Source organism: Lithobates pipiens, unplaced genomic scaffold (assembly GCF_037356315.1).
Source record: "Lithobates pipiens isolate NorthernLeopardFrog02 unplaced genomic scaffold, aLitPip1_a1.2 Scaffold_27, whole genome shotgun sequence".
NCBI lineage: Eukaryota > Metazoa > Chordata > Amphibia > Anura > Ranidae > Lithobates > Lithobates pipiens.
The window spans coordinates 15470562-15592457 of NW_027507788.1; the positions used below are offsets into that span (position 1 = coordinate 15470562).

The 121896-nt window shown below is 44.1% G+C and overlaps 3 protein-coding genes and 1 pseudogene across 3 annotated transcripts; 1 reads left to right on the forward strand and 3 right to left on the reverse strand.

The window, feature by feature from the left end:
• Positions 1-3744: 3744 nt before the first annotated feature.
• Positions 3745-8507, forward strand: LOC143933572 (E3 ubiquitin/ISG15 ligase TRIM25-like). The gene has a single exon (XM_077456519.1). The coding sequence runs from the start codon at positions 3864-3866 to the stop codon at positions 5418-5420; it is 1557 nt and encodes a 518-aa protein (XP_077312645.1). The 5' UTR covers positions 3745-3863; the 3' UTR covers positions 5421-8507.
• Positions 8508-17438: 8931 nt separating this feature from the next.
• Positions 17439-37226, reverse strand: LOC143933573 (phospholipase A2 inhibitor NAI-like). Its single transcript, XM_077456520.1, has 5 exons — positions 37084-37226; positions 30984-31100; positions 26683-26829; positions 22360-22500; positions 17439-19217 (listed from the first exon to the last, which is right to left on the reverse strand). Exons 1-5 carry the CDS (start codon positions 37133-37135, stop codon positions 18973-18975), a joined length of 702 nt encoding a protein of 233 aa, XP_077312646.1. The 5' UTR covers positions 37136-37226; the 3' UTR covers positions 17439-18972.
• An 8544-nt stretch (positions 37227-45770) lies between these two features.
• LOC143933363 (uncharacterized) lies at positions 45771-113454 on the reverse strand. Its single transcript, XM_077456231.1, has 10 exons — positions 113346-113454; positions 99742-99858; positions 96462-96611; positions 83728-83868; positions 81314-81516; positions 72820-72964; positions 58381-58497; positions 56325-56474; positions 52549-52689; positions 45771-46061 (listed from the first exon to the last, which is right to left on the reverse strand). The coding sequence occupies exons 1-10, from the start codon at positions 113398-113400 to the stop codon at positions 45859-45861; spliced, it is 1422 nt and encodes a 473-aa protein (XP_077312357.1). The 5' UTR covers positions 113401-113454; the 3' UTR covers positions 45771-45858.
• LOC143934671 (U2 spliceosomal RNA) lies at positions 106463-106624 on the reverse strand (annotated as a pseudogene).
• Positions 113455-121896: the final 8442 nt, after the last annotated feature.

Here is a 121896-nt window from a genome sequence, read left to right on the forward strand (position 1 = left end):
CAGTTAGAATCACTCCCTAGGACACACTTAAGCCCTTCATCGCCCCCTAGTGGTTAACCCCTTCACTGCCAGTGATCGCTGTCATGTGTGTTGAAGCCCATCCCCCCCACAGTTAGAATCACTCCCTAGGACACACTTAACCCCTTCATCGCCCCCTAGTGGTTAACCCCTTCACTGCCAGTGATCGCTGTCATGTGTGTTGAAGCCCATCCCCCCACAGTTAGAATCACTCCCTAGGACACACTTAACCCCTTCATCGCCCCCTAGTGGTTAACCCCTATACTGCCAGTGATCGCTGTCATGTGTGTTGAAGCCCATCCCCCCCAAGTTAGAATCACTCCCTAGGACACACTTAACCCCTTCATAGCCCCCCTAGTGGTTAACCCCTTCCCTGCCAGTGATCGCTGTCATGTGTGTTGAAGCCCACCCCCCCCACGGTTAGAAACACTCCCTAGGACACACTTAACCCCTTCATCGCCCCCCTACTGGTTAACCCCTTCCCTGCCAGTGATCGCTGTCATGTGTATTGAAGCCCATCCCCCCCACAGTTAGAATCACTCCCTAGGACACACTTAAGCCCTTCATCGCCCCCTAGTGGTTAACCCCTTCACTGCCAGTGATCGCTGTCATGTGTGTTGAAGCCCATCCCCCCACAGTTAGAATCACTCCCTAGGACACACTTAACCCCTTCATCGCCCCCTAGTGGTTAACCCCTTCACTGCCAGTGATCGCTGTCATGTGTGTTGAAGCCCACCCCCCCCCCACAGTTAGAATCACTCCATAGGACACACTTAACCCCTTCATCGCCCCCTAGTGGTTAATCCCCTTCCCTGCCAGTGTAATTTACACAGTAATCAATGCATTTTTATAGCACTAATCACTGTATAAATGACAATGGTCCCAAAATAGTGTCAAAATTGTCTGCGATAATGTCGCAGTCACAATAAAAATCGCAGATCGCCGCCATTACTAATAAAAAAATTAATAATAAAAATGCCATAAATCTATCCCCTATTTTGTAAACGCTATAACTTTGCACCAACCAATCAATATACGCTTATTGCGATTTTTTTTTTCACCAAAAATATGGAGAAGAATACATATCGGCCTAAACTGAGGAAAAAAATTGTTTTTTAAATATTTTTGGGGGATATTTATTATAGCAAAATGTAAAAAATAATGAGTTTATTTCAAAATTGTCGCTCTTTTTTTGTTTCTAGCGCAAAAAATAAAAAGCGCAGAGGTGATCAAATACCACCAAAAGAAAGCTCTATTTGTGGGGAAAAAAGGACGTCAATTTTGTTTGGGTGCAGTGTCGCACGACCGCGCAATTGTCAATTAAAGCGACGCAGTGCCGAATCGCAAAAAGTGCTCTGGTGAGGAAGAGGGTAAAATCTTCCGGGGCTGAAGCGGTTAAATAATGCAAAACGCATCAAAAACGTGTCAAAAATACGATAAACATGCACTACATTTTTTTTATAGCGTCTCCATTGAAGTCTACTGAACCAAAAAAGCCAAAAAAAAAAAAAAAAGAGCAGCGTTTTGCTTTAAAAAAAAGTCCCTGACCCTTTCCAAAAACGCAGAGGCAGGAAAATGCATTGATGTGAATGTGTCCAATAGGAACCAATGTTACAAAAAACATGTCCTGCATTTCTGCAAGAGACATGAAGAAACGTATTGGTGTGAACCAAGCCTAATACAGAGCAAAAGTACATGCAGTTTGGCCAAATACTGTAGCTCTGCAAATATTTTATAAATACATCCCTATGTAACTAACTATTAGACATGTGCGCCGTCAATACATTTGTTTCGTTCCGTTTCGTATTAGAATTAATTCATACTCATAATTGGTGTCCGAAATTCAATTTGGATTCATACAAAATACGAATTTTCAGTAGATTCGTAAACTTTTTGTTAAGATATCGAAAGTTCATTATGATGAATTTATCATTATGAGGGGCTCCCCCCATCCCTGTGCTGTGCTCATTATGAGGGGCTCCTACCATCCCTGTGCTGTGCTCATTATGAGGGGCTCCCACCATCCATGTGCTGTGCTCATTAAGAGGGTCTCCCACCATCCCTGTGCTGTGCTCATTATCAGGGGCTCCCACCATCCCTGTGCTGTGCTCATTATGAGGGGCTCCCACCATCCCTGTGCTGTACTCATTATGAGGGGCTCCCACCATCCCTGTGCTGTGCTCATTATGAGGGGCTTCCACCATCCCTGTGCTATGCTCATTGTGAGGGGCTCCTACCATCCATGTGCTATGCTCATTGTGAGGGGCTCCCACCATCCCTGTGCTGTGCTCATTATGAGGGGCTCCCACCATCCCTCTGCTGTTCTCATTATGAGGGGCTCCCACCATCCCTGTGCTGTGCTCATTATGAGGGGCTCCCACCATCCCTGTGCTGTGCTCATTATGAGGGGCTCCCACCATCCCTATGCTGTGCTCATTATGAGGGGCTCCCACCATCCCTGTGCTGTGCTCATTATGAGGGGCTCCCACCATCCCTGTGCAGTGCTCATTATGAGGGGCTCCCACCATCCCTATGCTGTGCTCATTATGAGGGGCTCCCCCCATCCCTGTGCTGTGCTCATTATGAGGGGCTCCCACCATCCCTGTGCTGTGCTCATTATGAGGGGCTCCCACCATCCCTGTGCTGTGCTCATTATGAGGGGCTCCCACCATCCCTGTGCTGTGCTCATTATGAGGGGCTCCCACCATCCCTGTGCTGTGCTGACTTCCTGGGTTTTTAACTTTTAGGTTCGTTAACTTTTCGTAACAATTACGAATGTTCGTTAGGAATTTGGATCCGAAATTCTTAAACTAAAATTTTCGTATTTTGTAAAAAAATTCGGAAGCATAGCAATTCGTATTTCGGATCCTCCCGAATGTACGAATTTTACGGAAATTCGTACGAATTTTCGTTTCGTTCGAAACTAATCACACACGTCTAGTAACTATCAAATCTGTAAGCCCTTGTACACGCGGTCGGACATTCCAACGGAAAATGTCCGATCGGACCGTGTTGTCGGATAATCCGACCGTGTGTGGGCTCCATCTGACTTTTTCCGTCGGAATGTCCAACCAACAAAGTTTGAGAGCTGGATATAAAAATTTTCCGACAACGTGATCAGATCGGACTTTGTCCGATCATTTGTAGAGAATTCCGATCGGACAAAGGGCCACGCATGATCGGATAAAATTACGAGACCAAAGCTATTGGCTACTAGCCTCAACGTAGTCCCAGCGGAATGAACGAACGTCGTCACGTTCCGAACGATCGGATTTTTTTCCGACAACTTTGTCCGACCGTGTGTATGCGACACCAGTTTCGGACAAAATCCGACGGATTTCGTTTTCGGAATGTCCAACCACGTGTACAAGGGCTTAGACCAGGGGTCTCAAACTGGCGGCCCTCCAGCTGTTGCAAAACTACAATTCCCATCATGCTTCTGCCTATGGGAGTCATGCTTGTAACTGCCAGCCTTGCAATGCCTCATGGGACTTGTAGTTTAGCAACAGCTGGAGGGCTGCCTGTTTGAGACCCCTGGCTTAGACTGTCCTAAACCTTCTATTCAACCTCTACATTGATACATATTGTTATTATGGGAAACTATATGTACGTAACGTTTAACCAATTCTTTTTTTGTGTATTCGGTCTCTATGTCTCCGGGGGATGGCAGTGGGTGTGTCACCTGTCTATATATTGTGTGCTAAAGGTGTCACACGTCATCATCTCAGGAGGTCGGGAGGTGGAGTTCAGCCAGGAATCGAAACTTCTCATTCTGTGTATACTCTACTCAGCTCAAAGGTTGAGTACAGCTTTGGATTACTTTCATTTCCTCCTTCCCTTCAACAATGGCGGCTGCTGAACTGAGGAACGAGCTGAACTGCTCCATCTGCCTGAATGTCTATGAAGACCCTGTAATGCTGAGATGTGGACACAACTTCTGTTCCACCTGCATAGGGAAGGTATTGACCTCACAAGAAGGATCTGGAGGTTATTCCTGTCCGGAATGCAGGATGCAGTTTGAGGAGCAACCTGAACTACAGAGAAATATCGCTTTAAGGAACGTCGCAGAGCGTTTCCAGTCTACTCATCCCGAGGAGGAACCTGGGCCAATCTTGTGTACTTACTGCATTAACTCTTCAACACCCGCTTTCAAGACCTGCATCCATTGCGAGGCTTCTTTGTGCGAGGGTCATGTCAAAGTGCACATTAAATCACCAGAACATGTGTTGATTGAGCCCACCACTTACTTGGAGAACAGAAAATGCTCCCAACACAAGAAGATCTTGGAGTACTATTGCTGTAAGGACTCGGTCTGTATCTGTGTCTCCTGTAGGTTGGATGGACCACATAAGGGGCACCAGGTTGAGTTGATTGAAGATGCCTTTGAGAAGAAGAGAGAAAAGTTGAGGAATGTTCTTGGAGATTTGTCTTCACAAAAAGTGGAGGCCAGAAGTAGGATCCAGACTCTTCTGGGTCACAAGGACAAAGTGAAGAGGAAAGCAGCTACTTTTAACAAGACCGTCACAAGCTTGTTCAGAGACGTCCATAAAAAGTTGGAGGCTCTTGAGGTCCGGATCCTCAACGAGGGTCGAAGGCAAGAAGACGAAGCTACGAACTCTGTAACTGACCTCATCCGGCATCTGGAAGCTGAAATAGACGAATTCTCCGAGAAGATAACAATGGCTGAGAAGCTGTACAACATAAAGGACCCGCTAAATGTTTTAGAAGACGATGGGACAAATAAAGAGGGTCAAAAAGACTTGAAGGCAACAATAAGAGAGGGAAACGGTGTAAAAGATCTCCATGAAGGACCAACTTTCAAAACATTGCTGAAGGGTCTGTTTGATATTGTAAATCAAGCGAGGTTGGATACATTGCAGGTTATTTCAGACATTGTACTTGATGTAAATACAGCTGGAAATGGTGTGAATGTTTCTAAAGACTTAAAAATTGCGTCTTACACAGAAAGTTGTATTTACGAAACATCTCCAAGGAGATTTATTATTAATCAGATTTTGAGTAAAACTAGATTTTCATCAGGACAGCATTACTGGGAGGTGCAGACAGGTAAAACAGGTAACTGGAGGATAGGGGTGGCCTATGCAAGTATAGATCCCAAAGATCGGTGTTACTTTGGAAATAATAAGAAGTCCTGGATTTTGCAAAGGAAAGATAACAAGTATTCTATTGTGCATGATAACAAAGAAATGGATGTAATGCAAACATTTTCTAGCCTCAGGTTTGGGGTATATCTGGATTATGAGGGTGGTCGGCTCTCCATTTATGAACGGAGTGATCTGGTGAGACACGTACACACCTTTCACACCACTTTCACAGAACCCCTTCATGCTGCATTTTCAGTACATAACAATTCTGTGACGATTCTGAACGTGGCATACTGAAAACTATCTAAGGGATCATTTCCGAAATACTATTACAGGCCTACTGCTATTTCAAGAGGGCAAATGTAGGTAGTTGCAGTTAGGCCCCTTTCATACTGGGGCGGTGTGGGAGTCGGCGGTAAAGCGCCGCTATTTTTACCGTTGTTTTAGCGGTTTTAACCCCCGCTAGCGTCCAAATAAGGGTTAAAACCGCCCGCAATGCGCCCGGCATAGCGCCGCTGCGGCGGTGCATTGCGGGCGGTTTTAACCCTTTTTTTGGCTGCTAGCGGGGGTTAAAACCGCTAAAACAACGGTAAAAATAGCGGTATAGCCACGCTGCCCCATTGATTTCAATGGGTAGGATCGGTTTAGGAGCGGTGAATACACCGCTCCTTCACCGCTTCAAAGATGCGGCTAGCAGGACTTTTTTCAGCGTCCTGCCAGCGCACCGCTCCAGTGTGAAAGCCCTCCGTCTTTCACACTGGAGTGAAAGGGACCAGATTTTTTCAGGCGCTATTTTTAGTGCTGTAGCGCCTGAAAAACGCCCCAGTGTGAAAGGGGCCTTAGACCCCTTTCACACCAAGGGAGTTTTGCAGGCGCTACAGCATTATAAATAGCGCCTGCAATCCGCACCTAAAACTGCTGCACCATTGTCTGTAGTGTGAAAGCCCCGAGGCCTTTCACACTGGAGCGGTGCGCTGGCAGGACATCAGGAAAAGTCCTGCCAGCAGCTTCTTTGAAACGGTGAAGGAGCGGCGTGTTTACCGCTCCTCTTCCGCTGCTCCCCATTGAAATTAATGGGGCAGCGCTGTAATACCGCGTATTGGCAGCAGTTTTAACCCTTTCTCGGCCGCTAGCGCGGGTAAAAGCGCTCCACTAGTGGCCGAAATGCGCCGCAAATCTAAAAATAGTGGCGGTGTGGTGTGAAAGGGATCTTAGGGATGAGCTTGGGTTCGGTACAAACTTTGAAGTAAACCGTCAGTGCTGACCCAATCACCTGTGGCTGGAATATTCCCAACCCTGCAGTGGCACATACACAAAGATGATTGGATGCGCATGACATAATTGACCTAATATAACCATATTGGGCCGGTGTTATGTCAAAAAATGTCTGCCTATCGAATAGTTTCCACTGTGCACTGCGCAGGCGCAGCGCTTGCGCAGTACGGAGCACAAGGAGATTCGGAAAATCTCCGAAGATGAACCACGCCTGCGCCGTGAGTCGAGGTGCAAGCCCCACCATCCAAGTGGCCGCACATACTTAGAGGGCCCCTCGCAGGCTCGCTTCGCTCGCCACGCTTCGGGCTCGGCCTTGCTTCGCTCGGCTCTTTCGTATTGTAACTCTATGTCCACTTGGATGGTGGGGCTTAAACTTAGACTCACAGCGCAGGCGCCGTTCACCTTTGGCTATTTTTTCGGAATCTGCTTGTCATGGGTACTGCGCATGCCCTCAGGCAGAGACATGATGGGACTTGTAGTTTCACAACAGCTGGAGGGCCTCCAGTTTGATATCCCCTGCCTTAATGTGTGTGTATAGTATATATATTTTTTTTTTTTTAAGGTTAGTGTAGGAAAGGATTAGAACCCCCGTTCTAGTTTTCGGAAATGTCTTCTCTTTTTCCATTGAGTTTCCAGGACAGTGAAAATAATCTCCCCAATAGAATATATACTCGATCTAAAACAAAAAAAAGAAATGTTTTGTCTGCACAAAAACCTTAACTGCTTCATCCGGCTACTTATATTACCCTTCTGTGCCTTCCAACATAGCTCCATCAACCATACAAAGGAGACAGAGATGATCTAAGATGGGATTGGGTTTAGATCGGCTTTAAAGCCCAATTCTGAGAAATTTGAAAATGATCTCTTTCGGTGGGGCTGTTCTTGCACTTTAGGTAAAGGGAGGGTTTGAACCCCTGTAGGTTTATTTTGTTTGCTGTGTCCCACGAGGGGGGGGGGGGGGGGGGAGATTTCCCTTCCTTCAGATGCAACAGGAAGTTAGAGGAGATCTCTGCAAAGTGAAAAGAAATTCCATCTTATCATCAGAATTGATGCCCCCATTTTAAAACGTTGCCTCTTGTTCTGGTGACAACTCTTTTAAAAATCCCATCACTTTCTGTTTCAGTGACGATTGTCACTGAGCTGGAAGAGGACAGGGCACTCCTGCAGTAAAGTCCAGCAGCAGGAAGAGGACAGGGCACACCTACAGTAAAGTCCAGCAGCAGGAAGAGGACAGGGCATTCCTGCAGTAAAGTCCAGCAGCAGGAAGAGGACAGGGCATTCCTGCAGTAAAGTCCAGCAGCAGGAAGAGGACAGGGCATTGCAGCAGTGAAGATCCAGCAGATACAGAATCCAGCATCCTGCACATTGGAGGACATACTTCTTTACAGGAAACCAATGTAACTAAAGCTGTACAGATTTTTTTTTTTTTTACCTAAACTTCAGTTTTACCCAGCTCAGTTCTTCGCTTCTCATCTCTGTACATCCCTGAAAAGGACCAGAGAAAGTTTTATATTTCTGCTATTGACCTGTTTTTTTTTGTTGGCAATACTTTGTTATTACTTAAAGCCAAACCAAAAATTTGATATATATCAGCTTACCAATCATTTGATGTGGTGGCTGCTTTAGTTTTTATTTTTTAGGATTTTTTCCTCTGTTTTCCTCCGGTGATATGGCCAATAACACATCTCCTGTATTAGAGTGCCTCCCACTCTGAATGAAGGGGCACAGCAGACAGCAGTACTGTCAGTCTGGTGGGGGGGAGGGAGTGCTAGATATACTAGCAGATTTAAATACACAAGCAACTTGAAGCCAAACTTCAGCTAACACTTTATAATCAGTTACAGCAAACAGTCCTTTTCCTTTTAGGATAAAGCTTTTCTATAAATAAAAGTTGATCATTGTAAGCACTCCTCTCAGAAAACAAATGTTTGATTTTGGTGTCTATTGTCTTGCACATTTATTCAAAATTTTTTTTTTTCAAAATCATAGACAAGATTGTAACAAAACGATACATTTATTTTTATTCTACTTTGATTATAGTTAGTTAAAAAAAAAATATATTATTTTTTTATTATAGATACAAAATATGCATGTTATTATATAGTTTACCTTTTGTAAAACCACACTGAAATTCTGGAACAAATCAGTTCAAAGTTTTTCTCAAGTGAAATAAAAGCTTTATTGTCAATGTTGTGCTTTCTTTGATGTTACAAAAAAAAAAAAAAAAAATTAATAATAATAATAATATATATATATATATATATATATATATATATATATATATATATATATATATATACCCTGTTTCCCCGATAGTAAGACACCCCCGATTGTAAGACATATCGGGAGTTTCAGAGGGGTCGGCTAATATAAGCCGTACCCCGAAAGTAAGACATATGTCTTACTTTCGGGGAAACACGGGGGTATTGCCGCCTCCCTCTCATCTAGCTGCGCGCCGCCTCCTGCCCACGTCCGCACCGTCCCCCTCTCCATACGTCGCTGCGTCTGCCATTTCCCTCTGATCTTAATGAGCGCCACCTCCTGCCCACGCCTGAGCCGTCCCCCTCTCCATACGTCACCGCGCCGTCCCCTGCACTTGTCACTGCCGCCTCCTGCTTAAAATACGGTAATGCACACAGTATTAATCATACATCAGTAAAACATACACACTGGCATACTGGGGTATCATCTGCTGTATGTAACCCAGTGGGTATCAGCAGGTGTCACACTGGATTAAATACAGCAGGTGGTACTGTATCACACATAAATCTGTTTTATCCTCCAGTTTTCCACTGTTCGTTCTTACCATTTTTCATTGTTTTACATGTTATGCAATGTTGTAACAAGATATTCTTGGCACTTCCTTTTATAAAACTGTTTTGTGGTGAATACAATACTGTTCAGGTTGTTAATAAATGTTAATTTTATGGTTAAAACAAAAAATTCGACAATTTTTTTCCAATATAAGACATACCCCGAAAGTAAGACATAGTGGGGCTTTTGGGGATAAAAAGAAAGTAAGACACGGTCTTACTTTCGGGGAAACACGGTATATATATATATATATATATATATATATATATATATATATATATATGTATGTGTGATTAGAACAAAAAAAAAAACTAGAACATTACGGGAAAAAAACAAAACAAAAAAAAATCATTAATGGTTAGAGAATAGAAAAAAAAATAAAAAATCAGGGAAACAATATCTTAGGGTAGAATGGCAAGGCATAGTTAACCACGTGCTTACTGGGCACCTAAATCCCCTTTCTGCCCATACCAATTTTCAGCTTTCAGCGCTGTCACTCTTTGAACGACAATTGAGCGGTCATGCTGCACTGTACACAAATGAACATTTTTATATATTTTTTCCCCACAAATAGAGCTTTCTTTTGGTGCTATTTGATCACCTCTGGGTTTTTTTTTTTTTTGTTAAAAAAAATAAAAAAAATACAGAATAATAAAAAAAAATACAAAACCGTTTTATATTTTGCTAATAAATTTTGCAAACAGGTAATTTTCTCCTTCATTGATGTATGCTGATGAGGCTGCACTGATGAGGCTGCACTGATGAGGCTGCACTGATGAGGCGGCACTGATGAGGCTGCACTGATGGGCACCAATAGGCTGCATTGATGGGCACTGATGAGGCTGCACTGATGAGGCAGCACTGATGGGCACCGATAGGCTGCATTAATGGGCACTGATGAGGTGGCACTGGTGGGCACTGATAGGTGGCATTGGTGGCACTGATGGGTGGCACTAATAGGCATTGATAGATGGCAATGATGGGCATTGATAGATGGCACTGATAGCTGGCAGTGATGGGCAGTGATAGGTGGCAGTGATCAGCACTGGTAGGTGACACTGATAGGCAGCACTGCTAGGTGGCACTGATTGGCACCACTGGTGGGCATTGATAGGTGGCACTCATGGGCATTGATAGGTGGCATTGATTGCTGGCACTGTTATGCACTGGTGGGCATTGATTCATGGCACTTTGGGCACTGACAGGTGGTACTGGTTGGCACAGATGAGGCGCAGATCAGCTGAGACGGCTTCGCCTCTTCCTCTTCGGGACCGATGTCTCTTGCACAGAAGCTGGTGATCGGCTTTCAGCATGACGAGAAAAACAAACCAATTATCGATCTTCTGTTTACATCACGTGATCAGCTGTCATTGGCTGATAGCGGATCACGTGGTAAGGGGCTGGGGTCGACCCCTTACTCCGATCTGTTATCACCTGAGTCTCATTGACTCGTTGATCACAGCGCGCACCGCGCCCGCCCTGTGTGGGGAGCATGTAAAGGGGAGGACATCTATTGGCGGCCTCCCGGCAAAGTAGATCCGCTCTGTAGCCATCATTCGGCTATAGCGTGGATCTTGACGAGTTAATTAGGGCTGATTAATGTCAATTACGGGTTAATATGGGACACAATGTAATTAAAGGGTATGTAAACTCAACATTTCATATCGCTACTATGTGCATGGTGTATACAATGTACTTGTATGAAATCCCTGGTGTTCTTTTCAGTTCCCTCTGCTTTTCCATGAAAAGCTGACCACACCAGGCTTGAGAACATAGCATGGTCAGTTGTTTAGCTGTGCTGGGAACTCTCATCCAATGATTATACTTCTGCTGACCCCCCCCCCCCCCCCCATGCACAGCCAGTGTACTGTTGTTTCTCCTCCCTCCAGCTCTTATGCAGCTGAGAACAGAGGGAATGTGATCATTAATAAAAAAAAAAAGGAAAAAAAGGTGTTTATACTAGGGGGGATATACACTGGGGGGATTACACTGTGGGGGTTTATACTAGGGGGGATATACACTGGGGGGGGATTACACTGTGGGGGTTTATACTAGGGGGGATATACACTGGGGGGGATTACACTGGGGGGGATTACACTAGGAGGATATACACTGTGGAGGATTACACTAGGAAGATATACACTGTGATTTGTGCCTCACACTGGTAGGATTACACATGGAGGGAATGCATTGGGGGGCATTACACAGGGGTAAGTACATTGAGGGAATTACACTGTGAGGGACTACACTTGGGGGGGGGGGATTAAACTGGGGGGGGGAATTACAAGGGGAGTGGGGGGATAAACTCAGGGGCATTACACTGGGGGGGATTACACTGGGGGGATTACACGGGGGGATTTACTTAGGGAGGATTACTGGCACTTCTACTGCTAATTTAAGAGAGATAGGTCCACGAGGACCTGTCTTTTTGACAGTTGAAACTTGCTGGCAAATCACATACCCAGGGGCGGACTGACCATTGGGCCACTCGGGCACTGCCCGAGGGCCCCTAGCCACTAGGGGGCCCCATCAGGGTTGCCAGCCTCAATAAAACCAGGGACAGTATGTAAAAAATCTGTGTTTTTTTTTACATCTGTCTCTGAAATGTCCCTTACCGACATCCTTTTGGTCTAAAAATCCCGAGATTATAGCTGCCCCACCTCTCCAGTACCTTCTCAGCCAATAGAAACATGTCTGTGTATACTGTGTGTACTGTGTGATTGTATACTGTGTGTGTGTATACCGTGTGGCCCCATAATCTCGGATTGCCTGGGGGCCCCATAATCTCCTAATGCCCGGGGGCCCCATGAGTTGTCAGTCCACCCCTGCACATACCCTTTTTGTACTTTGTTTATGTTTTTTTTTTTTTTTTTTTTGCTGTCTATCGCACACTCAAAGACAACAACCAATTGCAACTGTTGCCTTTCTCTGCACAGGCACAGCACAGGTTCCCTTTTAGGTAAAACAATGGTCAAAAGTTAAATGATTGAGCCACTCTGAACTCCGCCCACATCCTATTAGATTGACAGCTCATTGCTCTATCTACAAAAACTTCGTAGAATTATATAAAACTTCTGATCCGTCCCCCTCCCACCCCCTCCAGTGCTACCCAGCAGGGTGCATGTAGGTGGGGTGCAGCGTGGTGCAGAAACAATAATTCGCACAGGCAGGTGCAATAGAACTTGTATTGAAGGAATGCAACAACAGTTCACAACAAGCCCGGCAGGACAGTCACCCAGCCCGGCACACTCCCAGTTCAGTAAAGTGACAGAGAAGATTCCAGCCGGAATGACGCGTCTGTTGAGAGAGGACCGAATGCGTCCTGATCGTCAGGTCCCAATTGGGAGTGCGTTAGAAGAGATGAGGCCCTACGCTTACCCTCCTTATTAGGAACCTTTCTCTAGCGCTGCTACTGTCCCTCACCGACGGGGTACCTGTCCCTAGACATGTGCAATTCGTTTTGTTCCAAATTCACTTTTCGACGAAATGCGACAAATTCGTAATTCGAACATATTCTAATTAATGAAAACCCGTTTAACACATTTTTCCGAAATTCGAAACTCAGAAATTTGTAAATTCGGAAATTAGAAAATCCGAAAATAAGAATGAAAATTCAAAAGAACGAAAATCCGAAAGTTAGAAAACCCGAAAATTTGAAAATCTGAACTAATAACTAATAATAACTATTACTAACTATTAAATTAGATTGTAAGCTCCTTGAGGGTAGGGACCGATGTGAATGTACAATGTATATGTAAAGCGATGTGTAAATTGACGGCGCTATACAGTATAAGTACCTTAAATAATAATAATACATATTAAATTATAGGTATTAGAATTTCCTTTCAGATTTGGCTGTTAGTGAACTGAATGAATGCGAATTTATCCAAAATAACAAATGTCGCATCTAAACGAATGAAACGCAACAAATTAATAATAATAAATAATAATATAAACACTTTTTATTCTTATTATTTATCATTATTAATTTGTTACATTCCATTCAATTAGATGCGACATTTGTTATTTCAGATAATGCGTAACTTCCGATAAATTCGTATTCATCATATTTCCTAACAGCCAAATTTGAAAGGAAATTCCAATACCTATAATTTAATAGTTAGTTATTATTAGTTAGTTTGTTATTATTTTTGGATTTTCGTTCTTATATTCGGATTTTTGTTCTTTTTTCGAATTTTCACATTTTCTTTCTTATTTTCGGATTTTTGAATGTTCGGATTTCCAAATTTTCGAATTTCCGAAATTTAACATTTTCGGATTTTACATTTCGGAATTTTTTCATTTTCGAATTTCCCGATTTTTGAATTTCCGAATTTTTTCATTTCCAAATTTTTTAATATCCGAATTTATTCAAAATAATGAATTACAATCATAACAAATGACTCCAAAAAAATAAATAAAATAAAAACGAATTCAAAGAAAACGAACATATTTTTTGGCAGTGCACACGTCTACCTGTCCCTACTCTGTCCAGTTGGCAAAGTGTGCTAAAACCCTGGAGCCAGGGCCTTAAATAGGTTTTGCTTGAGCCAAGATGGCTGTTTTCATCACATGGGGTGGCAGCATCCAATTGGATAGCTTCTCCAGTGACTCAGGAAACCATAGAGGAACCTTATGCCTCCTGACTAGGGATGGGCTCAGGCGTGTTCAGATCCTAGTCCCAATCCATCGGAGCAATCCCGCCAGGAAGCCATCACTGCACACCGCCAATCATAGGCAGTGGGGCATTTCCCAGGATACAGCTGCACATACACACGCCCTGACTAGGCAGCTTGTGATTGGTGGCGGCGTGCAGTGACGGCTTCCTGGCGCGATCCCTCAGGTGGGTTGGGAATAGTATTCAAAAGCGCCATCCCTGACCTCCTCCCTAGCAAAGGTGCAACTACAGCCCTAGCGCCACCTGCTGTGGAGAAAACAGACTGCAGCTTCCTAAATGCAGGAGAAATTTGGCTTGCCAACGGTATTTACTAATAAAAAGAGGTAAGTTAAATCTGTTTTAGTACATTTAATCTGCTAACTTGCTTTGAAAATGTCTCTTTATCATTTTGAAAGGAAAATACTAGAGAGCTTTCATGGGTTTTTGGGGCAAGTATTAAAATGTAAATCAATGTTTATTTATTTTACATTATATTTTATTATGAGAGGCAACAGCAACAGCAAAATGTTCTGCAACGCATTCCGGGCCCTTCCCTGATCTTTATTTAGAAGCCGGAGAAATGTAAGGGATATCAGTATCACATGGCTCACATTTTCACTCCCACATTCCGGACCCTCCAACATCACAGTTTCAGACTGAATGTCTCCTGTGACAGAGGAATAGCTGGAAAGATTTTGCACTCCATGGAGGGCTAGAAACACTGCAAACTGATTCCCCCCCCCACAAATAGAGCTTTCTTTTAGTGGTATTTGATCACCACTGCGGTTTTTATTTTTTTGCGCTATAAACAAAAAAAGTGCGACAACTTTGAGAAAAAAAGAAAAATCTGTATTTTTTACTTTCTGCTATAAAACATATCCAATAAAAAAATAAAAAATAAAATAAAAAAAAGGTAAAAAAAATCGAATTTCTTCATTATTTTAGGTCAATATGTATTCCGCTACATATTTTTGGTAAAAAAATTATTGCGCAAAAAAAATGATAGTGTCTCACAAAATATGGGATATTTTAATTTTTTTTTTTTTACATTTTCAATTTTTTTTTAATTTCTTTTTTTACTAGTATTGGTGGCGATCGGCGACTTATAGCGGGACTGCAATATTGCACTGGACAAAACTGACACTTTGTGGGAACCAGTGACACCAATACAGTGATCAGTGCTAAAAATATTCACTGTCACTGTACTAATGACACTGGCTGTTAAGGGGTTAACATCAGGGGTGAGCAAAGGGTTAAAAAAAAAAAATCACAAAAAGCGTTTATTGCCCAAAAAAAATTATAGCATCTCACAATTTATGGGATATTAACTTTTTTTTTTTTTTTTATTTTCATTTTTTTTTACTAGTATTGGCGGCGATCGGCGACTTATAGCGGGACTGCAAAATTGCAATACAGTGTCCAGTGCTAAAAATATTCACTGTCACTGTACTAATGACACTAGCTGGGAAGGGGTTAACATCAGGGGTGATCAAAGGGTTAACTATGTGCCTAGGTTGTGCTTACTCACTCTGGGGCAGGTGCTTTGACTAGAGGAAGGCTTGGATCCGTGTTCCTGCTTTTCAGAAACACAGGATCCATGCCTTCCCTTCTGACAGAACGACATTCTGCCTTGTTTACATAGGCAAATTGTTTTTCTGCCTGTGTCCTGCGTAATCGGTGGGTGCCGGCAGACATTAGGTGCCCTTTAACACTGACAGCACGGGGGTGTCGGCGGTAAAGCGACGCTTGTTTTAAAAATTCTTTACCATCGTTTTTGGGGTGCCTCTCGACCGCTAGCGCTTTTAACCCCCCAGCTAGCGGCTGAATAAAGGTTAAAACCGCAGGGGCGCTTTAGGAGCTTTTACACCGCTGCTAAAGCACCTCAAAGAAGCTGCTTGCAGGACTTTTTTTTTTTTTAATGTCCTGCCAGCGCAGCGCCTTAATGCTTTCACACTGGGATTGCAGATGAGGCTTTTTTTTTACAGGGGCTATTTTTAGCGCCGAAGCGCCTGAAAAACGGGTTGCCGGTGGTGAATGCGCTTTGCTTCCTCATGTCAAAGCCTCCAACAAGGAGAACAATGAGAAGCACAAATTACCTAAAGAATAGCAGTCAGAGGCAGCAGTGCCATAGACCCCATACACACGATTTTCTGCAGAATTTTGTCTTCAGATTTGCCAAAACCAGATAATATGAGGTCATAATATGATAATATGAGATAATATGAGGTCAAATCTGAAGAGTTTCAGTGTGTATGCAATCAGGCCGGCCCTTGCATTATATGGTTTTTGGTAAATCTGAAGACAAAAATCTGCAGAAAATCTGATAGTGTGTATGGGGCCCTAGCTCTCGCACTGAGATGTAAAAAAAGAATAAAAAAGGGGACATAAAACACAAGCATTTTATTTTTTTAATTTACAACTTTTGACGCAAAGCACACAGAGCAAAACGTAATGCCATTTATTTTTATTTGGGGTTTACATCTATGTTAAATTCCACATGTCTACACAAGATTTATTTTCCATTTTTTTATAGAGATCTTGTCTTTAAAACATTTATTAAACATTTATAAAAAATACTTTACATAGTTACACACAAATACAAACACATAATATTCCTTATAGATTGCTTAGGGCTAATGCTGTACATAATGTAGAGCCCGGTGTTTTCTTTCTTTTTTTTTTAAAGTTGCATGCCAGATTTTTGCTTTTAAAATCCTTCAAGACACTGAACTGCTTAAAGTGTCGTTTTCCTGTTTATTTTTGCTTGTGGTCTTGGGTGCTGTAATATATATAATATAGAAGAGGAGGTCAAGTGCCTGGAATCTGTTGTGACAACAGTCAGTGAACGATGGGGAACAAGGGAATCTCTCTCTGTACTACTGTATTTTCAACTGTCATATATTAAAAAGTAAGTAATATATAAAAAAATTTTTTTTTTCATATATCTATAGAGATATATATATATATATATATATATATATATATATATATAGAATTCTAATATCATTTTCATATTTGAATATATAATATATATAAAAATGAAAATTATATATATATATATATATATATATTATAATTTTAATACATTTTCATTTTTGTTATATATATATATATATATATATATATATATATATATATATATAATTCAATATAATATAATATATATAATAATATAATCATTTTCATATTTGAATATATAATATATATAAAAATGAAAATTATATATATATATATATATATATATATATATATATATATATTATAATTTTCATAAATTTTCATTTTTGTTTTATATATATATATATATATATATATATATATATATAAATAAAACAAAAATGAAAATTAATGAAAATTATATTTTATTTAAAGTTTATTTAGAAAAAATGTAAATAGAAAAAATATATATTTATAAATTTTTTATTTTTGTTATATAAATTATATACATATATATATATATATATATATATATATATATATATATATATATACATATACATATATATATATATATATATATATATATATTTTTTTTTTTTTTAATTTTTTTCATATATATATATATATATATATATATATATATATATATATATATATATAAAACAAAAATTTAAATTTTATAATTATATATTTTTCAATTTCAATTATTTTTTCCAAATAAACTTTTAAAGAGTTTTGCATCCTTAATCCTTGTTAAAAGAGCCTAGGTGTGCATGGACACCTAGACTTTTTATTGAGTTGAGTTTAGGGGCTTTGTGCAAGAAAAGCACCAAAAGCTCCTAAACTCAGGTGTACACGAGGCCTAAGGCTGGTTTCACACCTATGCATTGTTAGTGCTTTTTGCATTCAACATGGTTTCCTATGGAACACCTTCTGTAGTGCATATCTGCAAAATGCAAAAAGCACTAACAATGCATAGGTGTGAAACCAGCCTTAGGCCTCGTGTACACCTGAGTTTAGGAGCTTTTGGTGCTTTTCTTGCACAAAGCCCCTAAACTCAACTCAATAAAAAGTCTAGGTGTCCATGCACACCTAGGCTTTTATCAGAGATTAGGAGCAGCAGAGTTTAGGGGCAGTTAAACTTCCCTCTCCTGAATGCAGAAGAATTGCTTTTAGGAGAGGAACTTTTTTGGGGGGAAAAAAAACGGCAAACATGGCAAAAACGCACCTTTTCGACAACAAAAGCGTGGAATTTTGTTCGAAGGTCGTTGGCTCCAATTTGTCTTGCCTACACACGGTCACAGAAATGTTGGCCAATTCCGAATGTGGGAACGCAGTGACGTACAAGACGTACGACGAGCCGAGAAAAAGGAAGTTCAAGAGCCAGTGCGGCTCCTTTTGCTTGATTCCGAGCATGCGTGAACTTTTGCGCGTCGGACTTGCATACACACGGTCGGAAAACAAAACCTTGTTGGCGGAAAATTTGAGAACCTGCTAGCCTACATTTGTTGTCGGAAAGTCTGCCAACAAATGTTTGATGGAGCATACACACGGGCGGGCTTTCCACCAACAAGCTCACATCCAACATTTGTTGTCGGAAAATCCAATCATGTGTACGGGGCATTACTTATTGGGCGTTTATCCATTTCAATAACAAGTACTCTGGCCAATGAAATGTATAAATGTCCAAACGTTAAATGAGGCTAAACACAGCACCGCATTTACATGCATTTTTGGCGTTTTTTAGCATTTTTCTGCTGCTACATCCAGGGGAGTTCCAGTGTACACGTAGCCTTCGGAAATGGAAATCAGTTATGGTTGGAGTTGACTTGCTCACTTGTCACACAACTCCTGGGTGGGACGGCCGGGACCCCGGCATCTGACACAACCAAAAAAGGCTTATGGAGGCTACAATACTGGAAATAAGGTAAGGTAGAAAAGCCTACCAGAGACATGAGGGCAATACCTCTCCGGTTGCAGGGACCTAATAGTTTTAAATCTTTAGAGACTCAAAACCGTTTATTTAAACAAAGAAGATCTGAAGTCTCCTCCACCCATCAATGTTGTCTTTCCTACTGAGAACAAAATATGTAATTATTTTTCCAAGCAATTCCTTTTAACGCTCAAAAAAAAATCCACCCAGACCACACACACATGGACGTCCTACCATTTACCGCAAAGAAGAAACAACAACAGTATACTGATAAGAGTTGCTGAAGGAGAATGAGCGATGTGGGAGTTGCCGGCATTGTCTTGGTCAGTTGGGGTAATGGTTGTATGGTTTCCCCCCGGAGTACAACTATAGGTCAGTTCAACATTCATTTGGTCAGATTTCACAGACTGCTTAGCAAGATTGCAATAGGATTTGGTGGAGCACCCTCGAAGAGCCTCCTTGGTGTTGAGTAATCCTGTAATGAGGAGGGATAATCTCGGGTTATTTTGTACAGCAGAGACATATTGATCATAGCCATATCACTGCCCTCCCTATTGTAGATTTTGGTTGCTAAGTTGGCTCTAGAAACAAGTGAAAGGTGCATCACTGACAATCCTGTGCACAACGTAATTTCCAGTAAATCTTTAATTGTATTTATTTATTTTTTATATAACAGAAAATGTACCAACCAGGGGCGGAACTGACCATTGGGCCACTGCCCGAGGGCCCCCATGCCACTAGGGGGCCCCATCAGGGTTGCCAGCCTCAGTAAAACCAGGGAAAGTATGTAAAAATCTGTGTTTTTTTTTTTTTTTTTTTACATCTGTCTCTGAAATGTCCCTTACCAGTGGCAGTGCGTCTATAAAGGGCAGCAGGAGCGCCGCCCCCCCCCCCCCCCCCCCCTCCTGTCACTCTCTAATTACCATAGATAGATAGATTCATGCAATGCATGAATCTTGGTTGCTGCTGACACCCCCTATTCAGGTGCCCAGCCCCTTTTCTTTCACCGGGCACCTGAATTACAGCAGTGGGGGTGTTTTTTTGGAATCACCTGATTAGAGCTGTAAGCTCTAATAGGCACCCAAAAAGTGAGAAGCGGGTGCAACGCTGTGCGTTCCTTGTCACTCAGCTCAATGTTACACAGTGGCAGCATTGGATGGCACAGTGGGAGCATTTGATGGCACAGTGGCAGCATTGGGAGCATTTGATGGCACAGTGGCAGGATTGGATGGGACAGTGGCAGCATTGGATGGCACAGTGGGAACGTTTGATGGCACAGTGGCATTATTGGGAGCATTTGATGGCACAGTGACAGCACTGGATGGCACAGTGGGAGCATTTTATGGCACAGTGGCAGCATTGGGTGCATTTGATGGCACAGTGGCAACATTGGATGGCACAGTGGCAGCGTTTGATGTGCACAGTGGCTGTGTTTGATGGCACAGTGGCACCGTTTGATGGTTACAGTGGCTGCAACTGAGTGGCACAGTGGCTGCGTTTGATGGCACAGTGGCGGTATTTGATGGCCACGGTGGCTGCGTTTGATGGCACAGTGGCTGCATTTGATGGCACAGTGGCACTGTTTGATGGGCACAGTTACAGTGGCTGCGTTTGATGGCACAGTGGCAGTATTTGATGGCACAGTGAGGCTGCCCCACCTCTCCAGTACCTTCTCAGCCAATAGAAACATGTCTGTGTATACTGTGTGATTGTATACTGTGTGTGTGTGTTTGTGTATACTGTGTGGCCCCATAATGTCTGATTGCCTGGGGGCCCCATAATCTCCTATTGCCCGGGGGCCCCATAATCTCCTATTGCCCGGGGGCCCCATGAGTTGTCAGTCCGCCCCTGGTACCAACATTCCTACAACAGTCCTACAATAGACATTTGGAAACCTTTTAGAAAACGGGACTGTGAAATGGTTTCCAAAGTGTATTTGATAACAAATCGTTAAAGTATTTTTTCAATTATAACTGTGATTATACACTAAAAGACTTAGTTGCTTGCACCATAAAATAATCCAGGAGTGTTGTGGAAATTCTACGTTGAGTGAAGGAACCATTAAGTAAAGCCTGAGTTGCCTGCTCCATACAATATGTATTATACTCTGACCATGTGCACTCACCATGACCTTAACTGGTCATTAACCATCACTTGCAATAGCATAGCAAAGAGGAGTCTGAATAATAATGGCGAAGGTTAATTTCCCAACATGTTTCTCAGAAAGCTTTGCTTCTTCAGGAGGTACAGTACATGGATGGAATGAGATCATAAGTATACTGAATGGGTGATCACCAATGCATGCTAAAACTCCTAGGCCTAAAATGTCTTGTAGGAACCATAACGGAAAACAAAATCAAAAACTCCAGGAGTGGTGTGGAAATTTTAGGTTGACTGAAGGAATCATTAAATAAAGACTGAGTTGCCCACTCCATACAATATGTATTATACTCCAACCACGTGGATTCACCATGACCTTGATTGGTTATAAACCATCACTTGCAATAGCATAGCAAAAAGGTGTCTGAATAATAATGGTGAAAGTTAATTTCCCAACATGTTTCTCAGAAAGCTTTGCTTCTTCAGGCAATGCAGGCAAATGGAGCAAGATCATAAATACACTGAATGGGTGACCATCAGTGCTTACTAAATTTCCTTTGCTCAAACATCTTGAGGACCATGAGGAAAAAAAAAAAAAACTACAGGCATGATGGACTGAAGGAACCATTACATTGGGTATATATCTAGGCATGGTGCCTTACATATAGGCCAGTTTCTTTATCTTTACATCTATTTTATTTGCCTCTTGTCACAATGATTTTACCTGTTCCTAGAAATGTGATAGCTTCCAAAATATTTTTATGGGTGACAAGATACTGTGAATGAGCTCGTAGGTAAGTGCAATCTGCTGTCTCCACTGTAGGTGGTGCTCGACCGAAGCAGTACTGCAGCTGGAAAGGATATCATGAGAAACTTGGTTTCTCTATGGTTTCCTCGCCCCCCTGGAGCAGCGTTCCGGTTGGCTACACTGGATCCAGGTGACTCTGGTGGCCATCTTAGGTCAAGCAGAATCTTTTTAAGTGCCTGTCCCCAGGTTTTGTTACACATTTGTAGAAAGAGGTGCTCCCTATGTCAGGCAAAGCACTGGCAATGATGAGATGTTCCAGAGGAGTAGGGAAAGGGTAGGGCCTACGTCTACACTTCTTCAAACTTCCACTTGGGTCGGACCTGCCACGCTGCAATCCACCTTCCTCACCAGTCACTGTCTTCAGCTTGGGCCTACCACTGCTACTCCCCACTGCACTGACCGAGTTCTCAAACGGGTGTTCTCCCTGAACTGTTTTGCAAGTTCTTCAATGCATTCGTTTCTGCATCTCTAACTTCAGTATCATTACTACCACCTACCCCACAAGATAATTCTCAATAAGGTTCAGATTTTTATGCTATTATTCCTATCATGTTTTTTTTTTTAGAACCCTATGTGTCACTATTGGGAGTAGTGAGTTTCTTGTGGTGCTTAAAGTATATGTTCCTCATTAGGACCCTCAGGAATTGCTGATGTTCATGTAAGTCAAAAAGTCAAAATATCGATCTCGTTAAACAAATGTTCTTTTTACCTGTGGTAAGGGTAGTTTGGAAGAGGCACATGTCTTCCTTTCCGGTACATTCCATTATCCCCTCCGGAGAGCAGTCGGTTGAACTTTCTGTCACACAGGTGCCACAGAACAACCCATTGGCTTCTTTGTCATCTGCCGGTACTTTGGAAACAGCATGAAATTACCTTAGACTGGCATATGCCCAATCATTTTACAGCACAGGCACCTACATAGAGTGTTAATGATTATTTTTGCAAATAAAGTCAAACTGTTTCTTATTGTTGGATAGAGTAAGGAATGGAGAGAGCCAGCCAGCATTTTATTTGTATCTAGTCTACCCACCTGGGATCTTTCTTTGCACTTCCTTTCCTTAGAGACCAAACAGGAAGTGAAAAGACATCTCCCCAAAGTGAAGGGAGGTCCTTTCTTGGACAGTTGTTATCAGAACTGGTGGAAGATTTGCCCTCTGTTCCTGTTCTGGTGACCCCTGTAAAATTTTGGATTCCCTCACAATTTGACAATGGCTTCAATGGTTTGGACAAATAGAGGGGATAGATACCTTCAAATAAGACAAAGACAGCGGAAAAAAATAATAATCTGACATAGGTTCTAAGCCTTACCTGCTTTTTCGGGACTGCTAGGGTGTGCATGTGTAATAAATGGTGCCAAAGTGCCACTCTGCTTGCTAATGCAGTCCTTTTGTTGGTGGGTTGTTGCATTGTGTACTTACAGTTCACCCGCTCAAGGGACACATGCATAGAATTGGACTGCAAGCAAAATGTGATCTAACTGATGTGACTTCAGCAAGTCTTCTGCTGGCGACACACCAAAAGAGGTATTCACTTACCTCTATAGATTAGCTCCCTTGTTAGGGCAGCAAGGGAGAGACATATTGCTCCTCCAGAATAAGGAAAGGGATGGTCGGCACTCAGGATGACATCCAAAATAGTATTCCTTTATTAAATACATGTACAGAGCTGTAAAACAGCCTACGCGTTTCGGACATTAGTCATTATCATAGAGCTAACTCTTCTCCCTCCTGCTGAATGCCCCCATAGCAAGCAGATAGCTATGGGGGGGAAACCCGAGCAGGCTCGCTCCCGAACCATTGCTCGGTATATCCATTCAGACACAGAGCATGGCTCAGCCCTGCCCCTGCTCTCTCCTTATTGTCTCACTGGCTGTTATTGACAGTAGCTGGAGCCAGTGGCTCACTCTGCTGTCTCAGCCAATGAGGAGGCAGGGACCCCCCGGAAAGCCACTGCTCTTGTGCAAATTACCCTGCCCCCACTCTCTCTTCATTGACTTACTGGGTGTGATTGGTAGCAGCAGGAGCCAATGGTTCCTGTCGCTGTGTGAGCCAATGAGGAGAGACGCTGCTCTTATGTACATTGCTGGATCACGATGGGGCTCAGGTAAGTATTGGGGGGGGGGCTGCTGAACATAGAAGGTTTTTTAACTAAAGGCAAAACTTATATATTTTTTCATTTTGAATAGAGTGGAGAGAGATTGGAACACCTGTCAGTTTTTGTTGCCATCTATATTCCCATTAGCGAGATTCATCTTTGTCCTGTTTAACATTAAAAAATTAAAGTAAAAGAAACCCCACATTTTGGATTGTCCCCAGAAAAGTAATAGAGGGGACATTTTTCAATGGGGATACTAGTTCTGGTGACCTGGGGGTCCCCAAGGATTTCCCTTAATTTATTGGGATTTCCTCTCACTTCCTGTTTGGCTATGGGGCAGGAAGGGAAGGTAGATCTCCCCGATGGGACACAGATTTATAAAATAAACATTACAGGGGTTATAACCCTTCCTTACCCTATCCAAAATGAAAAAAACAAAAACAAAATTGTATCATACTTACCGTAATTTTCTTTGCCTGGTGCCTATCCATAGCAGCATACATGTGATAGGAGCTTCGCCTACTTCCGCCCACAGGACCAGTGCATAGCTATAAAAAAATGGGTTCGGTATGCTGCCATGCCGTGGCGGCCCGTCCATAGAGAGAACACGGGTGCCGCCCCCCTATCCATGCATCTGGCCCCCTGCTCTACATATCAGGGCACTGGACTATGGACTCCAATGAAGGGTAAGTGTTTTTTTTTTTTTAAGCACCTGATTAGAGCCAGAGGTTCTAATAGGCTTCAAAAAAGGGTGGCCTCGGAGCGCAGAGCATTGCTCTCCAAGCCCACCCAGTTGTGTGACAATAGCAAATAAATTTTCGTTATTTAAACACTGAAGTTCCTCCCCTCCAATCAGGAGGCAGAGCGTGAAACCTGTTTCACGATTGGCCAAAGCGTGAGGCGATCCTATTGGATGCCTAGGGCTTTGGCGGAAGAGTAGACACATGGTGGAGGAAGCATGAGGGGAGGACACTGGAGCCGCCTGGTGCCTTTCCTGCTTTTCTGGTGCCTCCATGGCAGCATACATGGGATAGATAAATAACTAGCTATCAGAGTGGGGAGCTTCAGCAAATTCTATCATAGGAAAGTGAGAAAGCTTCTGGCTTCCTGCCAAAGACAGCTGTAGTAAAGACTACTAAGCCCATTAGTAGTGCTAAAAGAATGCGCCACAATAGAACCAGATTGGCTCTCCTGCCTGTCATGTTGGCCAACATCTCTACATAAGGTGGCCATTATGTTCAGATGCTGCTGGAGGAACTTACAGCAATTACTTTGGGTGGTTGCAGCCCAGCCATATATAGCGGGACCATAGAATTAACTTTAGGAACCTCAAGGTGGTTGTGCGCTGGAGCCTTCTACCATAGTTGGCTTCTAAGGATCTATGTATAGCTACTATGGCTAGCTAAAGTACAGCCCGAAGCAAAAAATAAATAAAAAAATGAGCGTAGGGCTAACATAAAATGGGACACGGGAATCTGGAGGTGACGGTTAAAAATTTTCTAGCAATTTAAAGGACTTTTATGGGATTGGTGCTGCTAGCCATGGGGGGGGGGGGGGGGGTGCTTCATGGGGAGTCTTTGTGGTAGAGAAAGTGTAGAATTCCCGGCATCCAGTGAAGAAATGTCGTGGAAGAACGTTCGCGCCCTGTATCGGAGTAGTTCGTCTTATGTCTGCTATTTCATGGCATTGCGGTTGGGGGTCTTTGGAGGCATTTTCAAACAAACCATGTGCTTTTCATATTAGGGACCCGTCTAAGGTATGGAGTCCCCGGTGGAATTCCAGTTATGGTGGATTAACTGGTAATTTAAAAAGTGTGGTAACTGCTGAATGTGATTCGTCCTGAGCCGGTGTGGTGCGGCTGGGGAACGTGTAAGTACTTACGAAGTGTATACTCGATACTTGGGGCCTCCAAGGATCGGCAACCTTTATTTGCTGGTGATTGTATCATTATTTTGGTTGAATAATTCTCGGCATCCGGTGAAGAATTGTGTGGGAAGAACGTTTCTGCCCTGCATTGGAGTAGTTCGTCTTATGTCTGTTATTTCATGTCATTGCGGTTGGGGGTCTTTGAAGGCATTTTCAAACAAACCGTGTGCTTTTTATATTAGGGACCCGTCTCAGGTATGGAGTCTCCGGTGGAATTCCAGTTATGGTGGATTAACTGGTAATTAAAAGTGTGGTATTTGCCGAATGTGATTCGTCCTGAGCCGGTGTGGTGCGGCTGGGGAACGTGTAAGTACTTACGAAGTGTATACTCGATACTTGGGGCCATCAAGGATCGGCAACCTTTCTGGTGATTGTATTATTATTTTGGTTTTCCTGTTTTAAGAAATGTTATGTTTTTTGTTATTGTTTTAATAAAGGGGCCGAAATGGCCAATTTTTCTCCAACATTTGTGTCATGGTTTTCTGGGTCATTTCTAGTTGGGGTAAAAGGATGTGGGTTGGGTAGCAGTTCGTGGTTCAAGGGTTTTTCCAATTACATCTGTGGTACCTTAGTCATGACTGTTTGCAGGTGGGTTGCTGTGTGGGTGTTAACTTTTAAAAAGCTATGCACTGGTCCTGGGGGTGGAAGTAGGCATGGAGGCCCCACGAAAAAAAGTTCTCAGAGCAACTCAGCTTCCCCTGCACCCCAGAAGACCAACCATTTTGGTGTTTAGTTGCGATGAAAGACATGTTGATCATAGACCTACTATTTAACACCAAACAAAACCGCAGCCAAATTACGCAATCAAAAACTGTAGAGTAACTTTCACATGAAAACATGCAAGCGCATTGGTACAGATACGGTATCTGAGGGCTTTTGATGTATTTTCTGCCAATACTGTAGAGGAGAACTGGAGTTTTGCCGTGAAATTATTTTTTTAAGGAAACAAATCCACATAATATTTAATAATGCAAAAACAATGGCAGTATTTGGATCCATGTCAGAAACTTACACTGAGGTGCGGGTGGGATGCAGTTGCTGGTGTAACAACAGCTGGTTCCTCTCCGTATTTTTCCATTGGGGACGCTGATACTTCCGGGGCTGTTACACTCCTTTAAAGCCACGCAGGAGATGAAATATAAGTCCATTTCATTTTCATCTATGAGAATATTGAGACCAAATTTGAAGAAGTACATCCATTATATTTTTCTTTAAAGTACATCAAAAAGCAAACCTTAACCACTTTCAGCCCCCCCGGACCATTTTGCTGGCTTAAGACCAGATCACTTTTTGCGATTCGGCACTGCGTCGCTTTGACTGACAATTGCGCGGTCGTGCGACGTGGCTCCCAAACAAAATTGACGTCCTTTTTTTCCCACAAATAGAGCTTTCTTTTGGTGGTATTTGATCACCTCTGCGGTTTTTATTTTTTACGCTATAAACAAAAATAGAGCGACAATTTTAAAAAAGACGCATTATTTTTTACTTTTTGTTATAATAAATATCCCCCAAAAATATATAAAAAAAAACTTTTTTCCCTCAGTTTAGGCCGATACGTATTCTTCTACATATTTTTGGTAAAAAAATCGCAATAAGCGATTATTGATTTGTTTGCGCAAAAGTTATAGCAATTACAAAATAGGGGATAGTTTATGGCATTTTTATTAATATATATTTTTTTTACTAGTAATGGCGGCGATCAGCAATTTTTATTGTGACTGCGACATTATGGCGGACACATCGGACATTTTTGACGCATTTTTGGGACCATTGTCATTTATACAGCAATCACTGCTACACTGATTCCTGTGTAAATGACACTGGCAGTGAAGGGGTTAACCAGGAGGTGGCAGTGTAGGGGTTAAGTGTTCCTAGGGGCGTGTTACTAACTGTGGGGGGCTGGGTTTTGTGTTAGTGAACACTGATCTCAGCTCCAATCACATGGAGCAGAGATCAGCATCACTTGTTGCTAGGCAGAACGGGGAGATGCTGTTTATAACGGCATCTCCTCGTTCAGCGGCCCCGGAAACGATCGCGGGTATCCCCACAGCGATTGAGTCTGCAGGACCCGAGATCGGACTCACGGGGGTCCCGACCAGCATGGGAGCGAGCTGCCGGCGGCGCGCTCGCGATGGCAGGGCGGCATTTAAAAATTGGACATACCTGTATGCCAATATGCCTGCCCGTGCCATTCTGCCGACGTACATCGGCGTGCGCCGGTCGGGAAGTGGTTAATTTTAGGGGAATTTTCCTTCACTTCTTTTCCCAGAGACACAATAAGAAGTGAGAGGAAAATCAACCACCTCCAGCCCGGGCCTTTTCTGGCGCCTTTTGTTCAGATGTAAAAATTAGGGCTGTGGAAATTAAAGATTAATTCCTCGATCGATCATTAATTTTTTTTTTTGATCGATCAAAATTCTTTTGATTGGTACTCTCCGCCGGCTTCCGGGGTCTTCAAGGAGTTCCGTCGGAGATCCGGTGACGTCACCTTCAAGGACATCGATGTCACCGGACTCCTTCCCCCTTCCACAAGTGTCAAAATGTCACTTCCACCCTTAGCTCTTAAAAAGGGACATTTTTTTTTTTGTATTTTTTTTGACATTTTTCTATTTTTTTTTTTGTATTTTTTTTTTTTGCATTATAGTGTAAATATGAGATGTGAGGTCTTTATGACCCCATATCTCATATTTAAGAGGTCCTGTCATGCTTTTTTTCTATTAAAAGGGATGTTTACATTCCTTGTAATAGGAATAAAAGTGACATCTTTTCTTTTTTTTTATTGTATTTATTTTTTATATATTTTTTTATGTAAAAATAAAAAATACAATAAGTATAAAAAAATAAAATAATAATAATAAATAAAAAAAGTAAAATAAATAGGGGAAAAAATGTTTTTAAACGTGCCCCGTCCCAACGAGCTTGCATGAAGAAGCGAACGCATACGTCAGTAGCGCCCGCATATGAAAACGGTTCCTTGAAATAGGAATAAAAGTGACATCTTTTCTTTTTTTTTTTATTGTATTTATTTTTTATATATTATTTTTTTTATGTAAAAATAAAAAATACAATAAGTATTAAAAAATAAAATAATAATAATAAATAAAAAAGGAAAAAAAATAGGGGAAAAAAATGTTTTTAAACGTGCTCCGTCCCAATGAGCTTGCATGCAGAAGCGAACGCATACGTGAGTAGCGCCCGCATATGAAAACGGTGTTCAAACCACACACGTGAGGTATTGCCGCGATCTTTAGAGCGAGAGCAATAATTCTAGCCCTGGACCTCCTCTGTACCTCAAAACATTCAGCCTGTAAAAAAATTTAAACGTTACCTATGGAGATTTTTAGGGGTTAAAGTTTGTCGCCATTCCACTAGCGGACGCAATTTTGAAGCATGACATGTTGAGTATCAATTTACTCGGCATTACATTATTTTACACAATATAAAAAGAATTGGGCAAACTTTACTGTTGTGTTATTTTTTAATTCAAAAAAAGTGTTTTTTTTCCCAAAAAAGTGCGCTTGTAAGACCGCTTCGCAAAAAAGGTGTGACAGAAAGTATTGCAATGAGCGCCATTTTATTCTCTAGGGTGTTAGAAAAAATAATATAATGTTTGGGGGTTCTAAGTAATTTTCTAGCAAAAAAAAAACTGTTTTTAACTTAGAAACAACAAATCTCAGGAAGAGACTCGGTCCTTAAAGCGGGAGTCCGCCGTGTTTTTTTTTTTTAAAGTCAGCAGCTACAAATACTGCAGCTGCTGACTTTCAAAATAATCACACTTACCCGACCAGCGCGCCCGCGATGTCGGCACCCGAAGCCGATCTCTCGATCGTCTCTCGGGTGCTGCCGCCGCCATCTCGGGTATGGGAATCAGGAAGTGGAGCCTTTCGGCTTCATTTCCCGGTTCCCTACTGCGCATGCGCGAGTCGCACTGTGCAATAAGGATGGTCCCCGCTGTCTCTGGGATCCATGTGTTTCCCAGCAGGCAGCGGGGGGCCTTCGGAAAGGGGTGTGGATTCTGCGGAAAGGGGCGTAGCTTCTGCAGAATCTACGCCGGAAGTGGGTGCAGATACCTGTACTGTACAGGTACCTGCACCCCCCTCCCCCCTGAAAGGTGCCAATTGTGGCGCCGGAGGGGGGGAGGATTCCAATGAGCGGAAGGTCCACTTTAGGGTGGAGCTCCCCTTTAAAGTGGTTGTAAACCCTTACAAACCACTTTGACCTGCAGGTAAGCCTAGATTAAGGCTTACCTGTAGGTGCAAGAAATATCTCCTAAACCTACACGGTTTAGGAGATATTTGCAAAAAGACAGCCACCGCTGTCTACGGCGCATGCACCGTAGACAGCGGCGTGCAGGCGCACGAGCATGCCGCTGCTAATGGCGATATGCCATTAGTAGCGGCTCCCGTGCGCATGCGCAGGAGTGACGTCATCGCTGCTCCAGCAGCTGTGAGTGGCCAAAGCAGCGATACCCGGAATAAGATGGACGCTCCGTGCTACAGGGGACAGCAGTGACATCACTGGCTCCTGTGTCAGGTAAGCAACATATAATGGGCTACTATGCGATGCATAGCCCATTATGCTTTACCTTTGCAGGGAGACAAAGAGGAAGTGAACCCATCAGGATTGACGCCATCGCGGCTCCGGCCACTCACAGCGCCCGGAAGTCGCTCCATCGGCATCGGAGGAGGGGAACAAGGACGACTTTGGGGGCTTTGATCTCAGGTAAGTAATTCATAATGAGCTAGTATGCTACGCATACTAGCTCATTATGCCTTTGCCTTGCAGGGTGTATTTTTTTTTTTTTAAGAGGCTTTGAGGTGACAATGGCCAAAAGGGCAAAAAGGAGAAGTTGGGTTCTAACCCTTCTCTCCTCCATTAGGGTTACAGAAAACAAATCGTTGGCTTGACATTTACTGACATTTACCTCTCTACAGCTGTTCAAAAGAATTTATCCAACTTGTCTGAGCTTTCAGAAAGCAGGGGGTTGGGAGCTGAAATTCCACTCTGCAGAGCTCAGCTAGGAGAGCAGCACAGCACACAGGAACAGAGCTGAGGCTGTCAATCACAGGATGTGTGCTGGAGGTCCCACCCCATAAACGTTTATCTCTTGGTGTCTTCCTGACACCAACTTGTCAGAGGCGGCAGAGAGAAATGACACTGGATTGAGGCAAGCCCACACTATAGAGGGATATGCTTTGTTCATATTGCATGTCTGAGGTTTACAACCACTTTGATTTAAATTTTTATAACTTTCTTTTAATAATTTTAGCCCAATTTATTGGAATTTAAATAGTTGCATCCCGTATAACCTACTGATTTTGGTTACTGTGCGAACGGCACCACACGCATGGTCAGGGGAGCATGTCTCCGTTGTACCAACGCAGGATGAAGAATCTTGACCCAGGCATAGTTTACACGTGAGGGAATAACCTGCAACAAAAAAAAAATGTTACATGAATGAGGAATGGATTTAAGCTGAACCACTAGCCCAGCCCCCCTCCCCCCCCCAGCCTCCACCCCAAGCTGACCGCTGTTTTACTTCAAATACTGCAGCTCCTTTAACCGCTTCAGCCCCGGAAGATTTTACCCCCCTTCCTGACCAGAGCACTTTTTGCGATTTGGCATTTTAACTGACAATTGCGCGGTCGTGCGACATTGCAACCAAACAAAATTGACGCCCTTTTTTTCCCCACAAATAGAGCTTTATTTGGTGGTATTTAATCACTTCTGTGGTTTTTATCTTTTGCGCTATAAACAAAAAAAGAGCAACAATTTAAAAAAAAAAAAAAAAAGAAATCCCCCAAAAATATATAAAAAATTTTTTTTTTCTCAGTTTAGGCCGATATGTATTCTTCTACATATTTTTGGTGAAGAAAAAAAAACCACAATAAGCGTATATTGATTGGTTTGCGCAAAAGTTATACTGTCTACAAAATAGGGGATAGATTTATGGCACTTTTATTATTAATTTTTATTTTTTTATTAATAATGGCGGCGATCTGCGATTTTTATCAGGACTGCTACATTGCGGCAGACAGATCGAACACTTTTGACACTATTTTGGGACCACTGTCATTTATACAGTGATCAGTGCTATAAAAATGCACTCATTACTGTGTAAATGGCACTGGCAGGGAAGGGGTTAAACACTAGGGGACAATGAAGAGGTTAAGTGTGTCCTAGGGAGTGATTCTAACTGGATGGGATGGGCTACCACTGACATGACAGTGATCACTGCTCCCGATGAGAGGGAGCGGTGATCCCTGTCATGTCACAAGGCAGAACGGGGGAAATGCCTTGTTTCCCCGTTCTGCAGCTCCGCGACACAATCGCCAGACACTGGCGGACATCGAGTCCACGGGACACGTGGGCATGGTCACGCTGGATGTGGTGGGCGAGCACGCCCAGTAGCCCCGTCAATGAAACGGGACGTATAGGTATGCCCATTTGCCCACTGCTGCCATTGTGCCGACGTATATCGGCGTGCGGCGGTTGGCAAGTGGCTAATGTAAATAAATATGCATCGACAGGGAGGAAACTCCTGCATCACACAACCCCTTATGCCTAATCCAAAAGCACACCATCCCTATAAACAGAAACCCATAGGACCAAGAACGTGCTAATTACTTCCCTAACTGTTTATCAACTACCCCAGGACAAGAGCCTTAGCGATTGGCTGGTCTGATCAATATTCCTAACTTAGAAGGTAACCCCTCTGAGACCCCTTTCACATGGGGTTGACTCCGGCTGCAATCCACTTGCTCAGCAGGGGTTCTGTCCACTGATCCACGCTGAGCAGACGGATGACAGGCCCGTATTTCCATCGCTTGTGCACAGCAGACACAAACACAGCCCCGCTCTCCTCTATGGGCGTCTCCACAGGATGTGGAAACCTTGCAAAAAGATCTGAACAAATGAATGGGGTGGGCAACTACTGTACATGGCAAATGAGGTTTAATGTGTAAAAATATAAAATAATGCATTTGGGTGACCAAAATATGAATGCAGCCTATGCACTGCGGGGAGAACCTCTGGAGGAACCTCTGGGATAGGCTCAGCAATGGCATGCAATGCCAATCTGCTGCTAACAAAGCAAACAGAATATTGACATTAAAAAGGGGGATCAACTCCAGAGATAAAATGATAATTCTCCCGCTCTACAAGACTCTGGTCCGGCCGCACCTGGAGTATGCTGTCCAGTTCTGGGCACCAGTCCTCAGGAAGGATGTAGTGGAAATGGAGTGAGTACAAAGAAGGGCAACAAAGCTAATAAAGGGTCTGGAGGATATTATTTGTGAGCACTAAACTTATTCTCTCTGGAGAAGAGACGCTTGAGAGGGGATATGATTTCAATATATAAATACCGTACTGGTGACCCCACAATAGGGATAAAACTTTTTCGCGGAAGGGAGTTTAACAAGACACGTGGCCACTCATTAAAATTAGAAGGAAAGAGATTTAACCTTAAAGCGGAGGTCCACCCTAAAGTGGACCTCCGCTCATCGGAACCCTCCCCCCCTCCGGCGCCACAATTGGCACCTTTCAGGGGGGAGGGGGGTGCAGGTACCTGTACAGTACAGGTATTCTGCACCCACTTCCGGGATAGCTCTCTGCGGAAAGGGGCGTAGATTACGCCCCCTTTCCGCAAGTGCCCCGCTGCCTGCTGGGAAACACACAGATCCCAGAGGCAGCGGGGACCGTCCTTATTGCGCAGCGCGATTCGCGCATGCGCAGTAGGGAACCGGGAAATGAAGCCGAAAGGCTCCATTTCCTGATTCCCATACCCAAGATGGCGGCGGAAGCACCTTACAGACGATCTAGAGATCGGCTTCGGGTGCCGACATCGCGGGCGCGCTGGACAGGTAAGTGTCACTATTTTAAAAGTCAGCAGCTGCAGTATTTGTAGCTGCTGGCTTTTTAAAAAAAAAAAAAACGCAGAGTCCCGGCGGACTCCCGCTTTAAATTACGTAGAGGGTTCTTTACTGTAAGAGCGGCAAGGATGTGGAATTCCCTTCCACAGGCGGTGGTCTCAGCGGGGGGGCATTGATAGATTCAAGAAACTATTAGATAAGCACCTGAACAACCACAACATACAGGGATATACAATGTAATACTGACATATAATCACACACATAGGTTGGACTTGATGGACTTGTGCCTTTTTTCAACCTCACCTACTATGTAACTATGGATTGGATGTAGGTGTTTACACCCATGTGGATGTGTTCGGGTTTAAAGGGATGAGGTGGCAACCATATGCTCCATAGAGAAGAATGGAGCTTCTGATCGGTTCCGACTGCAAAACAGGCAGGTGGACCCGATCGGAACATTTGTATTGAAAGAATCCTAAGGCTTGATTCACACCTATGGCATTTTAAGTGCTTTTTGCATTTTTCAGATTTGCACTACAGCCTAATTAACATGTTTTCCTATGGAACACGTTCTGTAGAGCAAATCTGCAAAATGCAAAAAGCACTAAAAATGCCATAGGTGTGAATCCAGCCTAACACAGACTCCTGGAATATGCTCAGTTTGCAAGAAGCAGTAAACAAACTGAGCCCGGGCACACCCTGAAGCAAGAAGGAACATCCAGGTTGGCTGCAGGCCAACAGCTCCCCGCAGATCCCAAACATATTGAAGACCTTTAAAGCCCCTTCAAATACAATGGTGGCTGAACAATTCTTATTTTCAGGTAAGTGTGCTACAAAAGAATAATGTTTGCGTGTTTGATGGTAACATTTACTCTATTGCTTCAGCATCCTCGTACATCGAATAGCTTGGGATGGTATGATTTAGCTGATGCCAAAAACTTAGCTGATAATAGTGATCACTACAAAATAGTGAATTGAGCCTATACACTCTACGACAGCAGTTGAGAGGTCTTCCTTCTAGACATCTGGCTAGACATTTATAAAATATAACTTGCTCTTACTTTAGTGTTTCTCAGCCAGGGTTCTGTGGAACACTAGGGTTCATCCAGGTCTTTCTTCTATACATCTGACTAGACCAGTGTTTCTCAACTCCAGTCCTCAAGTAGGGTTGCCACCTGTCCAGGATTCACCCGGACAGTTCGGATTTGGAATCCTGTGTCCGGGTTTCAGTCTGCCTGAAACCCGGACACATTATTTAGACTGGGCTGTGGCTCCCCAGGTAGCTTAGATAGTAACACAAAAATCTGTTGCCATTCGGGATCTGCTCTCTGAGGGTAGGTTTGGCATCACTGGGGGGGGGGGGGGGCATGATGTTAGTAAGAGCAGTTTGGCCACAGCCACTGTTTTCCGCAGCGCACTGCATTACCACTTTCCTTGGGGGGGCACCCAAAGGTGTCCCATGTCTTTTATTTTTTATTTTTTTTCCAAAAAAGATTTTATTGAAAAACTGCAAGACATACAAACGTGCAAGTCATATAAGCATCTTAAACATAAGGTGCTGCCACGACCTTAGCTACTCGCAATACAGACAACGCTATTACCCTGCTACATTGGTCGTGGCTAATAGAACATTGCTATACAGAGGCACAACTGATTAGCAAACACAGAAATAATGTGGACCTATCTTATAAAGAGGCTTACTCAGGTCGTGCCGGGTAGTGCTGGGCCAGAGTCCCCAGCCTTCAGGACCGGTATCCGCCGGACCCGCTAGGGTGCGTGGGGTGGCGTAGTTCCCGACACTCGTGACCGAGTGGGAGAGCAAACGGCTGCTTTATTCAAGCCCCATAAAATGAAATATTCCAGGTTTGACTGAGGAAATGTGAGGGGGCAAAAGGATTGAAGGGGGGGGGGGGGGGGGTAAAGGGAGAAAGAAAGAAAGGAACTCGGGGGGGAGAAGAGGAGGGGGCGGGTAGGTGTCCCCCCCAGCCCCCGCCGACCGTGCGCCTATTTGGTGTCCCATGTCTTTTATAATCCTATAGTGTATACTACGAAAAAATGTGCCCTGTGCCACTAAAGTGTTCGGGTTTGGCTTGAAGAAAAGGTGGCAACCCCATCCTCAAGGCGCCCCAACAGGTCAAGTTTTCAGGCTTTCCATTATTTTGCACAGGTGATTTGATCAGTTTCACTGCCTTAGTAATTACCACAGCTCTTTCATCTGAGAGAAATCCTGAAAACATGACCTGTTGGGGCGCCTTGAGGACTGGAGTTGAGAAACTCTGGACTAGACATTTATAAAATATAGCTTGCCCTTACTTTAGAGCAGGGTTTCTCAAACAGGGTTCTGTGGAACACTGGGGTTCATCCAGGTCTTCCTTCTAGACATCTCAATAGACATTTATAAAATATAGCTTGCTCTTACTTTAGAGCAGGGTTTCTCAACCAGGGTTCTGTGGAACACTAGGGTTCATCCAGGTCTTCCTTCTAGACATCTAACTATACATTTATAAAATATAGCTTGCGCTTAATTTAGACTAGTGTTTCTCAACCAGGGTTCTGTGGAACACTAGGGTTCATCCAGGTCTTCCTTCTAGACATCTGACTAGACCAGTGTTTCTCAACTCCAGTCCTCAAGGCCCCCAACAGGTCAAGTTTTCAGGCTTTCCATTATTTTCACTGCCTTAGTAATTACCACAGCTCTTTCATCTGAGGGAAATCCTGAAAACATGACCTGTTGGGGCACCTTGAGGACTGGCGTTGAGAAACGCTGGACTAGACATTTATAAAATATAACTTGCTCTTACTTTAGAGCAGGGTTTCTCAACCAGGGTTCTGTGGAACACTAGGGTTCATCCAGGTCTTCCTTCTAGACATCTGACTAGTCCAGTGTTTCTCAACTCCACTCCTCAAGGTGCCCCAACAGGTCAAGTTTTCAGGCTTTCCATTATTTTGCACAGGTGATTTGATCAGTTTCCCTGCCTTAGTAATTACCACAGCTCTTTCATCTGAGGGAAATCCTGAAAACATGACCTGTTGGGGCGCCTTGAGGACTGGAGTTGAGAAACGCTGGACTAGACATTTATAAAATATAGCTTGCTCTTACTTTAGAGCAGGGTTTCTCAACCAGGGTTCTATAGAACACTAGGGTTCATCCAGGTCTTCCTTCTAGACATTTATAAAATATAGCTTGCTCTTACTTTAAAATGTAGGGTTTCTCAACCAGGGTTCTGTGGAACACTAACAACACTAGGTTTCATCCAGAGGTTGCTAGGGGTTCCTTGAGCAATTTCTACCTCTCCGATAAGTTCCCACTGACACCATTGATCTTTTTAGCTATCTGTAAGGGGGTAATCCTTCCCAATGACGACACGTGTAAGGAGCGTTCTTCCCACCGACTATCACACTAATGTATCATGAGTCGTAGATATAGTATTTTTTAGCAAGGGTTCTCCAAGACCAGAAAGTTATATTGTGCTGGAAAGGTTGAGAAAGGCTGCTGTAGATATATATGAGACAGCATATAAATCTGAAGAGAACGGACTCACCAGTTGCTGTGAAAGCTGAGAGCACACATAGATATCCCAGGAGCGAGCTCATGATGAGGTACAAGTGTTGAATACTCGAATGAGTCAGTCTAATGTGGGATATCCAGCCGACTCCTCAAAGTAATGCACAAATGATAGGAGGGGCTGTAATAGCCGGCCAATAGTCATGCATACCTCCCAACTTTTTGATATGGGAATGAGGGACACCTATCAGCAAAAGTATGCAGGCATAGGACACACCGCTTGCCACGCCCCCCTTTAAAGGAGAATTGTACAAAAAACTAATTAGTTAAACCCACGAGTGCTTTTTTGTTTTTTATATTGGCTTTTGGAATTTACAAATGCAGCAATTTAGAAATCAGATGAAAGGTTTAGCGCTGGAAAACACTTTTTGATAGATAAAAAAATAATAATAATATAGCGTATACAATTGCTAGACATGCCTTATTGTAATTTAACGTTATTCTAAAATTACCTTTCACCATCCCCTCTTCCTCTTTTCCTGTCTGCTCTGTAATGCCCCGTACACACGGTCGGGAATTCCAAAGGAAAAGGTCCGATCGGATTATATTGTCAGAAAATACGATTGTGTGTGGGCTCTATCGGACTTTTTTCGTCGGAAATTCAGATGGAAAAAATTTGAGAGCAGGATCTCAAATTTTCCGACAAAAAAAAAAAAATCAGATCGGACTTTTTCCGATTGTTTGTCGAGAATTCCGATCGGACAAAGTGCCACGCAGGCTCAGATCAAATTACGAGACCAAAGCTATTGGCCTCTACGTAGTCCCGTCGTAACGAACGAATGTCATCACGTTCCGAACGATCGGATTTTCTGACAACTTTGTCCGACCGTGTGTATGCAACACCGGTTTAAGACAAAATCTGTTGGAAAAAAATCAGACGGATTTTGTTGTCGGAATGTCCGACCCGTGTGTACAAGGCATTATAGGTGTACAGAGGTTCAGTAACAGAGAGACAGCTTGAAGGCAAACAGCTTCTTCAGTACACTTTATACAAAAACAGTCAAATCAGTCTGTATATGCAGTAAAGCATGCTTGTTAAAGTGGTTGTAAACCCTTACAAACCACTTTGACCTACAGGTAAGCCTAGATTAAGTCTTACCTGTAGGTCCAAGCAATATCTCCTAAACCTATATGGTTTAGGAGATATTTGCCCGAAAACAGGCACCGCTGTCTACGGTGCATGCGCCGTAGACAGCGGCGCGCAGGCGCACTGAGCGCGCCATTCTCAGCGACGGAGCTGCCGCGCGTGTCGGCTCCCGTGCGCATGCGCGGGAGTGACGTCATCGTGGCTTCGCCGAATGACAGCGGCGGAGCTGCGAGACCCCACCAACAAGATGGATGCGGCGGACTACAGGGGACAGCGGCGACTTTGCTGGCTCCTGTGTCAGGTAAGTGACACATAATGGACTACTATGCGATGCACAGTAGTCCATTATGCTTTGCCTTTGCAGGGAATGAAAGAGGAAGTAAACTCATCAGGGTTTACTTCCTCTTTAAACTCACTGTGGAACCTGTTAATGCATTGTGTAAAAAGTATATTTGATCCTGTCTTCCCTGATCCTCCCCCTCTTCCACAGTCCCCAGTCCATCTCCTGAACAGAACAGTGCCTTTGGGGGCATGCTGCGTATGCACAATTTGGTGTGTATTGCTAGAGATTTTTTTTTTTCTTGAGAGAGTGCATGTGATCAGCACAGGGTCAATCAGCACTGTCCAGACAGAGGGTCAGGGGTCCTGCAGCCTCAGAGGACAATCAAGGGAGAATTAAAACTCCTCCAAGCTTTAACCAGACACCGATAGCAGTCACAAGACTGCTATATACTGATGATGAGAAAAGGTATTTGGCAGTTTCTATTTACTAAAATAATTGCATTTCCATGTTCTGTGTACTGTAGGAGACCAGATATAGTAAATGCAGGGGCCGGGGTTTAGTAACACTTTACAATACAATAAGGCTTGTGTAGCGATTGTAGACGCTATATATATATATATATATATATATATATATATATATATATATATATATATTATTATTTATTTATTTTTTTTATTTGCTATTTTTTTTTCTACAAAAGTGGAGCTAATGTAAACAAGCATCTCCTCGTTCTGCCTAGTGACAGTGTCACCGATCTCGGCTCCCTGCGATCGGGAGCAGAGATCAGTGATGTGTCACACGCAGCCACGCCCCCCCACAGTTAGAATCACTCTCCAGGACACACTTAACCCCTACACTGCCCCCTAGTGGTTAACCCCTTTCGCTGCCAGTGTCATTTACACAGGAATCAGTGCATTTGTATAGCACCGATTGCTGTATAAATGACAATGGTCCCAAAAATGTGTCAAAAATGTCCGATGTGTCCGCCATGTCGCAGTCACGATAAAAATGGCTGATCGCCGCCATTACTAGTAAAAAATAAAATAAAAATATTAATAAAAATGTCATAATACTATCCCCTATTTTGTAAACGCTATAACTTTTGCGCAAACCAATCAATAAACGCTTATTGCAATTTTTTTTACCAAAAATATTTATGTATGTTTATATATTTTGGGGCATATTATAGCAAAATGTAAAAAATATTGCATTTTTGTCAAAGTTGTCGCTCTTTTTTTGTTTATAGCACAAAAAATAAAAAACGCAGAGGTGATCAAATACCACTAAAAGAAAGCTCTATGTGTGGGGAAAAAAAAAGGATGTTAATTTTGTTTGGGAGCCACGTCGCACGACCGCGTAATTGCCAGTTAAAGCGACGCAGTGCCTTAATCGCAAAAAGTGCTCTGGTCTTTAGCCAGCAAAATGGTCCGGGCTTAAGTGGTTAAACTGCCTTTTTTTTTTTTTTTTATTATTTATAGAAATTCTTTATTTAACTGACAAATGTTTTATATGCAACATACATTGTTTAGAAGAGTGACTGATCCTTCCTCTCTCTTTTCCGGTCTGCTCTTCTATAGGTGTAGTTTCAGTTACGAAGAGACAGCTTGAAGGCAAACAGTTTCTTCAGTACCATTTTGTTTAAGGGCCGGTTCACACAGCGAGGCGCGGCGAGGCGTCTCCGACTTACCTCGCCGCGACCTGCGGGGAGCTCAGCGGCGACTTGCAGAGGACTTCTGTATAGAAGTCAATGCAAGTCGCCCCCGAAGTCGCCCCGAAGTAGTACAGGAACCTTTTTTCTGAGTCGGAGCGACTCGAGTCGCTCCTCTCAGAACGGTTCCATTGTACAGAACGGGGGCGACTTGCGGGAGCGAGGCGAGGCGAGCCGTGTCGCCTCGCTTCGCCTCGCTGTGTGAACCGGCCCTAATACTCTGTGACACAAGGGTCGTGGGCACACCCGTGTATAAAACATTTGTCAGTTAAATAAATAACTTATATAAATGTTTATACACAACATACAAGGTTTCTTTTCCTGTCTGCTCTGTTGCTATAAGCCTACAGAGTTTCAGTTACAGAGAGATAGTTTAAAGGCAGGCAGTTTCTTCAGTACAATTTTGTTTAATACGCTTTGACAGGAGTGCACCTTGTAAAAAATATTGTCAGGTACCTAGAAAAAAAAAAAAAAAAAAAAGACAATAATTAAAATAAAATTGTTTCATTTTGTGAAATAAATATAAAATTAAATCTCCACAACAAAAAATGTTAGTTACTTTTAAATAATATATAAATTGTATTATTATTTTAAATTTAAATAATACATAAATTACAATCTAAATGACTTGTGATGAGCCCCTCCTAGATTTTTTAGAACTTGCAGAAGTGATGTTGGTCTAAAAGCCATCTTAGGGAAAAAATTAATAAAAAATAAATAACTTTTTCTAGAATGTTTAAATCAATCACTTAACAAAACAGGGGTGGTAGAAATAGGCAGTTGAGATGCAGTGCCCCAACCACCCACCTCTTGAGCTGCAATGGTGGCTAGATGGGGCTGTACACACGCCAAGGCTTTTATTCAAGGCAACAATTATACCCCATATCGCAACTGGCAGGGAGTACCATTACCAAATGCAACCCATTCAGTGAATGGCAATACGGCGCCGTAACCTCGATCCAAACACTAGGCTTGCGGTTGCAGCTCAATATTCCCTTTCAAAATCCTTATTTGGCTTGCAAAAAAATTAAAATAAAATATTCAAGAAGGCATCAGTACCACCTCCTGAATGTCTGGCAGTCACCCTTGTACCACTCTAGGAAAAGTGATCAAAGACAGATCACGTTTAAGAGGGGCAGCAATGGCTGCCGCAGGTGTGAAGGAACCCTTACATGTGACTTCATTTAGAATCCAGGGTCTAACATGTCCCATCAAAGGGGGCTTTTATTTATACGACTGTGGATTAATGACACAAACACAAGATCTAGTGCAAAAAATGGTTTATTTATAGACAATTTCATAATATTATTAGACAATATAGTGAAATATATCATTTTAAACATACATTATATATACACACACACATACAGTGGTGTGAAAAAGTGTTTGCCCCCTTCCTCATTTCCTGTTCCTTTGCATGTTTGTCACACTTAAGTGTTTCGGAACATCAAACCAATTTAAACAATAGTCAAGGACAACACAAGTAAACACAAAATGCAATTTGTAAATGAAGGTGTTTATTATTAAAGGTGAAAAAAAACCCAAACCATCATGGCCCTGTGTGAAAAAGTGATTGCCCCCTAAACCTAATAACTGGTTGGGCCACCCTTAGCAGCAACAACTGCAACCAAGCGTTTGCGATAACGTGCAATGAGGCTTTTACAGCGTCCTGGAGGAATTTTGGCCCACTCATCTTCGCAGAATTGTCCTAATTCAGTTACATTAGAGGGTTTTCGAGCATGAACGGCCTTTTTAAGGTCATACCACAACATCTCAATAGGATTCAGGTCAGGACTTTGTGCAGAGATACAGAACATCCAACAGGGTATAATACAATGACAGTACAGGCTATACATCACTTTATCCATTTTATTACACAACCATGAGAGCACTTTACTCAAAGTCTCCTAATGGAATAAAGGCAGGATGCATGTCTACTGAGTTAGGGATCCTTTGCATCCCGCATGGCCTCTGTTTTTCCCAGCATAAGCCGATGCTGGGGAAAAAAAAAAAAAAAAGGAGGAAGAAGAGAGAAAAGGGGTAAAGGGGTAAAAAGGGAGGGTTTAGAGGAAAAATGGGAGAGTGGAGGAGAAGCAAAAGAAGGAGAAAAGAAAAAAAAAAAAAAAGGAAGAAGGGGGGAGGGGGGGTATAGGGATGTATATACCCCTGTCCAGTCACACCCAATCCCCCAGGGGGTTTGGTTCACTAGCCGTCCTTGAAATAGATAAACCTGTAAAAGTACAATTTTTTGGAGACTTTCTCATTCAGGCCTTTTTCCGTGGCCACCAAGTCCTCCATTGCGTGTATATGTCCGCTACTCTTTTTAACCACGTCGCCACCGTCGGGGGCTGGGTTTCAAATACATTTTTAACAGAGTAGAGAAGAATTAAAGAGGAATCGATTTAACAGTTTCAAAAAGCAGTTACATTCCTGGCAGGCCGGGAATTCTAACTGTCACATTGGTTGTGCTCTCAACCGAAATGTCAAACCATCCAATGGCTGGTGTCCTAACTGATCACATGTGCAGCATCATGGCAGTTGAAGATTAAACAGGGCCCAAGATGGCAGCTTCCTTGGCTGAAAACTAAAAACGAATAATATGTTGTTTTTTTTTAAATTGTCAGTCTGTTTATGGTGCAAAAAATAAACGCAGAGGCGATTAAATACTCCCAAAAGAAAGCTCCATTTGTGGGAAAAAAAAAGGACATACATTTTGAGTACAGCATTGCACAGCCCGCGCAATTGTCAGTTAAAGTCACGCAGTGCCGTTTCACAAAAAACGGCCTGTTAATGAAGGGGGGGGGGGGGGTAAACCTTTGTAGAGGTCAAGTCGTTAAAGCCAACTCCAGCCAATTTTTTTTTTTTTTTTTTTTTAGGGTGATATTGGGTCTGTTACCCATTTTAAATTTGTCAATCTTTTCTGTGCAGTGTTTTCTTCCCATCTTCTCTCTATTTATCAGACAGAGCGGGGAGTGAGGGGAAATTCCCCACAATGTTGACATAGGTAGCAGTAAAGAGGATATCTACACCTCCCCACCATAGCAAAAGCTCAAAAAAACAAAAACAAACAACTAAACTAACTCCAGTATCCCCATCCCGTTTCCAGCCCCCAAATCCTTGGAGCACCTCAACTTCTTTATTCTTATTTCCCCCCCCCCCCCAATCTGGATACATACCTTTCTTCTTCAGCTCTTTGGGTTGGTCATGGTGGCTCCTCATCTACCTCTGACAAACGGCAGTCCTGAAAATACTGAATAATAAGTCCAGGGCATCTAGATGACATAACCCCAGGAGGTAGGTCCTTGAAGTCGTGGGTAAATAGGAAGTAGGTTAAATGAGTCATTAAACCCAGAGGGAGGATTAGCACTGGATCATAGAGGAGGACCCATGAAGCCACATTGGATTGTCGAGATGGATAGTAGGTGTAAAAAGCCAACACTAGAGTTGGGCTTTAAATCTTGTAATGTAAGTGATGACACTACAAAGCATGATTCTAATAATTTTTATCAATGAATATAAAATAAAGTTTTATAAATGTATCTGCGGATAGCTTGCAATGACATATTTACATTAGAGTCAACGGCTAACAGTACTTTATCACCAAATCTCATTATATTTGAACCAAAATGGGTTGGCATGCGAATGCTCTTGAATAAAAGTCCTTTATTGGTTACATGGGTACAGGCTATACACTGACGCATTTTCGGCTAAGGAGCCTTCATCAAAGCATCTCATTATAGCTTTAAGTCAGCTGATGGATCTACACTGTGTGGCTAAGAGTTGTCATTAGTAGGAACCAACCATAGCAAATAGAATGGGCATAAGGAAAATGTATGTATGGCCAGAGTTATTTTGGCCAAAGGCAAAAGGAATGGTGGAAACACTTCATAATGGGACAGCAGGGGTGCAGACTTGGCAACTCAAACCAGGGATGGTGGGAACCCCTCACAATGGGCTCACCAGGTGTGCAGACCCAGGAAATCAGCAGGTGTACAGACCCAGGAAGTCAGCACATGGATGGTGGGAGCCCTTCTTATTGGGTACAGCAGGTGTGCAGACCAAGTAAGTCAGAAGAGGGATGGTGGGAACGCCTCATAATGGGCACATCAGGTGTGCTGACCTGGGAACTAAGCACAGGGATGGTAGGAGCTCTTCATATTGGGCACAGCAGGTATGCAGACCCAGTAAGACAGCACGGGGATGGTGGGAACCCCTCATAATGGACAAATCAGGTGTACTGACCCAGGGACTCAGCACAGGGATGGTAGGAGGCCCTCATAATAGGCATAGCAGGTGTACAGACCTGGGAACTCAGCATAAAGATGGCGAGAACCCCTCAAATAAATGGGCACAGCAGATGTACAGACCTGGGAACTCAGCACAAGGATGGTAGGAACCCCTCATAATGGGCACAGCAGGTGTACAGACATGGAAACTCAGCACAGGGATGGTGGGAACCCCTCATAATGGATACAGCAGGTATGGTGACCCAATAACTCAGAACAGGGATGATGAGAACCCCTCATAATGGGCACAGTAGATGTGCAGACGTGGGAATTCAGCACAGAGATATCACCAATAGAGCCCCAATTATATAAAAGAAACTGTCTTGGAATTTAATTCTCCAGCATCCAACAAACCCTAAGACCCCTTTCACACCACACCGCTGATAGCGTCGGCGGTAAAACGCCGCTATTTTTAGGGGCGTTTTACCGCCGGATTTGCGGCGCATTTCGGCCGCTAGCGGGGTGCTTTTACCCCCCACTAGCGGCCGCGAAAGGGTTAAAACCGCCGGCGGCATTACAGCGCTGCCCCATTGATTTCAATGGGGAGCAGCGGTGGAGGCGGGGGTAAACACACCGCTCCAAAGAAGCTGCTGGCAGGACTTTTTTCTGACGTCCTGCCAGTGCACCGCTGTAGTGTGAAAGCCCTCGGGGCTTTCACACTACACACAATGGTGCAGCTTCTTTAGGGCGGATTGCAGGCGCTATTTCTAACGCTATAGCGCCTGCAAAACGCCCTGGTGTGAAAGGGGTCTAAATCAGTTAAATTCCACCAAATAATGAACCGGTAGTGAATTGTCAGACATATAGAAAAGTTATCTCAGTGATCGGTCTTGGTGGGGAAAAGCTTCAAAAGGTCTAAAGCACAGCTCAGATTACTTTTGGCACCGAGTGCAGGCTTTCCAGTCCCATTCATATAGTACATTGCAAGTTGACAGCAAAAATATCACTGTGGATAGATTATCACATAGGCCGACAAAGGATTTGAATTTCTGCTCATACAGGCCTGAGATTTACACAGCTCTGCCACACAGCACAGCCAACCTGATGACCTGACTTTCTAGTTAAGCAATATTGCCAAGTCATCTTCCAGCCCCCAGCCTCTGACTGGTCAGTGAAGGAGCAGCTGGAGACTGATGAGGTCATCGTTCTGCTCTCTCCTCCTGTCAGCTTGTTGTCAAATCATCCCACAATTATGACAAACACAGCTGTTGTTGTTCCAGTTTCTCTTTCAGTTTTGTTCTACTACACAGAGCATTACTGCTATTAAATTACATTTCATAAATAAAAAATAAAAAAAGAATTAATCAATGTTTTTAATATCTGCATGAAATGCATACAATTTTCAACATCATCATGTTTTCAGTGCTAGTGTTGCCATCATCCCATCACCACGATAATAATACAGCCAGGATCGAAGCAACAGTGAAAGTGAAGGAGGGGATGAGATGGCTGTACAGAGGAGAACTTGCACTGGAACATTTGATCTTCATTGTCAGGTTAAGGAACCCGTACGCCACCTCCTGCGTTCCAATATCGCATATACTTCGCGTGGCACATCCACGTATAGCCGTCACTTGTTCTATGGGTTCTATTTCAGAAAAAAAAAAATCCAGTAGAGTCAAAGCAGTTCATATATCCCATTTAAAAAGAACCTATTACCATAAAAAAAAAAAAAAAAAAAGCATATATTCAATGTCCAGTCAGGTAGGTCCTTGTACCAATTAGAATGTTGGTAAATCTAATAGAAATTAGAGTTTGTACATCGAGATTAGATTGCAGTGGTCATCGAACACGACAGTGTACATCGAGATTATAGATTAGATTGTACATTGAGAGTAGAGATTAGATTGTACATCAAGATTAGATTGCAGTGGTGGCTGATGGTTTTTTTTGTTTGGGGGGGGGGTGGCAAACAGCCAGCCCCCTCAGTACCTTAACCCCCGACCCCCCCCCATAGCACCTCAACCTCCACCCCAACCCCTCCTCCACGCTCTTTGATGGTACACCAGCACATACCCGAGCCACAGGCACATCAGGGATCATCAGGCAGGGGGACAGGCATCTTGCAGCGTCTTCCGTGTCTTCTTCCCTTCTGAGATCACGGTGGCTTCTGCCAGGCGTCTCCCCACCTCCTAGGTGTCCAATAGGATCACCTAACCTTTTAAGCCAATCGGGAAACGCTTCCTGATTGGCGGAGAGGCGATTCAGTGTTAGAAAAGCAAAAAATTTAAAATTTGCTTTTCCAACACATCTGGGTGGACTCGGAGCGCAATGCTTTGCGCTCCGAGTCTACCCTATGGCTCTAATTTACTTCAATAAATAAATAAAAAAAAAAAACAAGAAAATAAAAACGCTGCTGTAATTCAGGCGCACGGCATCCGAAAAGGGGCCGGACACCTGAATAGTGGATGGCAGCGGCAGTCATGGATAGATTCATGCAATGCATGAATCTATACATTAACCATACGGGGGGGGGGGGTTGGCGAGTATATATATATTTTGGCGAGTATATATATATTTTTTACATTCTGCTTAAATTTTTTTTAAATCAGTACGTACTACTTGGACCTTGAAGAAGGGGACATACCCCAAAAGCTTGTCCTGAAAAATTGTATGTTAGTGCAAATAATAAAAAAAAAAAAAAAAAAAAAAAAATAAAAAAAAAATAGTATCACGGACAGTACTCAATTTTCTCTTTAGCAGAGAAAAGAACGGCGATTGTTGCAATATTTTATGTCACACCGTATTTGTGCAGCAGTATTTTAAACTCAACTTTTTGGAAAAAAAAAAAAAAAAGACACTTTCATGAATTATAAAAAAAAAAAAAAAAAAAAAGAAGAAGAAACCGTAAAAAATTAGCCCAATTTTTTTTTTGTATAATGTGAAAGATGATGTTACGCCAAGGAATGGCGACAAACTACGGCACCTAAAAATATCCATAGGCGACACTTTATTATTATTATTTTTTTACAGTTACCAGGCTAGAGTTACAGAGGAGGTCTAGTGCTAGAATTATTGCTCTTGCTCTGACGATCGCGGCGATACCTCACATGTGTGATTTGAACATTGTTTACATATGCGTGTGCGACTTCCGTATGCGTTTTCTTTGCTGCCCGAGCTTGCGGGGACACTTTAAAAATGTTTTTTTTTTCCTTCTTATTTTATATATTTTTATATTATTAAATTGGGTTTTAAAAAATAAATAATACATTTGATCACTTTTATTGCTGTCACAAGGATGGTAAACATCCCCTGTGACAGTAAGCAGTGGTGACAGGTACTCTTTATGGAGGGATCGGGGGGGGGGGGGGGGTGCGGCGGTCTAAAAGACTTCCAATCCCTCCTTTGCGCTTCAAAGTGTTCAGATCACTGAAAACGGCGATTCTAAATACTGTATATATATTTTTTTTTAATCTGGCGCCATTGGCAACCAAGTAAACCGGAAGCGATGTTGCTTCCATGTTTACATTCAGGAGACTGGAACAAAGCCGTTTCCGGATCGGGTCTCCTGGTGGGACGGGAGGCCCAGTCAGAGCGCCGCGGGTGCGGGGGACGTCCCCTCCTGCTCCTCCGGGATAGCAATTGAGCGGCTTTTAGCCGCATCGGTTGTTAACCCTGGAAAGCCGATCACTAGCTCTAAAATAAAAAATAAAAAATAAAAAAAAAATAAAAAAGTGCATCGGGATGATGCCTGCAGCTGCGGTCATCCCGGTATAACCCCCTAAAGCCGAGGGCGCATATCTGCATACGCTCGGTGGGAAGGGGCTAGACCTTATGCATATTCATAAGTATATATTGTTAAACTTGATGTCAGAGACACTTCCGTCTTCATTCAGCCCGGTAGAGCTGGATATCGGAGTGTGTTGTGTCTCTCCACTGCACAACTACCAACAATTTGAGATGGGAATGAGGGACACCTACTATCAAATGTATGCAGGCATAGGACACGCCCCCTGTCACACCCCCTTAAAGGAGAATTAACCCCACCAAAAAAAAAAGGGGGGTTAATTAACCACTTGCTGAAGGCTGGCCGTCATGTGACGTCCTGGGCTTTGTGGCGGTATATCTGATGGGTGCAGCTACAGACATCATTCAGATATCTGCTTTTTCAGCCGGCGATTCCCTATACCATAAGAATAATCATAGCAGCTGGTCAGCCACTTGATCATTCTTACCGCTGCCCTCCGGTGCCGGTACCGACTCAGTCCACTCCGCTGGCTCTGCTCTGTTTGGGGGTTCTATGTAATTTTCTAGCAAAAAAAAAAAAAAAAAAAAAAAAGGAAGGGGGATTTTTATATGTAGGAGAGAAATGTCAGAATTTTTTTTACCACTACTATTCTTTTATATTGGCTTTTAAAAATTACAAATGCAACAATTTAGAAATTGGATGAAAGGTTTAGCACTGGTAAAACACTTTTTGAAAGATTAAAAAAGTACATTTTATATACAACTATATAGATCAGACCAAAATAAGGGACAAATAAGGGGAAAAGAGGGACAGAGGGACATTGCGCCAAAGCAGGGACAGTTGGGAGCTATGCAGAGCCCCCCCAATGGGGGTGGACAGAGAGCTCAGGAGAGAAAGCATAAAACAGTGCAATTCAGACCCCGCCCCCACACTGCCAGGCAAAGTCTCCAGGAGATGAACAACAGGTCACAGCCAAGAGGGCTGGTGAGTGACACACAGTCGGGATGGACTGGGGAGGCATGCCTGAGAGGACTGGGAGAATGTAGTCTGGGATGGGTGCAGAGCCAGCGGAGTGGACTGTGGTGGCAGTGGAGAGGGGCAGCTGTAGCCAGGAGGACTGGCAGTGCTGGAAGAGGTGGTACTGGGATCAGTAGCCACGAGGACAGTCAGCACCAAGACTTTCTAGATTTTTCTGCTACACCAAAGGGGTCCGCAGTCCCTGCCTGCATATCAGTGCTAGCTGGTCCTGGAAGTGCAAGCAAGTGATGTTCTGGAGTTAAAGTGTGGAGGTGTATATAGGTTGAGTGCCCGTGCACATTGTGCTTCAATCAAGTGGGCATCCCATACTCCCTTACCCCATCCACGTTTAATATCCCTCAAACTAAAAAAAAACAAAGTTCAAGGCCTGGTTTTCTGCCTGAGGGTGAATGTGAACTGTGTGACTGGCTAGGTAGGGCGAGAGACGGACCACAATACTCAGCAGCCCTCAAGAGGGTAGCGCTACATGTGCGTGGACAGTTTTAGTGTGGGAGATTACAGTTGGGATCTAGTTATAAAACATGTTGAACGAATGTCACAAGCATTTGTCTAGGCTGCACAAATTCCGTACACACACACACACACACACACACACACACACACACACACACACACACACACACACACCTTATGATGGTTAGCTTGTCAATATTTTCTGCTTGAGGTATTTCTGAAAAATATACCACATTTTGGCCACTGATGATCATAGGAAATATTAGAGAAAATATGGAGGGGGGGGGGGGTTGGGAGTCATTCTGCCTGGATGAATACCTGTGACCGTCACCCAATGAATGTTTTGTAATCAGACTCTGCCGTATCCAATCAATTAAGCCAGGGATCCTCAAACTACGGCCCTCCAGCTGTTGCAAAACTACACATCCCATGAGGCATTGTGCAGCTCTGACAGTCACAGGCACGACTAGGCATGATGGAAATTGTAGTTCCTGAACAACTGGAGGGCCGTAGTTTGAAGACCCATGAATTAAGCTGATGGTGAGGCAGCTCACATGTAGCAAGGTGTCACGATCTAGAAGCCTCGAAATATGAGAAAAGCAGCGATAGTGTTAGGAAGGGCATGCCAATAATCAAGATGGCAGCCACAGAAGTTCCCCTGTACTGCATGTCCCACTAAGAAGGGCTGCGCGGGCACGCTTGCGCACCTATGCATGCACGCTAATGTTGCACGGAATGCCAACGTGTGCATGCACTTGCAACCTGTGATGGTTCTCGGCTTGCCTTCATTACTGCCTGCTCCTTCTGCTACTTTGCTGCCAGCCTGTTGCCGAACCTGCCTGCACCTGACTGCTCCTGCATCACGTCTGTTCTGGACTTGTTTACCCGTGCCTCCAGCCTGCCTGCCTGCACCTGCCTGAGCTCCAGCCTGACAGTAGTTTCTGGTTCTATTCTAGCTCCACCATCAGTTCCTGTCCAGCTCCTCTGCCAGGCACTCATGCCACTCTGCACTCCCACGCCTCCTGTTTATTCTGCCAGGGGCCTCGAGTCAGGTGTAAGAGGCCTCCTCTGCAAATCAGACTCTACCACCAGGTACGTGATAGATTGTGAACAATGGTATGGCTCTGAGTCCAAAGAAGATTTGAATTAATTCATATCGGAGTGCAACAAGATCGCCAACCTGCTACTATTGCTCTTTTATTGTACACCTACTACTAATATCATATGGAGTCCTGTCACAGCATATATAAATTCTGATAAAGAGGAACTCGTTGGCTCTAATGTGAATTACCCAAAATCTTCCTTGGACTCCATGACCTGTGGTGCGAGGCTACAACTGTCTACCTCCCGTTTTAGATTTTTCTTGCTGCTGTGGCCCTACTGGAAAGTTTGGGCCTTTTTATATTTGTCCTGATGACCATTGTCACTGGGATAGAAAAAATAAAAAAAAACTGAAAAGTGATGGGTAATCCAATATTTTACTAAAACAAAAGTGAGGTGAAATCTCCCAAAGGGGACACTTGTGCTGGTGGCATTTTGAAAGATCTCAACTTACTTCCTTTTGTGTTTCTGGGATCCCAATGATACATAAACACCATAAAAAAATGGTTTAACCATTTGCTTATTAATTCAAAGCTGTGTAGGTCACCTGGGGGGCTCTAGTGGGCTCTGGGGGGGCTCTAGTGTCATGGCTGATCTGCAAAAGTCAAACTTGTTGTTTTCTCAAAATCTTAGTAAGTCTTGGAGCCTGGAGGGTTTGTAGACCTTTAAGTTGCATAAAGCCTCCATTCCTAGGTCCACATCTTGCCTGGTAGCCAGAACTCACCATTAGTCAACTGTGAACAGGCCTTTATATAATTTGAGTTGACTGATGCTCAGGGCTCTTTGTGCTCTTTGCTGTGAGAGCCTGCTGCTGGGTGAAAAGGCTGACAGAACACTAAAAGCTAGAACTACACATTTGTTTTGGAGAAGAGATGGTGAGCATGTGTCACTTAGGTTTTCACAAATGCATGGTGAGGGGCTCCAGGGTCTATGGCTGATGGAGAAAACAAGATCCTGTTACGGTCCTGAAGCTCAGAGGCTTTGGATTGAATAAACCCTATATTCCTAGTGCCCTATCGTACCTGGTAGCCTGACCTCATAAGTCAACTGTGCACAGGGCTTAATATATTTAAGCGGATTGATGCTCAGGGCTCTTTTTGCTGTGAGCCCGCTGCTGGGTGAAAAGGCCGACTGCTGTCAGAACGCTAAAAGAGCTAGGTGTTTGTTTCTCGGAAGAGATGGTACTTCTAGGTCACCTAGCTTTCTCACAGTCATGGTAAGGGGCTCCAGGGTCTGTGACTGATGTGAACAAAAAATAAATAAATAATTGTTTTCTCAGAATCTTTTTTAAATCCTGGTCTCTGTCCTGAAGCCTAGAGGCTTTTGTAGAGCTTTGGGCAAGATAAAGCCTCCATTCCTAGGTGCACATCTTTGCTGGTAGTCAGACCTCTGTATTATTGTCAGCTGTGCACAGAGCTTTATATATTTAGGCTGGTTGAGGCTCAGGAGACACTCGTGCTTTGCTGTGAGAGCCTACCGCTGAGTGAAAAGGCAGACTACTGACAGAGCACTAAAGGGTGAAAGATCTACCTTTTTTGGGGGAGATCATTAGGGGCATCTTGTTGGTCAGGAACTGACCTGAACTTAAAAATGACTGGCTTGGACAGGTAAAGTTTGCTTTATGCTATGGACTTGCTGTACAAGGCTCTCCTGCATGGTTTGCAGGACAGACCTGCTTGGACTGTACCTGGGCTGTCCATGTCTCATGCATGGTTTACCACCGTTTATACCAGTTGAGCCTACAAAGTTATATATACACTGTATGCGTGTGGGCATAACAAACAACTATAATTACCATACTGATGGGAAGATTCCAGAACACACATATTTTCATTGCCGGTACATCTCATGGTCTTCTCAGTGTAACACCAATCTGAATCCGAAGATACACAGGTGGCACAGGTCACTCCATTCGGTTCAAAGCTCTCTTCAGGCACTGGAAAATTAAGGAAGAATTCCATGAGACATGATCTGCATTAAAGAGGGGCTAATAACCCTTCTATGGCTTGACGCTAAGAGTCCATTCACACAGGGGCAACTTTGGATCAGACTTGAAGTCGTCCCAAGTTGCGCAACATGATAAAAATCAATCTAAGTGAATGAGAGCCGTCTTAATGTACACTACTGAAGTTGCTCCGACTTCAGAAAAGGTTCCTGTACTACTTCAATCCGACTTCTAGGCAACTTGTACCCATTGATTTCAATGGAAGTCGCCTCCAAGTCGGATCCCCTGTCTTAACTGAAGCAACTTTCCAGAAGTAAAAATAGTTTTCTAGGCAAAACTCCTCCCTCCCACAGAGCTGATTATTATGTGATTGGCCACTGGCAAAGTCCTCTTCCTGGAGGCAACTTTAAGTTGCCTTGTAAGTTGCCTCAAGTCGTGTTGTGATTCACTCAAGTCGTGTCCAAGTTGCCTCCCAAAGTCACACTGGAAGTCGTGTTGCCCCTGTGTGAATGGACTCGAATGGGCAGGTTCTGCATAGCGATCACTTTTCAGGCTTAATAGTCACTACCAGGTGTTCAGGGGGAGATCCTTCAACCTCCCGATTGCCATTTTTTTTTCTTTTTTTTACGGGACTAATGTGCCGCAAGCCAAGCATTTGGCTTGAAGTTGAGGCAATGGCTGATAGACTTGGATGGACGAGTTTGAAAGGCAGTGCCGCAGCTGTGACGTTGTATGGAAACTTTTAGGTGGGCTATTGGGGTGCTATTAAAAACCAATGCCAACCACCTGGCCACTTGTGTGATAGTGGGCTAAAGGAGTACAGACTCCCTGTCCCCAAGATGACCTCCAGCAACCCAGTGGGGATCCCACTTTGAATACTACAAAGGGTTATGGTTAGACATGTGCAATATAGATTTCGTTCCAAAATCGAAATTCAGGAGAAATTTCTCGATATTGCGGAGAATTCGTTACTATTGTAATTCAGCATTCGGATACACCTAAATTTCCCCAATAACAAATAAAAATAAAAATTAGTTTGTTATAACGAAATTCTGATTTTAATTCAAATTTGGAAAGCAACATGAAATTTAAACCTATTGCAATTCTTATGCTGCGTACATACGACCGATTTTCCCGTTGGAATAAACTCCAAAAGGTTTTTCCGATGGAGTTCCGCTGAAACTGTCGTGTGTACATACAGTCACACTAAAGTCCGATCGTTAAAAATGCAGTGACGTACAGCACATATGACGGGACTAGAAAAAGGAAGTTCAATAGCCAGTAGCCAATAGCCTCCGTCTTGTACTTGCTTCAGAGCATGCGTCGTTTTTGGTCTGTCAGGACAGCTTACAGACGATCGATTTTTCCTGATTGGAATTGGTTCCGCCGGAAATTTTTAAAAGCTGTTCTATTTCTCGGTACGTCAAAAAAAAAAAAAAAAAAAAAAAAAAAAAAAAAGTCAGATGACGCATACACACGATCGAAATATACGATGAAAAGCTTCCGTCTGACTTTGTCAGACTTTACGCTCGTGTGTACGCAGCATTAGGTGTGAAAAATTTGCCAGCCGCATTGAATTCGAAAAATGTAAATTGTTTTCGATTGGAGTCTAACTAAAATAATTGTCATCAAATTTGGAAAATTCTAATCGAATTAGAATACGAATAAACAAAAAACTATTTTTTTCGCACTGCACTTGTGACATAATTATTACGTATTTGACTTGCTGGGCCAATGATGCCACAGAAGGTGGGAATTCACATGTTGAGTTAAGAGCAAAACTTCCCTTATGCAGGCCATACATGGGCCGAATTGCGAACAAATTGCTTTCTGAAAAGCAGACATTTTGTGCGTTTTGTGATCCAACGATGCCACCATCGATTTTGAAATTTGACCAACCAAGCTGCATATTTCACCTTATGTTGCTACAGAAAAGATTTTTTCGTGGCCGGGAATCTGCTTTTCTTTCTGGGAATTTTCTTTTGCGTTCATGCGCATTTCTTTTTCAATTCTATTTCTCACACGATTCTCCAATCATTGATTAGAAAACCGTTAGTTTCCACACATGCCCGATCACTCAAATATTTGATGACCACAGGAAAATCAGCTGTTGCTGCGGCACACCAATGGTGCGAAATGCGAACGAAAATTCTCAGATAAGATTTTAATGCTTTTGAAATTCAACCCCGTGTATGGCTGGCCTTGGAGGGTTAGCAGTGTGCTTGACTAGTAGGGAAAAGAAGAACAAGAAGAAGAACAAGAAGAAGAACAAGAAGAAGAACAAGAAGAAGAACAAGAAGAAGAACAAGAAGAAGAACAAGAAGAAGAACAAGAAGAAGAACAAGAAGAAGAACAAGAACAAGAACAAGAACAAGAACAAGAACAAGAACAAGAACAAGAACAAGAACAAGAACAAGAACAGCTGTACCTGTACTACCAGTGGCGGCTGGTGCACCATTTTTTTTGGGGGGGAGGGTTGGCAAACAAATTCACCTGCCAGGTCCACACTAAAGCCCCATACACACTATCAGATTATCTGCTGAGTTTTTCCTTCAGATTTACCAAAACCATATAATATGAGGACAAACCTTAGGCGTTTCAATGTGTATGCAATCAGGCCGGCCCTTCTACTACATGGTTTTGGTAAATTTGAAGGAAAAAACTCAGCAGATAATCTGATAGTGTGTGCGGAGCTTTACCCCGTCGAGGTTGAGACTTCCCCGGCTTCTCCTCCTGGCTAATCTGGTGTTAAGATCCGCCTCCTGTCCTGATTGACCAGGAGGAGAAGCTGGAAGACAATAGCGAATATTGATTCACTAATGTCACAAGTGGGTGGGTTTTGGGCGCAGAGCCCAACCATTTTGAAGCCAATTAGAGGCTCTAATCATGTGCAAAAAAAAAAAAAAAAGGAAAAAACACAAAAAACAACCTCAACCTATGAGTCCAGCACCCTGCATGTAGATTGGGGGGGGGGGGGGGGGGGTGGTGCGGCGCCCCTTATGGACTGGCCTCCGCTCACTACAAGGGCCAAGTGCTAATTTTGTCTCTGGGAGAGGAGAAAGCCTTATATATTCACCTGATCCTCCGCTCCACCAACAAACAGCCCCCCACGATCCATCCTCACACCCAGAGAAGGCCTATGGCCTTGATGATGTCAGGAACAGTCCATTACTCAAGATTGCTAGGGGGGGGGGGGGGAAATGGGGTTTGTGCGGGAGAATCATACGACTAGATAAGTCGATCTCCTTTTATGCTCTTCGCTAGACATAAGTTAGAATGCTTGAAAAACTTTTTTTTTTTAACCAAAGTTCAGCTTTAAAGTAAAACTGAAGGCAACTTTTTTTTTGTCAAACGTGTCCCACAGAGGAGGAGATTTCCATTCACTTCCTGCTCCATAGCCAAAGTAGGAAGTAAGAGGAAATTCCATCCAAAGCGAGGAAATCCCTGCAAGCTGAATGGAACGTCAATGGAATTTGATAGATTTAATATATCTTCATCTCCACCTAGTGGCCAAAATGCAGTGTAGTTTTCTGAAATACCTCCGTGTTCCCTCAGCATTTTAGGACCTTGGTAACCCGTTTGGTGCCATGAAGTATCTTTAGACCAAGGGAGATGGCAAGACTTACATGTGGGTGTTGGCGGAAAGCAGTTCTCTGTGAAGCAGCAGCTTGTGTTCCTCTTTATCTTGCCCCTGGGTATGGTGACACTGCCCGGTGTGTTACACTGGCTTGTAGGGCCGCACGCCCTGGAAAATTCTTCACTCACTTTAGAGTCATCTATAAAAACAGATATTCACATTATTATTAAAATGACAACAGTAATTCAGAGTGGCGGTAACTGAACTTAGGCTGAAGTGTCGCCATTGGCTGCCGATCTGACCTTACTGACTCTAAAAAGCGATCACCCCCTCTAGTACAGAACTCTTCTTTATGTAGGTGGTAGGTCTGTATATTACACCCACTCTTAGCCAGGATTCCATGGAACCCTGGGGTTCTTCTGGAGGGAGCTAGGAGTTCCCTGATCTGTGGCCGATCAACATCCCATCTGATGGTGCCAGGGCAAGGGGCACTGTGGTATCATCCGAGATGGGGGGGTGCCACAAGGAGATTGGAGGGAGGATTTGTGTTGGGTAGGAGAATTTGGGGTACAGCAGGGGGTAATAATTGTTCTAGGAGGGGAAGATGCTGTGCGAGAAAGAGGGTTTGTGCTAGGAGGGTGGATTTTGGATTTAGTTTGTGCTAGAAGAGGTGATCTGGTAGGGGTGGTGGGGGGGGGGGGAGCTTATTCGGAAAGGTTGTGATAGGAGGAGAAATTGTTTTTGGGGGGGGGGGGTGGTTTTGCCAGTAGGGATAATTGGGGTTTTATATGCTAGGAGGGGAGATTTGAGGGGGGGGGGCTATTTGAGGAGGAGTAGAGGATTTGTGCTAGGAGTGATTTTATTGGGGGAGGGGGATAATGCATGCAGGGAGGACTTGGAGACAGAGGATTCGAGCTGGGATGGGGCGGTGGAGGCAAAGCTTTGTGCTGGGAAGGGAGATTTCAGGTGGTGGATTTGTCCTGGGAGGAGGGGCAATTTATGCTTTGGGGGGTAAGCCTGAAGATTAGTGCTCAATTGAGGGGATGTTTGCTAACACATAACGATCATATATCTTTTTAGGCACCGTTTGTCATGTTTACCCTGGGCCCCAGATGGCCTTGTTCAGGCACTGACTGATGCCTGCGTGGTTCCAGGGCCAACGACACACAGAGCCAGTGGACTTTTTAGCCATCTGTAATGGGACATTATTCCCACCGGCCACCATAGTGAGGGACCTTTGTCCTACTAGTCTCCAATAAGTTGGTTTGATGAGGGGTTTTGTTTAAAGTTTGGCATTAAAAAACTGAACTTTAATAGCCACAAAGGATATAAATCTACACTTGATACAAAAATATATGAAAACCCAGATACTATCTTGTAAAAATAGCAGTGACATCATCACTGCCCCACACATAGCCTGTGCAGAGAGCATAGCTGTGGGAGGGTTCTGGGAGGCTCCACCCACCAGAACGCTTACAGGAGGGGGGCGGAGACAAGACCAGTCACCCTGCACAAGAAGAGAGAGCAGCAGTGAGCGGTCTTTATTACAGGAAGTCTCACACTGGATTTCTGCACAGATCTGGAAGAAATACACAAAGCTCAAAGGATTCAAGGAAAGAATACTCAGAACTCTTATATTTGGACAAGATTTGCTCATCCTGGAGTTCAGATTTAACGTGACCTCGTTCATGGCATTGCACAATGAACAGCTTAGTTTGGTTGACTGATAGCACAGCTCCCAACTGTCCCTGATGTCCCTCTTTCCTCCTCATTTGTCCCTCATTTTGGTCCGATCTATATAATTGTATATAAAATGCATTTTTTAATCTTTCAAAAAGTGTTTCCCAGTGCTAAACCTTTCATCTGATTTCTAAATTGCTGCATTTGTAAATTCCAAAAGCCAATATAAAGGAATAGTAGTGGGAAAAATAAAGCCCTTATGGATTTACTTAATCTTATTGGTTAATTCTCCTTTAAGGGGGTGTGGCAGGGGGTGTGGCCTATGCCTGCATACGTTTGGGATTAGGTGTCCCTCATTCCCATCTCAAAATGTTGGGAGGTGTGTGATAAAGGTAACTGACCTGTCGGTGATCTTTGGAACTTACCCATGGTTGTGAGGGTGTATGCCGAGACACACACCTGTCCTGCAGGGCAGACCGCACTGGCACCATCGCAGAATGTGGAGTACGCCGCCATACAGACTTTACATGAAAGGGCGTGGCCTGTGGAGCAAAAATAACACTTATTAGCATATACAGTACATTGTGCTGCTCAGCATCGGTGATTGGAGCACTGTGCAGGGGGAATGTCATTGATTGGAGCACTGTGCAGGAAGAGTGTCTATTAGCCACTTAAGGACCAGGCTTTTTTCTTCCCCCCCCCCCCCCCCCCTTTTTACACTTGGTGTTTTCAAGTAAAAAAATTACTTAGAACCCCTAATAATGTTGCAATACTACTAAAAATTTTACAAACACTTTTTTTCCCCCCAAAAAAAAAAAAAAATTATATATATATATATATATATATATATATACATACACACACATACACACACATACACACACATACACACACATATACACACACACACACTAAGTCTTTTGCTAGAACGATCACTGCGATACCTCACATGTGTGGTTTGAACACAGTTTTCAGACGGGGGAGCGACTTAGGTATGCGCTCTCTTCTGCGTGCAAGCACGGTGAGACAGGGTGCATTTTTTTCCCTTAACTTTAACTTTTTATTTTTACACTGTCCCTTCAAAAAAAAAAAAAAAAAAAAAAAAATTGAATCACTCTTATTCCTATTACAACGAATATAAACATCCCTTGTAATAGAGGAAAAAAAAAAAAAAAAAAAACACCATGACAGGACCTTTTTAATGTGATATCTGGGGGATCAAAAAGACCTCACATCTCATATTTACACTAAAATGCAATAAAAAATAAATAAAAAATTGGGTCATTGATTAGAGTACTGTGCAGGGGTAGTATTGGGTTAATGATTGGTAGTACTGTGCGGGGGGGGGGGGGGGGGGGAGGGTTATTGGGTCATTGATTAGAGTACTGTGCAGAGGGGGTATTGGGTTAATGATTGGTAGTACTGTGCGGGGGGGGGTTATTGGGTCATTGATTAGAGTACTGTGCAGGGGGGAGTATTGGGTCATTGATTGGAGTACTGTGCAGGGGGGAGTATTGTCATTGATTGGAGTACTGTGCAGGAGTAATATTGGGTTAATGATTACTGTGCAGGGGGAGTATTGGGTCATTGATTGGAGTACTGTACAGGGGAAGTATTGGGTTAATGATTGGAGTAATGTGGGGGGGGGGGGGGTGGAGTACTGGGTCATTGATTGGAGTACTGTGCGGGGGGGATTGGTTTATCGATTGGAGTACTGTGCAGGGAGAGTATTGTTTATTGATTGGAGTACTGTACAGAGGGAATATTGTCATTGATTGGAGTGCTGTACCGAGGGAGTATTGGGTCGTGGTTGGAGTATTGTGCAGGGGGGGTATTGGGTTAATGATTGGAGTACTGTGTAGGGGGGAGTATTCTTTATTGATTGGAGTACTGTGCAGGATGAGTATCTTTGATGGGAGTGTAGGTAGAAGGTTAAGAGATAATTATAATACCATGGGCTACGTTCTCCTGTATGAGGCACTTCCTTCTGTCTTGCAGAGAGTGATGAATACAGGAGGGAGACGGGTCTATTCAGTCACTGAGTCGGGGCTGGACACACAATCAGAAGGATTTAGTCACTACCCCGCAACATGGATGCTTTAAAAGTCACTATGAAGAAGGACGGTTTCCCAATGGCGGGGACTGTCTGTTCAGGGAAGGTAGGGACACTACAGCGTTTATTCAAGGAAGTATTGCAAGAATGTTCTGCTTTGATATTTCAACATGTGGATATTCTGTTCTTTCGTCATACAGTAAAGTGAAGAAATGTTACTGGAACTTCTGCTATTGGAGTGTAAATAAAGTATTCAATGGGTGAACTGCTATGCCTGGCCTGATCTCTGATCATTGCAAAGAACAGTGAGAACATTGTGTTCTAATGCTTTTGGAAGCCGAGTAAGTGAAATTCCCGGAAGGTGGGAGAGCCACATTGAGAATGGGAGAGATGGTGGCTGGGAGACGGAGATCCCAATGATGGGGTGGTCATGAATGGTGGGATGCACCACCCTGGGTGGTTGGGTTACCAATATTTTGTTCTCATTCGTGGCAAAGTGCTGATGCCAGGGACCTGGCTTGGAACTATGCTATTGCAGGGCCTTATGTATGCAATGTTATGGCTCCTGTCCTAGTCTGTGTGAGGTATTCACCATGAGACCGAGCGTCGTTAGGAGCAGGTGGGAGAGTCAGTGATCTGCACTGCTACTCCTGAAGAGTCGCTGAAGTTGCGGTTGGTACAGAAGTCATTGATAGGAAAAGTAAGAGGACACTGTCCTTCCATTTGTGGGGCCCCAGGATGGTAATATGGCCTTTGGCCATAAGGGGGTGCTAACCCACATGCTAACAGGCGCACTATGCAGAGGGGAGAGTTGTTGCTTGGAGCGCTGTGGGGGCCGGGAGCATCGTTGCTTGGAGCACTGTGCAGGGGGGAGGCAGTCATTCCTGGAGCACTGTGGAGGGGGGGGGGGGAGGAGGCAATCATTGCTTGGAGCACTGTGGAGGGGGGGGGGGGGAGGCAATCATTGCTTGGAGCACTGTGGAGGGGGGGGGGGGAGGCAATCATTGCTTGGAGCACTGTGGAGGGGGGGGGGGGAGGCAATCATTGCTTGGAGCACTGTGGAGGGGGGGGGGAGGCAATCATTGCTTGGAGCACTGTGGAGGGGGGGGGGGAGGCAATCATTGCTTGGAGCACTGTGGAGGGGGGGGGGGGAGGCAATCATTGCTTGGAGCACTGTGGAGGGGGGGGGGGAGGCAATCATTGCTTGGAGCACTGTGGAGGGGGGGGGGGGCAATCATTGCTTGGAGCACTGTGGAGGGGGGGGCAAATCGTTGCTTGGAGCACTGTGGAGGGGGGAGCTGGGGAAGCATCGTTGCTTGGAGCACTGTGCAGGCACAATGTCAAATCACTGCCCCACTAAGCTCTCTAAGAGCGGTGCTGTGCACAAAGGGCAGGCTTTACACTTGTACATACAAAACACACTTTACAAAAAGAAAAGAAAAAAGAAAATAAAAAATAGCATTTAACATATTTCAAGTAACTTATATGTAATAGCATTCTATGTGTAAACATTCAAAAACCCAGAGACTACTACTGGGCACAGCCATGTAGAATGTGATGTCAGCAACCCCAGCAGACTCAAGTCACGCGCTCCAGCAGTGGTCTCCAAACTGCAGCCCAAGGGCCAGATGTGGACCTTTGCTTGCCTCTATCCGGCCCTTGAGGCACTATTCCTTCCACGACTGATACCAATGATGGGACACCATTACCCCCCAAGGGCACCCATGATGGGACACCATTACCCCCCACTGGCACCCATGATGGGACACCATTACCCCCCACTGGCACCCATGATGGGACACCATTACCCCCCACTGGCACCCATGATGGGACACCATTACCCCCCACTGGCACCCATGATGGGACACCATTACCCCCCACGGGCACCCATGATGGGACACCATTACCCCCCACGGGCACCCATGATGGGACACCATTACCCCCCACGGGCACCCATGATGGGACACCATTACCCCCCACGGGCACCCATGATGGGACACCATTACCCCCCACGGGCACCCATGATGGGACACCATTACCCCCCACGGGCACCCATGATGGGACACCATTACCCCCCACGGGCACCCATGATGGGACACCATTACCCCCCACGGGCACCCATGATGGGACACCATTACCCCCCACGGGCACCCATGATGGGACACCATTACCCCCCACGGGCACCCATGATGGGACACCATTACCCCCCACGGGCACCCATGATGGGACACCATTACCCTCCACGGGCACCCATGATGGGACACCATTACCCTCCACGGGCACCCATGATGGGACACCATTACCCCCCACGATGGGACACCATTACCCCCCACAGGCACCCATGATGGGACACCATTACCCCCCACAGGCACCCATGATGGGGTGCTATTCCTTCCACAGATATTAACAATGGGACATTATCATTTCCACTGATTCCAAACAATTATGTACTATACCTCCCACGAACACCAATAAAGGGGCATGGTTTACTCCCACTGATGCTGGGGCATTTTCCACTCCCACCGGCCACAATCCGGTCCCCTTGAAGTCTGAAGGGCAGTAAACTGGCCCTTTATTTAGAAAGTTTGGAGAGCCCTGTTCTTTTGTATTGCTCTTCACTCCCCCCCCCCCCCCCCCCACTACTACATAAAAAAGGTTATGTAGAAAGTTAACGGGAGGGAGGGGAGCTGGGCCAGCACAGACAATAAGTAGACACTCTTATGCCACGTACACAGGACCGGACTTTGACGGACTAGGTCTGACAGTCTTCCTGACGGACTTTCTGGACTAAACGGACTTGACCAAACACAGGACCGGACCAAGTCCGTTCGAAGGTTCGTTTTGAACGTGATGATGTAAACGGGACTAAAATAAAGGAAGTTCAATAGCCAATAGCTGTCGTTGCATCGTACTTGGTCCGTCGGGCTAGCACACAAATGAACGGTTTTCCCGATTTTTAGTCTGTTGAACTTGAGTCCGTCGGCTAGATTTGAAACGGGTTTTATTTCTAGGTCCGTTGGACTTTTGGGGAGAAAAAAAAAAGTCCGCTGGAGCCCACACACAATTGAATTGGATTCCAGTCCGCCAGACTAAGGCCGCGTACACACGGGCGGACTGTATGGCCTACTTAGTCCGTCGAAACACATTTCAGCGGACAGTCCGCTCGTGTGTGGGCTTCAGCGGACTTTTTCAGCGTGCAGTCTGGCGTACTAAGTATTTCGGATTTTTCGAAATTCTGTCCGTCGTACTTTGGTTTCAGCGGACAATCCGCTCGCCAGTAGGCTAGTTCGACGGACTAAGAATGGCGCATGCCCAGAAAGGATTTAAACGGCGGAAGGTTGCATTGCTGTGTATTGGACTTCCTATTTCTAGTCCCGTCGTACGTGCTGTACACGTCATCGCGCAAGCTTTCGACGGACTGTTTGTGCATCCGTGTGTGGTCAAGTCCGTTCATTCGAAAGTATGACGGACTGTCCGTCGGATTGTATGACGGACTAAGTAGGCCATACAGTACGCCCGTGTGTACGCGGCATAGGTCTGGTGGAAAGTCCGATCGTGTGTACGCAGCATTACAAGGAAGGGGCTGTGCTTGGGAGTCGACTGATTCTGGAGTTGCAAAATTTTCCAACAAGTCACGAGGCAAATTGCATTTAAAAACATTATATGTATTGTATATTATTTATATTTAATCTAAATTATATTTAGAATATAATTATATTTAAAAAATACATCTAATAAATATATATTTTATCAAAAAAATAAAAAAATAATATTAGAATAAGCAACTATCAGCAATTTTTTTTTTTTTTGCGCTGGTGACAGGGCCTTTTTAATTCAGAAAAATACAAAAACAAAAAAAATAAAAAAAAGAAACACACTGACCCACGAGGACACAATTTAAAAGGCACTTCTAGGAGCAGGTGGAGGATTCATAACTACAGTATGTGTAATGCTAAAAGTCCAGCAATTGTTCCCAGCGCTCCATGCTCGCCAGATGCTGTTGTATTTTTCCTTATCTGGAATGGAGGAAAAAGTTCAGCGCTTTGCATATTGAGCCCTGATTGGTCAGAGAAAAAAACAAAAACAAAAAAAAAAAAAACACACACATTGGGCAATGTTACTGCTTTTCTCAGCTGCATGGGAAGAGATCAGGGTCAGGCAAAGATTAAAGGGACCTCATACTGATCTGGAGGTGAGATTAAAGTCAGAACTCCTAAATGACCATGTTTTTATTAATTAAAGCATCAAAATGACAGCCAGGCAAGTAGATATTTATTTTAATTTAATTTTTTTTTTTTAGAATTAAGAACGAACGATAGAGTTGCAAATTTCTAAAACGCACAAATAAACCTTTTTTGCACAGGCTTAACCACCTCCATACTGGGCCAGTTGTGGCATTCTTCACCTACATGTAAAAATAATAGTTTTGTGTAAAAAAAAAAATAAAAAAAAAAAAAAATACTCAGAATCATAATATACACACACTTTTTTTTTTGTACACACACACTCTCCATCTCACAAAAGTGAGTACACCCCTCACATTTGTGTAAATATTTCATTCTATCTTTTCATGTGACAACACTGGAGAAATGACACTTGTCTACAATGTAAAGTAGTGAGTGTACAGCTTGTATAACAGTGTCAATTTTCTGTCCCCTCAAAATATCTCAACACACAGCCATTAATGTCTATACCGTTGAAAACAAAAGTGAGTACACCCCTAAGTGAAAAATGTCCAAATTGGGCCCAATTAGCCATTTTCCCTCCCCGGAGTCGTGCGACTCATTAGTGTTACAAGTTCTCAGGTGTGAATGGGGAGCAGGTGTGTTAAATTTGGCGTTTTCGCTCTCACTCTCTCATACTGGTCACTGGAAGTTCAGCATGGCACCTCATGGCAAAGAACTCTCTGAGGATCTGAAAAAAAGAATTGTTGCCGTTCATAAAGATGGCCTAGGCTATAAGAAGATTGACAAGACCCTGAAACTGAGCTGCAGCACGGTGGCCAACACCATACAGCGATATAACAGGACAGGTTCCACTCAGAACAGGCCTCGCCATGGTCAACCAAAGAAGTTGAGGCCACGTGCTCAGCGTCATATCCAGAGGTTGTCTTTGGGAAATAGACATATGAGTGCTGCCAGCATTGCTGTACAGATTGAAGGGGTGGGGGGGTCAGCCTGTCAGTGCTCAGACCATACGCCACACACTGCATCAAATTGGTCTGCATGGCTGTTGTCCCAGAAGGAAGCCTCTTATAAAGATGATGCACAAGAAAGCCTGCAAACAGTTTGCTGAAGACACTCAGACTAAGGACATGGATTACTGGAACCACGTCCTGTGTTCTGATGATACCAAGATAAACGTATTTGGTTCAGATGGTGACAAGCGTATGTGGGGGCAACCAGGTGAGGAGTAGAAAGACAAGTGTGTCTTGCCTACAGTCAAACATGGTGGTGGGAGTGTCATGGTCTGGGGCTGCATGAGTGCTGCCGGCACTGGGGGGCTACAGATCATTGAGGGAACCATGAATGCCAACATGTACTGTGACATACTGAAGCAGAGCATGATCCCCTCCCTTCAGAGACTGGGCTGCAGGGCAGTATTCCAACATGATAACCACCCCAAACACACCTCCAAGATGACCACTGTCTTGCTAAAGAAGCTGAGGGTAAAGGTGATTGACTGCCCAAGCATGTCTCCAGACCTAAACCCTATTGGGCATCCTCAAACCGGAAGGTGGAGAAGTGCAAGGTCTCTAACATCCACCAGCTCTGTGATGTCATCATGGAGGAGGGGGAAGAGGACTCCAGTGACAACCTGTGAAGCTCTGGTGAGTGCTGGAAAATAATGGTGGCCACACAAAATATTGACACCTTGGGCCCAATTTGGACATTTTCACTTACTTTTGTTGCCAGCGGTTTAGACATTAAAGGCTGTGTGTTAAGTTAGAGTTGGTCTCACTAATGTTTGCAATGATACCTCACATGTGTGGTTTGAACAATGTTTACATATGCAGACATGGGAATGGTGAAGCTTTACTTTTTTATGGTATGGCAGGGGATGGTCTATGTGGACAGCGCTACCCCGGATACCTGCATACTTACATGTGCCTCTTTTAATGATCGACAACGTGAGTTGCTAAATGTTGGACCTTCATTAAATGTAACCATATTGCTACACTTAGAGGCGCCCTCTCTTCTCTTTTATACTCTGGAGCTCCTGCTGGATTCTGCAGCTACTCCCCTTGTGGAGGCTTCCATTTGTGGATGGACATTTTATGGTTACACAACCTGATCACATTGCTATAATCTTTTTATATGGACTATAAACTGAAAGGACTTCTGAATAAATGGTTGTGGAACGAATCATCCGAGTTTCCATTATTTCTTATGGGGAAATTCACTTTGATATACAAGTGCTTTGGATTACAAGCATGTTTCCGGAACGAATTATGCTCGTAATCCAAGGTTTTACTGTATATATTTTTTTTTTTTTTTCCTGCGGTCATTTATTATTTCCTCCTTATGTCAGTTTTTGTTTCTTTTTCTTTTCTTTTTTCCCCCTTCTATCAGTTATTCTTTTCTTGTCAGTTTTTTTTACTCCCTTCTTTTTCCCCTTCTATCAGTTCTTATTCCTTCCTTTCTTCCTCCCTCCCATCATTCCTCTTATATAACTGTTCCCTCTGGTGCTGTGATTGTATGACGATCGGTTTTGTTGTTGTGAAGCACAGGGCGGTTCCCAGACTACAGACGATATTTTACTCTGTAAATATTATTTGCCAAGAAATCTCCTGAGCCCCGGACACGGCCGGTCCCCGATGGATCGTCCTTCCCGTGTTTGCACACCATGTATAGTTTTATATGTAGAGGCCTCTGGCATTCCTATGGAAGAAGAAAAAAAACTTTGTTCTCCATTTTTCCAGATTCTTCTGTTTTGGCCTCCTCCATGTATGTTCTCCGAGTTTGTGAGGATTTCCTTCCAAGAACATTCCAACAGGAGGTTAAAATTGTTGACAAGTCTTTCCCCTCCCTTTTGTTTTTGTTTTTGTTTAAAACAAAAATAAAAACATATATAAATTTTATTTTAGTTTTGTTTTATTTTAGTTTTGTTTTATTTTAGTTTTGTTTTATTTTAGTTTTGTTTTATTTTAGTTTTGTTTTATTTTAGTTTTGTTTTATTTTAGTTTTGTTTTATTTTAGTTTTGTTTTATTTTAGTTTTGTTTTATTTTAGTTTTGTTTTATTTTAGTTTTGTTTTATTTTAGTTTTGTTTTATTTTAGTTTTGTTTTGTTTTATTTTTGTTTTATTTTAGTTTTGTTTTATTTTAGTTTTGTTTTATTTTAGTTTTGTTTTATTTTTGTTTTGTTTTAGTTGTTTTGTTTTAGTTTTGTTTTATTTTTGTTTTGTTTTATTTTAGTTTTGTTTTATTTTTGTTTTGTTTTAGTTGTTTTGTTTTAGTTTTGTTTTATTTTTGTTTTGTTTTATTTTTGTTTTGTTTTATTTTTGTTTTGTTTTATTTTTGTTTTGTTTTATTTTTGTTTTGTTTTATTTTTGTTTTGTTTTATTTTTGTTTTGTTTTATTTTTGTTTTGTTTTATTTTTGTTTTGTTTTATTTTTGTTTTATTTTTGTTTTGTTTGTTTTGTTTTTGTTTTGTTTTTGTTTTATTTTATTTTTTTTTGTTTTGTTTTATTTTTGTTTGTTTTGTTTTATTTATCTATTTATTTGTTATTTAGTTTGTTTTATTTTTTTATTTTTTCAAGATAGTCTTCTAAAAAAAAAAAAAATAAATAAAAAAAACGAACTTTAGTGACCCCCAATGCCGATAGGAATGTGGTCTGGTATGGTTCTCTGACCCCCCTTTCCTGGCCACGGAGGCTTCATGCATGGACAATGGTCTGGCAGAGGGACTTAGCGGGCGCTTTCCCAGACCGTTGGGAAATATCGCAGTCTTGTTCCACTTTTACCACTTTTAGAGTTCTCGTTGACCATTTGTTTAAAGTGGACTGGTATTCCCGACCTGTAAAATCTCATAATAAAATATTAAACATGACCATGTGATGGAGATGGACTTGGCTCGAGTCTCACATACTAATCCTATTCCGTATTATGTGAGATGTTATTATGGACATGCCCTGTGACTTCAACGGACTTTCAAGCACACTCCCTCCCAGCCAGTACTGCGCTCGTATTACTCTTATGATGGCAGGAAAAACAAAAACAAAACAAAAAATAAATAAAAGACTAAGTGGCGGGTCACGCTGGGGCAGCTACAAAGTCGCACGGCTTGCAAAGAACTAGAAGTCAATGCAAGCCGCTCCATTGTCACCCCCCCCCCCCCCCCCCCCCCAAGTAGTACAGGAACCTTTTTCTAAGTCGAGTTGCTCTGATTAGAACGGTTCCATTGCACTGCAAGGAGCGCAACTTGTCAGGCGGCCAAGTCACCTAAGAGGTCACCTCAGTGCCTGTTCACACTACCGCGACTTGTCAGGCGACTTAGTCGCCTGACAAGTCGCGCTCCGTTCTGTACTATGGAACCGTTCTAATAGGAGTGACTCAAGTCGCTCCGACTTAGAAAAAGGTTCCTGTACTATTTTTGGGGCGACTTCAGGCGACTTGCATTGACTTCTATACAGTAGTCGTTTTGCAAGTCGCTGCCGAAGTCGTGTGCAGGTCGCGTCTGAGTCGCGCTGCAAGTCGTGTCGCCCCTGTGTGAACGAGCACTTAGTGTGAACCGGGACTAAATGATCTGACAATCCAAAACAAATAGTCCTGTGTATAATGAATGCTGATGAGTAAACCCCCCCCCAGACAGTGTCTTCTGTCTCTCAGGGAAGCTATTGGTGAGATGTTTATTCCAAGTTCCCGGGTCTATACACCTGCTGTGCCCATTATGAGGTGTTCCCACCATCCTTGTGCCCATTATAAAGAGTTCCCAGGTCTGTGCACCTGGTGTGCTCATTATGAGGGGTTCCCACCATCCCTGTGCCGAGTTCCTGGGTTTGTACACCTGGTGTACCCATTATGAGGGGTTCCCACCATCCCTGTGCTGAGTTTCTGGGTCTGTACACCTGGTGTACCCATTATGAGGGGTTCCCACCATCCCCGTGCCGAGTTCGCAGGTCTGTACACCTGGTGTACCCATTATGAGGGGTTCCCACCATCCCTGTGCCGAGTTCCCAGGTCTGTGCACCTGGTGTGCCCATTATGAGGGGGTTCTCCACCATCCCTGTGCCAAGTTCCTGGGTTTGTAAATCTGGTGTACCCATTATGAAGGGTTCCCACCATCCCTGTGCCGAGTTCCTGGACCAATTATGAGAGGTTCCCATCATTCCTATGCCGAGTTCCTGGGTCTGCACACTTGGTGTACCCATTATGAGGGGTTCCCACCATCCCTGTGCCCATTATAAAGCGTTCCCAGGTCTTTACACCTGCTGTGCCCATTATGAGGGGTTCCCACCATCCCTGTGCCAAGTTCCTGGGTTTGTACACCTGCTGTGCCCATTATGAGGGGTTCCCACCATCCCTGTGCCCATTATAAAGCGTTCCCAGGTCTGTACACCTGCTGTGCCCATTATGAGGGGTTCCCACCATCCCTGTGCCAAGTTCCTGGGTTTGTACACCTGGTGTACCCATTATGAGGGGTTCCCACCATCCCTGTGCTGAGTTGCTGGGTCTGTACACCTGGTGTACCCATTATGAGGGGTTCCCACCATCCCTGTGCTGAGTTGCTGGGTCTTTGCACCTGGTGTGCCCATTATGAGGGGTTCCCACCATCCCTGTGCCAAGTTCCTGGGTTTGTACACCTGGTGTGCTCATTATGAGGGGTTCCCACCATCCCTGTGATGAGCTCCTGGATTCATGCATGGACAATGGTCTGGCAGGGGGACTTTGTGGACGCTTTCAAAGACCGCAGAGTCTTGTTCCACTTTTAACCCATTTGGAGTTCTTGTTGACCATTTGTTTAAAGTGGACAGGTATTCCCGATCTGTAAAATCTCATATAATAAAAAATATTAAACATGACCATGTGATTGAGATGGACTTGGCTCAAGTCTCACATACTAATCCTATTCTGTATTATGTGAGATGTTATTATGGACATGCCCTGTGACTTCAACGGACTTTCAAGCACACTCCCTTCCAGCCAGTACTGCGCTCCTATTACTCTTATGATGGCAGGAAAAACAAAACAAAAAATAAATAAAAGACTAAGTGGCGGGTCACGCTGGGGCAGCTACAAAGTCACACTGCTTGCAAACTTCTTCTAGAAGTCAATGCAAGCCGCTCCATTGTCACCCCCCCCAAGTAGTACAGGAAACTTTTTCTAAGTTGAGTTGCTCTGATTAGAACGGTTCCATTGCACTACAAGGAGCACAACTTGTCAGGCGGCCAAGTCACCTCAGTGCCCGTTCACACTACCGCGACTTACATATATACACATACATACATACATACATACATATATATATATATACACACATACACACACACACACACATACACACACACACACACACATACACACACACACACACACACACACATATTTTTTTTTTTTTTTCTAAATATATACTATTATAACATAAAAAAAAAATATATAATAATAATATATATTTTTCTATTGTTTTTAATTCTATTTGATTTTCAGGAGATGGTTAGAATCATTTGATTTAATTAATAATTATTTTCTATTCTGTTCTTTTACAAAAATGGTAAAGGATACTAGCGCTAGGATAGATTAGATAGGAGAGAAATTTTCATAATAAAAGATAATATTCTATATTTCATAACGAAATTTATTTTTTCACACGTTTTTGGGAAACACCAATTTTGGAACATTACCACGTTGGAATATTGGATAATTGCACAGCATGCAGACAGAATTAATGTCAATTAGTTTATTATTACGATTATTTCTTTTTTTATTTAATGCAAATTTGTTAAAAGAGCGCCACGCTTTTATTCATTTTTTTTTTTTTGGTGTTGGTTTCACTAAGCCGCAGTGAAGTACCATTTTTTTTTTGGAGTGTATTGCAGTGCAGGAGATTATAAATACAATTTTAGGGTACAAATGAGTCACGCGGGAACACGCAGTGCGTTCCGGTTTGATTTACATGTGATTTAGTTAGGGTTGCCACCTCATCCCTTTAAACCTGAACACATAATAATTACACAGGTTCTGAGGCTAATTTAATGCAGATAAGGCACCAAGTGAGTTTAATCACCACCTTAATCAGCCACAGAAGCTGTGTAATTAAAGAGGAAGTAAACCCTGATGGGTGATACTTCCTCTTTGATTCCCTGCAAAAGGTAAAGCATAATGGACTACTATGCATCGCATCGCAGTCCATTATGTGTCACTTACCTGACACAGGAGCCAGCGAAGTCACCGCTGTCCCCTGTAGTTCCAAGCGTCCATCTTCTCGGTGGGTCTTGCTGCTCCGCCGCTGTCATTCAGCGAAGCCGCGATGACGTCACTCCCGCGCATGCGCACGAGGAGCCGCCACACAGGGCATATCGCCATTGACGGGTGCCGCGCTCAGCGCGCCATAGACAGCGGTGCCTGTCTTTCGGCAAATATCTCCTAAACCGTGTAGGCTTAGGAGATATTTCTTGGACCTACAGGTAAACCTTAATCTAGGCTTACCTGTAGGTCAAAGTGTGTTGTAAGCGTTTACAACCACTTTAATATGTGTTTGGATTTAAAGCGGGAGTAAACCCAGTTTCAAAAAACACTTACATTCCCGGCATGCCAGAAATGCTAACTTTCACATTGGTTGTGCTGTCAACCAAGCTTTCAAACCATCCAATGGCTGGTGTCATAACTGATCACATGTGCAGCATTATGGCAGTTGAAGAATTATTAGAGGCCAAGATGGCAGCTTCCTTGACTGAAAACGATAGGAGGGTTTACTTCCACTTTAAAGGGATGAGGTGGCAACCCTACCTGCTGCTGATCGCAACTGCAGTGCGTTTTGAACATGGTGGAGGGAATGGCAGCACCATATTCTCGTGTGAACGGCAGAATAGTTTGGCTGTATAGACGGTTACGGCCGGGTCACACTAGAATGCAGTACGGGGAAAGGTGCGTTTCCTGGACCGCACAGGTACACCCAGTGGCCCGCAAACAAGGAGGTTGTGGCCACCAAATTGCATGGTGCTGGTTTGGTGTGGCTTTGCACTCTCTCCCATACATTTGGAAGCCCATTGAAACGAATGGGCTGTCAAAAATGGAACCGGATAAAAAAAAAAAAAAAAAAAAATTGCATATATGCCAGTGTGAACTGAACCTTACAGCAGCAACAGAATGATCTGATGGGGACATGCAAGGAAAAAAATAAAAATAAAAAAAAATTATAATATATATATATATTTCCCCCCCCCCCCCCCCCCACACACAAACAAACCCAACCCCCTTCCACACACACACACTGCATTTTTTTGTCTGTAAATGATTAGATGATAGAAATCAGCAGAGCTTCCCCTCATTTCAGATCTACAGCGAATACACTCGCAGTGCACTTGTATCACAAGACGGATTTGCCTTTAGTAAATCAACCTCATTATATTCTCTTCTGTGCAAACAATCCAATAGGTCACTCCACCCAAAACTGCAATCCCCCCACCGTGCTCCAAACTGACCCCCCTCCACTCTTATCATCATGGATTGTGGGACCCGATGGTTCAGAGGTCCAACACATAATGTTCTGATCGCTCTGAGCAAATATCTCCACAATATTAAAAATAAAATCAAAAAATACAACACACATTTATAGTATTAAAAGAAAGACAAAGTTATCCAGGAAACTCACCGATGGCTGTCAGAGCAGAGAGGACACAGAGCAGGTTCAGCATAGTGGAGCCCATTGTCATCAGGAGGAGGGATGGGAGACATGTGATGGGAACCCGGCCTGGCCTTATATTTATGTAGTGTGTCCAGCAGAGAGCAACACAGCCCTAATTTCCTCCCTCCCTCCTCTCCTCACCCTCTCCCTCCTCTCCTGACTCTCTCCCTCCCCTCCTCACTCTCTCCCTCCCCTCCTCACTCTCTCCCTCCCCTCCTCACTCTCTCCCTCCCCTCCTCACTCTCTCCCTCCTCTCCCTCCTCTCCTCACTCTCTCCCTCCCCTCCTCACTCTCTCCCTCCTCTCCCCACTCTCTCCCTCCCCTCCTCACTCTCTCCCTCCTCTCCCTCCTCTCCTCACTCTCTCCCTCCTCTCCCTCCTCTCCTCACTCTCTCCCTCCCCTCCTCACTCCCTCCTCTCCTCACTCTCTCCCTCCCCTCCTCACTCTCTCCCTCCCCTCCTCACTCTCTCCCTCCTCTCCCTCCTCTCCTCACTCTCTCCCTCCCCTCCCCACTCTCTCCCTCTCTCCCTCCTCACTCTCTCCCTTGTCTCCAACTCCCTCATCTCCCCACTCTCTCTCTCGTCTCTTCACTCTCTCCCTCGTCTCTTCACTTTCTCCCTCCTCTCCTCACTTTCTCCCTCCTCTCCTCACGTTCTCCCTCCTCTCCTCACTCTCTCCCTCCCTTCCTCCCTCTCTCCCTCCCTTCCTCACTCTCTCCCTCTCTCCCTCCCTTCCTCACTCTCTCCCTCTCTCCCTCCCTTCCTCACTCTCTCCCTCGTCTCCAACTCCCTCATCTCTCCACTCTCTCCCTCGTCTCTTCACTCTCTCCCTCCTCTCCTCACTCTCTCCCTCGTCTCCAACTCCCTCATCTCTCCACTCTCTCCCTCGTCTCCAACTCCCTCATCTCTCCACTCTCTCCCTCCTCTCTTCACTCTCTCCCTCCCCTCCTCAATCTCTCCCTCCTCACTCTCTCCCTCATCTCTTCACTTTTTTCTTCTGCTACTGAGTGGGGGTTGGGAAAATGACCTTTTTTAATATGGGAGTGGGAGAGACTGGTACTGGTAGTCGATAGGAGATTCAGAATCAGACAAAATAAGAATTTTCGTTAATTACAATTATTCGTTATGATGAAGTTAAAAACCCAGGAAGTCATCACAGCACAGGGATGGTGGGAGCCCCTCATAATGAGCACAGCACAGGGATGGGGGGAGCCCCTCATAATGAGCACAGCACAGGGATGGTGGGAGACCCTCATAATGAGCACAGCACAGGGATGGTGGGAGCCCCTCTTAATGAGCACAGTACAGGGATGGGGGGAGCCCCTCATAATGAGCACAGCACAGGGATGGTGGGAACCTCTCATAATGGGCACAGCACAGGGATGGTGGGAGCCCCTAATAATGGGCACAGCACAGGGATGGGGGGAGCCCCTCATAATGAGCACAGCACAGGGATGGTGCGAGCCCCTCATAATGAGCACAGCACAGGGATGGTGGGAGCCCCTCATAATGAGCACAGTACAGGGATGGGGGGAGCCCCTCATAATGAGCACAGCACAGGGATGGTGGGAACCTCTCATAATGGGCACAGCACAGGGATGGTGGGAGCCCCTAATAATGGGCACAGCACAGGGATGGGGGGAGCCCCTCATAATGAGCACAGCACAGGGATGGTGCGAGCCCCTCATAATGAGCACAGCACAGGGATGGGGGGGAGGGGGGCCTCATAATGAGCACAGCACAGGGATGGTGGGAGCCCCTCATAATGAGCACAGCACAGGGATTGTGGGAGCCCCTCATAATGAGCACAGCACAGGGATGGTGGGAGCCCCTCATAATGAGCACAGCACAGGGATGGTGGGAGCCCCTCATAATGGGCACAGCACAGGGATGGGGGGAGCCCCTCATAATGAGCACAGCACAGGGATGGTGCGAGCCCCTCATAATGAGCACAGCACAGGGATGGTGGGAGCCTCTCATAATGAGCACAGCACAGGGATGGTGGGAGCCCCTCATAATGAGCACAGCACAGGGATGGTGGGAGCCCCTCATAATGAGCACAGCACAGGGATGGTGGGAGCCCCTCATAATGAGCACAGCACAGGGATGGTGGGAGCCCCTCATAATGAGCACAGCACAGGGATGGTGGGAACCTCTCATAATGGGCACAGCACAGGGATGGGGGGAGCCCCTCATAATGAGCACAGCACAGGGATGGAGCGAGCCCCTCATAATGAGCACAGCACAGGGATGGGGGAGGGGGGCCTCATAATGAGCACAGCACAGGGATGGTGGGAGCCCCTCATAATGAGCACAGCACAGGGATTGGGGGAGCCCCTCATAATGGGCACAGCACAGGGATGGTGGGAGACCCTCATAATGAGCACAGCACAGGGATGGGGGGAGCCCCTCATAATGATAAATTCATCATAACGAACATTCGTAATTGTTAAGAAAAGTTAAAGAATTCATATTTCATATGAATCCAAATGGAATTTTCGGACACTGTTTTCAATACTGTTTGGATATAGTGACATTGATGCTTACATATACACGTGTTCTTTATAGATATTTGTATTGCTCCTGAGGAAGTGATGTTTTTCACGAAACGCGTAGAGAATATTGTGTGTCAATCCCTCTAGTGTATTATCATGTACATAATGTATGTCTCTATTTTATGATGTATTTTTGTGGCACCGTTGCTATGGCATGGTATTGAACAATTGTTACATCGACATGGATATATACATTGTTACACAATCCATCAAGCACTTCAGCCCTGAGAGATTTTACCCCCTTCCTGACCAGAGCACTTTTTGCGATTCGGCACTGCGTCGCTTTAACTGACAATTGCGCGGTCGTGCGACGTGGCTCCCAAACAAAATTTAACGTATTTTTTTTCCCTAGAAAATAGAGCTTTCTTTTGGTGGTATTTGATCACCTCTGCGGTTTTTATTTTTTGCGCTATAAACAAAAAAATAGCGACAATTTTGAAAAAAACGCATTACTTTTTACTTTTTTGCTATAATAAATATCTTCAAAAATATATATAAAAAAACATTTTTTTCCCTCAGTTTAGGCCGATACGTATTCTTCTACATATTTTTGGTTAAAAAAAAATCACAATAAGCGTTTATTGATTGGTTTGCGCAAATGTTATAGCGTCTACAAAATAGGGGATACTTTTATGGCATTTTTATTGTTTTTTTTTTTTTTACTAGTAATGGCGGCGATCAGCGATTTTTTATTTTATTTTTTTATCATGACTGTGACATTATGGCGGACACATCAGACATTTTTGACACATTTTTGGGACCATCGGCATCTATACAGAGATCAATGCACATTTAAAGTCCCAACCTCCTCTCCCTTTTTTTGAAAATGATCCGGGGTGGAGGCTCATGTCTATGTGAGCCTCATCTAAAGTCCCAAACTTTTTCTATATATACTCTTCTTTTTTCTGTCTATTATTATTATTATTGAAGTAGAAAAGATGTAGCTGGATAGCCGCACTCCAAATTATTCAACTTTATTTCAAAAATGTAATTAAAATCATAGCATCTAGGCTGGCAAACAGAGTAACTGCACAGCCGCTGACATGTTTCACACCAAACACGGTGCTTAGTCATAGCTAAGTGCAGTTATTCTGTTTACCAGCCTAGATGCTATGATTTTAATTACATTTTTGAAATAAAGTTGAATAATTTGGAGTGCGGCTATCCAGCTACATCTTTTCTACTTCAGTTCCTGTTGCAAACAGAGCCAGCACCCTGTGGGATTGTGGAGACAGCTGTTTTGGGAGAAGTCATTACCTTAGAGCGGTAATTCTTTGTATTATTATTATTATTATTATTATTATAATACGGGATTTATATAGAAAATATAAGGTTATACTGTGCTCGAACATACAATAAACATATACAGCAGCAACAAAAACTATCAGATATCTCCACAGTGCTCAAAGTTGTATATAAATAAGTTGCGCTCATATATATATATATTTATATATATATATATATATATATATATATATATATATATATATATATATATATATATATATATATATATATTATACACCGTGAGTGATCACAAAAAATGAATAAATAAATTAAATAAAGTATAAAAGGGGGAAAAAATAAAACGCACTAATATATCAATAAAAATTCATCACTAAATAAGTCCAATGAGCAGCAACTTAATGTGTGATATACAAAGATAAAACATAAAAGGATGAAGCCAACAAGTCCAATTTACGAATTTGATTGTAGAAAATGAATATCATCTCTCATATGGCAAAAAAAAAAAAATTGTAGAATAATATTCAGATTCTTCTTGTATTAACACCATGGTGAGTTCGTTCAACAAAAAGCGCGCCACCACCTTTAGAAAAACTCACAAAGCAAGGTCCATAAAGACATGGATGAGCGAGTTTGGGGTGGAGGAACATGACTGGCCTGCACAGGGTCCTGACCTCAACACCTGGGATGAATTCGAGCGGAGACTGTGAGCCAGGCCTTCTCGTCCAACATCAGTGCCTGACCTCCCAAATGCACTTCTGAAAGAATGGTCAAACATTCCCCATAGACACACTCTTCAACCTTGTAGACGGCCTTCCCAGAAGAGGGTGAAGCTGTTGTAGCTGCAAAGGGCGGGCCAACTCAATATTGAACCCTACGGGCTAAGACTGGGATGCCGTTAAAGTTCACGTGCGTGTAAAGACAGGCGTCTCAATACTTTTGGTAATATAGTGTATTTGTGTTGTTGGATTCTCTTCTCCCAGTAGAGAAGTCATACCGACCGGTAAGTGGTCAGTCTTTAGCCACTAGCCGACCGGCTCCTGTACATAATACGTCGGCACTTTGAAGGTGGATATCCCGGTAACGGCAGCAGCTGCAGCTACAACCCGAGGTATCCATCTCTTCAGGCGCCGGTCGTGTTTACGATAATGGTGGTCTCTACGGCGGATTCGCCACGAGATCACCATTATCGGCGACGGGAGAGGTGCTACCCCCCCTCCCGCCACTTTACCGCGCCCTCCACTGCTTACCGGAGCCGTCAGCAGCGGCGGAGGCGATCGGGACCTTTTCCGTGGCCGGGAATGGAGACGAGTGAGGGGGAAGATGACCCCCAGCCGTCTCCATACCATAGCAGGGCGGAAGCGACGTCAAAACGTCACTTGCGCCCATACCTCTTAAAGGGACATTTTTTCAAATTACAAAATGTATTTATTTATTTTTATTGCATTTTAGTCCAAATATGAGATATGAAGTGTTTTGACCCCCCCAGATCTCATATTTAAGAGGACCTGTCATGCTTTTTTCTATTACAAGAGATATTTACATTCCTTGTAATAGGAATAAAAGTGACCCCACTTTTCTTTTTTTTTAAACAGTGAAAAAATAAATAAAATCAAGTAAAATAAATAAAAAATTGTAATTTTTTTTTTTAAAGCGCCCACTCTCGACGAGCTCGCGTGCAGAAGCGAACGCATACGTGAGTAGCGCGCCCGCATATGAAAACGGTGGTCAAACCACACATGTGAGGTATCGCCGCGATCGGTAGAGCGAGAGCAATAATTCTACCCCTAGACTTCCTCTGTAACTCAAAACATGCAACCTGTAGAATTTTTTAAACGTCGCCTATGGAGGTTTTTTAAGGGTAAAAGTTGGCGACCATTCCACGGGCGGACGCAATTTTGAAGCATGACATGTTGGGTATCAATTTACTCGGCGTAACATTATCTTTCACAAGATATATATATATAAAAAAATAATTGGGCTAACTTTACTGTTGTCTTATTTTTTTTATTCAAAAAAGTGATTTTTTTTCCAAAAAAAAAATGTGCTTGTAAGACCGCTGCACAGATACCGTGTGAAAAAAAAGTATTGCAACGACCGCCATTTTATTCTCTAGGGCAGTGATGGCGAACCTTGGCACCCCAGATGTTTTGGAACTACATTTCCCATGATGCTCCACTACACTGCAGAGTGCTAGAGCATCATGGGAAATGTAGTTCCAAAACATCTGGGGTGCCAAGGTTCGCCATCACTGCTCTAGGGTGTTAGAAAAAAAAAACAATATTTAATGTTTGGGGGTTCTAAGTAATTTTCTAGCAAAAAAAAAACAGTTTTAAACTTGTAAACAACAAATCTCCAAAAAAAACAAAAAAAAAAAAATAAATCTCAAAACTAGGCTAGTTTTTTTACTTTGTGCCTAAGTTGTCACTGCAACAGGTTTCCCCAATCGGAATTTGTTGGTATGACAGTCCTAACATTCTGGTATTTTTTTTTTTAAGTAAAAAATGAATTGCATTTTCCATTACCTCTGTTAGTTTTTGTCCCTCTACTGAAAAAAATAAGGGCTCTGCTGCCCCCCAGTGGTTAAAGTTAGTAATGTGCTTCTGGGAGGAAAATAATGTATTTAAAGCGGTGTTTCGCTTAAAAAAAAAAAATAAAATTTAAGTCAGCAGCTACAAATACGGCAGCTGCTGACTTTTAATAATTGGACACTTACCTGTCCCAGGGTCCAGTGATGCAGGGGATCGAAGCCCCGCTCGTCCCCCCCTCCACTCGGCGGCGCCGGCATTTTAGCTGTGGGTGCCCGGCTGTGGCTTCACTGCCGGGCACTGACTGCGCATGCGCGAGTCGTGCAGCCCGCCGCGACTGGCCGCGCAATCATCTGGGACCTGCCACGTGTCCCAGATGATTGCCAGGGGGGAGAGGTGATCTCCCTTCCTGCGCCGAGGGGAAGTGACGTCAGGAGCCCAGGCGCCGAAGGAGGCAGATTACAAGGGAACCCCTAGCAACAGGCATTTAGAGGTAAGTAAAAAAAATTAAAAATTCTCCAATTTTTTTTTTTTTAAAGCACATTACTATTTATTTTATTTTTTTCCGGGATGGAACTCCACTTTAACCACTTCAGCTCTGGAAGGTTTTACCCCCTCCCTGACCAGGCCATTTTTTGCGATACAGCACTGCGTTACTTAAACTGACAATTGCGTAGTCGTGCGACATTGTACCCAAATAAAATTGATGTCCTTTTTTTCCCCCACAAATAGAGCTTTCTTTTGGTGGTATTAGATCACCTCTGCGGTTTTTATTATTTGCGCTATAAACAAAAAAAAAGAGCGACAATTTTGAAAAAAAAAAAGCAATATATTTAACTTTTTGCTATAATAAATATCCCCCAAAAATATATAAAAAAAAACTAATTATTTCCTCAGTTTAGGCCGATACGTATTCTTCTACATATTTTTGGTAAAAAAAAAAAAAAAGGAATAAGCGCATATTGATTGGGTTGCGCAAAAGTTATAGCGTCTAAAAAATAATGGATAGATTTATTATTATTATTAATGGCATTTTTATTATTCGATTTTTTTAAATTACAAATGGCGGCGAAAAGTGATTTTTATCGTGACTGCGACATTATGGAGGACACATCGGACACTTTTGACACTATTTTGGGAACATTGTCATTTATACAGCAATCAGTGCTATAAAAATGCACTGATTACTGTGTAAATGACAGTGGCAGGGAAGGAGTTAACCACTAAGGGGGGGCGATCAAGGGGTCATGTGTGTCCTAGGGAGTGATTCTAACTGTGGGTGGGAGGGGCTACCACTGACATGACAGCGATCACTGCTCCCGGTGACAGGGAGCAGTGATCTCTGTTATGTCACTAGGCAGAACGGGGAACTGCTTTGTTTACATAGGCACTTCCCCGTTCTGCGGCTCCGTGACACGATCGATGGTGCCGCGGGCACAGTCATGCTGTACACGGCAGGCGTGCGCCTGCTCGCCCCTCCAGTTAAAGGGGACCTACAGGTACGCCCATTTGCCCACCGCTGACATTGTGCCGATGTATATCGGTGTGCAGCAGTTGGCAAATGGTAAAAAAAAAAAAAAAAAGAAATTGCCTTTCCTTTTTAATCTGCAGCTCTGTAGTTTTCTGTAAAATCCAATATGGCAGCTTGGATGTGCTCTGTACAGAAATAGTGAAATAGTGTACAGAATAACCCCCAACAGTTTAATTTTCTGCTTGTGTGATTGGCTTACTGAATTTCCCAGAAGTCTGCACTAATACAAATGAACTTTTAGCATCCCCTGCAATAAGAATGTCATCTTTGGTGAGATGCTCCCAAAGGGAAATCACGTGTAAAGGGATGCAGGCCCTGCCAATTTTCCTTATTAGAGCCCTGCAGGTGCAGCAGCTGATAATTATAAGACCACTCCTATACGGACTCACTGTGCCCATGGACACAGACAAACAAACAGCCAGTTTCTTCAGAATAACAAAAGGTCGGAATCTGCAACAAAGTTTGTTAAAATCCCTGCAATGTACAGAGATCACCCAGAGGGGAATGTTTTTTTCGCAACAAAAGTGGAGTCACGCTTACATTTTTAAGAAGGCCATTGAACAACATTGCTTCTTTATTTGCCTAACAACTTAAATCTCAGTTAATAATTAGGAGCAGCATTGCAAGAAGTGCCATAATTCCACGATGATAGAAGTGGTGGTGAAGCCCGTCAACGGATCCAGTGCAGGTAATCTGAACCTCAGCAGATAGGCCATCGGTGGGATGGGTCTGATTGCCAATGCTGCAGATACTGGGGGTGGCGCATCCTCGAAGAATGAGCTCGCTGGTCTCTGTTCCCGGAGTTCCTGGAGTGGATTAAAAAAAAAAAACATTAGATCAGTAGGTTAAATGTCAATCACGACTTGAAAGCGGGGTTCCACCCTAAAGTGGAACTTCCGCTCATCGGAACCCTCCCTCCCCCCGGTGTCACAGTTGGCACCTTTCAGGGGGGAGGGGGGTGCAGATAGGGGTCTAAGACAGGTATTTGCACCCACTTCCGGGCATTGACTCCCACGGGAGTCTATGCTTCTTCCTGTCCCTGCGCGCTGTCTGCTGGGACACACACGGGTCCCAGAGACAGCGCGGAGCATTCCCATTGCACTGCGCGACTCGCGTACTCGCGCATGCGCAGTAGGGAACCGGAAAGTGAAGCCTAGAGGCGATTCAGTTCGCATTGTGCGCTATATAAGTATTTCATTCATTCATTCATTCACTTCCTGATTCCCTCACCTAGAATGGCGGCGGCAGCAGCCGAGAACCGAGCGATCGATCGGTCTTGGCTGCCGACATCGCTGGACCCCGGGACAGGTGAGTGTCTATTTATTAAAAGCCAGCAGCTGTAGTATTTATAGCTGCTGGCTTTTAATAATTTTTTTTTTCTCCAGTGGACTCCCTCTTTAACCACTTAAGCCCCGGACCATTTTGCAGCTAAAGGACCAGGCCCCTTTTTGCGTTTCGGCACTGCGTCGCTTTAACTGACAATTGCGCGGTCGTGCGACGTGGCTCCCAAACAAAATTGGCGTCCTTTTTTCCCCACAAATAGAGCTTTCTTTTGGTGGTATTTGATCACCTCTGCGGTTTTATTTTTTTGCGATATAAACAAAACTAGAGCGACAATTTTGAAAACAATGCAATATTTTTGACTTTTTGCTATAATAAATATCCCCAAAAAATATATATAAAAAAATCTTTTTTCCTCAGGTTAGGTCGATATGTATTCTTCTACATATTTTTGGTTAAAAAAAAAAATCGCAATTATCGATTATTGATTGGTTTGCGCAAAAGTTATAACGTTTACAAAATAGGGGATAGTTTTATAGCATTTTTATTAATATTTTTATTTTACTAGTAATGGCGGCGATCAGCGATTTTTATTGTGACTGCGACATTATGGCGGACACATCGGACATTTTTGACACATTTTTGGGACCATTGTCATTTATACAGCAATCAGTGCTATTTAAATGCACTGATTCCTATGTAAATGACACTGGCAGTGAAGAAGTTAACCACTAGGGGGCAGTGCAGGGGTTATGTGTGACTTTATATGTTTTTTTTATTGTAGGGGGTGTGGCTTGGCATGTGACATCACTTGTCGTCTTTCCCTATAAAAGGGAACAGACGATCGGTGACAGCCACAGTAGGAAGCACGGGGAGAGGTTTGTTTACATAGACCTCTCCTCGTTCTTCAGCTCTGTGAACCGATCACGGGACACCAGCGCGATCGGGTCCACTGGTCCCATAGCCACGGTCATGGAGCACAGGACCGGATCGGGAGCGCGCTGCCGCCGGCGCGCTCCCGAATCACGGCTGGGCACTTAAAGAGCCACGTACAGGTACGTGATTGTGCCCAGTTGTGCCATTCTGCCAACGTATATCGGCGTGAGGCGGTCCTTCAGTGGTTGAATGCAAGTTTTGCTTCCAAAATGAAAGATAGAGCTGGTGTTCCGTCAGATTGGGCGACCCGTCAGATTTTGTAACGGAAGTGACGTTCTGTCATGGCCACCTTGGTACACCTCGCACCCTGTCACACTAATGCCGGGTACACACGAGCGGAATTTCCATCCGAAAAATCTTGGATGTTTTTTCCGACGGAATTCCACTCAAGCTTGGCTTGCACACACACGGTCACACAAAAGTTCTCTGAACTTTCGACCTTCAAGAACGCAGTGACGTACAACACTACGACGAGCCGAGAAAATGAAGTTCAGTGCTTCCGAGCATGCGTAAAATTGTTTCCGAGCATGCGTAGGAATTTTGCGTGTCGGAATTGCTACAGACGATTGGAATTTCCGATCGAAAATTTTTTCCGACCGAAAAATAGAGAACCTGCTCTCAATCTTTTGCTGGTGGGAATTCGGCCAGCAAAAGTCCAATGGAGCGTACACGCGGTCATAAGCTCACATCGGTCTTTTGCTGGTGGAATTTCCGATCGTGTGAACGCGGCATCGCATACAATTGTTGGTTATACTGTATATTGACCAAGGTGTTATGTCCTCTCTTTCCTGGTCACATACCTGTGATTTTGGAGTATTGTGAAATGCAGCGATTCTCCTCTCCGGTGCAAGTCATGGTCATCCCGGTGTCACACCATCGAGCTCCGCTGGCCTTACAGGTGGGACAAGTCAAGCCGTTGGGTTCATCATTATCTGGTAATACTGGAGAGGAAGAGAAGAATGTATTGATAGAGAGGGAAGAGAGGATTTCAGAATGGAAGTAAAGGATAGGAAGGCATAAGGTGTTGATTTGCTAAAACTGGAGAGTACAAAATCTGGTGCAGCTGTGCATGGGAGCCAATAGGGATGAGCGCAGGCGTGCTCGCATGGAACACGTGCTGCGCCCGCCAGAAAGTTGGGGAAGTTGGCGCAGCGCTGCACTAATCACAGACAGTGATACAATGCCCGATATCTGCAGCCGCGCATCGGGGGGCAAAGTCTCACTGCCTGCGAATAGCGCAGCGATGCGCCGACTTCCTGGCGGGCTCAGCTCATGTTCCATGCGAACGCGCCTGAGCTCATCCTTAGTAGCCAATCAGCTTCTACGGTAGCTTCAGCTTGTTCAATCGAGCTTTACCAATAAAACCTAGAAGCTGATTGGTTTCTGTGCACATCTGCACCAGATTTTGCACTCTCCAGTTTTAATAAATGAACCCCTGTGTGTACTTCATATACGAGAATCTATATTTATCATTTACTACTAGGGGTGCAAGGGGTCGTCACCGATCCGTGACCCAAACGACTCACCCTATTCGGATCGGCACACCCTGCGATCCGTGGAGCACTCTGCTGCCTCGGCCTTAGGAAAGGCCGAAGCTTCGGCCTAGCTCTGGAACGGCGGCCATCTTGGTACACCCGGTGGCCGTTTACAATGTGATCGCTCCATCAAATTATGGAGCGATCACTTGTAAACAAACTGGCATCATTACTCCCCTCTGTGTACTGATCTGTACAGTGGAGGGGACAGATTGGATGGCAGCAGCGCTGGGGGCTGGATCTGTAGTGCCCACAGCGCTGCTCTGTGACAATTGCAGTCACATCCATCCATGCTCAGCCATCCCTCCATACTCTGCAATACTCTGCCATACCCTGCCAATACCCTGCCAATACCCTGCAATACCCTGCAATACTCTGCAATACTCTGCAATACTCTGCCATACCCAACCATACTCTGCAATATTCGGTAATACCCAGCCATACTTGGTGATACCCAGCCGTACTCAGCCGTACTCTGCCAATATTACAGTGGGGGAGATGACTTGGATATTACAGTGGGGACTATATGGTGGTGGAATTTTCACAGGTTTTTGCAAATTCAATTATTATTTGCTGATCCGAAAAATGATCCGATCTGTGACTCTGATCCGTGGAACGATCCAATCCATGAGTTTCTTGATGCGTTGCACCCCTACCTCTAACACTATGTAAGAACAGAGCGGCGACTCCACCTCTGACTCCACCCCCTTTGCCTTGCCCATGTATGTCCCACCTTTTTAATGAAGCACCCACCAAATGCAGCCTCACCAGCGCCCATCAATGCAGCCACACCAGCGCCCATCAATGCAGCCACACCAGCGCCCATCAATGCAGCCACACCAGCGCCCATCAATGCAGCCACACCAGCGCCCATCAATGCAGCCTCACCAGCGCCCATCAAATGCAACCTCACCAGCGCCCATCAAATGCAGCCTCACCAGCGCCCATCAAATGCAGCCTCACCAGCGCCCATCAAATGCAGCCTCACCAGCGCCCATCAATGTATGTTTTTTGCATCCATTCATTCAGGAGGAGTCGGGACACAGTCCTCCGCCGCCGCGCCTCTAACACTATGTGCGAACAGAGTTGCTTGCTGCAGAGAGAAGAGAGTAGGGACACCAGTGGCCAGGCGCCCTAGGCAGCAGTGCACCCTAGGCGGCTGCCTAGTTTGCCTAGTGTTAGCCCTGTACACTGTACATTATAATGTTGTAGTAAGTTGCAAGGCAAGACATTTGTGAACACAGCCAAGAACTGCACAGGCACCAGGATTTACACGACTGTGTATTCTCTGAGTCCGCATTTAAGTTCAGGAAGTAAATGATGACTCCAGGTGATGCCTGAACAAAGATGGTGCTGTCCTTTTGCATAGATAAGCTGATAAAGATAGGGCGGTGCTGTGATCTCTGTGAGCGATAATAACTACCTGGAAGAGTTACACTGACAAATTACCGAACATTCCATACATACCATGAAAATGTATATCTGGTGAATGGTCCACTTTAAGTTTTATAAACTTTCCTTTTTGGGTACACTTTGGGAACTGTTTGACAAATTGCTGATGTTAGGGCTGCTGTTAGAAATCACGGGGCCCCATACAGCCTACCTGACAGCTCCTCCCCCCCTTTCCCCAACCAAAACTGACTGAGGACATACACTTATCAGTCCCTTTCTCTGTAGCCTCAGCTGCACAGTTGAATGAATAGGAAGCACTCTGTGGCTTCCTGCGCATTCACAAATGGAAGCCTAGCAAACAGTTTACAATGCTTCAGTGATGAATGTACACAAGAGTGATTGGTGCTGATCGCTCACTGTGTTCATTCAGGAAAGGAAGGGGCCAGTATATGACATATTTACCAACCCCCTCACCTGCTCTCCATTCTACAACATCCCCCTGCATAGCTCCCAACTGTGCCTGATTTGGAGGGACTGTCCTTGATTTGGAGCAATGTCCCTCTGTCCCTCTTTCCTCCTCATTTGTCCCTCATTTTGGTCTGATCTATATAGTTTTTTATCTTTCAAAAAGTGTTTCCCAGAGCTAAACCTTTCATCTAAATTCTAAATTGCTGCATTTATAAATTTTAAAAGCCAATATAAAGGAACAGTAGTGTTAAAAAAAAGCCCTTGTGGATTTAATTAACTTTTTTTGGGGTTAATTCTCCTTTAAGGGGGTGTGGCAGGGGGCGTGTCCCACACCTACATACGTTTGCTGGTAGGTGTCCCTCATTCCCATCTCAATATATTGGGAGGTATGCCCCTGTGTGCCTGCAGCAGCTGCCAGAGCTGCCAGCAGGAGAGGAGGGAAGCTGGAAGCACTGTGGTGGAAAGGGGCACACATGGGGGGCCCGTACAGCACATAGAAGGGACACATGTGCTAGAACCAGTCCCCCTGCAGTGCAGCCAGAGGGGGAAAGAGGAGGAGAAGCTGGCAGCGCTGCAGGGAGAGGCAGAAGAGGATCGGTGTCTGCAATAAGACAGTACAGCTGGACTTCCTGCTCAGCAGGTTCCTGAGCCCCACCTCTTGAACTGATGGGGCCCGGGCCCAGTACAGGAGGGCTGGCTGTACTGCCTTATCAGCGGCTCTGGCTGTCGGGGTTCTGAAAGCAAGGAGGTGGCAGGCGGAGCTCCTGATCATGTGACCACTGTGACTGGCTGTTGCTGTGGTCACATGATTGGGAGCCCTTCCCAACTGAGTATATATGTGTACAGCCGGTGTTAAAGCGGACCTTCAGTCATTTTTTTTCCCCCCCATCTTTACATCTATTAAATCTTGTTGTTGTTTTAACTTTGGATAGTAAAGCTTTTTTTTTTTCTGCCAGTAAACCTTATACAGCCCACTTCCTGTTTCTAGTCTGGTCATTAGCCCATAGATCCCAACTGTCCCAGATTTGGAGGGACTGTCCCGGATTAGGAGCAATGTCCCTCTGCCCCTCATTCCTCCTCATTTGTCCCTCATTTTGGTCTGATCTATATAGTTGTATATAAAATGCACTTTTTATCTTTCAAAATGTATTTCCCAGCGCTAAACCTTTCATCCGATGTCTAAATCGCTGCATTTGTACATTTTAAAAGCCAATATAAAGGAAAAGTAGTGGTGAAAAAAAAAAAAAGTATGGATTTAACCCCTTCCCGCCGAGCGTACGCAGATCTGCATACTCGGCTTCCGGGGGGTATACCGGGATGATGTCCGCACCTGCAGGCATCATCCCGGTACCGTTTTTTACAGCGGGCGATTGGCTTTCCAGCCATAACAACCGATGCGGCTAAAAGCCGCTCGGCTGTTATGCCGGAGGAGCGTGAGGGGACGTCCCCCCCCTCCCGCTGCCTCTCGCCGCTGTTACCGGTGCTCCCGCTCGATCGGGAGCACCGATCAGTGATCCGCCGCCTCCGGCTGCTGGGGAGGAACTGGAACGAAGCCGTAATCGGCTTCGTTCCAGTCTCCTCATCGTAAACACGGAAGCGACGTCATGACGTCACTTCCCGTTTACTCGGCTGCCAATGGCGCCGGTTTTAAAAAAATATCCGGTATTCAGAATCGCCGTTTTCGGCGATCTGAATACATTGAAGTGTAAAGGAGGGGTGGGGGGTCTTTTAGACCCCCGATCCTTCCATAAAGAGTACCTGTCACCACCTATTACTGTCACAAGGGATGTTTACATTCCTTGTGACAGCAATAAAAGTGATCACATTTTTTTTTTTTTTTAAAACAATTTAGTCATTTTAAAATAAATAAAATAAATAAAAAAATAAAAAAAATTTTTTCAAAGCGCCCGCCGTCCCCGCGAGCTCACGAAGCAAAGAAAACGCATACGGAAGTCGCGCCCGCGTATGTAAACGGTGTTCAAATCACACATGTGAGGTATCGCCGCGATCGTCAGAGCGAGAGCAATAATTCTAGCAGTAGACCTCCTCTGTAACGCTAACCTGGTAACCATAAAAAAATTTTAAAGCGTCGCCTATTGAGATTTTTAGGTACCGTACTTTGTCGTCAATCTACAAGTGCGCGCAATTATAAAGTGTGACATGTTTGGTATCTATTTACTCGGCGTAACATTATCTTTCACATTACGCAAAAAAATTGGGCTAATTTTACTGTTTTTTTTTTTTTTTATTCATGAAAGTGTCCCTTTTCCCAAAAAGTTGCGTTTAAAACACCACTGCGCAAATACCGTGTGACATAAAATATTGCAACAATCGCTGTTTTATTCTCTAGAGCCTCTGCTAAAAAAATATATATAATGTTTGGGTTCCAAGTAATTTTCTAGCAAAAAATATGGATTTTAACTTGTAAACACCAAATTCCAAAAATAGGCTTAGTCATGAAAGGGTTAATTAACCTTCTTTTTGGTTTATTCTCCTTTAAGGGGGCATGTCCTATGCCTACATACGTTTGTTAGTAGGTGTTCCTCATTCCCATCTGAAAATGTTAAGAGGTATGTTAGCCTAGGCTTATGGCATCATGCACATTTTGTCAGGAAGGGGGGGTGGGGAGTCATTAGAGGGCCAATGAGAGCTGCAGAGCTGGAGGCGTGCCTCTGTGTAAATCCAGGAAGTGAGCAGGCAGCAGCTTCAGCTGCCCACGGTTAAAATGGCTACAGGCAGACTCAGTGGAGGGAGATTTCTGCAGCATATTTGGCAAGTACAGAATCGCAGTATATATAAAATAATATGCAAGGTGGTTGGAGAGAAGCTTCAGAATGGCAAAAGATGTTTTGATTACAAATTATGTGAGCAGACTGCAGTTCCTCTTTAAGGCCCATCCGCCATGCTGACACCTATGCTGGCAGGAAGAGGTTAAAAAAGAGATGCCATTGCCTCTCTACTTTTTCCCAATTTTCCCAAGTTTTACTTTTATAACCCCAACCAAAAACGTTTTTTTTTTTTTGGTTTTGGAAAAAGCAGGGGAAGGTTAGAACCTCTGCCATTTTTTTCTTTTATTGTTTTTAGGCCTCTTGCACGCTGGGCATACAATTTGCTGCTTATACAGAAGAGGTGCACGTCGTCACGGGTCTCACAAGTCGATTACAGTTATCCTGTCAACCAGGGTCGGACTGACCATTGGGCCACTCGGGCACTGCCCGAGGGCCCCATACCACTAGGGGGCCCCATCAGGGTTGCCAGCCTCAGTAAAACCAGGGACAGTATGTAAAAATGTGTGTGTGTTTTTTTTTTTTACATCTGTCTCTGAAATGTCTGTCTCTAAACATGTCTGTGTATACTGTGTGATTGTATACTGTGTGTGTGTGTGTTTGTGTCTACTGTGTGACCCCATAATCTCTGATTGCTTGGGGGCCCCACAATCTCCTATTGTCCGAAGGCCCCATGGATTGTCAGTCCGCCCCTGCTGTCAACGATTCGATTCGGCCATGCATCACGATCACTGCCCATGGTTTCCATCAAAAAATTCAAGCAGGCAGAAGAACTCTGTTATTTTTATTTTTATCTGCTCATAAAAAAAAAACTTCAAAAAATTTACAATATAGCTTGTTATAAAATTTTGCAAACAGGTATTTTTTCACTTTCACTGATGTGCCAGCGCATTAATCAGCGTGAGGCTGCACCAATGGGCACTGATAGGTGGCACTAATGGACACTAATGAGGCAGCACTGGTGGGCACTGATGGGTGGCACTGATGGACATTGAAAAACAGCAGAAGGGCACTGATAGTCAGCAATGATAGGAGGTACTGATGGGCACTGATAGATGACACTGAGGAGGCACTGATGGACACTGATAGGTGGCATTGATAGGCCGCACTGATAGGTTGCACAGATAGGCAGTACTGATGGGCACTGATAGATGACACTAATGAGGAGGCACTGATGGGCACTGGTTGACAACACTGATGGACACTGATAGGTGGCACTGATAGGCGGTACTGATGCTCACTCATAGATGACACTAATGAGGAGACACTGATGGGCACTGATTGGAAACACTGATGGGCACTAATAGGTGGCATTGATAGGGGACACTGATAGGTGGCACTGATAGATGACACTAATGAGGAGGCACTGATGGGCAACACTGATGGGCACTGATTGATGGAACATAGAAAGGAGCAGAGATTTCCCTACAAAGTGGTTATATCAGCATTGTGATAACAATACAAACAATAATTATTGACAATCCAATGTAAGCTCATTGAAAAATCAGAAGATTCGGAAATTTGAAAGTTCGAAAATCCAAAAATTCAAAAGAACAAAAATAAGAACGAAAGTCCAAAAATTCAAAAACCTGAATTAATAACTAACTTAACTAATAATAATAATAATAATAATAATAATAATAATAATAATAATAATAAATATTACTATTAACCACTTTCAGATCGGACCATTTTGCTGGTAAATGACCAGAGGTCTTTTTACACTTTGGCACTGCGCTGCTTTAACTGGTAATTGCGCGGTCATGCAATGTTGTACCCAAACAAAATTTGCGTCCTTTTCTTCCCACAAATAGAGCTTTCTTTTGATGGTATTTGATTGCCTCTGCGATTTTTATTTTTTGCGATATAAACGTAAAAAGACCGCAAATTTTGAAAAAAAATGATATTTTCTACTTTTTGTTATTAGAAAAATCCAATAAACTCAATTTTAGTCATACATTTAGGCCAAAATGTATTCAGCCACATGTCTTTGGTAAAAAAAAAGTCAATAATTGTATATTTATTGGTTTGCGCAAAAGTTGTCACATCTACAAACTAAGGTACGTTTTCTGGAATTTACGCAGCTTTTAGTTTACGACTGCCTATCTCATTTCTTGAGGTGCTAAAATGGCAGGGCAGTACAAAACCCCCCCAAATGACCCCATTTTGGAAAGTAGACCCCCTAAGGAAATTGATAAGAGGCATGTTGAGCCCATTGAATATTTTATTTTTTTGCCTCAAGCGATTGAATAATGACAAAAAAAAAATTTATTTTATTTTTTTACACAAAGTTGTCACTAAATGATATATTGCTCACACATGCTATGGGCGTATGTGAAATGACACCCCAAAATAAATTCTGCTGCTTCTCCTGAGTACGGGGATACCACATATGTGGGACTTTTTGGGAGCCTAGCCACGTACGGGGCCCCGAAAACCAAGCACCGCCTTCAGGCTTTCTAAGGGCGTACATTTTTGAGTTCACTTCTCACTACCTATTACAGTTTTGAAGGCCATAAAATGCCAAGATGGCACAAAACCCCCACAAATGACCCCATTTTAGAAAGTAGACACCCCAAGCTATTTGCTGAGAGGCATGTTGAGTCCATGGAATATTTTATATTTTGCCACAAGTTGCGGGAAAATTACAAACTTTTTTTTTTTTTTTTTTTTTCACAAAGTTGTCACTAAATGATATATTGCTCACGCATGCCATGGGCATATGTGAAATGACACCCCAAAATAAATTCTGCTGCTTCTCCTGAGTACGGGGATACCACATATGTGGGACTTTTTGGGAGCCTAGCCGCGTACGGGGCCCCGAAAACCAAGCACCGCCTTCAGGCTTTCTAAGGGCGTTACAGTTTTGAAGGCCATAAAATGCCAAGATGGCACAAACCCCCCCCAAATGACCCCATTTTGGAAAGTAGACACCCCTAAATTTAGGGGTACACTAGTGAGACTAGGTAATAAATGGCGGGTGCCCTGAAACTATAAAAAAATAACTAACCAACCAGCGTCACCTGTAACAGTTATATGGTGATCACTGGTGAAAGGGTTAACTAGGGGGCAATCAGGGGGCTTTATGCGGTAGTATATGGGGGTCCCTGGCGCTATAAAAAGCTGCGGCGAACCTAAATACCTACCTGCCTAACTAGCGTCACCTGTGACACTAATACAGCGATCAGAAAAACGATCGCTTATTAGGCTGGGTTCACACTGGAGCGATGCGGGAACGCCACGAATGCGCGGCGGGTTCCCGCATCGCATGCCTCCCGGCGGCAGTTCACACTGCCCTATGCGAACTGCTGGGAGTGTCAGTGAAATGTTACTGACACCCCCAGATCAGTTCGCATATCGCAGTGCGATCTGCAAACTCGGATCGCATGGTGTGAACACCCATGCGATCCGATTCTGCTGCGGGCCAAAAAAAGGGTCCCGTGCGAATTTGCGGCGGGTGCGGCGGGTGCGGCGAATGGCTGAACTCGAATCGCACAGAGATCGGATGTGATTTGCACTGCAGTGCGGTGCGAATCACATCCGTTCTCAAACCGCTGCAATGTGAACCCAGCCTTAGTGACACTGGCGACGGGGGGTGATCACGGGGTTAAACCTTTATTGGGGGGGTTAGGGGGGTACCTTAGAACTAACGGGGGCTAACCCTAACTGCCCTAACAGTTATTAGTCACAAATGACACCCGCCGGGTGATCAGGGGGTTAAACCTTTATTAGGTAATAAATGGCGGGTGCCCTGAAACTATAAAAAAATAACTAACCAACCAGCGTCACCTGTAACAGTTATATGGTGATCACAGGTGAAAGGGTTAACTAGGGGGCAATCAGGGGGCTTTATGCGGTAGTATATGGGGGTCCCTGGCGCTATAAAAAGCTGCGGCGAACCTAAATACCTACCTGCCTAACTAGCGTCACCTGTGACACTAATACGGCGATCAGAAAAATGATCGCTTATTAGGCTGGGTTCACACTGGAGCGATGCGGAAACGCCGCGAATCCGCGGCGGGTTCCCGCATCGCATGCCTCCCGGCGGCAGTTCACACTGCCCTATGCGAACTGCTGGGAGTGTCAGTGAAATGTTACTGACACCCCCAGATCAGTTCGCATATCGCAGTGCGATCTGCAAACTCGGATCGCATGGTGTGAACACCCATGCGATCCGATTCTGCTGCGGGCCAAAAAAAGGGTCCCGTGCGAATTTGCGGCGGGTGCGGCGGGTGCGGCGAATGGCTGAACTCGAATCGCACAGAGATCGGATGTGATTTGCACTGCAGTGCGGTGCGAATCACATTCGTTCTCATAAACCGCTGCAATGTGAACCCAGCCTTAGTGACACTGGCGACGGGGGGTGATCACAGGGTTAAACCTTTATTGGGGGGGTTAGGGGGGTACATTAGAACTAAAGGGGGCTAACTCTAACTGCCCTAACAGTTATTACAGTCACAAATGACACCAATGCAAAAAAAAAAAAAAAAATTGACATTGGTGTCACTGTGACTGGGGGGCAGGGGTAATTGGGGGGTGATCGGGGGGTAAAGGGGGGGTGTGAGTGTGCCTGGCATGTTCTACTGTGTGTGTAGAGTGTTGGTGCAACTCACCGATCCGCTCTCCTCCGTGTCGGAACGAAAAATACCGACACGGAGGAGAGAATACATCACTTCCTCTCCTGTGTTTACATTACAGGAGAGGAAGTGATGTCACGGGGGATTTCCATTCGTCGAGAGCGATCGCGAGGGGGTGGCCATGAATGAATGGCCGCCCCCTCATCCCGGATCGCTCTCGAAGAAATGCCGACCGCCGCAGGCACCGGGGGGGGGGCCCGATCGGGCCCCCCACCCGCGGGCAGGCAGGGACTTATATATACGCCCATATGCCTGCCCGTGCCATTCTGCCGACGTATATCGTCGTGCGGCGGTCGGCAAGTGGTTAAATTATAGGTATTGGAATTTCTTTAAAATTTGGCTGTTAGTGAACGTAATGAATATGAATTTATCCAAAATTATGAATTATCCGAAATATCGAATGCCGCATCTAAATGAATGGAATTTAACTAATTAATAATAATAACAACTTTTTTTTTTTATTATTATTACATTCCATTCATTTAGATGCGACATTCGATATTTCGGATAATTCATATTCGTTCCATTCATAAACAGCCAAATTTGAAAGGAAATTCCAACTCCTATAATTTAATAGTTAGTAATAGTAATTATTTCAGATTTTCGGGTTTTTTGAATTTCCAAATTTTCGATTTTACGAATCTTCGAATTAACGAATACCGCATCTAAACAAATGGAACATAATGAATTCAAATTTTTCCGAAGTTACAAATTTATTCGAAATAACGAATTTCGATCATAACGAATGACCCGAAAAATTCAACGAATTAACAAGACCTGTTTTACAAATGTTTCCAAAGATTCGGAAATTTGAAAGTTCGAAAATCCGAAAATACAAAAATTCCCAAATAAGAATGAAAATACAAAAATTCTAAAGAACAAAAATAAGAACGAAAGTCCAACAATTCAAAAACCTGAAATAATAACTAGCTAATAATTAATAATAATAATAATAATAATAATAATAATAATAATAAATATTACTATTAAATTATAGGTATTGGAATTTCTTTCAAATTTGGCTGTTAGTGAACATAATGAATATGAATTTATCCAAAGTTATGAATTATCCAAAATATCGAATGCCGCATCTAAATGAATGGAATGTAACTAATTATTATTAATAATGAATAATAACTTTTTATTATTATTATTATTAATTAGTTACATTCCATTCATTTAGATGCAACATTCGATATTTCGGATAATTCATATTCGTTCCATTCATAAACAGCCAAATTTGAAAGGAAATTCCAATTCCTATAATTTAATAGTTATTATTTCAGATTTTGGGGTTTTTGAATTTCCAAATTCAAAAACCTGAAATAATAACTAACTTAACTAATAATAATAATAATAATAATAATAATAATAAATATTACTATTAAATTATAGGTATTGGAATTTCTTTCAAATTTGGCTGTTAGTGAACATAATGAATATGAATTTTTTCAAAGTTATGAATTATCCAAAATATCGAATGCCGCATTTAAATGAATGGAATGTAACTAATTATTAATAATAATAATAAATAATAACTTTTTTTTATTATTATTATTAATTAGTTACATTCCATTCATTTAGATGCGGCATTTGTTATTTCGGATAATTCATATTTGTTCCATTCATAAACAGCGAAATTTGAAAGGAAATTCCAATTCCTATAATTTAATAGTTATTATTTCAGATTTTCGGGTTTTTGAATTTCCAAATTTTTGAATTTTCGAATTAACGAATACTGCATCTAAACAAATGGAGCATAGCAAATTAATTTTTTTCCGAAGTTACAAATTTATTCAAAATAACGAATTTCGATCATAACGAATGACCCAAAAAATTTAATAAAAAAACAAAAACAAAAACTAATGAAATCAAAACGAACAAATTTTTCATCAGTGCACGTCTAGTATTTATCACAGTCAGATCAATAAAATATGATTTATGTTAATATTGTTAAAGTTGTTAATATTTATTTTTGTAACTTAAAGTGGAGGGCCACCCTGAAAAACAAAAATTTTTTAAAAATGAAAAAAAATCAAAAAAAAAATAAAATGAAAAAAATTTTTTTTTTTACTTACCAGAAATGCCTGTTGCTAGGCACATAATCCTAATCTTCCTCTTCCTCCTCCGCGGAGATCTTCTGCCTTCTCTCTTCGTCGCGGCGTCTTCTGGGTAATGGGTCGCGCTGTGTTCTGGGAACTGTGTGTTCCAGAACACAGTGCGTCCCATTCAGAAAGCGCTACGGGACTCGCGCATGCGCAGTAGGAAACGGGCAGTGAAGCCATCAGGCTCCACTGCCTGTTTCCCTTAGAGGGAATGGCGGCGCCGGGACCCGAGAGCCGAGGGACGGGTCGGCCTCGGGCGGCCGACATCGCAGGCGCCCTGGACAGGTAAGTGTGTTTATTAAGTCAGCAGCTGCAGTGTTTGCAGCTGCTGACTTTTTTTTTTCTTTTTTTTTTTTTAAACGGCCCTCCTCTTTAATTCTGCATAAAATGTTTAACAGGATGTCATGAGATAATTTATGAGGGCGTATTTATGGGGGCAGAATTAGGGGCGGGCAAGGTAGGGGTTGGGTGGGGCACCTGGTGGCGGAGTAACTCTGGTAGTTTAGGACTTTAAATTTTGAGCCCTGGCTTAGAGTTATACAAATAGGAAAATTGTGGAAATGTATACTATATTTGATTTTATATTGTGACCACACATGAGCAGTACTCACGCTGCGGCTGGGAAGGGGTGCAGTTATCGGTGTAACAACAAGAAATCCCCTTTTTTGATTTGCTGTTGTAAGTGCTGAAAATTCCCGGATGCCCACACTGAGTTTCCGGCACGCAGGTTCTTCCAAAGTACTCGCTCTTCTTCACTCCATCTACAAGTAGAGGGAAAAAAAAGATAACATTTTATACATTTTTTGTGTTTGGTTTAAATTGGTCGATTTGCATATTACTAGACCTCCCAGCTAAGGAAAATAAAAAAAGTCATCATAGATTTCATCAAAAAAATAAATAAATATCATGACTGTAACCTTTATACCAATATCTTCTTCACCACTTCCTGACCGCCCACTGCAGATATACGTGGGCAGGGTTGGCCACTCTGTGCCGGATCACGTACCTACCTAGTACGTGATCCAACACTTCCCGGTCTGGGGTGCGCGCCACCAGCAGCGCACTCCCAGCGGCGGGTACCGCAGACTTACTGTCCGCCGGCACCCACCGATTGTACAGTAGACAGGCAAACAAGGCAGATCTTCGTTCTGTCAGTAAGGAAGATTGCGTGGATCCTGTAGTACAAGACCCCTAGTAAAAGCACCTCCCCACCCCCACAGTGAGTAAGCACAGGCTAGGCACACAGTTAACCCTTTTATCGCCCCTGATGTTAACCCCTTCCCAGCCAGTGTCATTAGTACAGTGACAGTGCATTTATTTTAGCACTGATCGCTGTATTGGTGTCACTGCAAAGAAGGGAAAAAGAAAAACAATTGATCTGTAGTAAAAATCAGCACACAGTACACACATTACACATAGTTAGGCACACATTTACCCCTTGATTGCCTCTAGATGTTAACCCCTTCCTGCCCCGTGTCTCTAGTACAGTGACAGTGTATAGTATTACCACTGGTCACTGTATTAGTGTCATTGGTGATGTCAGTCAGTTCCCACAAAGCGTCAGTTAGTATCAGATTGTCTGCTACACCCTCACTGTCCCGCTATAAGTCACTGATCACCGCCATTAGTAGTATCTATCCCACAGTTTGTAGACGCTATAACTTTCACATAACCAATCAATATTCACTTATTGGGATTTTCTTTGCACCAACACTGTACACCCCACTGCCTACCTCTCTCTACACCCCACTACCCACCTCACTCTACACACCACTACCTACCTCACTGTACACCCCACTACCTACCTCACTGTACACCCTACTACCTACCTCACTGTACACCTCACTACCTACCTCACTGTACACCTCACTACCTACCTAACCCTACATCCCACTACGTACCTCACTCTACACCCCACTACCTACCTCACTGTACACCTCACTACCTACCTCACTACCTCACTAACACTACACCCTACTACCTACCTCACTCTACACACTACTACCTACCACACTGTACACCACATTACCTACCTCACTCTACACCTCACTACCTACCTCACCCTACACCTCACTGTACACCCCACTGTCCCCTCACTATACACCCCACTATCCACCTCACTGTACACCCCACTGTCCCCTTATACCCCCATATCCCCCTGTGCATCTCACTCCCCCCTGCACCCCACTGCCCTATTCACCCTACTGTCCCCTTTGCACACCACAACCCCCCTGTCCCCTAACTGTCCACCTCCATGCCCCCCTGTGCACTTGACTACTCCCCCATACACCCCACTACCCCCATGTCCACCCTGCTGTCCCTGTGTACCCCAATGCCCCCATTTCCCCCTGTTCAACCCACTGCTCCCCCGTGCAACCCACTGCCCCGTGTGCCCCCATCCACCGTACTGTCCCCCATGCACCTCACAACCCCCCTGGCCCCTCACTGCCCACCTCGCTGCCACCCTGTGCACCTCACAATCTCTGTGTACCCTGACTCTACACCTTACTGCCCCTCTGTGCACCTGACTACTCCCCCGTACACCCCACTACCCTCATGTCCACCCTATTGTCCCCATTTCTCACTGTTCCACCCACTGCTCTCCTCCTGCAACTAACTGTCCCCATGTACCCCACTGCCTCCCTGTGCACCACACAATACACCCAGCCATTGACTACACCCCTGCCCACTCTAACGCACTCTAATGTTCACCCTCACGGCCTCCTGTGCACCTGACTACCCCCCTGTCCACCCCACTGTCCCCCCATAAACTCCCATAAACTTCATGTGCACCCCACTATACACCCAGATCCCCTGTGCACTTGACTAAACCCCTGACCACTCTACTGTCCCCCGTCTACCCCCTATCTCTCCACAGCCCACTATCTGCCTCCACTCCTCTGTCCACTTCACTACCCCTCTGTCCTACCATTGAGCCTCACTGCCCACCTGTCCACTCCACTAGCCCCCCGTAACCCCACTGCCCCCCTGCATACTCTATTGTCCCTGAACTGCCCCTTAGTCTACCCCAATGCCTCTTGTTCACCCCACAACCCCCTACCTTCCCCCTGTCCAAAGAACCCATTCCTTTTTCACCACTGAGCACCATTGCCCCTCATTTCTCCACTAAGCATCTCTGCCCCTCCCTTGCTCTTTGCTGAACATGTTCCCTCATTTCCTTACTAGACACCAATGTTTCACATTTTACCCCAGTAATCGCCAAATTCTATTTTTTTCCTCCCACTGATGACAGACATTGGGCTTTTTTTTCTCACCACTGACCACAGATGATGGGAAATTTTTCCTCCCGCTGACCAACCACAAACCAGAAGCATTTGTCCCCCCCCCCCAGACCAGCAGTATATGGGGCACCAGAACACATGACCGCTGTCCCCTGTACATTGTGCGGATCAAAGTGTTCATTGCCTCTACAGTTACTGGTTGCAATCTCTGACTAATTAAGGTCTTCTATAAGGTAGGCTCACAGAAGGTTTTAGCTCTCTGCCCAGATTCTGTTTTATTTTATGGCTCCTAATGGCTCCTTAGGTCGAGCCGTGTCGGTGAAACTGAACTTACATCTCGGTGCTACAAAGCACCCAAGGTAGCCAAAGAGTCACCGTGACTCTGGGCCAGGGATCCTCAAACTACGGCCCCCCAGCTGTTACGGAACGACACATCCCATGGGGCATTGTAAAACACTGACATTCATAGACATGACTAGGCATGGTGGGAATTGTAGTTCCTGAACAACTGGAGGTCCGTAGTTTGAAGACCCCTGCTCTGGGCTGTTTGTCTATTTTTCCATAATATATACAGAAGGTCTAAGTCCAATCTAAGTCCAATAGGGAAAGTATTTGCTCATAAAAGATCATTGAGCGGCAGGTAGCATACCTTCTATGCTTACTGTGTGGGTAGCCGCACATACCCTCCCCGTGGCACACGACACATTATTCCCTGTGCAGAAAGTTGCACCTTGCACCAGGCAGACCGTGCAGGAGAGGGAGAGACCTGCAGGAAGAATACAAAACATTGTAATATATAAATGTATGACGTAAGAGGCAATCCTGTACAGTTCAGACTTTTTTTTAAACCCGCGGTGGTGCGCAAAACAAAACACCTAAGTGTTAGCCCTTGTACACACGGTCGGACATCCTGACAACCAAATCCGTTGGATTTTGTCCAACGGATTTGGTCCAACGGATTTTGTCCGAAACTGTTGTATACACACGGTCGGACAAAGTTGTCGGAAAATCCGAACGTTCAGAATGTGATGACGTAATTTAGTTCCGACGGGACTACGTTCAGGCTAGTAGCCAATAGCTTTGGTCTAGGAATTTGATATGAGCATGCGTGGCACTTTGTCCGATCGGAAATTCTCTACACACAATCGGACAAAGTCCGATCAGATCATGTTGTTGTCGGAAAATTTTATAGCCCAGCTGGAAAACTTGGTCCGTCAGATACTCCGACAGAAACAGTCCGATGGAGCCCACACACTGTCGCATTATTCGACAACACGGTCCGATCGGACATTGTCCATCGTAATATCCGACCGTGTGTACAAGGGTTTAAAGATGTGCACAATGGAAAAATGTGTTTCATTTTGGATTCATTCATTGAGTTAATCATAGTCATTATGTTAGAATATATCATTTTTGGAATTCGGTTTGTATTTTCCTTATTTTCAACTCGCTTCGAAATTCACATTTTTATGTTTGTTCTATTTTTTCTATTCTAGTCTGTTTTTTTCAATTTCTATTCTTTACTTTAACCACTTAAGGACCGCCACACGCCGATATACGTCGGCAGAATGGCACGGCTGGGCACAATCACGTACCGGTACATCATTCTTTAACCACCTCAATACAGTGCAGTTACACCCCCTTCCTGACCAGACCAATTTTCAGCTTTCAGTGCTCTCACAGTTTGAATGACAATTACTCAGTCATCCAACACTGTACCCATATGAAACGTGCGTCCTTTTTTACACACAAATAGAGCTTTCTTTTAGTGGTATTTAATCACTAGTGGGTTTTTTATTTTTTGTGCTATAAATAAAATAAAACGTAAATTTTGTGAAAAAAATGCCTTTTTCTTTGTTTCTGTCATAAATTTTTGCTAATTAGTAATTTTTCTCCATAAATTTTGGCCAAAATTTATACTGCTACATATCTTTAGTAAAAATAACCCACATTAGTATATATTATTTGGTCTTTGTGAAAGTTATAGAGTCTACAAACTATGGTGCCAATCGCTGAAAATTGATCACTTCTGATCAGGCCTTCAGTACATCAGGTGTACCTCATTTCTTGAGACACTAACAAGTCAGGAAAGTACAAATACCCCCCAAATGACCCCTTTTTACAAAGTAGACATCCCAAGGTATTAAGTAAGTAGCATGGTGAGTTTTTTTAAGTTGTCATTTTTCCCACAATTCTTTGCAAAATGAAGATTTTTTTTTTTTATTATTATTTTTTTTTTACAAAATTGTCATATTATCAGATTATTTCTCACACACAGCATATGCATACAACAAATTACACCCCAAAATACATTCTGCTACTCTTCCCGAGTACGGCGATACCACATGTGTGAGACTTTTATACAGCCTGGCCACATACAGAGGCCCAACATTGATGTAGTACCTTCAGACGTTCTACGAGCAAAAATGACGCATCTCATTTCTCAACCACCTATTACACTTTTGAAGGCCCTGGAGCACCAGGACAATGGAATTTCCCACAAAATGACCCCATTTTGGAAAGCAAACACCCCAAGGTATATTCTATGAGACATGGGCTGCAAATAGGTACTCGAGTACTCTGATGGGCTGGAGATAGGTACTCTGGTACTCTGATGGCCTGGTGACAGGTACTCGGGTACTCTGATGGCCTGGTGACAGGTACTCGGGTACTCTGATGGCCTGGTGACAGGTACTCGGGTACTCTGATGGCCGGGTGACAGGTACTCTGATGGTTTGGTGACTGGTATTTGGGTACTCTGAAGGGCGGTGACAGGTACTCATATGGACTGTGACAGGTACTTGGGTACTCAGATGAACTGTGACAGGTTCTCCGGTACTCAGATGAACTGTGACAGGTACTCAGTACTCTAATGGACTGTGACAGGTACTCGGTACTCTAATGGACTTTGACAGGTACTCGGGTACCCTGATGGACTGTGACAGGTACTCGGTACTCTAATGGATTGTGACAGGTACTCGGTACTCTAATGGACTGTGACAGGTACTCTGGTACCCTGATGGACCGTGACAGGTACTCGGGTACCCTGATGGACCGTGACAGGTACTCGGTTACTCAGATGAACTGTGACAGGTACTCGGGTACTCAGATGGGCCGTGACCGGTACTCGGGTACTCAGATGAACTGTGGCAGGTACTCGGGCACTCAGATGGGCTGGGACAGGTACTCGGGTACTCTGATGGGCTGTGACAGGTACTCGGGTACTCTGATGGGCTGTGACAGGTACTTGGGTATTCTGATGGGCTGTGACAGGTACTCGGGTACTCTGATGGGCTGTGACAGGTACTCGGGTACTCTGATGGGCTGTGACAGGTACTCTGATGGACTGTGATTGACAGGTACTATGAGGGGTGGTGACAGGTCCTCTTTATTGGGGGGGGAGGGGGCAGGCAGGCAATCAGTGTGATTGGTGTACACTAGGCGGTAACGAGATGTTACCGCAGTCTCCTCCTCACACACGATCGGTGTGTGAGGAGGAGAACAACCCGGTAACATCTCGTTACCGCGGTTTGTTTACATTTTAGTGATCGGCTGTGAAAGGATCACAGCTGATCACGTGGGTAAACAGCCGGCCAATGGCTGTTTACCAGCGTCGGTGACGAGCAGTGTTCCCGGGGAACACGCCGCCACTGACGTGCACGCGCAGCATGCTCACGATCGCGCACCTGCGCCATGCACGGTCGGGGTGTGACCATCTGTGATCGGCCGTGACTTCATCACGGCCGATCACGTGGTAAACAGCCATAACCAATGGCTGTTCACCCCCTTCGGTGGCGAGCGGTGTCTCCGTGACACGCCGCCACCGAAGAAACAGGGATGCGCGCGCACGATCACGCGCATTCCCTGTTTAAACGGGAGGACGTCATATGACGGCCTCCCGCCACAATAGGTGCGCCGCCTGGCCGTCATTTGACGGCCGGCGGTCAGGATCTAGTTAAGTGCCCAGCCGTGAGTCGGGAGCGCGCCGCCAGCGGTGTGCTCCTGACCCGGTCCCGTGCTCCGTGACCGTGGCCGCGGGACCAGCGGACCCGATCGCCTCTGGTGTCCCGCAAATCGGGTCACAGAGCTGAAGAACGAGGAGAGGTCTATGTAAACAAACCTCTCCCCGTGCTTCCCTGTGTGGCTGTTACCGATCGTATGTTTCCTTTTATAGGGAAGGACGATCAGTGATGTCACAAGCCAAGCCACGCCCCCTACAATAAAAAAAACATATCACGTCACACATAACCCCTACACTGCCCCCTAGTGGTTAACTCCTTTACTGCCAGTGTAATTTACACAGGAATCAGTGCATTTAAATAGCACTGATTGCTGTATAAATTACAATGGTCCCAAAAATGTGTCAAAAATGTCCGATGTGTCCGCCATAATGTTGCAGTCACAATAAAAATCACTGATCGCCGCCATTACTAGCGAAAAAAAAAAATATTAATAAAAATGCTATAAAACTATCCCCTATTTTGTAAATGCTATAACTTTTGCGCAAAACCAATCAATAATCGTTAATTGGGATTTTTTTAACCAAAAATACGTAGAAGAATACGTATCGGCCTAAACTGAGGAAAAAAAATGTTTTTTTTTATATATTTTTTGGGGATATTTATTATAGCAAAAAGTAAAAAATATTGCATTTTTTTCAAAATTGTCGCTATATTTTTGCTTATAGCGCAAAAAATAAAAACCACAGCGGTGATCAAATACCACCAAAAGAAAGCTCTATTTGTGGGAAAAAAAGGACGCCAATTTTGTTTGGGAGCCAAGTCGCACGACCGCGTAATTGTCAGTTAAAGCGACGCAGTGCCGAATCGCAAAAAGGGGCCTGGTCCTTTGGCTGCAAATTGGTCCGTGGCTTAAGTGGTTAATATTTCATTCTACTCTAATCTTTTATTTTCTGTTTTATTCTATTCCTTTGGTTGTATACAATTTCATTCTATTCTTTTCTATAAAGCAGACTAAATAGGAATCATCATCTTATTTCTCTTTTTTTTCCCTTACTGTTTCCATTTCAAATTCATTTTTCCAATTCATTCTCAAATTCTAATTCATTTGCAAATTCAAATTAAATTTTTAATTCGAATTCGGATAATTTGGTTTGCTATAATGTGTTTAGAATTTGTTGATTGGATACATCCGAATCTCCAAATCGTGAAAATTTCCATTTGTAATGAAACAAATTGCACATGTCTACTAAGTGTACAAAAAACAAAATTGCATGTAAAAAAACACACACACAAAAGTATGCTTAAGGGGGAGTCTCTAGTCCACCTCACAAAGAAGTAGGACCTTGCGCTGACCCTCCGGGGTGCAAGGCTCCTGACAGGGGCAAGGCCCAACTTGGTCCACCTAGCCAATGGTCTAGCGGACCCCTCGTCTCATGGATAGCCAAAGCCAACCACCAAGTACTAGGTGAGGGGCTCTTCCAAAGAGAGACCCCTTGGTTTAGGGGAGGAAGGAACCCGATAGCCACAAAGCCTTCCCCTAGAAGCCACACCCTCCAACCAAGTGAGAAAGAAAACACAGAGAAAAGTGCAGAACAATAAATAAATAGGGAGGATACAGGTGCACTGGCTAGGCCTCATGGCCTGGTTTTCCCCAAATTTAGCTAAAAGGCCTAGCCCATGGAGGTGCAGTGCAGAATAAAAACCTGTAGTTATGGGACCTTGTGTTCGTTCACAGTGAGTTTTCCCAGGCCCAATGTTACTAAGAGCAAGGATATGTGTGTGAGCCGCTCAGGTTGTATGGGAATGAAGTCCTGTGCCCACTGCTGTGAGTGCCAGCTGTGAAGGGAGCTTGCCTATGTTCCAGTCAATAGTAGAGTGGCTAGGTGTCCTGAGAGCTGCACATCAAGTCAAGACCTGCTGTATGTCAGTGAATGGCAGTCTCAGCCTGGATCCCGACCTGGCGGCACCTCAACGAGTTTCACTCCGACCACCAGGGCTTAATCATAAGTAAGTACTTATGAGTAAGTTCCGGTGGGGACATGGCATGGTGGGGCCCAGACTGAGACTGCCATTGACTATCAAACAGTAGGTCATGACTTGATTTGCGGGTTCTCGGGACACCTATTACTCTACTATTGCCTGGAGCATAGGCAAGCTTCCTTCACAGCTGGCACTCACAGCAGTGGGCACAGGACTTCATTCCTATACAACCTGAGTGGCTCACACACATATCCTTGCTCTTAGTAAGACTTGGACCTGGGAAAACCCACTGTGAATGAGTACAAGGTCACATCACTACAGGTTTTTTTCTGCACCGCACCACCATGGGCTAGGCCTTTTGGCAAAATTTGGGGCAATTTTTGCTACCAGGCCACGAGGCCTAGCCAGTGCACGTGCATCCTCACTATTTATTTATTGTTCTACACTTTTGTCTGTCTTCATGCCCATACAACCTGAGCGGCTCACACACATATCCTTGCTCTTAGTAACACTTGGACCTGGGACACCTAGTCACTCTCTACTGTTACTAAGAACATCCCCGGAATGATCAGCTCCCAGAGGGCACTGACACCGTGGGTTCTCTGCTTTCCTGGCGTATGGCCAGACCAGGTAGACCAATTCAAAACAGGAGGCACTGGGCCCATCCAGTTATCCTGGTGTAATTTTTTTTAAATAAAATTGGTGCTGCACTATTTATCCCATATGTAACTCTTATCACTAAAGCAAAAACATAAATGTGTGATCAGGTAAAGTGCAATAAAGTGCATGGATTATAGTGCTAATTGCCCATCAAATAAATTCCTTTTCCTCATCTGTATCTCCAAAACATTACTTCATAATCCGTTTGAAAAGTATAAAACCAAATATTGCACAACAGTGTTCTTTAAATTAATAAAACTAAATTAAATGCTTGTGTGATTCCAATAAAGTACTCTCAACCAGTAGCTTCATCCACAATCACTCTACATGCTTGTGCTCCATCTTCCACCTTTAAGCCCTTAGTGGGCGCCACTCCCCAGATATCATGCAACCCCATACATACATAAAAAGCTCAACGTCACTTTTTTTATGCCTCCACAGCTCTCGCGCTCCAGCCTCCACCAGCTCTGGGCAACTCAACCATAAGAAGAAAACTCCCAATAGTGTAATATCGCTTTTGATTGTATTCTAAAAACAGTTTATTGCACCAACAAAATGGTAGAGGTAACACAGTTTATACAGTCCTATTGGCTCCATACTTCCTGTATTAAAGATTGGCATGTGATCTAAGGCACCGGAAGTTGCATCACTGGAAGTGATGTAATTAGCGAGGCTCCGCCCAACTACTTTCGTCAATTATGACGTCATCAGGGGATCCTTTATACATTTTATATACTCCTGGGGGAATTACTTATATATGCCACATCCCATGGGTGCCTTGGTTTCTTTTCCAGCTGGTACTACTCTTTAGAGTACTCAGCATACCAGTGGGGACACTATACAGCCATCCATTCCTGTGGCGCAGCACCCTACTGGACACTGATAAGAACAGACACTACACTTGATCTTAGCCAAAAGGCCAGAGAAGATCCTGTACAGTTCAGATTTTCATGTTATCGCACACCCTAAATAAGCCCTTTCCCTTTGCTTGTGTTGCTTCTTCATACTGTAGGCAGCTTAAATATGAAACATCCTGGATTATGGAGAGTGGGAGACCCGTATTACGTGCACAGCAGATGTTGAGACCCACAGCAGGAGGCTATTAATCTAAAAGCACACAAAAGCACACTGAGCTGTCTGTGTAATTTTTGATGAATAACCACCTACCTTCCGAAGAAGTAAACTTTTTGTTTTAGGAAACACGTACAGTTTATGGCTGCTCATGGTTTTCCTTGCTGGAGGTTCTGGCATGAGGAAGTAAAGCCCTGCCTCTACAAAAATAGCTGCCTTCACATAGGGACACAGTGCAGAACAAGGCTTGGCAAGTCTATAATGAGAAAAAAACAGATGCAGAGAGACCACAGGTGACTAGTATTCTGTTCGCTCCTCAATAATGTTGAGGGTGCCACCATTCCCATAACTGCAACCTTTGGTATGATAGAGATTCTCAGCAAACTCAAATGATACCATATGATATAAGTTTGTTGTTTCTCAGATTGTCTGTTTAATCCCATTAACATTGTAATATCTGTAATTATTGTTTTGGTCTTTGTTGAATTAGTATACAATCCTTCCCTACAGAATAAATATATTATCACTTATGCCGAGAAGAGGTAGTTTAGGAAAAAAGGACAACGTGTGCACTCCCCTCCCCCGTCCCTTAATTTTTTTCAAGTTCCCAACATATATATTTCCCAAAATACTTCATACTCTTTAGCTAGTTCCCATTATATAGAGCAGCCTCGACTAAGGTTCTGTGAAATCCTAGGGCTCTTCTAAAGATTGCTAGGGGTTTCTTGAGTAAAGCGCAATTTCTGTTTTTTCGATCAGTACCCGGTAATGACTATGGTCTTGTTAGATATCTGTAAGGGTATTCTTCCCAATGACCACCAATGTAAGCAACATTCTTCCAACTGACGGCAAATGCAGTGGCGGCTGGTGAAGTTTTAGGATGGGGGGTGCGCAAGACCACGCCCCCTCAGATTTGGCCCCTCCCACTTCTCACAAGCCACACACCTTAGCGAATCAACATCATATACCAGGCTGCACATTATACACTGGGCTCTGCTAAAGCAGATGAATCATGCCTATCTTGTGTATAACCACAGCAGGCACCTTTTCTGCAACCTGTAAATCGCACATATTTGAAATCTGCAACCTGTAAATCACACATATCTGCATTTTGCAACCTGTAAATTGGCCATATCTGCATTCTGCAACATGTAAATCGCACATATCTGCATTCTGTAAATCGCATTCTGTAAATCGCACATATCTGCATTCTGTAAATCGCACATAACTGCGTTCTGCAACCTGTAAATTGCCCATATCTGCATTCTGCAACATGTAAATTGCACATATCTGCATTCTGTAAATCGCATTCTGTAAATCACACATCTGCATTCTGTAAATCGCACATATCTGCATTCCGTAAATCGCATTCTGTAAATCGCACATATCTGCATTCTGTAAATCGCACATATCTGCAACCTGTAAATAGCACATATCTGCATTCTGTAAATCGCATTCTGTAAATTGCACATATCTACAACCTGTAAATCGCACATATCTACAACATGCAAATCGCACATATCTACAACCTGCAAATCGCACATATCTAGAACCTATAAATCGCACATATCTACAACCTGTGAATAGCACATATCTACAACCTGCAAATCGCACATATCTACAACCTGTGAATAGCACATATCTACAACATGCAAATCGCACATATCTACAACCTATAAATCGCACATATCTACAACCTGTGAATAGCACATATCTAAAACCTGCAAATCGCACATATCTACAACCTGTGAATAGCACATATCTGCATTCTGTAAATCACATTCTGTAAATCGCATATATCTACAACCTGTAAATCACACATATCTACAACATGCAAATCGCACATATCTGCAACCTGTAAATCGCACATATCTACAACCTGTAAATCTTGTTTGGGGGGGCAGGTATGGGGGTTAATGCTGCCGACCACGCAGCATTAACCCCCATACCTGCCCCCCCTAAACAAGATTTAAAAAAAGGGTTAATATCGGTGGTCGGCAGCATTAACCCCCCACCCCGCCCAACAAGATTTTAAAAATAAGGGTTATTAATCGGTGGTCGGCAGCTTACCCCACCCCCAGACAAGATTTAAAAAAAAAGGGGTTATTATTAAAAACCCTTTTTTTTAAAGCTTCTTTGGGGGGGTATGCTGCCGGTCACTGATAACACTATTTCTTTAACCACTTCCCGACCGCCGCACGACGATGTACGTCGACAGCATGGCACGGGCAGGCATATGGGCGTACATGTACGTCCCTGCCTTCCCGCGGGTCGGGGGCCCGATCGGGCCCCCGCCCGGTGCCTGCGGCGGTCGGTATTCGTGCGGGAGCGATCCCGGACGAGGGGGCGGCCATTCGTTCATGGCCACCCCCTCGCAATCGCTCCCGACGAATAGGAATCGTTCGTGACATCACTTCCTCTCCTGTAATGTAAACACAGGAGAGGAAGTGATGTATTCTCTCCTCCGTGTCGGTATTTTTCGTTCCGGCACCGAGGAGAGAGGATCGGTGAGTTGCACCAACACGTCACTACACAGTAGAACATGCCAGGCACACTCACACCCCCCCGATCACCCCCCCAATTACCCCTGCCCCCCAGTCACAGTGACACCAATGTCATTTTTTATTTTTTTGCATTGGTGTCATTTGTGACTGTAATAACTGTTAGGGCAGTTAGGGTTAGCCCCCTTTAGTTCTAATGTACCCCCCTAACCCCCCCAATAAAGGTTTAACCCCGTGATCACCCCCCGTCGCCAGTGTCACTAAGGCTGGGTTCACATTGCAGCGGTTTATGAGAACGAATGTGATTCGCACCGCACTGCAGTGCAAATCACATCCAATCTCTGTGCGATTCGAGTTCAGCCATTCGCCGCACCCGCCGCACCCGCCGCAAATTCGCACGGGACCCTTTTTTTGGCCCGCAGCAGAATCGGATCGCATGGGTGTTCACACCATGCGATCCGAGTTTGCAGATCGCACTGCGATATGCGAACTGATCTGGGGGTGTCATTAACATTTCACTGACACTCCCAGCAGTTCGCATAGGGCAGTGTGAACTGCCGCCGGGAGGCATGCGATGCGGGAACCCGCCGCGGATTCGTGGCGTTCCCGCATCGCTCCAGTGTGAACCCAGCCTAATAAGCGATCATTTTTCTGATCGCCGTATTAGTGTCACAGGTGAGGCTAGTTAGGCAGGTAGGTATTTAGGTTCGCCGCAGCTTTTTATAGCGCCAGGGACCCCCATATACTACCGCATAAAGCCCCCTAATTGCCCCCTAGTTAACCCTTTCACCAGTGATCACCATATAACTGTTACAGGTGACGCTGGTTGGTTAGTTATTTTTTTATAGTTTCAGGGCACCTGCCATTTATTACCTAATAAAGGTTTAACCCCCTGATCACCCGGCGGGTGTCATTTGTGACTGTAATAACTGTTAGGGCAGTTAGGGTTAGCCCCCTTTAGTTCTAAGGTACCCCCCCTAACCCCCCAATAAAGGTTTAACCCCGTGATCACCCCCCGTCGCCAGTGTCACTAAGGCTGGGTTCACATTGCAGCGGTTTATGAGAACGAATGTGATTCGCACCGCACTGCAGTGCAAATCACATCCGATCTCTGTGCGATTCGAGTTCAGCTATACAGATAGTATGGCTGAATTCGTGTCGCACCCGCCGCACCCGCCGCAAACTCGCACGGGACCCTTTTTTTGGTCCGCAGCAGAATCGGATCGCATGGGTGTTCACACCATGCGATCCAAGTTTGCAGATCGCACTGCGATATGCGAACTGATCTGGGGGTGTCAGTAACATTTCACTGACACTCCCAGCAGTTCGCATAGGGCAGTGTGAACTGCCGCCGGGAGGCATGCGATGCGGGAACCCGCCGCGGATTCGTGGCGTTCCCGCATCGCTCCAGTGTGAACCCAGCCTAATAAGCGATCGTTTTTCTGATCGCTGTATTAGTGTCACAGGTGACGCTAGTTAGGCAGGTAGGTATTTAGGTTCGCCGCAGCTTTTTATAGCGCCAGGGACCCCCATATACTACCGCATAAAGCCCCCTGATTGCCCCCTAGTTAACCCTTTCACCAGTGATCACCATATAACGGTTACAGGTGACGCTGGTTGGTTAGTTATTTTTTTATAGTTTCAGGGCACCCGCCATTTATTACCTAGTCTCACTAGTGTACCCCTAAATTTAGGGGTGTCTACTTTCCAAAATGGGGTCATTTGGGGGGGGTTTGTGCCATCTTGGCATTTTATGGCCTTCAAAACTGTAACGCCCTTAGAAAGCCTGAAGGCGGTGCTTGGTTCTCGGGGCCCCGTACGCGGCTAGGCTCCCAAAAAGTCCCACATATGTGGTATCCCCGTACTCAGGAGAAGCAGCAGAATTTATTTTGGGGTGTTATTTCACATATGCCCATGGCATGCGTGAGCAATATATCATTTAGTGACAACTTTGTGAAAAAAAAAAAAAAAAGTTTGTAATATTCCCGCAACTTGTGGCAAAATATAAAATATTCCATGAACTCAACATGCCTCTCAGCAAATAGCTTGGGGTGTCTACTTTCTAAAATGGGGTCATTTGTGGGGGTTTTGTGCCATCTTGGCATTTTATGGCCTTCAAAACTGTAATAGGTAGTGAGAAGTGAACTCAAAAATTTACGCCCTTAGAAAGCCTGAAGGCGGTGCTTGGATTTCGGGGCCCCGTACGCGGCTAGGCTCCCAAAAAGTCCCACATATGTGGTATCCCCGTACTCAGGAGAAGCAGCAGAATTTATTTTGAGGTGTCATTTCACATATGCCCATAGCATGTGTGAGCAATATATCATTTAGTGACAACTTTGTGTAAAAAAAAAAATATATATATTTTTTTGTCATTATTCAATCGCTTGAGGCAAAAAAATAAAATATTCAATGGGCTCAACATGCCTCTTATCAATTTCCTTAGGGGGTCTACTTTCCAAAATGGGGTCATTTGGGGGGGTTTTGTACTGCCCTGCCATTTTAGCACCTCAAGAAATGAGATAGGCAGTCGTAAACTAAAAGCTGCGTAAATTCCAGAAAACGTACCTTAGTTTGTAGATGTGACAACTTTTGCGCAAACCAATAAATATACAATTATTGACTTTTTTTTTACCAAAGACATGTGGCTGAATACATTTTGGCCTAAATGTATGACTAAAATTGAGTTTATTGGATTTTTCTAATAACAAAAAGTAGAAAATATCATTTTTTTTCCAAATTTGCGGTCTTTTTACGTTTATATCGCAAAAAATAAAAATCGCAGAGGCAATCAAATACCATCAAAAGAAAGCTCTATTTGTGGGAAGAAAAGGACGCAAATTTTGTTTGGGTACAACATTGCATGACCGCGCAATTACCAGTTAAAGCAGCGCAGTGCCAAAGTGTAAAAAGACCTCTGGTCATTTACCAGCAAAATGGTCCGGTCTGAAAGTGGTTAAATCTTGTTTAGCAGGGGGTGGGGGGGGGGGGGGGGGGTTGGGGTATGCTGCCGAGTGCGACCACCATAAGATACATCGATGTGGAGGGTGTATCGGCGGCTGGGCGGAATAAATGATCAAGATTGTATAAGCTGCCATGCGGCAGCCCCTTACCTGATCCTCTCAGGCGGGCAGAAGAGAGAGGTGCCGTGCCAACGTCACTTCCTTGAGTGACGTCGGAACCACCGCCCACCGCTCACTCAAGTGCAAGTCTATGCACTTGCTCGGCCAGTCGATCGTGCCGGAAGCTGTGGCGCGATCGGCTGCACCACAGAGCGCTCTTTTTTTGAGCAAATGAAGCGCCTCATCTGCAATCTTGTGATTGCATAGATGTGGCGCTTCCTATATTGCACTGCGCCCGGCGCCAGTGCACATAGGGAGGGAAATTTAAAAAAAAACATTCTTAAAGGGACATGTTTAAAAAAAATATATATTTTTTTTTACTACATGGGAGGGGGGGGGGGGGCGCCCGGGCGCCCCCTATGGACGGGCCTCCACTGGGCAAATGTAGGGCACATTCTTCCAAATATCCACCATTATAAGGATCATTCTTACAATTGACTTCTAATGCCTAACTGGCATCCTTTGCTCTTCAGGCTGGGTTCACACCTAATACCGATGCGGCTCACAGCAGGGATCCAGTGCATCTCAATTCTCCATTTCAGGGACGAATCAGGCTCACATTTTTGCCTGAATATGGATCTAAAATGGAGCCAAAGACGCACAGGACCTTGTGCAATTTGCGCCGCAGCCGCCATGAAGACTTGTGAACTGGCTCCATTGGAAACCCGCATCCGATTGGCAAAGGTGCGAACCCAGCCTCAGAGGGCTAAGCTTTCAAAGATCCACATTGGGACCTAGTGAGGCCATAGACAGCTTGATAAACGTCAGAGACCTTGAGCATGGCTTGCAATTAGCAGGCAGGGAGTCTATTATCAATGAACTACGTTTACGGTGTAGACTGCGGGTTCTATCATTTTTGACCCTCACCCCCTCCATTGCAGAGCTGTAAGTGGTCACCTCTTCTGACCCCCCCTGGGTCCGGCCCTGATCGTCTCCCTTCAGAGCAGGCATTACACTAACCTGATTTTGCAAAGAAGGAGAGAATACAGAGGAGCGTCACGTATGGTTTCATCATGTCCTGACCACGGATTCTGACTCAACTGTAAGTCAGTGTAACATTAATGGAGACTTGAGTCCTTCCTTGTAAACATTAGCTAGATATTGTTCCAGTTACACATTTATTATAGGTGTGGATGGAATAAAAGAAAAGCAATCTGAACTTTAAAACTTCTGACAAATATTAAAGCTGAACTTCGGCCTTCCTTTAATTTTTGCACCGTTGTACGGATTTATTCTGATTTCACTGCACACTGTCAGCTTCCCACAGTGTGCAATAGAAGCTGCCGCAAGTCAGATAGAGTCTGCCTCATCTCCTGGCTGGAGGATGTCCAGCATCATCCAGCCAAACTGGCCCTCCCTTTTCATTCATTGGATTTTGATTGTGAAAATCATGGTGGCTCAGCGTCGTATGTTGGCCTTACGCAGGGTGGACTGCTGTTTTCAGAAAAAAAAATGTACAGCCCTTCCCACTAAGTTTGATGCGCCTGCATAGAGAAGCACAGAGACCCAGCAAAGACATTGCAATATAAGGTCAAATAAGGTATGTCGGGGCTCAAAATTTCAAGTCCTCAGCTACTAGCCAAGCTTTAGGAGTTACTTGCCACCAATTGCCCCACCCAACCCTTACATTGCCACACCCCTAATTCTGCGCTTAAACACACCCTCATAAATTATCTCATGGAATTACACTTTTATATTAACAACATATTTATCAGTGCCTATCAGTGCAGCCTCACCCGTGCCCATCAATGCAGCCTCACCCGTGCCCATCAAAGCAGCCTCATCCGTGCCCATCAATGCAGCTTCATCTGTGCCCCACAATGCAGCCTCACCAGTGCTCATCAATGCAGCCTCACCAGTGCCCATCAATGCAGCCTCACCAGTGCCCATCAATGCAGCCTCACCTGTGTCCATCAATGCAGCCTCACCTGTGTCCATCAATGCAGCCTCACCAGTCCCCATCAATGCAGCCTCACCTGTGCCCATCAATGCAGCTTCACCTGTGCTCATCAGTGCAACCTCTTCTGTGCCCCACAATGCAACCTCACCTGTGCCCATCAATGCAGCCTCACCTGTGCCCATCAATACCGCTTGACCTGTGCTTGACAATGCAGCTTCACCTGTGCTCATCAATGCAACCTCATCTGTGCCCCACAATGCAGCCTCACCTGTGTCCATCAATGCAGCCTCACCAGTGCCCATCAATGCAGCCTCACCAGTGCCCATCAATGCAGCCTCACCAGTGCCCATCAATGCAACCTCACCTGTGCCCAACAATGCAGTGTCACCTGTGCTCATCAATGCCACTCCACCTGTGCTCATCAATGCAGCTTCACCTGTGCTGATCAATGTAAGCTCATCTGTGCCCCACAATGCAGCCTCTCCTGTGTCCATCACTGCAGCCTCTCCTGTGCTTATCAATGCCACCTCGCCTGTGCCCATCAATGCTGCTTGACCTGTGCCCAACAATGCAGCCTCAGCTGTGCTCATCAATGCCACTCCACCTGTGCTCATCAATGCCACCTCACCTGTGCTTATTAAGGCCGCCTCACGAGTGTAGGGGAAGAGAGGAGAGGAAGAGGAGAGCCGGCCGGATCATCAGAGAGCGGGGAACATCACTGTAACAGCTTTCATTTGAATTGCGCTCGCCGTCACACACAGTCCCCCCTCTTGGCCCGGGTACTTTGATAGACAGAACACTTCCCAGCATTGGACCGGTGTTCTGTCTATCAAAGTACCTGGGCCAGGAGGCGGGACGTGTGTTACAGCGAGCGCAATTCAAATGAAAGCTGTTACAGTGTCGTTCCCCGCTCTCTGATGATCCGGCCGGCTCCCCTCTCTCTTCCTCTGGGTGATCGCTGGGAGAACAGCCCCCATTTAACTCCGACCTGCCGGCGTGATTGCTTGCCCCCTCCCAGGCAGCCCCACACTCACCCTCAATCATTTTCCAAACGCAAAATGCGAGAGGAAATTTTGAAGGCTGAGGTATGTAATGAAAATGGAAAGGTTTCATTTAAAGTTGTTGTAAAGCTCTGCAATGGAAAATGGACAGAGCATATCCCTGTATAGTGTGTAGTAGCCTCAATGCAATATCCCTTGATCTCTGTGTTTTTAGGAGCCTGTGGAGCAGAGATGGACAGGAAAAAGATAAACAGGTACAACTTATGTATGAGAATTTATTCATTTAAAAAAATTATTTAAAAAAAAATGGCCCTATAAAGAGCTGTGGGTGGAAGTGCGATTATGACGTTGCTTCCGCTCAGCAATTGTATGGAGACAGATGGGAGCCATCTTCCTCTCACTCGTCTCCATACCCAGCTACTGAGAGGACGCGGTCACCTCCGGTAAGTGGCGGAGGGCACCGGATCGCGGCGGGCCCTCTCCCGCCACAATAAAAGTGATCTTGTGGCGAATCCGCCGCTGAGATTACTTTAATCTTGTAGCAGACTGCCCGCTGAAGATGAGGATACTGGGGTTATGGTAGCTAGCTGCTGCCATAACAATGATATCCTCCTTCAAACAGCCACTGTAGAACGACGGTGGGCAGTTCGTAAGTGGTTAACCGAGCATTTGTCACCTCACCATTGATACCAGACACATCTAAAAATTCAATGGAGCTCTCTCTCTTGGAGGTCCCCAGTGAACTTTAGATTAAGGGAGTTGTTTAAATAAGAAAGCCAGTTTTCTAATGAAACATTATCGTCCGATGTGATAAACAACAAAAGGTCATCTATGTAGCACCAGAAGAGCTATGATGTCCAAAGATGCGGCTCCTCTCCCACCAACCCTTATATAGGTTGGCCAGTGAGGGCGAAAATTCTTTACACTCCTGAAGTGCCAATGAGAATTTCCCAGATTCTTTTAATAAAAAGGCAAGTGCTTTTATCCCCAGGACATGCGGAATGCTAGAAAGAATATAGGCTTGTCACATCACAGGTACAGTGCCTTGCGAAAGTATTCGGCCCCCTTGAACTTTTCAACCTTTTGCCACATTTCAGGCTTCAAACATAAAGATATAACATTTTAATTTTTTTTGAAGAATCACCAACAAGTGGGACACAATTGTGAAGTGGAACGAAATCTATTGGATATTTTAAACTTTTTTAACAAATAAAAAACTGAAAAGTGGTGCGGGCAAAATTATTCGGCCCCTTTACTTTTAGTGCAGCAAACTCACTCCAGAAGTTCAGCGAGGATCTCTGAATGATCCAATGTTGTCCTAAATGACTGATGGTGATAAATAGAATCCACCTGTGTGTAATCAAGTCTCTGTATAAATGCACCTGCTCTGTGATAGTATCAGGGTTCTGTTGAAAGCGCAGAGAGCATCATGAAGACCAAGGAACACACCAGGCAGGTCCGTAATACTGTTGTGGAGAAGTGTAAAGCCGGATTTGGATACAAAAAGATTTCCCAAGCTTTAAACATCCCAAGGAGCACTGTGCAAGCGACCATTTTGAAATGGAAGGAGCATCAGACCACTGCAAATCTACCAAGACCTGGCCGTCCCTCTAAACTTTCAGCTCAGACAAGAAGAAGACTGATCAGAGATGCAGCCAAGAGGCCCATGATCACTCTGGATGAACTGCAGAGAACTACAGCTGAGGTGGGAGAGTCTGTCCATAGGACAACAATCAGTAGTACACTGCACAAATCTGGCCTTTATGGAAGAGTGGCAAGAAGAAAGCCATTTCTCAAAGATATCCATTAAAAGTCTCGTCTAAAGTTTGCCACAAGCCACCTGGGAGACACAAACATGTGGAAGAAGGTGCTCTGGTCAGATGAAACCAAAATCGAACTTTTTGCCCACAATGCAAATTGATATGTTTGGCGTAAAAGCAACACAGCTCATCACCCTCAACACACCATCCCCACTGTCAAACATGGTGGTGGCAGCATCATGGTTTGGGCCTGCTTTTCTTCAGCAGGGACAGGGAAGATGGTTAAAATTGAGGGGAAGATGGATGCAGCCAAATACAAGACCATTCTGGATGAAAACCTTTTGGAGTCTGCAAAAGACCTGAAACTGGGACGGAGATTTATCTTCCAACAAGACAATGATCCCAAACATACAGCAAAATCTACAAAGGAATGGTTCACAAATAAACGTATCCAGGTGTTAGAATGTCCAAGTCAAAGTCCAGACCTGAATCCAATCGAGAATCTGTGGAAAGAGCTGAAAACTGCTGTTCACAAACGCTCTCCATCCAACCTCACTGAGCTCCAGCTGTTTTGCAAGGAAGAATGGGCAAGAATTTCAGTCTCTCGATGTGCAAAACTGATAGAGACACCCCAAGGGACTTGCAGCTGTAATCGCAGCAAAAGGTGGCTCTACAAAGTATTAACGCAAGGGGGGCGAATAATTTTGCACGCCCCACTTTTCAGTTTTTTATTAGTTAAAAAAGTTTCAAAAATCCAATAGATTTCGTTCCACTTCACAATTGTGTCCCACTTGTTGGTGATTCTTCACAAAAAATAAAAATTTTATATCTTTATGTTTGAAGCCTGAAATGTGGCAAAAGGTTGAAAAGTTCAAGGGGGCCGAATACTTTCACAAGGCACTGTAATCCACCTGTAATTGTCTTTCCATTGTATACTTTTTTAGTTTGTTGAGTATTTGTTTGGTGTCCCTGAGGAACGCAAGCAGACCACAAACTAATGGTTGTAATTAACTGTCCAACCAACCATTCACCAAGGCGCTCATTCAAGGAGCCTATTCCTGAGACAATAGGTCGACCAACAAGGGGGTTTAACTCCTTGTGGACCTTGGGTAAATGGTGGAACACCGGCATAATTGGACACTCAGGAATAAACAAGTCTTTTTCTCTCTGTGAAAAGATTTCAATGTTAACCACCCTATCTAAAAAGGAAGACAGTTCTTTTTTAAAAGGTAAAGTAGGGTGAGCCCTAAGTTTTTGATAAGTAGTGATGTCAGACAACTGACATAATACATTAGAGTCTAACAACTACAGTACCCCCCTTGTCTGCATTTCTAATCACGATGTTACTATCAGAAGATAAAGGTTTTCAAATCCGGTCTCTCATTCATAGATAGATTATGCTGCATATGACCCTTTCGACAGCCCCGAGCCAGCTGGGTCAAATCTCTCTCTATTCGTTTTTGAAAAAGATCAAGATCCTTGCCTCTCGATGCCACTGGATAGAAGTCAGATCTGAATCTGAACGGAATATGATTGGACATATTGGTGGGATCGTTGAGGCAAGGGCTAGATTCAGAAGCCAATTCTATGAGGTCCTGCAAAGCGCAGACCTCTGTAAACAGACAAGGAGAGGGAGGGGACTCACCTGTATAAGAGGCACCCGGAGAGGTTTCTCCCATTTCTGATGGAAATTCCAATAATGCTTTTTCAAAGTGAGGTTACGTGAAAGCGTATTAACATCTCAGCCCTTGTACACGCGGTCGGACATTCCGACAACCAAATCAATCGGCTTTTGTCCGAAACTGATGTTGCATACACACGGTTGGACAAAGTTGTCGGAAAATCCGATCGTTCAGAACGTGATGACGTTATTTCGTTACGACGGGACTACGTTCAGGCTAGTAGCCAATAGCTATGGTCTAGGAATTTGATCTGAGCATGCGTGGCACTTTGTCCGATTGTAATTCTCTACAAACGATCGGACAAAGTCCGATCGAATCATGTTGTCGGAAAATTTTATAGCCCAGCTCTAAAACTTTGTTGGTCGGATATTCCGACGGAAACAGTCCGATGGAACCCATGTGTGCAAGGGCTAACAGTGTTCCAAAGCGATCAAAGTGTCTACTGGGGCAGAAGTTCAGTCCTTTTGATAGTAAATTATTTTCTTCATCATTTAAAACCCTCTTGTTCAGGACATTGGAAATTATGGGGGGTCCTTCGTAGCGAATAATGGGTGTTTCTTGGAGTATTAGTGTCTCCTACCCCCTCTCCTTATCCTTTTGTGTGTTTTTTTTTTTTTTTTTTGCCTTTTTCTTGGATCCATGAGGGTTTCCTGAGTTCCGGTCCTCGTTGGATCGATCCGGGCCTGCTAGTGTGGAAAATTGCTCCGGTGGCAAGTCTGATGCTGTAGTGGCCAATGTGTCATTAGCTGATTCATGGTCTGAAAAACCTCACTCATTTTTTTCTGTTGTTTACGAGATTTGCCAGGGAAAAAATGTTTTTTTTATTTCCATGCGATTGTTTTCGTAGTCTATACGATCTCTGGTCATCTTACCCCTTTTATTGTCAATAACAAATTTTTCCATTTTGTTCAGCTTTTTATTTCGGCGTCCATCCAGCTCTACAAAACCAGCATGATTTTGTAAACAAAGTCAGGTCTTTCTGGATAGCAGACATTTCAGTTTGTAGTCTTTTTTTCCCCTTTTTCTTGGAAGTTACTATACTGTCCATGAGTTTGAGAGAGCAGGAGGTTAAAGTGTCTGTCCATTTCTTTTTTAAGCTCTCAAACAATTCCGATGTGGTGAATTTTTTAATCCTTAATCCACATGGGATCTGTACTACGGAGATGTATTCCGTTAGAAAGATAGCATCCCAGAAGGTCCTGATTTCTTTGGCCATCAGGTGTTCCAATCTCCTGAACAATGGTGTTAGTGAAACATTGTCATCATTAGTGGATTGCACCATGTGTGTCTGTGAATTCAATCTAAATAGATTGTCCGATGGTGCAGCAAGAGTTCTGCTAAACCCAGATTCCTCTGTGGCTGGGGCGGTTGTAATGACATCCATATTAGGCTACCGTATATACTCGAGTATAAGCCGAGATTTTCAGCCTCTTTTTTGAGGCTGAAAGTGCCCCCCTCGGCTTATACTCGAGTCATCGCCGTCTGCCTGCCCGATCAGCGTATCGAGCAGACAGACGGCGGCCATTCTACTATTCAAAAGCCGCGCCTCCCTGTCTGTGATAGGCGGAACACTCAATTTCCCAGCAGTCAGTGGTCCGCCTATCACGGACATCCGCTCATCCTCATACTACGGACGAGGATGAGAGGATGTCCGTGATAGGCGGTACACTGACTGCTGGGAAATTGAGTGTTCCGCCTATCACAGACAGGGAGGTGCAGCTTTTGAACAGAGGAATGGCCGCCGTCTGTCAGAAGAGGAGAGCATGGCACACAGAGGCTGCAGATTGGCACAGGTAGGCAGGGATGGACGGGACACAGCGACGGACGGGACACAGGGACGGACGGGACACAGGGACCGACGGGACACAGGAATGGACACAGGGATGGACGGGACACAGGAATGGACACAGGGATGGACGGGACACAGGGACTCGGCTTATACACGAGTCAATAAGTTTCCCAGTTTTTTTGTGGTAAATTGGGGGCCTCGGCTTATATTCGGGTCGACCTATACTCGAGTATATACGGTAATATCCACAAGGATAAATAGACAAAACAATAGTTCAGTATAAAGCCCAAAAAACAAAATCCTGGTGAACAGGATATGCATAATCCAGGAACAATAGGGGAAGGGAAAGGGATCACCGCTCCAGGTGGAAATGTGGATATAGAACTCTCCTCGGAACTGGAACACCAGGTGTCGGCTAAGCATATAGCAAAATGAGGCAACAAAGAAGTTCTGGACAGCTGCACTCCGGAATATAGTCTTTATTAATAAAAAGTCCACTAGATACAAGCCACAGCAATAAATGGGACAAACAAGCTGACGCATTTTACACTTAACAGTGCTTAGTCATAGCTGCCCTACCACCAAAAACAGTGCAATATATATATATATATATATATATATATATATATATATATATATATATATATATATATATATATATATATATATATATATATTAAAATGTTTCAAATATGTGACTCTTCGGGGGTTATGTATGAAAGGCAAATCCACTTTGCACTGCAAGTGCACTTGGAAGTTACATTCGCTCTAAATATAAGGGGTAGATCTGAAATGAATGGAAGCTCTGCTGATTTTATCATCCAATCATGTGCCAGCTAAAATGCAGTTTTTTTTATTTTCCTTGCATGTCCCCCTCGGATCTACAGCGACTTTACTTCCAAGTGCACTTTCAGTGGATTTTCCTTTAGTAAATAACCCCCCGTGTGTAGTTAAATTGGAGTGCCACCCTGAAAAAACAAAAGTACGTTAAAATTTTGCAAAAAAAAAAAAAATCTGAAAAAAAAAAAAATGATTTTTTTTTTAAACTTACCAGAAATGCCTGTTGCTAGGCATATCGTCCTAATCTGCCTCTTCCTACTCGGCGGTGATGTTCGGTCTTCTCTCCTCCGTGCGGCATCTTCTGGGGAATGGGGCGCTGTGTGTTTTGGGAACTGTGTGTCCCAGAACACAGCGCGCCCCATTCACAAAGCGCTGCGCATCTCGAAGATTATGTTTATATGTGTGTATATATATATATATATATATATATATATATATATATATATATATATATATATATATATGTACATAGGCTCATGTATACATCCTTTGGAACATATGTGACTTTATGGTATGCCTATTGCATATTAGACATGGGC

Excerpts from the sequence above, each read along its gene's own strand:
- LOC143933572 (XM_077456519.1), top strand. The coding sequence starts at position 3,864 with ATGGCGGCTGCTGAACTGAGGAACGAGCTGAACTGCTCCATCTGCCTG.
- LOC143933363 (XM_077456231.1), bottom strand. The coding sequence starts at position 113,400 with ATGATGAAACCATACGTGACGCTCCTCTGTATTCTCTCCTTCTTTGCA. Across the intron at positions 96,612-99,741 it reads CCACACAGTAAGCATAGAAG|ATGGAGTGAAGAAGAGCGAG; the intron begins GTATGCTACCTG and ends CTCTACTTGTAG. Across the intron at positions 81,517-83,727 it reads ACAATACTCCAAAATCACAG|GAACTCCGGGAACAGAGACC; the intron begins GTATGTGACCAG and ends AATCCACTCCAG.
- LOC143933573 (XM_077456520.1), bottom strand. The coding sequence starts at position 37,135 with ATGAGCTCGCTCCTGGGATATCTATGTGTGCTCTCAGCTTTCACAGCA. Across the intron at positions 31,101-37,083 it reads CTCAGCTTTCACAGCAACTG|GTTATTCCCTCACGTGTAAA; the intron begins GTGAGTCCGTTC and ends TTTTTGTTGCAG. Across the intron at positions 22,501-26,682 it reads CATCCCACCCGCACCTCAGT|TACCGGCAGATGACAAAGAA; the intron begins GTAAGTTTCTGA and ends CTGTTTCCAAAG.